General features: G+C 29.5%; 2 protein-coding genes and 1 long non-coding RNA gene across 4 annotated transcripts; 1 reads left to right on the top strand and 2 right to left on the bottom strand.

The window, feature by feature from the left end:
• Positions 1-13,706: 13,706 nt before the first annotated feature.
• Positions 13,707-18,928, bottom strand: LOC129966903 (ice-structuring glycoprotein-like). Its single transcript, XM_056081514.1, has 2 exons — positions 18,793-18,928; positions 13,707-16,367 (listed from the first exon to the last, which is right to left on the bottom strand). Exons 1-2 carry the CDS (start codon positions 18,802-18,804, stop codon positions 13,920-13,922), a joined length of 2,460 nt encoding a protein of 819 aa, XP_055937489.1. The 5' UTR covers positions 18,805-18,928; the 3' UTR covers positions 13,707-13,919.
• A 13,539-nt stretch (positions 18,929-32,467) lies between these two features.
• Positions 32,468-102,373, top strand: LOC129966905 (uncharacterized). Of its 2 annotated transcripts, none has more exons than XR_008784311.1 (4): positions 32,468-32,583; positions 99,366-99,447; positions 101,593-101,697; positions 102,250-102,373. It is a non-coding gene; the product is annotated as an uncharacterized LOC129966905 (long non-coding RNA). The 2 variants fall into 2 exon arrangements; XR_008784310.1 differs by lacking the exon at positions 32,468-32,583 and adding an exon at positions 87,116-87,291.
• On the bottom strand, positions 63,859-67,640 carry LOC129966904 (uncharacterized). The gene is made up of 2 exons (XM_056081515.1): positions 67,486-67,640; positions 63,859-64,371 (listed from the first exon to the last, which is right to left on the bottom strand). The coding sequence occupies exons 1-2, from the start codon at positions 67,495-67,497 to the stop codon at positions 64,042-64,044; spliced, it is 342 nt and encodes a 113-aa protein (XP_055937490.1). The 5' UTR covers positions 67,498-67,640; the 3' UTR covers positions 63,859-64,041.
• Positions 102,374-144,179: the final 41,806 nt, after the last annotated feature.

Below are 144,179 nucleotides of genomic sequence, written 5' to 3'. Positions count from 1 at the left end.
AATTATAAGATTTCAAAGCTTCTTGACAAATTGTGTATTGTTGCAGATATTTTTTTAAGAACTGCAGAAAGTAAAATAGTAATTTTTGAAGAATGATACATTTAGTTAAACAGTGTAAGTATTAATTGAAATATACATTTCTTGAAAAGAATAATAAGTCATCTATTTGAAATTGAATTTAAATTTTAATTGGCTATTAAAAGCAAACAATCAAGTCATTTTTTTCTCCCATTGTTAGAAATGTAAAAGATGTTCTATGTTTTGGCTTTTATATTCAATTTATTTAGCAGATCTTGAATACTGCTATGTCGCTCACTTGGTCAATGCATTTACAATGGAAACCTTATTTTTAATTTCTGAAATAGTAACTGTCATAAAAATCTTTACTAAAATCTTTATATTTCACTGTATCAAGAAAAAGTGAGGAAAACTCTGTATAGTTGAAGTTCTGTAGAGTGCAATGAAATTGGTTTATTTATATAGATATTTTAAAAATCATTTTAATATAGTAGGATTGCTAATTTGCTTAGTTATTGGATATATCAATTTCAGTTTTTATCAAAGATATCAATTTTTTTCACGGGCGCTTGAACTATTTCAGAATAAATTTCAAGTATGTTGAATAATGTTTTTATAAGACAAACATATTATTAATCTTTTGACTTTTTCTTCCTAACTTATTTAGATATTAAAACTATTTTAGAATGGCACAATCTAGTTTTTATTGAGTGCAATGTAATATATCACAATCTTGCATTTGAGTTGTTTGCAAATATGCCACTAAGAATTCTTTTAATTATTTACTTTTACGACACGTTTTGGCTTTGAAGAATACTTATAAGCGTTTTTTTAGCATATTTAATTATGACATATTAAAGCAATTGACAAATCATAAGAATCCAGTAGCTTATGAACTGTAAAAAAAAAATTAATGATCCTGGCCTAAAAAAATATAAAGTATATAAAATTGCCATTACTATAATAAATATATAGAGCTAAGAAAAATTATGATTGAACCATAACACAAGGAAAAAAATTTTTTTCTACAACTTAGAAAACTTTCTAATAGTTGACAGTTGAATTTTAGTTTTTGAAACTTATTCATTCTCTCAGCTGTTTTGTCATTACTTGGGGAAAAGTCATCAAAACAGTCTTTCAAAGATCAAGTTAATTATTTTAAATAAATTAATGCTTGAGTTTTGGTTTGTGCTGCTAATTTATGCTCTCACAATACAAGTTCAGTATAATATTTGAAATAATATTGATGCGAGAATGCTGTGGTCTCAGTGGACAAGTCTTATTGTATCTAGCAGACCCAAATAAAAGTAAAAAGAAAAAAATCAGGTTGTTGAATAAATGGTGGTGAGTGAGTGGAGTGCATCTCTTTCTGACTTTACATGGTTTTAATTTTTTTAAAAAAAATTATTGAAATAGATGACATTTAACAGGAACATTGATACCATACTAACATTTTAACAAACTTTTTTTTTTTGCAACTTAAACATTTTAATTGCCATTATTTTAGATTTTAGGCCATTTCAATAGCTGCTTAATGGAAGATCTGCTAATGAGTTTTCATTTCTTTAAGATAGCCATTGTTTGACTTTATGAAATTCCAAGCTTTGTCAACTTTAGTTGCTTGGAACTATTTCTGTTTAAAATGTTAGTATATCAAGTTTATTTTACTAAATGTGATTAATAGGACCACAGGGCTATATGAAAATTTAGGTGTGGTTGAATTTTGAACAGTACTTTTATTGATTCAAACAATATATAATTAATTTAAATCATTTCCCCAAACAGATGTATGTGCCAGTATAACAATTTAGAATTTAATGATATTAGAATGGATTTTATTTATATTAATTTTATCTTCAGGAGGGTTGGCAGATTCTAGATTTTTAAAAAATTATGTTGTTGTCTTATTTGTACAATTATGCCAAAATATATTCAAATATTGAAATGTCTGATTTGGTATTTTTAAAAATGTATAAAATTTTCAACCTATTAATATAAAAAAAACCACCATATTTCTTTTTAAAGTTTTTTTTGTAGAGAAATGAAATCGTTTACTTAACACTTTTTTTCCTTAAAAGTAAAAATTTGGCCATTATTTTACATCCAAATTAGATTGAAAAATTTCAATGCAGACACTTAAAAAATATATTAAATTTTTTAAAATAAAAATATATGTAAATTATGAATGACTTATAGGATGTTACTATTATTCAGTATAATTTTGAAATAAAATTTTTTTAAATATTTAAATTTTCCTTCATTTTATAATTTTTTAAAAAACTATATGCGTAGCACAGGCCACTTTACCTGAAATATTAATTAGTATTGAAAATATGGAGGATGGATATCTATTACATTCATATAATTTTGTTCCTCTGTTTGAGTAAGAGCTGTATGGACCATCTCTCTCTTTAAATTCTAAAACCTCAGAATCTAAAATATCTGGGAAAAAAAAAACCTTAGTAATAACTTTCCCATCCTTCAAGGCTTATATATATGCTCTTCTTAACTTTTAATATTTATCTAACAAAAATTAGAAATGAAAACACGGAAAGCATTAACACTGAAATCCATTCACAGCACGCGCTAAAAATAAACACATTTTCATTATTGACTAAAATAATAAAATTGATATTTGGGTTGCCATTTTTCCTAACTCCTTCCACTAAAAGAAAAAAAAATGATATGGTTAAAATAAAATAGAAATTTCCATGGTAACGTTGTCAGAAAATCGTAGAATCATTAATTAGTTGGAATAAACTGTTTGACAGACGGACACTTAAGAGCTTAAACTGTATAAAATATATCAATGTAAAATTAAAAGAATCGTTATGATGTTTCTGAAAAGCTAGTTTATACCAAAGAATAGAATTGAATGCTATGGAGTCAGTTTCCTTTTAAGAAAAGATAAATTGTTTGAAGATTTATATAATTTTACGCTAGGTAAAGAAAACATAACTTGTGTTTGGATGTGCTACAAATATTGATTCACCATTTGCAATTTTACCACCCAAAATGAATCTACGCCACAACCTTGGTGATTATTTCATTATGTAAAATTCACTTTTTTTTATACATATTAAATAAGCTTAAATATATGCCAAGACTTTTTTTGAATTTTGCTAAAAATATTCCATGTTACTCTTAAGGCATTTTCTTCTATTCAACTGTCGTGCCTGGAGGTTAAGAACCTTATGTTCAGGCACTTCGCCCACATAAGGTTCTGCCAAATCAGCAAATATTAATTTCCGAATCCAGTTCAGGTTTATTTCCCTCATCATGGATCATGAAAATGTATATGCAGCTTTTGTTGGAAGATTCAAATTACGAATTCGAAAAGATAAACTACGAGGGACAAAATTACGAATTTCAGGAAACAAAACCCAAAAAGATTAACTATTTTCTAATTAAATGCTTTCAGAATAAGGTGAAAGCTCGAAAGAATGATTGCGAATTTATTAAGAACGGATAATAATAATGAGTCACATTTGTGAATTTCATCCCATTTTGGTAACAAATTTATCTCAAGTAATTTAGCCTAACTATTTGAATTTAATTAGTTTAACTCAGTAATGAAACCTTGCTCAATTTTCTCTTTAAGAGTTTGTGCTCATGTCGGTGTTTGAGACGTGTTTGTTTTTCAGCCACTTTGTCTCGAATTGAGAAGAAAATGTCCATACAATAAATATAAAAGAGAAATAAGCATTCAGCCATGTTCTAACATATGTTCATTACATATAACATATACATACATATTACATATAACATCACATATGTTCTAACATAACATTCAGCCATGTTCTGTTGTACATATGGAAGGCATATGTACAACAATGCCAGACCATGTTTAGAACTTAATTAAAGGTTAAATTTAGAGGAAGCATGGACCGATTAAAACGAAAATGGTATTAATAAAAAAAATTGTACAATCTGAATTAAGCATGGGTTTGGATTCCTTCATAATTCCTTTATTTAGTATGATAGTGGTAGAAATCAGTAGTGCAATATTAAAAGCAGCACCTTTATTTTTTACTGCATGAACTACGATTGAACTGAGAAGGACACTGGTGTAAGTCAAGTATGTCACTGATGGTTTGTTTACTAATCGTCAGCAACATTATTTTCATCATTGTTTTAAAGCTTTATTTTTAATCGGTTTTTATTTACTAGAGTGTTTCCCCCCCCTAATTATTATATGTGCAAATAGTAATTTCACTCGTTTAATTTGTAAAGAAAAGTTGAGTTGCAACATTGTTATTAAAAACAAGAAATTTGTGTTTTTAAAAGTTTACGAACATTTAAATTTTTTAGATTATATTTTAGAATTTTTAAAGGATTCTAATTAGTATAAAAATGGAATTCACATCTAGGACTAGTGACTGGTTATGAGTTTGAAGACTATCCTGATAAAGATTCTTTTTATACTCTAGTTAAATCAAGTGAACCTCGGTTAAACCTTGAACCACGTAGCAGAAGTATTGTCTACTATTCTCTTCTACATCAGATTCCGAGGAATCTGATAATACCTCAGTTAATCATGTAGCTATTGAACTTCCTAGTAATATTAAATCCAGGAAAAAGACCATAAACCGTGAAAGTCATCAAGGCCGCGGTGGTCTGGCCGTAAAGTCTTGGTTTCGGAACCGGAGGGTTTTGTGCTCGAAACCCAATTCCACCGAAGAACTGTTGTGTAAGCGAGTTTCTTGTACATTAAATCCGTCGGGACCAAACGTCCTCCCGCTGGTGTGGTGTGGTTCAAAATTACGAGGTTCGTCCCAAAATAGTCCTAGTGTTGTTTTAAAAAAGGGACTTTAATATAACTGAACTGAGCTGAACAGTAAAAAATCATAATAAAAAAAAGCCTTGCGTAAAAAATGTTTTGGCCAATAATATGTTTACAAGACGGGAAAAATTCACGGGCAAAAATATTCTGATGTAACATGCAACTGCAAACTGAAGTGAAACGAAAATTTTTCAAAAGGAGAAAGAAAATTAATGTTTGAAAATTTCTGGAAAATAGACTTTCGATGGCAAAATGTATTTATTTGTAGTCTAATCCAATAGTATGAAATAAAAAAAAAAAGACCAAGGCAGCGAAGTGGATTATTAAAAAGAGGATAAAATAAAAATTTCTGAGCAGGTATGTAAAAAATATTTCCTAAATGTTTTCTGTGTGCTGAATGGAAGCGTTTTCAGGACTCGAAAAGCCTATTAAGGCGTCGGAGAAAACCAGAGAGATAGCAAGATCTGTCCACCAAGAAAGATACTTTCCGAAGATACCCAATTTATAATGGATCATATTAATTCATTGTCATGTTATGAAAATCATTAAACGCGGGAAAATAATTCAAACAGAAAATATTTTTGTGATTCTCTAAATATTACTAAAATGTATGAACTTTATGAAGTGTAATTATTCTGTTAAAATCCATGTTTAAGAATAGTATTATAGACATGTGTTTAAAACTAAATTCAATTTACATTTTTATGTACAGTAGACTCCCGATTATCCGCGAGCGGGTTATCCGTGCCTGCAGCACTAAGTTTTTTTTTGCTTCCAAACAAAGTAGAAAATGCTTCCAAAGCAAGAAGCAAACAGAAATGACTGATTTCTTCAAAAAGGTGTAGTTTTACAGTTATGCTTTTGTAATTACATAATACATTATAGTATTAAAACAGTACATATGTATTATTTTTTCTGTGTATCCTTGACGCCTCTCTTAAGTACAAAGCACTTTTCTGTTTTCATTAACAAAATGCATTTTAGGTTAGTTTTAAGTGATATACTAAAATATTAAGCATTAGTTAAACATTTCCTGCTGTTTATTTTACGTTTTATTGTACATAAAACGATTTTTCAAAGTTGGAATGACTGTTTTCTCTTTTGCTATACCCGTTTTTAGCTTTTTTCTGATTATCCGTGATTTTTGTTATCCGCGGCGGCCGTGCAACCCAATTCCGCGGATAATCGGGAGTGTACTGTATTTAAAAAAAGCACATGTAATAAATTCGATATTTTAAAACTCAAATATTGAAATCCTGAATTAAGTTATACTGAAGAGACTAATTTGAAAACTAATGATTTGCATTTAAGGAAAGTAGAATTAGTTTAAGACTGAAAAAAAAAAACAAAAAAAACAATACAGTTAATACAAAAAGTAATCCAGAAACTTAAATTGGTTCAATGGACGTACAGAAAAATTTCCCGTTTCCAATATCTACTGTAAATGCTACATATTGCAAAAGGAATTGTTATTGCTATAATTTCGGTGTGCATAATTTAAAAAAAACAACAACAACCTTCGAATACTTTTACATGTGGAATGAAACGGTGACATCTTAAGGACCTCAAGGTTTAGCTTCATGTTTAATCAAATATAAAATTAAATCCTTGTTGAAAGAAAAAAAAATGACTATATATAGTAACGCATATACTAGACAGAATCGTAATATAAACGCAATCCTTGCTTTGATGCGATTCCTTCTAAGTGAAATAACTGACTATGAAGTCACTAAATAGAAGTTTCTTGGACCGGATCATTCTTTTCTTCCCAATGGCTTAAACTTTGGTCTGTTGGAAGTAACTGCTAAAGGCAAAAATTTGTTTTACCTGAACATTGGATAATATTATGAAGATGTGCCGTCATACAAAAAAGTTTACTGTCTTCCCAATGAATTGCGAAGAATTTTACTCTACAAGTAATTTGGAGAGGAATATTAACCCATTCGTAGACGAATTGTACACGTTGTGTGAAAAGAATTTTCGAGCCTTAAAGACAGGTAACATACCATGCAATCAATGACATGGAGTTACAATAATCATTCAGAATGGAATTTCGACTTCTGGGAATTGTTTCTAAAAAGATGCCCCGTCTCGAATGTGTTAATAAGCAAAGATAGAACTTAGAAATTTGGAAGTGAATGACTTTAATTAAATATAGTGAATAAACCTTGAAAAAATCCTTAAACTCTTAAAGATTTTATCAATTTTGAAACAATATATCTTATTCCTATAGGTAGAAAAGGGAGACTGATGCTTTTTAAAAATTTATGAAATGAAATCTGAATCCACCCTTAAGACCAAATGGGGAAATAAAAAAAACAACCGTCTATCAGATATAATGGATTTCTTGCTACTCATATTGCCAATATATAATGATTTTTTAAAAGTAATTTGTAAACTGTCAATGTCTAATTTAGAAGGCCTTCTTTCTTATGATGATGCACACAATGAGGTATCTATCTGAAGAGCTCTAGTGAAAATATCAAGTTCCAAATTTAATGTGTTATTTATCTAAAATCTCATTATAATAGGAACTTCTGAAAAATAAAAATATGTTTGCAATATAATTCTATGTTTTCTATGTAGGATGGCAGAGGTGCAAGTCGGTAAAAATTGTTTAAGGACAACGTACATGTGATTTTTGATAAAAGTTAATGCATTATAAAAATGTCTTATATTCAAACAAAATTCCTCACATTATATTAAGTTTATGCAATCATAATTTTTTTTTTTACAAATAATTTTAGAAAATTTTTAATTACTCAGTACAAAGTCAGGATGACTTATATTATTTTCATTTTAACCAACTCATATGTTGATCTACGAATTCTCGATATTGCTGGTATCGTGTGCAAAATAGTACATTTTAAATTAAATGAAAATTTTGAAATTTTTTAATTTATTAGGAAATTTCTTGTGTTTCAATTTCTCCTTTCATGATAGAGGGAAAATTCTTAAAGATTCGATCCAAAATGACACGAGATCTTTCCTTGGGCTAGGTCATACGAAGAACATCTTGAAAAAGTTCGATGTGAATCTGATGATTTACAGACAAATTGGATGGAAACATTTTTCATGTGATGCAAAATTTTTAAAATTTTCAAATATTTGTGGAAGAACTTTTTTCTGACATACTACGGAAGATTATCAATTCTTATTAATTATTGATTGTGGAATACTTGTAACTTCCTCAACGTCTTTATGCCTACTGACATCTTTACCGGAGAATTATAGGTGAGGGTTAATTTTATAATTAATTTGCAAAGCAAATTCTAATGTCTGCTTTCGAATGCTTACCGAGAAATAATTAGACTAAGATAAATATTAATCGCCCTAATTTTGTTAAGGACCATTTTGATGAAATTGTAAAAGAATATTTAAAAATGTACAAATAACCATCAATAGTTATACACGAAGCTTCAATGGATGGCTTGGCTTAATAGTTGGAAGTATTTATCTGTAGAATACGCAATTATTTAATAAAAATGAAGCACTAACATTTATTTAGATTGATGTTTATTTTTCAGTCAACGGATATTTAATCATTGTAATTGTTATTGACTGTTTATAGTTAAAATGCTTTATTATAAGAAGGATATCAAAAGGGGAATATTAGGGTCCTAATATGGAATGGAGGAAAAAATAAAATCTTCATCTAATAATTTGACTCTACGTGAATTCATAATAATTTGAATAGAATAAGTTGATTCATTAGGCTGCAAATAATTTTGTGTGAGCTTAAATATTAACTAAAAAAGCAGAATTTTATTAAAGGTTTTGGGTTTGTTTAAAACATTCATTCAATTTAATTTATAATAATACCTAATCGAGCTTACAAAAATATAATATGCAGAAAATTTTGCTTAATTTCTTTTAACTTCCATTAGTTTTCAGAAGATTCAGAAATGCAAGATTAAAAATAAATGTTTTCAGTTGTTGGTTCGATAAGTTATTTCATAATCACGTAATACGCATAACTGCACAATGGTATTTTTTAAAAATATATTCATTGAGTATACTACACTAGTATAATGGATGTTATGCCATAAATTATTTCATGACAACATGCATGATAGAGAGTATATGATATAAAATAACTTGTTTCACCCCAATGTGACGTTCCTTGGGTTAATTCCAGCATCCGTTTTAATGTTTTTTAGTATTTTTCTTCTTTTATTCGAATTATTAAGATATCATTTTCAAAAAATATGAAAAAAAAAAATGTCACATTTTTTTTCTTTTATGATTTGTTTTAAATATATAATTATTTAAAAAAAAGTAGAAAAAAAGTCAAAGAGTAACGATTTCAAAACTTAAATCTGTTTCTGTCTGTCATTCGGACGAAAAAGGATTTTATTTTATTTGGTTTTTTCCGTTTAAAATTATCGCTTGGCACATTTACTCTCAGACAGCACATGAGCGCTCAACTTTTTCATCAAGAATTTAGAATTATTTATTTTCTTCTTTGTGATTTTCTTTGTTTCTTTAGTATTTAACAGGTTGGAGCGATAGCGATATATTCAAAATCAAATGAGGATTTATTGTTATATTTTGCACAAATTTTAGAAATTCTTTGATAAACAATTGAATGAAATGACTGATTTTAAAAGAAAAATAAATTCAGTGAAAAGAGATGCATTATTTATTAATTTCTTTGCAATTTTTACTTAATCTTGGTGGGTGGAATTTCTAATAAATGTGCAAGAATGTGTAAGAATCTTTTTTTTTTTTTTAACTTTTTCCAAATTAAAAAAGCAGAGCATTTAATTTTAATTTTAATATTAATATGATGCAACTATTTTAATATGATATGATTAATTTATTTTCAGAAGAACAAAATAGTTGTCAATAGGGATTGCAATACCGGGATACCGAATACTGGTATTTTGAGCCATTTGTACAATATCGTAATACCGGTATTCACAAGTTTAAATACCGGTTTTTCGGTATTTACTAGAAATTTTTAAAATTGTCTCCACTGTATGTTCAGGCATCGCGAACATAGCAAAATAGTATACATTTTTGTTTTTATGTCTCCCTAACGGGCGAAATTAATGAGCCAATTAATGGCTTAAATCTAAATTAGCAAAACATGGATTATCCCTGAATGAAAATATTGTATCCATAACGACTGATGGGGCAACAATTATGAAAAAAGTTGGAAAGTTGATTGGTGCAAATCAGCAGTTGTGCTATGCACATGGAATTCAATTAGGAGTAATAGATGTATTATACCAAAAAAAATAAAGGACAGAAGAATCCAAATACTGTGAATATAGAAATTTCGGATTCCAACTTTGAAGAGAGTAAGAGTGAGAATGATATTGACAATGAAGATAATGACAATGTAATTCTTGAAGAAGATATTGCTAATGAGGATGAAATATTAACCTATTAAGAATTGCTTCCTATAATTTATAAAGTTCGAAAAATTGTTAAGATATTTAAACGTTCCCCTATAAAAAGGATATATTACTAAAATATATACTAACTGAATAAAACAGAATATATGTTAATATTAAATTCTAAAACATGTTGGAACAGTTTACTCTTAATGATGGAACGATTTTTGAAACTGAGAAATCCAATCCAAAACGCAATAATCGACTTAAACCTGTAAATTAATTTTTCAGATAGCGAATTCGACTTAATATCCAGAACTATATCAGATCTACTTCCAATAAAACAGACTATTGAGGCATTATGTCGGAGAGATTCTAATTTATTAACAGCTAATGCAACAATAAATTTCATGTTGCAGTCACTGAAAGAACAGTACATATCACTATCTGAAGAATTATATATCACATTGAAAAATCGCACAGAAGAAAGGCATACCGAAATTTTAAAAAAATGTCTTATGGTATTTACATAAATATAATGATTTTGAAAATGAAAAAGAAGAAAAGAAAATAACCAATTCAAATCTGATTAAGTTTAGAGTAAATTTTCTTAAAATTTTTTACCCACAAACCTATCCATATTCAGAAAAATTCAGTTCAATTATCGAAGATTATGATGTCACTACTGTCGATAGTGAAAAGGAATTGTCTCTTGAACAAAAATTAGAATTAGCGATAAATAAAAAAAATTCAACGAACCAAAATACAATACAGAAATCAACTATATCCAAAACCATACGACGAGAAATCGATTTGCTTGAAGATGAGGGATTTAGAGGTAAATACTTGAAAAAAGTATATCGCGCATTGCTAACAACACCACCAACTAGCGTAGATGCCGAAAGAGCGTTTTCGACAACTTGTAATTTTTACACAAAATTACGTTTCAGGCTTAATGACAGAACAATTGATGTATTATGTTTTTTAAGATCACATTTCAAAAATTTGTAATAGTATCACAGACTAATAGTGATATTTACACTTTTTTGTGATTTAAATAAATAAGATATTTCTTTACTTTTTTGTGATTATATACTGTTATAATTTATAAGTTACAAATTATTTTTTGTGATATTTACACTCTCTAACAAAACTGGCAAATAAAAAAAAAAAAAAAAAACACCGGTGTTTTCTTTTTTTTTTTTCTAAAATTTCTAATACCGGTATTAAGATTTAAAAAATACCGAATACCGGTATTGAAATTTTGGTCCGGTATTGCAATCCCTAGTTGTCAATGATAAAGTTCTACTTGCGTTTTTTTTACGAATTTGGCTTACATTTTTATTTTTATGAAAGAGAGCAAATAATAATGTTGACTAGAAGATAATTTTGATCGGTTTGATATCGAAGCATCGTAATTTTTTATTGCATCTATTAAATAACAGTGCCAATTTCAAGTATAAAATATGATATAAAGCAATACAAATTCAATTATACTCTTTTTCATTAGCCACTAGTGTATAAAATTTGAATTCGTGTCAATATTAAAAAATTGCAATGTTGCAAATTACTGCAAAAATAGTGGAATAATTATTGCAAAAGGCCAATCAAAAATAAAATATTATTTTTCTAAAGTAATATTTATAAATGACAATGATCGTCAATGAAAAATAATTTTTTTGTACTATTTTTTCAATGAAGATTTAGCTATCATCAATGAATTTAAAAATGAAAACATTTAAAAAATAATATCACAAATGAAACATGCTTTATTGATTTCTCTACATACTTTGATACCCTTTGAGGTAATATTTTGAATGACATGCAAGATTAAAATTCTTAACATGCATTAAGTGTTCAGTTGCTTTATCATGAATTAATAATTATAGAAGTAATAACTTTCAGGGCTGGGAAGTACAAAATATATTTCTAAGATTAATACAAAAACTTTATGATATCAGACATAAAACTAATGTGTTGAGAAATCGCTATAAATGAAATTTATTGTAAAATGTACCATTTAGAAAATTAATATGTTTTATATTTATCTCTTAGTTTTGAATTTCTTATTTTACAATCAAAATTATAATTTGGATAAATTTATTATTGCTTAGAGGAAATAAAGATATTTCCTTTTGAAAAAAAAGCGTTTAATGGCTCTAATAATTGATTTAATAGCATACTTTATATTAATAAATAACATTTTTACTGCAATGTGCTTTGTCATTATACATTATTAACTTCATATTAAATTATTAACTTGGTATATTAAAAACTACTGAATATACTGGAAACATGCTTGTCGGGCTACATATTCAGAAATTAAGAGAAATAAAATATTGTATGAAAAAATATAAGTTTTTCCAATTTAGTTCTTAAACTTATCCTTTCAACAATAGTATTTGTTATTTCGAAAATTCTGTAATTTTCTTCTTCCTTTGTTTAAAATGAAAGAAAGAAAATTCAGCTTATTCTTGATATTTTTTGATGAAATCGTTGTGCATTATTTTTTAATCCTTTTTTTTTTGTGTGGAATCTATAAATTAAGCCCTCTAAAATATTATTAGGAAATATATCCAAGTAAGCTCAAAGTTCAAAGCTTCTAATCTTTCATTCTGTTTATCTGCATATTTTAATCTAACGAAGATGATATTGAATGTAAAAATTGTCTCACAAATTTACTGAAATCAAATGGATGAGAAATACATTTCTGTTATTAGATGTGAAGTGACGTGGATAATTATGTCATGATGCTATAAGGGAAATTCATGTGTAAAATGAATTATTGCAATAGCACGTCTTAAGTAATCATCTTTGTTGAGATGTAAAAATAATTTGTGAATATGAGATTATGCATAAACAATTCAATTCAATTGAAATGAAATGCAGCAACTATTGCCGGCGAATCAGCTTGTTAAGGTTGGCATTTTGTTAGGAATATGTACGAAGTTTGATTGTTAAATTAAAAAAAATTAGTTCTTCTTGTGCTATCATAATTTATCAATTGATTAAATCTATGGGATTATTTTTATTTTTAAATAAACACAGAATAGAAAAAGTAGTAGTTTTTAAAAAACTTTTTAAAAATTACTCAATATGAAGACTTATTTTATTTTTTAATAGATTTTGTATTTGTATATTAAAATCATATTCATTATCAACTTTCTGTTTCGAAAATACTACAATTATGCTGATGAATATTGATAAATACTTAAATAATACTTATAATATATTAAGAAATGCCTAGTTAATGTATATGTATATTTTTATTTAATTTGTTGCGTTTAAAGGAAAAGAGCAAATGTTTGCTACTTGCATTAGCAAACTTTTTATTTTATTGCATGTGGAAAAAATTTATATAGCCTATGAGTGATGTTTTTGTAAAATTAATCATTGTGTGTTAATAAAAAAAAATTAATTATTCCCTACGCTTTTTAAGTTTATCGTTATCTATAATTTAAAAAGTTCTTTAATTGAACAGGCCTGTTTGTGTTGAATCAGGTTATTTATATTTTAAAAAAATGTGTTGTAAATTAATTTTTTCAAAAAAAGAGCAAAACAGATTTGAATTTCTTTTTTTAATGCAGTCAGATTAAACTACGTAAGAATAAAAAAAATTATAATTGTGAAACAGCTAGGTAACATGCTTTGCATTTATGGTTATTTTTTTGAAATGAGAAGACACAACACCATATTAGTCATAGCTTGTATTTCTTTGGCTTTTTACATCAACTACTTTAAATCAGAAATTATTTATTGACAGTCCATTCACAGAATTAATGACTTACATAAGGAGAGCCTTTGTAGTTATTGATTACTGCATGAGGTCCATGGTGAACTTCAGATGAATATGAAACGGCGCGTGCTGGAGCGATTCCGATGGCTGCAGAAGAATATCCTTTAACAGAGGTAGCTAAAGGAGCAGCTGGAATTGCGACTGCTGGACCTGCATGGTGGGTTTCAGAGGAATAAGAAAATGATTTTCCAGCTGGAACTGCAACCGCAGCTACTCCTCCATGATGTACATTGGCAGAATAAGCATAACCTTTTACAGCTGCTGGGGCAGCAAGATGTGCATGTGCGGCGATACCAAAGGCTCTGACCGGTGCGGTGTGTGCAACTTCAGATGCGTATGAATAACCTCGGACGGTCGCGTCACCGCTTGCTTGACTGGATGCTCCACTTGAGGTATCTCTTCCAGCTCCTTGACCAGCTTCAGCAGCATACGAAACAGCGGAAGCACCTGCTGCACCTTGAGCTCCAGATGAGAATGATGAACCAGCTGATGACGAGGCTTCATCGATTCGTCTTTGTTCTTCAACTGCTGCAGCTTGTTTTCTTTCAGAAGAGAAGTCTGTTGATGCGGCATCACTGGATCCGCCTTGGGCAGAGTATGAATATCCACCTGCGGCTGGGCCTGAGTGTTGAATTTCAGAAGAATATGAAACTGCTTGGGCAGGGGCAGAATCAGTACGCTGTTGAACTTCAGAGGAGTAAGCATATCCTTGACCTGCTGGAGATCTTGCAGAACCTGAGTGTTGAACTTCTGATGAATAAGAATAACCTTTGGCTGCAGAATCTGCACGCTGTTGACCAGCTCCTTCAGAGGAGTAAGCATATCCTTGACCTGCAGGAGCTCTTGCAGAACCTGAGTGTTGAACTTCTGATGAATAAGAATAATCTTTGGCTGCAGAATCTGCACGCTGTTGATCTTCAGATGAGTAAGAATATCCTTGAGCAGCTGGAGCTCCTGCTGCAGCTGAGTGTTGAATTTCAGATGAATAGGAATAACCTCTGGCTGCAGAAGCATCAGCAGCAGCTTTTGCTGCAGCATCATGACGAACTTCAGAAGAATAAGATGTTACAGCTGGAGCGCCGATAGCTGCTATTGCAGGAGCAGCATGTTGAACTTCGGAAGAGTAAGCATACCCTTTGACAGCAGCAGGACCTGCAACTACAGCTGCTGGCCCATGATGAATTTCTGAGGAATAAGAGCTTACAGAAGGTGCCGCAACAGCTACGGCAGCTGCTGGAGCTGCATGATGAACTTCAGAGGAGTAAGCATATCCCTTAACAGCAGCAGGACCTGCGACTACAGCTGCTGGGCCATGATGGATTTCAGAGGAATAAGAGCTTACAGAAGGAGCTGCTACAGCTACGGCAGCTGCTGGAGCAGCGTGATGAACTTCGGAAGAATAGGCATATCCTTTAACAGCAGCAGGACCTGCAACTACAGCTGCTGGGCCATGACGAATTTGAGAGGAGTAAGAGCTTATAGAAGGAGCTGCTACAGCTACGGCAGCTGCTGGTGCTGCGTGATGTACTTCAGAAGAGTAAGCATATCCTTTCACAGCAGGGCCAGTAACAACAGCTGCGGGTCCGTGATGAATTTCAGAGGAATAAGAGCTTACAGAAGGCGCTGCTACAGCCACAGCAGCTGCTGGAGCACCATGATGAACTTTGGAAGAATAAGCATATCCCTTAACAGCAGCAGGAGCGGCAACTACAGCTGCTGGAGCTGCATGGTGAACTTCGGAAGAGTAAGCATACCCTTTGACAGCAGCAGGACCTGCAACTACAGCTGCTGGGCCATGATGGATTTCAGAAGAATAAGAGCTTACAGAAGGAGCTGCTACAGCTACGGCAGCTGCTGGAGCTGCATGATGAACTTCGGAAGAGTAAGCATACCCTTTGACAGCAGCAGGACCTGCAACTACAGCTGCTGGGCCGTGATGGATTTCAGAAGAATAAGAACTTACAGAAGGTACTGCTACGGCTGGAGCTGCAACAGCAACAGCTGCGTTAGCGCCATGAACTTCTGAAGAGTAAGCATACCCTTTGACAGCAGGACCCGTAACGATAGCTGCTGGAGCGGCAGCTGCATGATGAACCTCGGATGAGTAAGCATATCCTTTAGCAGCAGGAACTGCTGCAACAGCAACTGGGGCAGCATGGTGAACCTTAGATGAATAAGATACAGCTGCTGCTGGAGCTGCATGGTGCACCTCAGATGAATAGGCATGTCCTTTAACAGCAACAGCTGGTGCTAAGGCAGCTGAGTGGTGGACTTCGGAGGAATAAGCGTATCCTTTGCTGACTGCAGGGGCAGCTACAACTGCAGCAGGGGCAGCGTAAGCATGACCTTTTATGGGAGCAGAAAGGCGAAGACTCCTGAATACGCCTTCAGCGGAGGCAGAAGCCACAACAAACAAAATTAAAGTTCCCTAAAAGAAAAAAGTGTTGCTACTTAGTTATAATGATAACTTGATAAATTTCATTTATTTATTAAATTTATATGTTATTTTGATTGTAAAATCAATATTTGAAAATCAAAAGATTTAAAGCCTAGATATTTTTAAATTGGTAATTTGAAAAATATGGATAAGAGTGACTAAGACTTTGTTAGTCTCAGATTACCAAGCGTGTGCTATTTTTCACACGATAGGAAGATTTGGCTACCACATTAAAAAGAGCATCCCTATGGGAACAGAATAAAGAAATTCGATGGTTATATTTTTAATATAAGATTGTGGTTTCTATCATACATAGAATTTCATAAATATCTTGTTCATTTTATAATATTTTTAGTAATATAAAAAGTAAGTTTATAAACTCATGCCGAATTGAACCATCTAAACTCAGTCTTGCTGACACTGTAATGTAATAAGTGAATTGTGAATCAGTAATATCAATTTATAGCTGATAATTGCAAGAAAAAATGTTTTATATTAGATAACATTTTAATAATTTATATTTACTACCGATGATAACAAGCATAACTTGGCAGTTTTAAAATTAATACCTATTTCTTCAAATTAGCATTTAAATATGCCGAATTATTTAAAATGCACATTTTAAATTTAACGGACACTATTCTTTCAAAAACAGTTTTTAAATGTTTAATCTTTTTAAGTAAAATAATATTATAATATTTTTTGATGAAAAATGAATAGAAAGGAATTAGGGATCTTGTATGATGGCAACAATGATTTTTTTGCTATCACTAAATATCACCTTTTGAAATGTACGATTTTTTTTAAAATCAGTGTTTATATTTAAAAACTAATGACAGTCATCTTCTGATATATATTATTTTCTTTCAAAATTTAACGCTCATTGTTTAATGCAGATACATCAAAGTGTTCAAAATTATTTAAATGGGCTATAATTTTTTCTTAAATGATTGTGAAGGAGTAATTGGAATGGAGAGTTTAAATAACGAATAAAAATAACTTTTTCCAGGCATAACTCAAAGCGATTTAAGTGCCTCAGCTTCTCAGCCGAACTTTTTTTGGACTTCAAAAGGCAAACTCAAATGGGTTCGTTAAACTTTTCACAAGGTTTTCTCCTTTGAGATTGATTAAACGTTTTCAAGAAAAATATTTATTAAATATATTTAAGCATAAATGATTTTATTAAAATTTTCCAAATAAATGAATTTAATTTTATTGGGTCACTAGAGAATTTTTCTGGCAAGAATGGGGTCGAAAAATGTACATATATATTTTTAATCAGAGAAAATAGCGCTAATATTAAGATTTGTCAACTTGAATGAAAGAGTCGATTGGGACGAGATAATGTAAGTTGGAAATATTTTAGAGTGAAACATGAAAAGCAAGCAAATATTATAATAAAAAGAACAGAAATAGGTAATTTAACTAGAATGAATAAAATGAATTAGTTAATACCATTTAAAATTAATTCAAAAGTTTCATTTAAGTAATTAATACAAAATAATATCAAGTTTAAATATAAAGTAAAAACAGTTTTTAAAAACATATTTTTATTAATATATCAAAAGGTAGAAATTCTTTCTTATTTTCTATTTTTAATCTTTAATTTATTATTATTTGATATATATTATAGAATATTAAAATCAATTTTAATAATTCTTTATACTATTTTCTCTATTCATTTTTTCATAAATGATTACAATTAAATTAATATAATCATTTAACTGATAGTTAAATTCTGAAAATTTTAAAACAGGGTAATGTTATCAAGTATTTTTATTATTAAAGAGTAAAAAATTTAAAATTTTTTAGCATATCATAATATGAATGACAAATTCCATCTTTGCAAGCATAAAATAAAATTTAAATAAAAGTTGTAAATATTTAATGGAGATATTTTAAAATCGTGGAAATAAATGAGCAACGTAAATGAAATAAATGAATGTAAAACAAAGTCAAGAAGAAAGCTTTTGCTTATACTCAAAAATATAATTTATAGCTATTTCTAAAAAGTTTAGAAAACCAAAATTTTAAAATAAATGTTCTCTGTTATCGTTCTGAAATGGTATAAAAATTTAAAGAGATATAATTGCAAATAGGAGGAAAACAAAACAAAACACTTAAACAAAAACATATAAGAAAATAATTTTTGTTTATTAATTCCTTAAGTACGAAGAGGCGCTTTGTTTCATTCATAAACTGCTATAAAGTTTTTATGTTCTGGAAATGAATGAAAATCGAATTTATAAAGTATCTGCAAAATTTCAAAGAATACTAGCATACATGCTAAAATAAATAAATAAATAAATGCATATTTTCTGAAACGCTGTCCAATCATTAAGCGAAGACTACATTTCCTTCTAAACGTAACTTGAAGAAAACAGTTCTTTGATTGGAATTAGAAATTAATACTTACGAGACGGATCATGGTGTGTTAGGAATCGAATCCAATGAATGAATGGAATGCTAACAGTGTGTTCCCCACTCTTTAAATACGGTGATCGAAACCTGGTACGGACGACACCGGGGTTTGATTTGTTCCATTGGTATCTATAAATTAGGTCAAGTACAAACATATTTTTTTTATGCCGTGAAAATCCCCATCTTCGAGGCGTCCCAAGTCCATCTGATGAGTCTCCATGCCGGCTGCCTTGCCCTGCAGCCAAGCAACCGCGCCCAGTTTCTTCTTCTGGCCATCGCTACCTTGGATATGTTTTCTTTTCTTTTTTCTTTCCACTAACTATTGGCATTTTCTTTCCGCCAATATTTTTCTTATTGTTACACTGTCTTAATTCTGATCCGAACAGATCAGATAGTGTGGCGATTTCCAAACAAAGGACAGAGAAATTAGCCGGGAGGTATTTGGCAAGTGAAAAAGCATGTAGCCCGTCATGAAATCGTGTTTTTTTTATTGGAGCAAAGGGTTTTGAGAAAACTCTAGAAATAAAAGTAGAGATAGTTATTCTTTAAAGAATGCGGTATCTTTATTTCTATCTGCTAATAGCAAAAGCGAATGTGTGTGTCTACATATCAGTGAATGCTTTTGTGTTGGCATTTTATACTATCGAATTACAGAACTATTGCTTTTAGAATTATCAAATTCGACGACTTTAAAAAGCATAAATGCATATTTTGGTGCAAGTTATCTGAAATTTTATTTAATTAAGAATGCCAAAACGTTTGCATATTTTTGGCGATGACTTCAGAAAATAGGAGACAAAAATGATTTTTGTATCACCATAAAATTCAGAAAAGCATTTTGTTAAAGATACCGATTTAATTGTCTTCTAATTTCCCATAATTTTAATACGTTTTTGAAAATTATTTGACGCAAAATTGAGGAAATTTCATTTTTACTATAACAATGAAATTTTGGTCCTTTTTATTGTTTATACAAATATTTAATTGAATGTGTTTTTTTTTCTGTTTTCCAAACCTGTGGAATGAAGATTTTACTTTTTTAAAAAAACTTTTTTTTTGATTATCATTATAATATACTTTAATTTTTTTTCATTGATTTTTTTTTGTAAAATCTTTATACAGTCTTTTAACATATTGAGTGCATTAGGAAGAATATTCAATATACTCAAAGATTAAAGTTGTTATTCTTTAATTTTTTTTGTCAGTATGTTTTAATTCAACTATTATATTATTTGATGTAAAATGCACCACGATATTTTAAATTTGAAATCAAATAGGAAAAAGAAAGTGAAGTTGGCGTTGACAACTTGCAATTAAATATTAGATGGGTCAAGCAATTATTTGGATCCATCATGTATTCATATAGATAACGAATAGATCTACCGAAAAGTTGCTATTATCGCATACGCTAAATGTCTAGCACAATTTGAAGTATAAAATTACTTTGTTAAGGTAACTATTAAATTGTATATTAGAGTTTCAACTGAATATAAAGAAAATTAACATTTCTTGCAAACAAGTAGATCATCGTTATCATCTAAAATAAAATAATATAATGACTAAACGATGAATGGGAGTTTAAGTCCGTTTCCATGAAAACTGTATTGCATTTATTTCTCCTTTTAAGGTTCAAATATGAGAAAAGATTGTTTAATTTCCTTCGTATTCATTTAATTTTGTTATTCTAATGGCTTTATAGAAGTTTCACTACGTTTGAAAAACAAAAAAATAGACATCTAAAGAAAGAAAAAATATCGGAATGAATGTTGACAATTTTAGAATGTGGATTCAGAATCATTCCATAATTTTTTTGAGTGTGCAAATGACAAAGTTCCTACATTATGTGCACTAGATAGCATATTTTACTTTCAGATACCATTGAAGAGTGCCTTGTGCTTGCATGGTACACATTCATTCCGATTAAAAGCCCTCATGTTGGTGTAGTAAAAAATTACATACTTTAGTTTGGAGAGAGTTGTCTTAAAAACTGCATTCTCGCTAACAAATGACGAGTCCAACATATGGGTTTACGTTTCAAAATGACTCCTCTGTACTCTTGAGCTCTGAAATGGAATATTTATCCTAAAATGAAATCTTAGCGAAATATAGATTAGGGCTACCGGCAATCGTATTCCCCTTTTGGAAGCTTCCAAGAGCTGTAAGGTTGAAGAGGAAAGCAAGAATATCGATTAAAAATCTATTATTACTTTAATAATTATTATTAAAATTATTATACCTACTTTAAAAAATATTATTAAAGTATGGTGTATATTTTAAAACACTGAAAATTATTAAAGCAAGAAACGGCTTGGTAGCCTAGCAACGCAATTAAGATTGCATTTGAAAAATAATAGATTTTTATTGGCAGATATTTCGTGTTTGATTAAGTGAAAAGTTTTTATTGCAATGAATATAATATCTCTATTATAAGGAAATGGAGGATTTTAATGGGTTGCAAAGAAGAAATATCAAATCTAAACATTTTACAGATGGTAAGAGCAATGGTGTATTTACAAAAATTATTACAACAGGAGAAAAACAAAACAAAAACAAACAACAAAAAAAAAACTGGAAACATGGCACTATTTATAAAGTTTCAGCTGAATTTGAAATAAATCATTTAACTGTTTCTGGGATTTGGAAAGGGACTAAAAGACAACAGAGTGAAAGGAAAATATCTCCAGGTATTTCTTAAAAAAGATAGATAAAATAAAATAAATACGAGATCAAACGTAAAGATTGCTCTGAAAATTTTGGTAAAATTAAAGTTATCGACATTTCTAAATTTTCTTTTTGATATGTTCAAACAGTAAAAGCATTTTTAGCGCAGATTTTCAACCTTTAAACCCATCCTAACAAAAAAATAATTATTTAAATAAAAATAAAATTTAATATACCTCATTTTTAAAACGAATAAAAATGCATAAAATAATTTCTCCTCATATAGATTCTTAACTTCATAAAAATTTCCTCAAAAAAATTTCCTTTTAAATAAAAATAAAATATTAAAAACATGTTTAGTTAATTTTGTTTACATAAATAATCATTATATGCTTTTTAGTCTTGTACGTGTGGAACTTTGTAATGGACTTCTAATTTCTCGATGGTGCAATGATTTGGCAGGTCACAATCTGTCCGTAATGAAATTTTTTAATCGATTGCAAAATATATACCGAAGCAAACATACGAGCCACAATAAAGCGAGTTAAAATTACATTGTCATCCAACTCTGAACTATACTTAAAGTCTCAAATTTCTAGATCATCGGAAATTTAGTTTAAAATCGATTGCTCTGAATTTATAGGATAAAATTTAAGCACTCGTAAATTATATGTAAAGAAGCATTTTTTTGTATTGCAATATGGGGACGGAAAGGAGAAGTGTGTGCGGAAAAAACTAAAAATGCTGAGAAAATGAAAACAAAATTCTTTATTTGCACAATTTTAATGCGAGTGCTCAAATGTGGCACCACCAACGTTAATACAGGCCTGGTAGAGTATATATATATATATATATATATATATATATATATATAATATATGTGTGTGTGTGTGTGTGACCCTAACGGGTATTATGAATTCTTTCAGTTAATAATTCTGAATGGAATTTTAAATTTGAGTTAAATCTTAATTTAACAGAATTAAATTTTAAGTATCAGCAATCACTATTGTGTGTTATAGATTCTATATTTAATACGGCTCGTTTATCATGAAGTTCTTTCTATAGACTTGGAATGGAATGCATAAAAACATATTACTCATCGATTGTATACTCTTATAATCTGCTAACTGTGAATCTGAGTTTTCATTGATTACGACCTAAAAGTCTAACATCAAATGTCAATAACAAAATTTTGTATTTTCACAATACAGCCTATTTTTTTGTATTTAATTTATTCGTATATTGAATATGTAAGAATGAGTATGTAATTTAATCCTCTTTCCGTAGTTCTATTATATCTAAAATCGTTAAAGATATATTTTGTTATGAAAGCCATACATCAAGTTTGCTTTATTTGAGTTATCCTGTTTATATGCAGATGGAAGTATAAACTAAAGATAAAGAAACAGGTAGTCTACACTTTGATAATTTGACCAATAATTCGACACCTTATCTACTATTTTAGTGGCAAAACCATATACCAAATATCATCTGATCACTTTATTTAGCTTTTGAGTTATCGTGTTCACCAATACATGGACAGATTTCTTCTGGTCGAGTTTTTTTTTAAATCGACTATTTTTATGTAAAGACCGCTTAATAATTTCATTTGTCTGCCTTGCACCGTTTTTAAATTATCATGCATAAAGATAGACAGGCTTAATTCCAAAAACTTGTTTTTTAGAATTCACAGACAGTGATCATAAAAATATCGTGGTCAAATTTGATGACGATCACAATACTTTCTCTTTTTGAACGTCTAGCAGAAACAATAACAATCAAAAATAGTAACTTAAATGTTTCCAGACTGTATGTTTTTACAACGGTACGTAACATTTAAAGGAAGCTATCAAACGTATGTTTTTTTTTTTTTTGAGTCAGTGAGTCAGTTTTTCTCTCTCTTGTAAGGGCGTATTATTGCATAAAGATTACTAACACAATCCCACAATGTTGATGATCTTGAACTTAAGATGATTCATCAGCCATAAGTACGAAGGACATGTCAATGTATTAGACAGTTTGTTTATACTTACGTTCTGAACACATGAACAAAAAAAGGTCCATATCATTATTAAATAATATTTGAGGAGGTTCTGGTTCGTTCAGACCTGTGATATGTATAACCCTGGCAGTGAGAGGTGAGTTAGTGGGAGCTGTGAAAGTAATATGGGTAAGTGTGGAAATTAGAAAAAATAAAGAAGTAAAATGAAAAAAAAAGTTTCTCTAAATTGGCATGGCAAATGAAAGTGAAATCTTTAGTAGTCTAAAAGAATACTCTCAATTTGTTGGAAGAACTTTCTTGTTTTGTATATCAAACTCGCTGTCCTCTAGAAGCGATTAATGCAACTATAAAAATAAAATAAGATGTTAAATAAAAATAACAAATTCTTAAAATGATATTAATAAAATTCGAGTTGCTTTATCCTTAAGCTAATCCAGCGATTACATTATTTATAAAAATTTCTTTTCGAAGAGGAATGCTTAAGGGATATGACAGTAAAAGGTATTCAAAAATAAAAACACTAATCAAGATTTACTGCAGAAAAAAAAGGTTAAGAGCTCCTGTATTAACAGTCTGGCTTTTTTAGCGTAAAAACTGTATGTAGTGAAACATCTCTAAACATAAGTTGACATATCAATCAACGAAGGAAACATATCGAAAGTCAGTATATGATCCTGAAAATTCATACCGTTTATGCTGAAATGGCCACAGCAAATTACGAAATTTGTCAAGTATTTGCTGCTTACTATAAAATAATAATATAGAAGAATTGGAAAAATTTGCTAAATTCATTCTCCTTTTTCAAAGAAAGTGTTGTGCTTCAAAGGAAGTTAAAAATAAAATTGAACATTAGATTTGATTGATTGTTGGATGAAGTGCTATATTTTTCACTTTCCTAACTGTCTTTCAGTTTTAATGGAAATATTATTTAACACATGCATTTAAGGACGATTTAAATAATGACATTTAAAATGAATTTTTAAAAATGTTAGAGAAGAATAAAATGAAAATAATGAAATTTACTGAAGATTCATTGGATTCTATTTTTCACTACTCGTTGCTCTCGTCACAATTCTTTTCATATACTTAGTTTCATAGTTTTTCATATTTGTAAAGAAGAAATTTTTTGATTTCCATTCATTTTCTGATACTATGCAGTTTTGAAATTTTGCTAGCATGTTTATTCTTCCTGACATTATTATTCTTTAGTTAAAAAAATATTTAAAAGAATTTATTTTATTGAAAATCTGGAGATCAAAACAGAATCGTAAAGGTACGAGACATTAAATATTATGCTATAAATATTATTAAGTCACAATGACTACTACAATGAAGCACATTATTTACCATCCATCAAAAATGAGGCATCTATATTAATGGGATTCCCCTCAGGGGCTCACCTACTATAGGTGAGTACGGGTGTCCCAATCCCGAGGTACCCAGGGATCTATACTCCCTTTACGTTTCCACTCCCCTACGCCTTCTGCTTTCTGCTGTGTTTTTTCTTCCCTCGACGGCAAGCGAGGGGGCTCTCCATGAGAAGCTGTCGCCGTTCTGTTTGCTTCTTGCTTCTCATGGACAGCCAAAGTCCCACGTGTTGGCCGTGCGTGGCAACCCATTTGAAAGACGGGTGGTGTACTGTGGTCCCCTGTGCATCAATCGGCTGGTAGCTAGTCACCTGAGTGGCTAGTCTGCTAGGGATCAAGCAAAGGGGTTACTCCTTGGGCTTGGCGTTAAGGGTGGTCACTGTCCCCGGGGGTAACTCCGAGCGTATAGGTTCCGGCTAGCACCAAGGTAAGCGCCGAGGCTGGGAATGGCCAGAGCCGGTGGCTGCCTTCCCTTGTTGGGCTCCGTGGTGGGCGGTGCCGTCGGGCCTGAATCATTCGCAATATCGTATGGCTCCTCGCAAGAAGGGTCCCTTCAGTGGGCACCATATTCATCCAAAACAAACTGAAAAACCATTTGCAATTTATTTTATCGTAAAACGTGTTTCTTCTGATAACGCAACCTTTGAAAGTGTTTCCCCATTTCTCGTGGAGAAAGCCCTCACCTCTAGTGTCGGCGAAGTTGCTAATGTCCGTAAGCTAAGGACTGGAGAGTTGCTCGTTGAAGTGGCATCTCGTCAACAGTCACAAAAGATTTTGAAATTAAAAACCTTTGGTACTATACCTGTTTCTGTCTCTCCCCATAAATCATTAAACTCTTCTAAAGGAGTAATTACATGTGGAGAGCTGTTAAATGAACCTCTGGATGTCATTGAAAAGGAACTGAAAAGTCAAGGAGTCACACACGTGCGCCGTATCACGATTAGGCGTGATGGTAAACTCCTGGAAACCAAACACCATGTTCTGACGTTTAATTCTCCCAAGCTTCCAGACTCAATTAAATCTGGATATTTGAAATTGGTTGTGAGACCATATGTGCCAAATCCATTGCGATGCTTTAAATGCCAGCGTTTTGGTCATTCAAAGACAAACTGCCGCGGGACCCTTACATGAGCCCGTTGTGCAGCCGCTGGTCATGAAAGCAATGAATGTTTACAAAAGGAAAAATGTGTTAACTGTAAAGGTGATCACACCTCTTTTTCACGTGTCTGCCCAAAATGGAAGCTTGAGAAGGATATTATTTCTGTGAAATTTGCACAAAATATTTCCTTTCCTGAAGCTCGGCGTCTTGTGAAAGCACAGACTCCTAAAGAAGGCAAAAGCTATGCTACTGCAGCAAAACTCTCTCTTACTGCATCAGGGACACAAACGAAACCAGTCGTTATCTTGACTACCGATACTGAATCGGATCACATTTCTTCTAGTCCAATAAAAGAACAAACATCGTCAAAAAGTAAAAAGAAAAAACTTGCGTCTACATCACAGAAATCTCTTGCTTTGAAATTTGCAAGACGAGGATCTTCTGTTAAAGATCTTAAATCCATTAAATCGGTTGCCCTGGAATTGGGTAAAACCGGTCTCGCTGGTAAAGATTTGTCCACCTTATTTAATAATCCAACAACAGGAACCGAGCTTTTAAAAATCCATCCTTCTGAAGAGGATGATGACGATTTACAAATGAATTGCGAACCACCAACAACTCTGCCTACTGGTGCTGATAACAGCTCCCCTCTTATTCCTTAATGGTTAGTTTCGTCTCATGGAATTGTCGTGGTCTTCGGTCGAAATTAGAGGACGTCAAAGCTCTTATTAATGCTTCACATCCCGTTTGCGTTGCATTGCAAGAAACGCTCTTGAAACCAGATACTTCTCTGAAGTTACGGGGTTACAGTTGCGTGCGTAGGGATGTTGATACTGATATCTCAAACTCTGGAGGCGTATGTATTTTCACCTCAAACAATTATCCCAGCACTATTCTAAACTTACATACTTCTTTGCAAGCTGTGGTTATCCAGGTTCATATTAGAACTTTAGTCACGGTCTGCTGCATATATCTATCGCCAAATGACGTCATCTCCCAAGATGAACTAAATATTTTAGTCGACCAGCTTCCAACACCTTTCATATTACTGGGTGACTTCAATGGACACAGTACCCTATGGGGTTCCAACAGTATTAACCTCAGATTGAACAGATCAGGCGACAGATTGAACAATTCCTTTCTGATAACTGTCTCTGTCTGCTCAATAATGAGGAAAAAACATACTTTCACGAATCTACTGGTACGTTTCATTCTATTGATCTGGCTATGTGTTCTCCAGCACTATTTCCTTCATTGAATCTCGCAGTTGAAGATGATCTTCATAATAGCGATCATTTTCCCCTGATAATCTCTTTCGCTGATGGTGGCAAAGTGATTAAAAGTCCATCGACATACATATTCCAAAAGGCAGACTGGGAAGCATTCTCTAGACATGCCTCGATTACCAATACAATGGTTTCTTCTTTTAATATAACGGATGCTATGCAAAATGTCATCGATTGTATACTCAATGCGGCTAATGTGACAATTCCAAAACGTTCAACATATCCACGAAAATTTCGTAAACCATGGTGGAACGACGCTTGTCAGACTGCCTATAAGGAACAAAGAAAATTATGGGGCACTTTCCGCAGGTATCCGACCTCGGAAAATCTTATTGCATTCAAGCGGGCAAGAGCAAATGCTCGCCGAATCCGACGTCTTAGTCAAAAAGAGTCGTGGCGGAAATTTATCAGTTCAATCACATCAGCAACAAGTAGCGCACAATTATGGAGGAAAGTAAAAGCGGCAAATGGTATTTATAAAGAGTTTGCTTTCCCTGTATTGAAAATGGGAGATAATTCATATTCTTCACCTTTTGATATTGCGAATATTATTGGTGAAACTTTTGCTGAAATTTCAAGCCCCAATTCATACAATCCTACCTTCCTTGCGACTAAGAGACGAGCTGAGCATATGCGGTTGAATTTCAAAACCCGCAGACATCTCTCGTATAATTGTGAATTTCAGTTATTTGAATTAAAGAGATCTCTTTCTCAGGCTCGCGACACTAGTCCAGGTCCTGACGGGATCACATACAGCATGCTTCGCCACTTAAACGAAACTTCTCTTTTGCAAATCTTGCGATTGTTTAACAGAATTTGGTGCGAACAAAGTTTTCCCTCGCAATGGTATGAAGCAATTGTTGTTCCCATTCTTAAACCCGGAAAAGTTTCTAACGATCCTTTGAATTATAGACCGATAGCTCTGTCTAATTGCATATGCAAAACATTAGAGCGTATGATTAATGCACACCTTGTATACGAATTAGAGAGGAATGAGTACCTTTTACCCTCTCAAAGCGGTTTCCGTCGAGGAAGGTCTACGATTGATAACCTTGTCATTCTGGAATCGGAAATTCGCAACGCCTTTGTCCAGAGAAACCATCTTGTTTCTATATTCTTTGATGTCGAAAAGGCGTATGATCGCACGTGGCGTTTTGGTATTCTCCGCTCTTTGTTTGACTTGGGTTTTAAAGGCAATCTGCCAGTTTTTATTCAAAATTTTTTAAAAACTCGTATTTTTAAGGTTCGGATAGGACAAACGCTTTCTCAGACTTTTGTTCAAAGCGAGGGTGTCCCTCAAGGAAGTGTTTTAAGTGTCACTCTTTTTATACTTCATTTAAATCAAATGCTTCAAGTTTTACCAACATCTGTAACTGGCACTCTGTACGTTGATGATCTTCAGATCTCTTGCCAGGGATCTAACATGGCCTTGATTGAGCGACAGCTTCAGAAAGCTGTTGACAAGCTTATAAACTGGTGTGATGAAAATGGGCACACTCTCTCTCCTGAAAAGAGCCGTTGTGTCCATTTCTGTAGGAAACGAAGCCTCCATGCAGATCCTGTAATTTATATTCGTGGTATTAACATAACAGTTGTTGATGAGATTCGCTTTTTAGGAGTAGTGTTTGATCGGAAGCTTACTTTCCTTCCACATGTCCGTCAATTGCGGAAGAAGTGTGAGAGGTCCCTCAATATTTTGAAAGTCCTCTCAACTACATCCTGGGGAGCAGATCGTGCATCTCTACTTCGTGTTTATCAGGCTGTGATTCTTTCACTTATTGATTACGGATGCGAGGTGTACGGTTCCGCTCGAACTAGTGTTTTGCGTAGTTTGGACACTGTTCACCACTCTGCCTTAAGAATATGTTCGGGGGCTTTCCGCACATCGCCAGTGCAGAGTTTATATGTAATCTGTCAACAATTGCCCCTATATCTGCGTCGTAGAAAGTTAAGTACCCGATATTTTTTCCGTTTGCAGTCTTGTCATAATCATCCAGTTGGTCGCATGAAAATTCCTATTGGCCTCTCGAGACTGTATAATGCGCGTCCTTTTAATATCCTTCCTTTCTTCGAAAGGGTAAAACAATTTCTCGTAGATTCAGATCTTTTACACGTTGAAATACAGCACACTACCAATTTTGATGTTCCTCCATGGGATGTTCCCCAAATTTCATATTTAAATCCTTTTTCCACATATGATAAATCTACTAATGCATCAATTATCTTTCAAAAACTTTATCAGTATCACCGAACTGAATATGCCAGTTACACTCCCATCTTTACTGATGGGTCCAGAACAAGTAACTATGTCGGTTGTAGTGTCGTTACTGCAGAAGATACATTCAGCTATAAACTGAATAATTTGTGCTCTGTTTTGACAGCTGAACTGATGGCTATTTTGATTGCTGTAGAGAAAATCTCTAATCTCCCTGCGCGTAAATTCTGTATCTATACAGATAGTAAGAGTTCTCTTGAGGCTCTCAGCCATCCTCGGAATGGAACACACCCCATAGCCTTAAGAATTCTATCTCACTTGTGGACCCTACAAGCTAGGGAACTCGAAATTTTATTTTGTTGGCTACCTAGCCACGTTGGTATTTACGGCAACGAATTAGCCGATGCTGCCGCAAAGACAGCTACCATTTCATTACAATGTTCAATTCCCTACTCAGACGTAAAAAGACACCTTGGCAAATTAATCCACAGATTATGGCAAGAATCTTGGGATTTGCAGGTCTCTAACAAATTACGGGTTATTCATCCTTCTATCAAATTGTGGCCGAATCTCCCGGTGCGAGAGCATGATATCAAAAGAACGCGACTGCGCGTCGGTCACACCCGTTTCACACACAAACACCTTTTGTTTGGTGAAGGGTGTCCCAAATGTACAACGTGCCATGTCGATTTTACGGTTATTCACATACTATTAGAATGCCCTGTCTTCAATCATCAACGAATACGCTATTTTAATACATCATGTCCGAGTATCAGTGACTTAGTGGGAGAAAATCCCCATTGTAACATTTTTACATTTCTGAAAGCAATTGGATTTTATCATCATATTTAAATAGCAAATCTTTTTACACTTTTAACCTTGCTTACTATAGTGAACACTTCATATTTTAAAATTTGCATTTGATTTTTACTGAAATAATTCACCATACCATTAGACCAGTAACTTCTACCATACTATTGGCGCAGCATGGCCAAATATGGCCCTTGCGCCAAAAAATCACAAACTAACTAACTAACTAACTAACTAATATTAATGGGATTAAAATTCCAATTTATTCTAGAATTTTTCTATTAAAGCCTCACAATTGTTTCATCCATAAATTGATTAAAATTTTGTTTTGATTTCCACTTTTTCATTCTTAGTAAAAAAAATTTCTTTTCTTTTGTACACTATCAAAAGTCAATTTTGTTTTTTAAAAATTCGTCACTGTTTTTTTTCTAAAGTTTTATGTATTAATTCAAGAATCGGTCGGTATTTTTCTTAGATTTTTCTCTTGCTTCCTTACATTTCACAAGAATTTTCCTAAAATCTCAATTATGTATTTTGCTAAAATTTTGTCAAATGAGAGAAAAAAAAAAACATTTTCTACTTCTTTATGACTAAATAAAAGGCATTGCTGATTTGGCCATAAAGAAGTTTTATATATTTTATTGTATTGAAAACTATATATATAATAAAGAAATGTGACTAAATCGATATAAAATATCTCCTCCCTTTTCCCGACCCAATGATGTATCTGTCTGCTCGTGCATATACTAACACTCGCTTTATTGAGCAAGCTGTTTGATCTAGAGATGCTAAATTTGACACAAATACATTTTGGCTCTATTAAATTTTAGATATAAATTGGAATTTCTACTTAGAAATTAAGTAAGATTTTAATGTTTTCCTGCTCTAATTTTTGAAAATATTATACTACAAAAATAATTTTGATATCACTTTAAAATTCCTTCTTTTTAATAATATAAATTTAGTTGGTGTACTATTTTTCCAAATTTTTGCAGTTTCCCAATAATATTTTTTGTCTTTGCAATTAAAATAAACTGTTTTCATAGTTTTTACAAATATTTAATTTAGTAATATTTTTCCGTTGTTGACAGTTACAACAGAAAATTACTTTTTATTTACGCAGCTTGTATGAAGAAGGAGAAGGTGTGTGTGTGGGGGGGGCGAATTTTCTGTACTGAAAAAGATGCCGTGCAGTAAAAAAAAAAATAGGTGACCGAAATGGTTGTGAAATTAATAGCCACACGAAGTCACTGATCTTTATTCCATTAGAAAGTGTTCATGCATTCAATAATTGAGCGAATGTAAAGCTGTTAAAATAAGATCACCTTGATATCGGTCACATTTGGATGATTTAAAATAGTTTTATTAAGAAATACGAGTATTAAATAATGTATGAAAGATTTGACTTAATTAAACACGACCAATACACTCGGCGAACCAACTGATCTCCAAAGGTGGATATAGAGGTGACTACTTTATTTATATTTATAAAATAATTAAAAATAAGAATATGAGAAACATGATACAAAATTATATATTTTATCAAAAACATTCATTGTGTTTTTCATTTCTTCTTTTATATTTTAGTTTAATCTAATTTTGTATATCACTCCTCATTTATAGCTTAAGATCTTTTATGGTATCAGGCATGTTTTTGCTGGATACAGGAGATCGTTATGAATGGCCTTATAAAAGTTACTTTCTATTTTTTTTCTTCTTATTAATGACAGGAAATGATTGTATTTTATTAAAAGTTATTGCAACATACTATTCAAAGCATTTTTGATTGTATCAGAATCATTGATATGCACCTGATTCAGTGCATAAAGATTTGGTTACGTTAAGTTAAATCAATGGCGCAATAAAGATCGGTTATTAGTCATTTTAGCAGCAGAGACACACAATCAACGAAATTGTCTTTTGTTGCAACCACAGCTTTTGAATACTTAATGATTTTACACTTTTTCAAAGTAGAAAGAATCTTGAAAAACAACAGTTCGGAAAGAAGACAGCAAAAAGAAAAAGGAAAAGGGTGTTTCCGCAGCCTCTCCCTTCACAGCAACAGGTATCTTCGAAACAAAGAAGAAAACATGAGGCGGTGAAAAAACTGGAGCCTTTTTTGAACACGTGTTTCCAGCAAGTCGACCTTGCAAACTGCCTTGCGAGTGGGATGGATGATTTCGACGATTGCAAGGAAAGTGTTCTGGATTCTCTTTCTTCCTCGAGATGAGTTGATGATCCAGATTTGGGCTTGAAGGACTCGCCAGATTGCTTTTGGAGATTTGCCTCGTTTGGGCGAAATGAAAGGATGGTTTTTAATCGGGCATGGTTGGTTTTAGTTCGCAGGTATTATACAATTGCTATCGTCTTTAATAATTTTAATGTAAAATCCATTCGTTGTGATTAAAGCAAAGCCGGGGAAAGAAATGGATGAAATGATATTCTTTGATTATTCTTTAAATTGTGCAACTGAAATCTGTAATATAAATTGTACTATAGAGAGGTTGCGATTCTTGTTATTCATGTAAATAGTTAAATACAATCTTAATACAATAATTGTAATACAATCTTAAATTTTTTTGGATTCCAATGAATTGCATTTCAGTGCGTTTTTAAATTTTACTTGATTACAGTCAATTTGTTTTGCTAATTATTGTTGGTCAGTTACGGATGACCTGGAACAAAGCTTATTTTCCCTTCCACGGAGTTCCATATTATTTTTGTTACAATGATCACAGAAAATGAAAGAAAGCACTGATGTTTATCTTATTTCCATTTCCATGTAGTACTGAAGAGTAAAGATTCTACCCAACACTGCATTATTATACCGCTGTATGTCTAGAAAGCATTGACAATTTTAGATGTTCTAAAATTCTTTGCAAAACAAAAAGAATAAAACAACAAATTCACTTGGTTTAAATGAGAGAAAAAAGGATTTTATTTTATTGGAGGATCCAGTGAAAAGAAAGCTCTAGAATATCTAAATAAAATAAAATTAATTTTTGAGAAATATGGTTGCAATATTTCATAACCGGTCATTGAACTTGCTTTTTAAGTGGATTTTTATCCTTGCTTTACCTTGTTTACATTAGAGATTGATGAATTTGTAGAATGTGTGAATAATTTTATAAATGTTACTAAGCATAATAAGAATTAATTTATCTATGTTATTTAAAAAGAATATAGCGATTAGCTAATAAAATAGAAATTTGTAAATTAAAATTGAAAAATTTTGTGAGGAAAGAATACAAACAGCAGAATTAATTTATACGTGATATTTTCGACCATAGTTTTCAAGTGAGTTTTATTAGTTTGTTGATCGATTTATACTACTTCATTGATTTGATAAAATCTTTTTCATATTTGAATACTTTAATTTTTTTTTAAAATTGTGAGATGATCACTTTGTAGGGTCAACTTACATATGAAATGCTCTTGAATTTCAAGTTCCCGATTTGTGAATATTAAATTTTCCCGTTTTAGAACAACGAAAGTTTTTTTTTTTTTTTTTGAGAAAAAATCATTTTTTTGAATCAAAATTATTCAATGGACTACATCTCATTGCTTTTCAAATCATTAAAAAAACGAGGATATTAACTTTTAACAGATGAGAAATATGGAACAAATTTTAAAATATTATGCAAAAGATGATAGATTTTTTATTAGTATATAATTTTCTGTGTATAAAAATAAGCTGAACTCAAATTAATGTTAAACATCTGTGGTAGTTGAAAAAAAAAAAAAAAGATAAATGAAAAATGAAAAATGATGGAAAATAATGAATACTTTTATCTTAGCAATTATATTTTTCGAAACGGTCGAAACTTTTCAATGTTTTTTACATATCCATCATATATAGTATTAATTATTTTTTTAAAATATATTTATCTAGAAAAATTATAAGGAAACGATTCTTGAGAAAAACCAACGACTAAATAAGATAATTTTTTTACTAATTTGTAAATGCTCTTAATCTTGAAGATTAAAAGAAATTCTATGTAGCATATAATATGAGAAATAAAATTATATTAATAAATCTGTTCATTATTTTATCTGATATGTAGACTATACACCAAACAATATGCAAATGACATGTGTCTAATAATTTTCGATTTAAATAACTTAAGAAAAAAATTAGTAAAGCCTCATTATAAACATTATTTTGTTTTCACAATTTTTTTGTAATAATTTAAATTTTATTTACTCAAGGGCGCAAAATTAATTTTTAATGACAGGCACAGAAAGAACACCTTGAAATCAACTTGTAGTTGATAAAATATTCATTAAATATAAATCTTGTTAAAAAAGAAATTAAAAAACGTGTTTTTACTTTAACTGCAAGCTTTCAAGGCAATCAAACCCTTATATTTAGTTCATAGTTTGCATATATGTTTATGCATGTATCTGTCTCTGTTGGCATTCTACCGTTATCAATAAATCGTTGGAAGATATACTTTAGAGGGCGGAAATGTGCATCACTGAGAGGTTTTAAAAATCTTAAGTAAATAAAAACTAAGCAACATTTTTTAGTATTTCTATGATGATTTCAAGAATGTTGCAGCACAACAAGAGTTTTGCCACCAATTTCTCCTCAATTTCCAAATTTTTTTTAATGATACCGGTATAGTTATCGTAAAAGTTTTCTCTAATTTTAGAAAAACTAAAAAATATTTTATGGCACATTTTAAAATACTTTTAAATTTGTTATTAAATTAAATCTATTTCAATGTTGCTACAGATATAACAATCTTTTATTGAGAGCTCAGAATCATTTTTAAAATCAAGTTTTGCAGATTTGGATAATTCTTTAGTTAATTATTGAGCAGACGTCTTTACAAAGATAATTTTATTAAAAATTTTAAAATTATTTTTAAATTTTGTGATTCAGTTAAGTTTATTTTGTGATGCGACATAGGTAAATAATAGTAACATTTTTTTTCTGAAATAGTATGAATCAAATGTTTATCATTATTTGAAGTTTAAAAATTGTTTGCTGGAAAAACATGAAGAACAATTTAACTGCATAAAAGATTTAATTGAAATTTGAACTTTAATGTCAGTGAATCAGCAGTTCGATAAAGGCTTCTCGTAATAGTAAAAAAATAATTTAAAATTAGTCGTTATAAACATTCCTTACATTTATTCCAAATATCCAAAGAAAATATTTGGTCCAAAAAGGTTCGAACTATAAACAAATATTTGCAAACTGGAAATTGTATTTATTAGAATTCAACTGATCCAAAATTTTGACCTCCCCATTTCATATCTTTCCTATTAAAATAAACTTTTTTCATACATCCACACAAGTTGAAGTTTATTATGAACTAATCGAATATGTCTCGGTAATATATGCATTTGTACATTTTCCTTCCAAAGTTGATCACTTACCAAAAAACGTTTGTGCGGCAGAAAATTTTAAATACATCGAAAGCAATCATTTCAAATAATGCCATGAATTTTGGAATATAAACTTTTGAAATGCACATATGAACTTAAAACTGATTTATGTAAAGTTTTAAATATTTTAACTAATGTTTGCTCATAGAAAATTAAACATTCAAGAAATTGTATTGTGAAGGGATAAGATGAATGAAAAATTGACTCTGAGCAAAAAGATATTAAAAAGCATCGAATTTTTCTTTTGATTTCCTTCCTGAAAATATTTTTTTATGTAAGCGGCATAATTGCACAGGTGAAAAAAAAATAAGTCTGCGCTAATTTTTTAAGTACATCAGAATTACAAATAAATTTAAATATTTGTTTTAGGTTAACTCAGTTTGATAGTTTTATTTTTGTAAAAATTTTTGTAAAAAATATTTTTGGGGTTATATTATTATTACTTTAAAAAATTAAGCACTTTTAAAGAATTTAATTGAAAACTAAAACTTTTTTCAATTTCAATGGAAAATATATTAGATATTATTAGAATAAATAAGAATAGTTAATTTCTTTTCTTGTGTTTTTTAAGAATAAAATTAGAACTGAATATGTTAAGAGAAAAATATTTTTTTATTCATTATTAAAAGTTTTTGAATATTATATTTAACTTTTTATACCATTTTTAGTAGAAAGGATAGAAAGAGTGCATAGTTTATTTATTTCGCAATTTATTGATGGAAATAGTTGAAATTCTGAAAATTGAAACTTTTACTGATTGTCGTTGATTAATACATATTTTCGAATTTTAGAAATGATGTTAATCCGCAAGTGTTTGCATTATATTAGAAACATTTTTGTTTGAATTCTATATTTATTGCAATAAATATAAGTACTTAAAACAAAACTATGTTTCAACTAGAAAAATATGAGTTTTCAATAAAACTTGTTATATCAATAACAAAATGTTTAAAATGGTAATAAAATTGATTAATTATTGATGGTTAAAATCTTATCTCATCGTATGAGTCATATTTCGATGCGATGAATTTAAAATTTTGCATTTAAAAATATCGAGCTTAATTACAAATTGTAGATTTTATTTGATTTAGTCAATAATTGTTTTGAATTGGTATAAAAAATCGAATGGAATGAAACGAATGATAAGATTCAAATCTGAATGCAAGAAAGTAAGTTAAAACTTACACATTTTCATATACATGCTGAGGGCCTGTCGCTCACAAGTAATTTACACACCATTTTTGCACATAAAGCGACTTTAATTTCACTTCTGCCTGAATTGCGATTAGTTATATCCATTTCAACGAATTCTGGAAACGTAAGACTTTTCGATTCACCTTTTTCGATACTTCATACGATCGAGAAAGCTGATAGGTGAGGTCTGGGAATGGAAATTCAAGTGATGATCTTTTGCTTCAAATATCTGGCTCATCTCCAAGGATTGGATGAATCAAGGGCAAAGTTTGTCAATTTAATTTATTCTATTTGATGTCACGTATGTGCCACGTTTGTGAAATCAGCGTAATTAAAGTGGTTACATTTTTCTGAGCTTCTAAGTGCGACTCTGCATATTAAAAATGCAGGTATAAAGAGTGTGATTGGATTAAATGAAAGATAAGTAGAAAATAAAGCTATATATTCTGTTTTTTTATGAAATAAATTACTCTTCAGATTTATTAATCTACGTAGAGTTCTCCTTTGAAATGTAGATATGTTTTAAGAGATATTTTTTCGATTAAAGAAAACAGCATAATTCTCAGTTTTGCCTGAAAGAAAATATTGCTTACTTTTAGTATGCATATATTTAATTTACTAATATAATGGTTAAAAAAATTCAAAAATTTTTATCTGACCTGCTGTGATTTTTATGAAGGCATTCTGCTATTTTTAAGATTGCCATACGAAATTAAAGGAAAACTCACTTCTTTACATATTTAGAAACACTAAATATATTTTTTGCTCTGATTTTTTTACTTACTACAAATATACGGTTCAAATCAAATAAGACTTTGCATGACATCCGAGTTATGAATGGTAAAATATTGCTAAAGAATAATGAATTATATGCTTATCTTGTTACATTTTACTCTTTGTCTTCTAATGTTTGAAATTTTTATGCTTTTTAAAATAATCTTGAAGTTATTTTTCAATGATAAATCTTCAAATAGTGGGAGCCAAGTTAAAAATAAGAGGAAAAAAAAAGGTTATAAAATTGAAGTATTGTTTAGAAATACATTTCCTGTGATTTACTTCAAGGCTAACAGTCAAAAGGGTATCATTAACTTCCTATAGGACAAGCAAAAGTTTTAATATTTTATTTTATGACAAAAAGCATATAAATATTTTAAAAAAATTATATAATATTCGTTCCTTTCTCGTTTATTAATATCAATACTTTTTCTTAAGATTTTAAATTTGCAAATAAGGTGTTTTTGCTTTAGTTTTACTATTATAATTAGATATCAAAATGATAATGTTTTGCATCTGAAGTTGTTGATATTTTCAAACGTTTTACTGCGATAAATAAAAAACAAACAAACAATAAAATGAATCTCAATCTTGAAAAAATACATAGGAATCTGCTTTTTTTTGCTTTGGAAAAAATGGAAGATCCAATTTTTTTTAATAATGAATATATATTGCTGTTTTCATTAATCATAATTTTTATCGGCTTATTCTGAGAACTTAATTCTTAATAAAAATTTACTTAAAACATAATATAAATAATTTATTATAGAAGTTTGTTGTTTATCTCAAAATGCATAACTTTTTGGGCATAATTTTAGTTGTTTATTGAAATGAATTTGGATAAAAAATTATTCAATGTGAGAGGATTTAAAAATTTATTATACTTACACTCGAAATATTTCAATCTGTTTCACAGCAAAGAATATATATACTAAAATATCAAACTATGACAAGAACGTGGAGTTCATTATTAATTTCAATATTCTACCTCAGTAAAAAAAAGTTGAATATTTTGAATTCCACTTAATTAAAGAAAGTTTATTTTTAGTAGTTAAAAATATTAATGGAATATTAGAAAACTCCATTATTTGAAACTTATAAAAAAAATGGCCTTCCTCTGTTTTTGGAAGTATAAATTTGTACGCCGACGTCCTAACCTAGGGGTAGAGAGTTTTCCTCGTGATATGGGTGTCCCGGGTTCGAGTCCTGGTTCGAGCATGGTTGTTCTTTACCCTGTGTTTTATCTGTGAGGTGTGTGAAAGAGCCCCCTTGCAAAAATAAAATTGCGCAAGCGTGTGTGTGAATGTCATCTTCATATAAGCTAGAAGTCAGACTTCTGCCCTCGGGTGCTCAGGGACCTTTACTCTCTGAAGCTACAGCACAAACTCGGCTTAAAATCGCCAGCGGGCTTGTCTATGGCAAGTGTCATAAGTAACAACAACAACAGGAACATAAATTTGTATTTAGTCACGAATTGCATTTAATTTCCGGTTGATGTGGTTTGTGGTTGATTCAGTCATTGCGGTATCACAGAGTTTCATCATATACAGCTTGTAATTTTTTTTAAAATTGGGATTTTGAATCAGAAAACCACAGTAAGATACGTTAATAGGCTTTTCGTGAAAATGAATGCCAATCACGCTTTCACATACTGATTACTTTTCCAGAGTTTCCAAATAAGTGATCCTTTCTTGAAAGTTCTTTTTCCATATCGGAGCAGTAATTTACTCACTACATATTTTGTGATTTAGTTGTATTAGCTTGCGTAGGTCATAGGAGCCGGTCTTAGGCTATTTAGCATATTGCAATACAAGGCTGATGTCAGCGGAGATAGATCTCTGTCTGACTAATTGAATTTTCTCCTTTACTTAGAAATTGAGCAGATTTCACAAAGTGTTTTCTGTTTGCTTTGAATTTCTCCATTGTCATTCTTATTTATTTTTATGTTACAATTTTTACCCCTTGTCTTTCAGATATCTTACATTTGTTGACCTTTTTTCCCCGTTTTCACACAAAGCAAGCAAATTTCCCTATGTGTTGAATTCTTTGTTAATATTTTTCTGTGGACTTTTTAATTTTAGTATTATCATTCTCATTTTTTATTTATCTCGCTTTTTTAAAAGCCTTTTTAGCATCTTTTTCATCGCCTGTCTTTTGAGATTGTATTTTTATTTTATTCAGTAAAAAGGCGCTTCCAAAACATATACTATATGAATTTTATTTGCTATAAAATTTATTTTCAGTACATGACATTTTTACACAATTTATTTTTAATATTTTTTTATTATGGATTTTAATTTGCCTATGAGGGTATGAAGTAAGAGTGAGATGGAAAATCCTGCCAATAAAGCTTTTCTTAAAAAAACAAATACTTTTTATAATAGTTTTCTTAAAATCCTTTTATTTACTTTAACAACGAAAGAGCTGAGTTTAGTGCATTAAATTTTACATTTTCGTACATTTAGAAAGTGACGATTACATTAAAAAAATAATATACATTGGATTTCAAAAATTTTGAAGCGTCGAATTCATTATGGTATATCAAAAAATTTTCTTTTTACTTTCTTGCATACGAAATATAAAGAAAATGCCGTAATCGTCAAAACATTCGAACTCGAGATTATGAAGAATCTTCATGTTTTTGACTCGGGTACGAAAAGCACATTTTAGGAAAATATCCGCTTGTCTGTGCCAAAAATAACTAAGAAGCGCTTTCATCTAGATGACTTGAATTTGGTATATGATCTTTACAACAAATCTATAGATTTCTAGGGGCCCGGGATAGCCTGGTTGGTAGAGCGTTGGATTCGCGTCCCTTGGTTGTGAGTTCGAATCCCGCCGGCAGAAAATTCCCCGCTTGCTTGGTGGCTGAAGCGCGTATAAATCTATCGTGGTCACAAAGTCCTCCATATCGAGAGTAATAAGATTGGGGGTACTGGTTCAGGGGTGATCGTTCTCTGATTCAGGTCTAAATTACGATCTGTGGATGAGTGAATGAAATGCGTGAATGAAGTCCGCCCCGTAAAAAGGGTTGTGGCGTGTGTAGCTAAGTCGTTCCCTTGGCCCTAGATGGCGCTACTATAAAAACAAGAGGCGCTCCCCCACCGGCTTAAAATCTCTGTCTTCGTAACAGCGGGCTTGTCCATAGTAAGTGCCATAAGAAACAACATAGATTTTATCAAATTTTGATCAAAATCTATTCTGAGTATGAGTTAACATGATAATTACAAAACGAAGAGAGTTAGATGGATAACATTCGGTACATAGAGTTAACATCTATATTGAAAATATCTATCAAATTTTAAGCCAAATCCAACCAGAGGTTGATTATCTGTCGGTCTGTATTTTCAGAAGCGTGTAAACGCGATAACTCAAAAATGTAATGATTTAAATTTATGAAATTTGGTATGCGATTTATCTTTTCGGGTCAAATTATGTTGTCAATGGGTTGGGGAAAAGCGCGTTTAAAATACAAACTTACCTTTATTAGAGAGTATGCGAGAAAGTTTTGGAGAGACAACTTCCTCTGCCATTATTTCGAATATTACTAAAGTCTTAAATCTGAAATGCAGACTGATTTTAAATTTTATATATTATCTACACTATTGAAAAATTTATTAACGATGATTAGATCTATCTAAAGATCTTAGATCTAATTATACAATACAATACATGCATAAATAAATCTAAAACGAATACTTCTGATACTTTGCGAAAAAAGAACTATTTCTTTTTCTCTCAAACAATTATATTTCTTTTTTTTTCTCGTATATGAATTATATAAAAAGTATTGTAATCTGCAAAAGATTCAAATTCGAGATTTTCAATATTTTCCACGTTTTAGGCAATCTTCGAAAAATATATGTTTAGTATTATGTCTGTCTGTTTGTGACAAAGATAATTCAAAAACGCTCTCAACTAGATGGATGAAATGTAGTGCATAATCTTAACATCGAATTAGTAGATTTATATCAAATTTTGAGCGAAATCGATTCAGAAGAAACCTATTTGTTCGGCTGTCCGAATATAAGTTAACATGATTACTTCAAAACGAAGAAGGCTGGACTGATAAAATATGGTACAGGGATCTAACATGTAAAGTGTAAATACCTATCAAATTTGGAATCAAACATCACTGACTCAAGCATATGATATTGGGCATGTGAATTTGTGACTACGATTGTAGTTCTGTATCAGATTTTGGTCTCAGTTGGCTGGAAACAGGCTAAACTAAAACACAAATTTTGTACCAATTACTTAATATCTGGAATTAATAACCAAAAAATCGCCAAGGATCACACGATAGATTCAGTAAAAGTGCTAAATTCACAACATTTCATCACCATTCTTCGCCAATGCCATGCAAGGCATTTGTGACTGTACTCAAGGTTCACAATTCATTCAAGGGGGAGGGGGCGTAATACCTTAATGAGAGTATGTGAGAACGTTTAGAGAGACCACTGTTTGTGGTTGCAACATAATATGAGTCAAAATGAAATGTATATAGAAAAAGAATAAATTCAAACTTGCGTGATTCATATCAAGTGTGGCAATTTAGCTTGTTGTTGTTTCTTATGGCACTTGCCATGGACAAGCCCGCGGTTACGAAGACAGCGATTTAAGCCGGAGGGGGAGCGTCTCTTGTGTTTTTAGCAGCGGCAATTAGGGCCAAGAGTACGACTTTGCTACTCACGTATAAATCATTCGCTTGCACAACCCCTTTTTACAGGAGAGCACATTCACACATCTCACAGATAGAACAACGGAAGAACAATCATGCCCAAACCGGGACTCGAACCCAGGACGCCCAGATCACGGGGAAGACGCGCTACCCCTATGCCAGGACGCCGGCGCAATTTAGCTTCAAAAAAACTTATTGCGACTGTTGTAGAAAATAAGACATGGCATAACAGTACAGCTGTGACGTTAGGTCCAATAGCTGAATATTAGACGGGAGGCGAAGTTACATCGCATAAAAATTGACGAACTCCATGTATCGAATATGGAGGATAGAATGTAGGCCTGGGGGACTCCGACCACTTCACTTTTGAATCTAAGCTCACTAGTTCTTATCACCTCACCCGCAACTCTGGCGAATCTAAACTTCATTGGTTTCTTAGTGTACCCGGTAACGAGTCTTTGCTAAGGATGATGGGGAAGATTTGTGAGGTCTCGAGAGATATTTGTGAAGAAATTCGGAAGATTCTAGGATGATGGATCTGTATCTTGGATTGTTTTCAGTTTTTAATTGATTCTTTATTTATGTAATTATTATGCACAATTACTTGCTTTTTTATGTAGATTATAGCTATTAAAAGCTTTGTATGTTTCTCCTTATATTCTTGATTTATTTTATAGTGGTGTTTTCTTTATATGTGTTTGTCATTCTAGATCTTCTTTGTATTTTCACCTTGTATTTGTGTCATTCACCTATTTTTCACTTTACGTAATGGGATAGATATATGATGTTAGATATTGGTACATTGCTTGATATTTCTGTACCGTACACTATGTTTTGCTTACTTTGGACATTGTAATATTTTTTGTGCTTATGTGTGTTACTGCTTTCTATCTGTACTTTTCAACTTAGCCTCCTGAACCCAGAATTGGTTTGCTAACTATTTCATTTAAATATTCTACTTTAGTCAAATGAACTATAATGTATAGCCTTATTTACTGTCCATATTCTGGCGATGACTGTAAGACTTTCAATAAACAAATAATGATTTTCTCCCCCGCGACTTTCAAGATCTTACACCCTTTCGGGTAGGCAGGTCGTCGTGGGATAGACCAAGACCATTTATAGAATATGAACAAGAGACTACATATGGTTACAAATATAAACTTAAAATTCTTTTAGTAGGTAAATTTCTTATACTATTTGATTGCTTTTATTACATTTTTCTGAAAATATTTAAGAATTATTTTTAAAAAATGATTTGGCGATTTAAAACCTTCTTTGCATCTTTATCATTATTAATCCAACAGGTAAACTATAAATATGTTTCAAATATAAAAAGTAAATCCTTTTTGAATTATGTTGTGACACCGACCTTTTCCCATTTCCTCCAAAAAAAATCGCCAACTTTGAATTTTCATTGACTATTAATGAAAAAGTCTCTTCTGCTGTTTGAAAATTTCTGAAAGATTAAAAAAAATATTTTCGCTGCTATGTGTTGCTTAATTGTTTTCTACTTTCCTTGCACACATATATATATCCATCAATGTCACTTACATTTCTACAAAATAGTTTTCTTTGTTTACAACTGATGGATTGCAAGAAATTATTTTTATCTCGAACACAAAGCAAATGTATTATGCATCACAGCAATCCAGGTTTGGATAAACCCATTATTATTGATTAAGGAGAAAGGGAAGTTTCTCAATTTTTCAATGATTAAACATTTGCAAACAATCGAGAGCAAAGAACTGCAACAAAACAAATAGGTAATGTTTAAATCTTTATTTTAACGGCTGTAAATCATACGCTCCACCTAACAGTTGATTTGTGAAGATGGAAAGGGTACGAAGAATTCCATTTTGAAATATGAAGGTGATAATAACGTCTGCCAGTTTTTTTTTCCAAGGACGGACATTCTATTCGAAACAACAGAAGTTGCCAGTCGAGATGACTGAAATGGAGATTAATATCGGCGATAAACAACGTAACAAGTCCAGTTTTTTTCCGTTTTTTAACATTCTTTTATTATTGTTTTATATTACCTTTATTTTTGTTCTGTTAGGAAACATCTGTTTATTACTTTTAAAAGGAAAAGTGGTATTTGTCACTTAGATTGCGAGGTCGAATGTGAAAAAAAAGGGTGCAGATTTTAACGGTAATTGTAATGATTTAAAAAGAAATATATAAAGTTCTATTTCTTGAAAAATACTCCATTTGAGAGAATGTTATCTTCCGAAAAATGAAAATTGAGATCTAATGAACTTATATTTGCAATATGTTTTAAAAAATTTAACTTTTTCAATAAACTTGTTCCAGCTGGTAAAATGTACGGAAAGAAAAAAAATGAAGATATATAAAAGAATTTCCATCTTTTATATTTTCATTTAAGACATTTATGATGCAGTTATAATCTCTTTTGCAAAACGTTCTTGAATTTCAATTCCCATAAGAATGAGATCAAAAGTCTAAGAAATAAAATATTTTTAAGATCAAAATTATTTTTAGCTCCATTAGTCATATCTTGAATATGAAATATTCTATGAATATTTCATTTGAATTTCGTATGAAAATTTATTTGAATTTGAATATGAAAATTCTGACACTAAGACAATGCTCTTCAAATTCAATTTTAAAGATCAGCTGAGTAACCAGACTGTACTTTGGTGGATTTATTTTACAGAATATGGACATCATAAAATAAATTTTTTAAAAAAATCCTAAAAACTTTACAAAGTATTAGCTATTTACTTTCTTGATTCGATGGAAGATATTATTTTTTCATTTAAAATTTTGGTCTCTGTGGGGAAAAAAATACAGTAACCATATTTATTAATTAGTAAATTAAAATGTTTCTTTTTTAGATTTGTAATGCTTCTAGGGACAAAAAGGAATTAGTGTCACTAAGGCCACTAATTTTTGCATTAATTTATTTATGCAAATATCTATGAATATTAAGGTGTAAAGAATGTATGATAATATATTATATGTGAATGTATGCTCTATAAGGAAGGTTTGTACTGCAGGTAAAACACAGCGCATCTAATGTGGAAATGTACATTTACAGGCAAATATTATTAAATCTTAATTAGAATTTTAATTCGATTAAAATTAATCGAGATTGTTTCTCGAAAAAAATATGATTTTAAATTATTTTTTCTAAAAACAAAATTATGGAAAATTACATAAAAAAAAGGATTTTTAATCATCTAAAAAAAAGTAATTTTTTAATAATATCAATTTATTTGGCGTATATTTTCTTCTGAATTCTAACAATTTATAAAAGTTTTTTTTATGTAACATTTGCAGCATTATTTTTCAGTATTTCAGGGAAATTTAAGCTGTTTTCATTGTTTTGTCAAATTTTTAATGTTGTATTCTTCTTTCATTGTTAAATGTTAAGGGATGACTATTCTTATTTTTTTTTTAAATATTCTTTGGCCATTCATAATTTTTATTTTGTTATTTAATTTCTTCACATTTTTTGTAGAATCAATTAATAAAGGTTCCTATGATGTAAAATAATATTTTCGATGTACTGATATTAAATATTTTTTAACTTTCTATCGAATATGCTGTTTGACGTTCCCATATTATACAAATAAAATGTCCCGTATCATTTTCATGCTAGAATCAATTGTTCATTTTGCTTGAGAAATCAGATTGTGAAATTACCGCATTAGAGAGGATTTGGATTATTAGATGTTTCTCTCACTTAGGGACACCTCAGAAATCAGGATGCGATGTTTCCAGTATGGTGGTTAGTTTTCACCACCTTGGTGAGTATGGAAATCTGGGGTTTGGCTACTTCTTATCGATGACGGAACGTACTTCCCACGGGAAGGGCTGTACCATGATCGGTGATGGTCCTTAGGACTCAACAGTTCCCGGCAGAGTCCCTGTCGCGGCGGTTCGATCATTCAGAATTTTCCATGCGCGTTTGGGCGCGTCGAAGTAGCTGGTTATGGTTATTAGATGATATGCATTGTTAAGTTTGCATGTAAATGCGATGTCTTGTGACTTCATTCCGCTAATAGAACAGGTATACAGTACAGCTTATATTTTTTAAATCTCTGATTCTTAACTAATTACTTTGATATTTAAAACATGATTATCAGTTATGCACAAGAAATTCAATTAAAATTAAACACAATCAATATCGTCGGCGGGCCAGTGGTCACAAAAGGCGGCTAGTTCAAATAAAAAAGATCTAAAACTCTTAATTTCTTATTTTCTGCTGATGACATATCATGCTTTAGTTCTGTTACCTTATATTGTAAAATAAGTTTCTTTAAGTAGTGCAGAGAAAAAAAATATTGAATCTTTATAAGATAATGAAAATTTATTTATTGAGATGAACAAATATCACGAATTAGCAAGGATTATTCGTAGGTTCATTCTTGAAGGAAATTCCAGTTTTTGACTCTAAGTCTTGGCTTCATCGTCTTCATCGTCTCATCCATTAATAGCATGCCAAGGCTGAAGTTAGAAAATGTAGTCGCTTTAAATGTAACCACATTTGGTAGCAGTTTAAACTATCTGATTTTACAATGAGAAGTCAATTTGATACAATGTGGAAATATAGTGATATAGGGAAACAATATATGGTTTGGGCAGTTCTTTCATTTTAATCGCATCATTAAAAATGCTCCATGTACCATTTTAGCGGATAGCATCGTAAGAGGCCGAGCATGCTGAGAAACAATATAATCATAGGAATCAGTTCTTTTAATATATTTTTTGGTCCTTTTTTTAAAGATCGTAGATCACATGGAACTCTATGAAATGTCACTCTATGAAACTCTATGAAATGTCACTCTATGAAACTCTATGAAATGTCACTCTATGAAACTCTATGAAATGTCAGATATATGATACAAAAAGTGCCAAATGCTGAATTGAGTTACAATTGATGTTAAGCTATGAATACAAAATTCTTCCTTCGAAATACAGTAGAATTTCTTTTATTTAAATTAATTCGAATTGGATCTGATTTGGATAATCAAATGAATTGATAATTATCGAATAAAATTATTTCTTAGGGGAGAAAAAATTCACCGTAATTAGCTTAAAACATATTAATTTAATGATAGCTAAAACAATGTTTGTTGTTTCGCTTTCTTTTTCCCCTTTGTACTCAGAAAGATTTAGTTATTGCGATCAGAATAATTGACAATCCGAATTAATTGACGTTTGGATAACATTTCTACTGTAACTTCATAAGTGCACAAGTTGTTACTACTGTAATTTCCCTGGTTCTTGCCTTTGTGGTATAATACTTTTTCTAAGCTTAGTGTCGGCCGAACTACCTACTTGATATTTATGTTTCAATGCTTTTGCTTGGAGTTACGATTTCCATGTGAAGCCAGTATATACTTGAGATGCCAATAATCCTCAACATGTTTGTCGTATATATGCTTTCTAGAGATATTTTGAATATAATTTTTTTATTCTATGTTGGAATGTTTAGGCTGATATTAATATTGCACGGCTGCATAAGTCAGTTGAAGTATTGAGTAAAGAGGGATCATTTATACTCCGGGGAAGAGGGTATGATTGCCCATGGTTTTTATGCTAAGGAGGTAGACTATATAAATAAAATGTATACTTTTTTTAAAGATAGACATGAGAGATAGACTGGATTAGAAAATCATTCAGATCACATCAGAATTTAATCTTGATGATTTCTGTGTTGTATTGTTCATTAAATATAAATGCAATTGGTGATTTCAAAATCCATTACCATTTAATCGATACTTGGATGAATTCGAAGCATAGGTTTAAAATAAATTTTTTAAAAAGGTCTTACTAATTCTCTTTTATTAGTATACTCTAAAGCAAACTTTTGCTTAAATTAATTTATATCTATTTTAAGACATTAATTTATAATTTATTATTATAAATATTGCTGTGTCTAAAAATGAATGTTTCGCAAATTTACTACAAATATCTTTTTAAAAAAAATTAATAAAATTTATAGATTAACTGCTAACTAGGAAGTGAAATTATAAAAATACTGTACTATCATAAAAAATAAACAAATGTACAGAATTTCAACGCTCTAATATATCTTCTATGAATTTCGAAGCTCTAGGAAATGAGTATGAAACCGATTACAAAATTCCATCTTTTCAGTTATGAAGTAAAAGGAATAAAACAAAATTCTTTAAAACGTTCATTGAGCTCCTATGAATTCAAAGATATTTTCTAACTAAATTTGTCAGCTAAATACTTTTTCACTAAAAAATAAAACTCGTAAACATTCTACAACATTTAATATTTTAGGGATTTTTTTTTTATCTTATTCTTTCACACATCTTGCAAACACCATTTATTTAAGAAAAGACGAACTACATTCTACTAATGTTCTTAAAAGCACTTAATGCTCCATTAAAGAGAATGAAAAACAAAATACAAAGGAAAGGTTCAAAATAAGGGAGGGCAAAAACGATAGTGAAAGTAGAAATAAAACTTTAAAAGGAAGTAAAGGCACTAACACGCATTTTAAGGAATTTGCAAAAGCCCCTTACTTTGTTCTGAAAGATATTTCTAAAATTACGTGATGATCTACTTTTGATAGATCAGCTCCAACAATCACTTTCATAATAAAAATAAATTTTTTATATAGAACATTTACTTTATCATTGTGTTTCATAATGGAAGCATAAAGTCATTTTTTATACTTTATTTTTCTTTTAAAAAAAGTGTGTGGCCATAGCTTTTAAACATTTCTTCACCCAAAGCACTTTTAAGATGAAAAACGAAGTCTATTTGATCTTCTTACACCACTTTTATTTGAAAAAAGTGGCAACCACACCTTTGTATGGATGAGGCTGCTAAAGGAGCGTCCGACAGTTTCATCGATAAAGTAGGTCAAGAGCACCCAGAAATCGTCTGCTGAGTGGACACGCCCACCCCGAACTGATCTTTCAATTTTACATACAATGAAAAAAGAAACACGTGGAAAAGAAAGCGCAATTGATTTTTTAAAGTTGTCTTTTTGTGGTTTCTTTTTAAGCAATTTCTACTCATTGAAATTCTTTTTATTCCATTACGATTTCTAAGTAGTGAGTAGGTTTTTAATAAAGTATTGCGATTTTAAGAATGGTGGTTTTTGGTTAGTATAATTTTTTAAAACAAGGGATGAAGTTATTGGAATGTTTTTTTATATAATACAGGCGAATAATAAATAAATTCCTAAAATATGATTTATTTATATTTATTGATGATCTAATCCATAAATTTAATATATTTTAATTAATACATAAAAATTGGGATAATTTCAACATATTTTCTCACATAAGATTTTCATAATATCTGATCAAAATCGTTTTATGTAATTAAAAGTTTTTTGTTGGTATCAATGAAATACTTTGAAAGTATCCAAAATAGCATTTTTCATTCATGGTTAGCAATTATTTTTTCTTTAATCTTGTAATTTTGAAGTTTTTCAGGGAAAACTGCCAAAATTATTATTCTTCGAAAAAGATTATTTATGACATGATGCTAGTATGATTCCCGATTTTTCTTTAAATTCAACAATTTCTAAGAAATTTTTATAAATTATAGAATTTTAATTTTCAGACAAATGAATTCACTTTAACTTTTGGAACCAATATTTTTATATAATATGTTCTAAAATTCAACAAATTATCGATCCATAAATGTAAGATTCCTTTCAATGTTTTTCTTTGATTCCTACAATTCTGTAAAACTATATTTATAACTATAACTTCTATAATTTATACATAAATAAAGGTATGCATTATTTTCGTAGGAAAAAGTAGAATAACAACTCCTATGAAGTAAATGCAATAATTAAAAATAATATTATTATCTATGCAAATAGTAATAGGTTTATAAAATTGTCTTTACAAATGATTTTTATTTTATTTTATTTAATATCCAGTGAACCGCTTTCTTTGGATACAAAATTTCATACATATCTATAAAATTTGTGTATAAAGCGATTAAAGCTGAATTTTTCGACGTTTCCGATCCTTTCTTTTTGATTTTATACATCACAGAGCAAAAAAACGCAAAATATTGTACCTATATATTAACTATTGTAATACAAAACTCTGATTGTATTTCAGTATTTCGCATACGGGTAAAAAAAAGTCATGAATAAGATTAAACATGCAGAAAATCATTGACGATATAATTGGAATCTATCCTTATTAAATGTCATGATTACAAAATACGGTGAAATAATAAACTATGATTCAAGTAAGTAGTTAGGAATTACAAATAGTCTAAATAATTCAAAATGAAAGAATTCGATGAATAGCGTTCTTAAGTGATCTTAAGTGGAACAAAAAAAAAAAAAAAAAAAAAAAAAGATTTATATAAAATCAGATAATGCCATTTGTTATTTAGATTTTTTAAAAAAGTAAAAGTAATCATACTAATTTGATGGTCTTAATAAATATCCATTCGAATAATTTTTCAAATAACAAGATTGATGTTAATCAAATTCTATAATCAATTTAAATATGAAATTTTCTACGTAAAAACAATTTAATGGATCTGTGATAGCTAAAAATAAAGACACCTCTGTTTATCAATTATCTTAATACTTTTTTTTTATCTAGTTTTACTAAAAAGGTACTATTCTTTTAAAATATCAGACTAAAACTAACTTAAAAATTATGGTCTTAATCTTTTCTGTCTCTGAAACTAACAATTTAAAATCGAACTTAATACTTTTACGCCAAAAGTTCTGTAATTTAAAAGTATTTACTCAATCTGGATTTTATTTTAAGTTTTGCATTTACAACTGACAGTTCATTGGAAGGATTTCCATGAATTTGTTACTAGTTATTTAAATAGTCAGATTTAACTCCAATTCGGTATACTCGATGCATTATGGAACAAGACAAGGAAAACTGTGTCAAAGTATCTAAAGTCCGGTCAGATTAGAAATTGTAGCTATGCTTTGACTTTTCCGTGACAACAAATTCTGTTGATACTGATTTGTTCATTGGTAAAGGGATGGAAAGATATGCAAAAGTGTACATTGATCTTAAATTAGAATGGACTTATTTAATTAGAGTCAATATTATTCAGGGGAAATTACAATGCTGAAAGACATAAAATTGAACATTAAAAAATGGTGGCTATGTTCTATGGTTTAGTTGATTCAGAAACGATAATTCTTAATATGCTACAGCTAACACAAAAGTTTAAACATTGTTATTTTTCGTAACTTTTTTAAAGAAATGTTGGATCAATTACTACAAGTTTATGCACATATACAGAGTGATTATAATTAAAGTGCAAGTGTTTAAAAGACTGTAAAAGAAAAACTACTTGGAGTATGTTAAAGAAATTTTGTATATGTTATATACACAACATGGGGAAATAAATTACACAATTTAAAAAAGTTCCTTTTTTTGCAATAGATGGCGCTGTAGATTATTTAAACGTTGGTTTTGCTCTATACTATGTCAAAATATCACTTCAATTTAAAATCATCATGATGTTAAAAGTCATGTAACCTTAAGCTATTGCCATGACTTTGTCAAAGGTAGAACATGCTCTGTTAGTAAAATGTTATTACCAAAAGAATAGCAATTATAGTGCTGCTTTGAAAGAATATCGCCGTCTTAAAGATTTGAGAAAAGGACCGATGTCTGTGAATGGCCTAAAGAAAATGATTAATAAATTTGAAGCAACAGGAGAACTCGGAGTGCTCCTTGGAACTAGAGGAAGAAGATCTGTGAATCGGGAAATTGTGGCAGAGATTAGGGAAACAATTGATTCAGGGTAGTGGATCAGCGATCTGTAAGCACTACATGTGTAGCAAAGATTTTATCCAAACCATTGGCGACTACGCAAAGTCTTGCGCTACATTTTAAGATGCTATCCGTACAAAATTAAAATTTTCAGCACTTGCAACCAGGCGATACACAACAAAGAAATGATTTTACCAACTTCAATCTTGCCAAAATTGATGAAGACGAATCATGGATTCGAAAGATTTTGTAGACTGCTGAAGCGCATTTTATTTTATCCGATCAAATCAATATCCATAACTGTAGGATATGGGGCTCATTCAACCCGCATACTTTTTTTGGAAAACCCTTGCATTCAACGTTTGTTACAGCTTGGTGTGGTATAACTGCTAACTTTATTATTGGTCCATTTTTTTTCGAAAATCTTACATCAACAGGGTTAATTCCTTGCATCGTGAAAGGCACTAGTTACACTCAAATTTTAGAAAGTAATGGGATCCCAGCTTTGAAAGACAGAAACTGCCTCGATTCAACAATATTCATGCAAGATGGTGCACCACCATACATTGTGTTATACAAGTACTTCGCCAAACTTATAGTGAGGATCGTATAGTTAGCAGATGTTTCCAAAATACGTGGCCACCTCGTTCACCTGATTTGAATACTTATGATTTCTGGCTGTGGGGATATTTAAAAGATCGCATCTACAAGAACAAACCTAACTCTGTTGTTGCTTTAAAAAGCAGCATTATTAGACATGTCTTAATAATTCAGCAGGAAACACGAGGAGCTACAGTGAATTATGCTGTCTTGCGTCTACAGCATTTGATAGGACTTGAAGGATCCCATATTGAACAAATATTGTAATACATTACGCATTTCATATTTGAACAAAGAAAAACGTTATAATTACAATGTATAAAATATTGTCATTAAAAAGCGCCACCTATGACAAAAAGTTGAACTAATTTTTTTTTATTGTGTAATTCATTTCCCCATAACATATACCAAATTTCTTCAACATAATGCAAGTAGTTTTTCTTTTACAGCCCTTCAAACACTTGCACTTTAATTATAAACACCTTGTACTTTCTTGTACTTAATACCTAATGTATCAAAAAGAAAATTTTAATTACTTATTTTTTATTTTGCAGTAATAAGCAAAACTAAAGTTAGAAGTGTCAAAAGTTTATATAAATTAACAAAAACTAACTAAATCAGAACAAAATATGTAACTTTAATATCTTGTTAGTTTAGTTTCTTGTTTCCATTATTCTTAACTAATTTTTAAATACGATTGTTCATTGAAGAAACCAAGTTCTGCATAATCGAAGCTCCAGCTCTTCAGTAGAGAAGTATTACCTACTGCTTTCATAAACTTTACGACACATAATGTCTCAAACATTTTCGATCGGATTTAAGTCCGGGATTAGCAATAATCACTCGAAATCTGTAACATTTTTCAATTCTGACCAATTTTTTTTTGGTTTCAGTAGTATGTATACTCGCATTATCTTGTTGAAATTATCATTGCTGGTCTCTTAAAAGCTCCTCAAATAGTAGTAAATCTTCAATGTCTCTACGTAGCGTTTTGTTTTTCAGTTTAGTGACTTTCAAGAAAATCTAAACCTACTTGGCTATTAAAACAAAATGCAGCCCAAATCATCAATAAGTTCTCATCTTACTGCCGACTATAGAAAGTCGTTGGTTCTTGGCGCAAGACATGCCAACAGGACGTCCAATCATTTGGTCCATCAAAATTGCACTTTTTTTCATGTTGAATATTACTATATGATACTTTGACCCATACTAGAAATATTTTCGAACCCATTTATTCGTTGAATTTTATGTTATGCTTCCATCGTTGGTTTTCGTTTCATTTTACAATAAAAAATCGCATTCGTCCCTCAAATATGTCGGCGAATCGTTTCTTTTGATATTTTAATACGGAAGCACTTTGGCTTTGAAGTAAACTTTATTACCTTTGAGGATACTAATTTTTGAATTCGCGTGATCTTCTAGATCTTATTTTCGCTTTATATCCTTACATTGAAAATGAAATTAGATAAACAGACTTCTTAAATCTATTAAAAATACTCGCGATTTCTTCAATCGCGTACTTTTTGATTTCAGCATCCACACTTTACTAACCTCCGATTGAATTTGGTTCCAATATCTGTACTAACTATTGTTATCAAATTTTAAATTTTATTACCTCAAACGTGTGACGTTAAAAGTTTAAAATTCGCATGACTTTGCCTGGTGTTTTCAAAAATTCGCCATAGTATCTATACTTTGGAACCAGTACAATTTTTTTTTTATTTACTATAAATTATAAATTGTCTAATTCAAACTTACTGTTAGTTGCATTAAGAATAAGGTGTAACAAAATTAATGTATACGAGCTTGTTGAAATTAGTTCAGCATTTCTTTAAAGCAGCAATAAAAAAGCAGTGTATAAACTTTTGTGTCAGAGTTTAGTTCTTTAAAATTGTTAATAAGTACATGTAATTTTTAATGGGAATTATATATTTTGTGTGAGAAACGGGAGAATAGGATATTTTTTATTCGTATCTATCACAAAATATTAAAAATGTGTCAGAACTTGGCTAATTTTCTTTATTTCGATTCGCTTTCTATGTGTTTGTAATAGTTTGAATTACTTTTTGCATACATTTTAAAAAGATACTTTCGTTTTATTCTGTATTCATTTTTCTGTGCATAATTTTAAGAAAGAATCACTGTTTGTCTGTTTTTGTGATTGACACCATGCTGTAATTTCTTTAAAGAATTCTTGTGTGTGAATCATGGTTTTCTCTGTAATCATTGATTCCTTATTTAAAACTTTTAAAAAAAGTAAAACTTGAAATTTTTTAAGAATTAAGAAATTTTGATGTTTCTTTTTGATTGAATACATTATACTGCAAATATAATTTCTGATGAACGGAAAGTCTTTAAATATTCACTAACGATCATTCAGGACATTTTCTTCTTCATAAGCACAACAGCCCCTTGCAGACATTGGCTGCTACAACCACGCGCACTTTGCAGGGGATGGAAAGCCCATTCCCCGCAACCCCCTTCCAGTTCTTTATCCTCAGAACACTCAGATCTCTTTCCATATCCTCCAGCCATCTAGTTGGAGGTCTTCCTCTGACCCGAGATCCCGCTGGATTTTTAAAAGTGGCTGTTTTCAGGGCTTCTCCAGATATAGCCGAGCCATCTTAACCTATTGCTCTGGATAACCGGGATTAGCTGTGGTTGCCTATAGAGTTTGTATAATTCAAAATTGAATTTAGTTCGCCATCATCATCTCTCTAGTACTGAGCCAAAGATAGTTCTAAGGATCTTTCTCTCGAACATGTTCAGAGAACGCTGAGTGTCCAAGTTAAGTGTCCTTCATTTGCATAGAGCAGAACAGGCATATTAAGAGTCTTATAAATTCTTAGTTTAGTTCTTATAATTCTGATTAGGTTGGATCTTGGTTATTTTTTCAGTCCAAACAAACATTTATTAGCTATTTTTATTCTGTTGTCAATTTCTGCTCCGAGTTTATTATTGTCATTAATCATTGTGCCAAGGTATTTGGAGTGATCGATTTTTTCGAAAGTATGACCGTTAATACACAGAGGATTCAGGACATACGATACGGTAATATTTCACTAGTAAAAATAATTAAGAAATAAAGCATTTTCATATTATTTTGTTTTGATTTCTACTCTAACAAACTAAACTCGGCTTATAGAAGATAGCATAATTTTACTTAGAAATTCAAGAGCACAAAGAAAAGATTCATATTACCAATGAATTCAAATTAAAAATTTTCGAATTAATAAAGTCTTCAGAATTCGGAGTGTACCGAGGAAATCTCGGAAGCTTAAAAAAATACTAAGAATTCAATTATTTCAATTCTTAGTGTTTTCCATATCCAATTTTAAGATTATATAAGTAATCATAAATAATTTCTCATTTCATCTTAAATTTTCCTTTTTATAGATTCAAATTAATTATTTCATCGTAGTTTCACACTTCAGTTTCCAATTTTTGGGACAAATGCTGAAAATATGTAAGCTTTCTGTTCGATGTAAAGTTATTTAAAATATTTACCATAAGAATTCTTTTATTTGTAAGCCATGTCTTAATTCAAAATATTGAATTTTTTTAAATTAAAAGAATTTAAAAATAGGATAAATTTTTTTGGTAGATATCAAAGCAAATTTTCTAAATAAATAATAATAAAAAAAACACCTTCAAAATGAAAAAAAAAAGTCGAATTGTTTTTGACAATGTTGTTAATTGCATTGTTGCTATATAATATCATATTTGAATTTTAAATTAAGATTATCAAAATGTTAAGAATGTATATTTGGGAAATAATACAAAGGAAATAACATTGTTCATCACACTGGAAATAACTTAACAAAATGTTTGAAAAGAAAAATATTTCTTTTTGAAATGAAAGAGTTTTATAATACTTGAAGATCTTTTTTATGTTATATTTTTAAAAAAAAGTATTTACTTTTTTTTTTAATAGATTAACTTTGAATTAAGTACGGTTTTTTTTTCTATTAATGTCAGTTAATGAATTTTTCTTAAACTTTCTAAATAATTATTTCAGATGCCAATAGATAATTCTTTCATTACATAAATATAGATATATTTCAAATCAAAACGCTACTTTTTGTTGGTTTCGACTCACTTAACTCATTTATCTTCATTTCTTTTAATTGTTTCACTTCGTAATATCGATCTGTTTCAGCATCGATTTGATGAAAATGATGAATCGGTAATTACAAAGAAGTTATATTATTGATTGGCTGTCGTTGAATGTGGTTTAGACAGGTTAATAAATTTTTCTATATTGCTTTATTGTCCCAATCTCACTTGGTGAGTAGGTTGGTTTGAGTCGTGGCACGGAATGGAATCTAAGGTATTTGTGGCGGTTTGATAATGCTGCTTGCTTCATTCCCATTTCAGTTAATAAAAAATATTTAATTACACAATTTTTTCAGTCATAAATTTTCTTTAACCGACTTCATGAAATCTTTGGTATTTCGAAATAGTTACGTGCTGATTAGAACACGCCTTAAAAATCTTATGTTATTATTTATTTCATCCTTTTTTTATTATTCTTTTTTATTTATTTTACTATATTTCTTATTATTACGTTACAATGTTAATTTTTTTTCTTTTTGAAAATCGATTGTGCTTCTATTTAACATCTGTTATATCTATAATCCTAAATGTAATATATAGTATGATTTATAACATTGGCCTCCTGGCTGCGAAAGATTGTCATAAATTTTTTGATAAGGTAGCAAATTTTGCTAATCCGTGCCGATTATATATTGCAGACCCGAAAAATAATGAACTGAATTGGATTTTTCAATAGTAAAAAAAATTATCTTGCACCAGAATAATATTTTAAGATTTTTTCAGTCAAAAACTTAATTTTTAAAAGTAAAGATTTTTTTCTTTTGCCCGAGGGCAATATTGTGTTTAAATTAGTGTTCTTTTATGCTTTCTAGTTTCTTATTGAATTTAAAGTGACAATGGTAATAAGGTGTTTATTTCATTTTTTTCTGAAAATCTGAGATTTTCATAACGAAAATTGGCAATTCTTTCCCTCCCTCCATTATTTATAAAACAGTTTAAGAAACAGTTCCGTTATTGTGCTGACATCTATTGTTTTAAATTGGAACTAATTACAGGTGCAGAAAGAAATCGTGTCTTTGTAATTTCTCTTAATATTCTCTCTATTTTCTCTGCCTGTATATATTCAAAAATCTATTTCTTCTCATAATTAAGTTGATTTTTTTTAAAACGGATTTAAACTCTTTCATTTTCTAATGATTTAATTTCCTTTTATTTTGAAGAATTTATTTTGTCATCATTCATTAAAAATTATGTACAAATAAGAAGTTCATATCATTAATTACCTGCAACTGCAAACAAAAATGCATAATTTTGCAGAATTTAATGAATATTTTTTTTTGTTCTGTTTTAGTAAAATTGGGCCTGAGAATTGATGAACCGTGATGATGAATATGTTTAATTTTCTTTTTAATCGTCAACAAATGAGATCTTGAAATTTTGATGAATTTCCTTGCATTTGATGTTCCTGAAACAATGACGAACTTATAACTGAGCAGATTAGGCTGCTTAGTGGGGCCACTGTATTGAATAGAGGCTGAAATTTAGTCGATTAAAAATTCTTTATTAGCTCATTTTACAAATAATAATTATATAAAAAAGTCAAATCCTTGAAATTAAAAGAATATTAGGATAATATCAATATATCGGTCAGGTATATCGGTCAGGTTCCTAATTTCAGTTAGCTATTAATTATTATTGTATTTATGAACAACATATTTCGGCTTAAATAATGTTGTGCACAAATTTGGATTCTTCACAATCATGAGTAACAATAAATCAATAAATTTACATTTTCACAAAGTAGTAAATTAAAAAAATCATTCTAAAATAAATTATTAATATGATGATTAAGTTAATTAAGTAAAAAAAAAATTGTATTAATAGTATGAATAATTTGGTCAATATGTTAAGCGAAACGGCAATTCCGCGGAAAAGCAAATGTTTGGACTTATTTTTGTCTATCGCTTTTACCTTCTGAATATGAAAACGATACCTCAAAAATGCTGTTGATGGATGAGATATAATGCGTAAACTTTACAAAAAATTCATAGATTTCTATCAAAAATTTGAATGAAATTTATCTTTAGGCAGTCTATCTGTCTGCTTATGTGCATGTAAAAACAGAGGAAACGTTATTGATAAAATTTTTACGCAGTTTTTTTACCAGAATTGTAGAGCTGCTTCAATATGTTAAAGAATTGACTTTTTTTTTTGAGTACTCACATTTATGCGAATACAATAACTAAAAAAACTCAATGATTTAAATAAATGAAATTTGATATGTGTTTTATTTAGTAAATCTTATGTTCCCCAATTTCATTACTTGATAGATGTAGCACTTTCATGCTTCATCTTAAGCCTATAAGAAAAAAGAAGGTGAATACTCAACGGTAAAAAAGCTTATATTTAATTTCCATTAATCATTCTAAAGTTCATGCTTTGAGTCGCTTTAAAAATCATTGAATTTTTCTGCTTTTTAAAAAAAATCTGCTTAAGATGGACACTTGCAGCATACAACATATTGGGACACATAATTAGTTTAGAAACCCAAAGGTAATCATGAATTAAAGAGTTTAAAAAACTGAAACCGTTTTATATAATGGAATTTTAATTTTGTTTCAAAAAAGCTATCCAAACTGATGTTACGTATTCGAAATTCATTCTTAATAGATTCATATTTTGAAGGAACTACTTTCAAACAGATTAATCAGCTTTTATAATATTTCTTCTTATTGACAAAGCTTAAAATGCTTTAAAAATAATAAATTTGATACTTTATTTCTGAAATATTTAATGATTATCCAAAATATTTGAAATTTAAAACACATTTTGATAAAACTATTGTTACTATTAATCTACTAATGATATTTCTTAACATTCTTTTACATATTTTTAAATTAACAGGTAATAATTTTTTTAAATAATATTTGTACAATTCATAAATTGTAGCAGGAAAAATCATAAAGAATTCAATCCTAATTGAGCCTTTGATATGGAAACTTGTTAGGTAATGTCTACTTTTTAAAGAATATTAGTAGTTTAATTTGTAATTGCCTTCAACAACTAATTAATTAAATTAATTATTGTAAGTGAGTTTGGGGCACAAAGAATCCTGATGCGTTCTTATTCTTGAGAATTCTGGATCAAATTGATCAAGTTAGTTTTTTAATATCATAGCGCCATCTATTATACAAATGTTTAACTATAAAATTGATATCAAATTTCAAAATATATTAATTGGGCATTTTTATTGAACTGTAAAAAAATAAAACGCTCCTTAAAAAAGTCTTAATTTATTCAAGCGATAATGAAAGTCTTTAGAATAAATTATCTATTACGTAATAATTGAATAAAGAATGCTAGATTAAACAGGAGGATGTTAAGAATTTGGGAAACTATTTGTTTATTTAAGCGTATAGTTTGTTTTTTGGCAATCTTATTCATTGTGCTGAAAAATCAGTTTTACATTCAAGTACTCTCACGAATAAATTTTTCACCTTTTCTTCAACTTAAAAATAACAGGTGAAAATTAGATGTTCAACTTATTTTATAAATATATCACGTGGTTACAAAAGATGTTTCTGTGTTTTTACCTCTTAATTAGGTTCCTTCTTTTCCTGTAAAAAATGAGTAATAAATATTTAGGATAATTATGAAAAAAATACAGAGAGAAAATTTGAAAAATCAAAATCCATCACGTAATATTAATATAAACTTTCTATAAATTGAAGAAATGAATTTTAAATGAAAGAAATGTTTCTTTTTTTAATAAATTTCTGTAAAATTAATTAAGCTTTTTTAAAAATATTGAATCCCATTTTTGCACTAAGACTACGTAAAAAGTGATGAATAAAAAAAATGTTTGAAGTTTCATTCACGAAAAAGAAAATCTATAAAAGTTTTCCCAATAACTTATATACATTCCCATTTTTAATAAAAATTTTCACTATAATTTTATATACAAACGTAGGTGTTTTTTTCAACCAGTTCTTAAAAAAATTATGCTCTTTTTTTTCTCCCAAGTTTATACTTTAAAAAATCTTAATGCTTTTTTTTTCTCGTAAAATATGTTCTTAACACTCATTGTGATGATAAGAAATAAACAAATGCTAAGTTCCTTTTCGATTTCATTTTGAAATCAATCGAACAATTCCTTTCTGGAAAGAAAATTCTGTTTCTAATATCCTAAGAATAAAAATGAATATTTATTGATGGATAGAAATAGCCTGCAAATGAGTTTGAATGAATCATCCTGACCTTGCAGTGTGAATGTATTCATAAATACTTTCATGATTTAAATAATCTGAAGGTCAAATTTAGATGACGAATTCAGAATATACAAGATTTATTGTTGAAAAATGGAAATGTGAAAATATATTTATGGCTTATTGAGACAGAAGCATTAAATGTGCAATAAATGTGTATTTGTTTTTAAAATTAAAAGAATTTTAAAAATACTTAACTGCCGATGAAAATTTTAAATTTTAATAATTGCAGTGCCAAGGAAAAAATTGTCCATTAAAATATATTTCACAATATTTATAGGGTATTTTTTTTTATCTAATATCTAAAATTGCGAAATGAAATTTAATTATTTTTTGTGATGATATGTTAAAAACATGATGCCACGATTTAATTTCCATTTATCACAAAAAAATTAAAAAATTTAAGATCTCTTATTTAAAAACGCAATAAAATTTATTAAAATTATAAATAAACATATTTTCGACTTTTTACATTTTAAATGAAATTATTAATAATCTATATTCATTAATCAACTGATAATAAAGAACTGACATTTAAATTGTTTTCTAAACATTTCATTGTTTCATTTTGTATTTATATGAATCGCTAGCTTTATCTTTCCGGATTCATTTTAAATTTTACAATGAAAAGTTTTTTTTTAAATTTCTGAGTCTTATTAAGAAAGTATACGGACTGATTCAGATGTCTAATATGAAAGAAAAATGCTATGAAGAAGTTTTTTATGAAATTTTTGAAGTATGAAATTTTTTTTTATATATCTCATGCTTAATAAATACTAAATCTGAAGTAGTTCGAAATAAGTGCAAAAAATCTATTAAGAAAACTTTTTAGTCTATTCTTATGGATGTTGCAGGACTGTTAATTACAAATTGAGATTTATTTCTTCAAAATAGAATAGAACAAAATCAATTACTAAATATAATAATTACCTTTCATTAAGTGTTATAAGAGATATATAGCTGTAATCATTCATTTTATATGTTTTTATTTCCAAATCACATGATCAAGCTGCTGGTCAATTTCCAAATGTTAGACTATTTACAGGAAAGCATTTTTGAATTTAATAAGCAGTTTGGTATGCACTTGAGTTAATTGACATTATTCTGCGGTACAATCTATTCAAGAATGTTTGTGTTAAAGCTGAATTTTTTTAGAGAACATTTTGTAGTTTTATATTGTTGTTAATAAAGAATACGATAATTTATAAAATTATGTCAAGAAATACTTACGAATATTTTTCTATGTAATTGTCTATGTCTGTATGATAAAGATTTATTTTTTCCATGTCATTGGAGTGATCATTAAAATGCTTTTTAAAATTTTATCGTGTTTTTTTCAATAATTGAATAATTAGTAAATAATAATGATTCATAACCGTTCATTTTCTTTATATTTATTTACACAAAAAGATATATGTTTGTTCAGCTTAGAGTTTTAATTTGTTTGAGATATCATTCTACTAATCATTTATTCATTTTAAAGATTTTAAGTCGTTAGTTCTATAGTCAGTTCTCCTTTTAGTTTGTGCAATGTGTTCAAAACTAGCGCTTCCATCATTAATCAAATAAAACTGGTCCTTCACACTCAGTGACATTCTGAACTTACGTGAGCCTTAGATTAACTTCATTGATTTTGTTAAGGCTAAGAAAATGTGCATTGTTTCAATTACACATGATAAATATCTTTCTAATAGGCATGAACTGAAATGATTAAAAGTGGGGACATGCTTGTCATGAAAGATAGGAGAGAGTTTCATCTATCAAATTAGAAGATATGTATTAGATAATAACAATGTCTCCCGGTATTAATTTTTAATTGAACTTTTTGAAAACTGCTTCTATTAGAAGCGGGTATTTGATATGTCGAATATAGATTATAAAGTATAATTGATTTGTATTGATAACAATTAATTTTAAGAAAAATCTTAGTATTTAATCTTTAAAATAATTTATCTAATTATTTTACATTTAATTAATTTTAATAATAAATAAAATTATTATTATATTATTATTATTTTTTGCTGTTTTCAATTTTTCTTGAAAAAGAATAGTTTGAAAACAGAGGTATTTTATTCAAATAACTAAATGAAGTATGAATTATCTAAGATTTCAATATGAATCCTAATGTTATAGGAGAATCACATGATTTAGTTATTTGTAAGATTTACAGTAATTTTCATATGAATTTAGTCTCAACTCTTTTTAAACTTTGTGAAATAAAAACTCAATTCAATTAATTAAAATTTAAAGAGGTCTTTTATTTGGTACAATTATTAATAAAATGGCAATATTTTGTTTAAATGGGATAAGTATCAAAGAATAAAGTATATACATTTTTATTCATAAATTCTTTGGTATTGAAAATCAATTTTTCTAAAAGTAAAATAAAAAATAAAGTGAAATTTCATTCTAACATAGGCTGTTTATACTTAATTCAACTTTAAGGATAAGAAATCTTTTAAGAGCAAAGTTTTAATACACTTATTATCAAAGCTGCAAAGAAAGAAGTTATTTAATAAAATTAATTCCTTTATTTTTTAGCATGTTATTGCTAATGGATTTTTTATTTGTTTTATCACAGTAGAGTATTAAACAAGGTAATTAGATTGAACAATAAGTTTCATTTTGTTCATCGAAACGTTTTCAAATAAATGCATAGTTTTATTTAACCATTTGGTATCAAATATTTAGCAGCTTCAAAGCAATTTTATTTTATCGCCAAAAACAAAATATAATTTTTATATTAAAATATTCTTCGAATTATAGTTGAATAGTTTATTTTATTGTTGGAAATTAACACTAATTTTTTAGTAATCATTAATTGTCTTAATTTATTAACTTTATGGTTCATTCTTTTAAGTAATTTTTTAAAAATTTGTAACTTTTTGATAGATTATGTAAACACCCAAGAACAACGAAGTTTATGGAAAAAACGAAACATTTATTCAAAGAAAATCATAAAATAAAGTACACAAAAAGTTGTCTCCGAGCCAAATGGAGAAGAAGAATCCAAAAACATTTTCCGTGTATATCAAATGTCGCATTCCTTAAGAGACCGCCTCTTGTAGACTTCAGCTATTTGAAGTCCAAAGGATTCTCCTTTTTATGCTTTCTTGTTAGCTAGGATGGTAGTAGAGCTGTGGCTAACCACTGGGGCTGCGGCGAACAGAGGAGCGGTGTGGACTACGGGAGCAGTGTGGACAGTATGAACGAGTGGGGCGGCGTGGAGAAGAGGGGCGGAGTGGACGTAGGTCTTATGGCTGTAGGTGACGACGGGGGCTACGGGGGCCACTGCAGGGACCACGTAGTTGACGGGGTGGTGCTCCCATTCATACTTGGAGACCCTGGAGGAGGAATAGGGGGCGACGTAGTGCAGGGCTGTTGGAAGCACCACAGTAGCGGAGCAGACAGCCAAGACGGTAGCGAGGACGATCTGAAAAAAGATAAGATTTTGTGATTGAAATATAGTAAAAAATTTTTTTCCCACGCATTAGAAATCGAAGCATTTGTTGTTTGGAAAACACTTCTTTCAATAAAGGGCAACTATAGTACTTTATCTAATGAATAACAATTTTAAACTTAGTTCTTTTAGATAAGCAATGGCTAATAAATAAAATATGTGAACATACTAATCCAGAGACGCATTTCAAATGATTGTTGCGTACAGTTTCAATTTGGCATTGAACTTTTTTTCAATTGTAATTCATTGTGGAAAATTATGCATGAATGCTGATGTATGCTTCAGTTTGTTTTAGTATACAATGATTAAAAAAGACAGAAAACATTTTTGATGATAAACTCTCTGTTCTGGTAGACAACAACAAGCATTGTGAATTTAATTCTTCCAATGGATGTCATTATGAAATTCCAAATGAAGCATATTGATATAAAATTTTAGGTATTGTGGAATTTGATGAGAAATATGAAATGCCCATATTCTTAAGACTTCAATAGTATATAGATATTAGAGCTATTTAGCTTAGTAATCTAGATATCGAATAATAGCAATATTATTATAATGCTAGTATCCTTATAGCCGTATAGATTATTATTATGTTAGATAAGAGTATAAATATTATTTATAAGAAATTCCACAATATTTCTTTTATTATCATTATAAGTTTTATTTATTTGAAATATCATTTCGATTTTAAGAAATACATTCAGAAATTTTCAAATTTAAAAGCAAGGAATGTTCATAAAAAGGAAAAACAAGCAAGAAATTATAAAATTTATGCATTTGGGCTATCACTTCAATCGCTTTTCTAAATGTAATGATCTTTATTTTGTTTGCCAGTTAACAAAAGCACATTTTGAAAGTGCTGTTTGAATTTAAAATAAAGATGCTTCACTTAAATCTTTGATCATAATGTTGCAGATCTTGATAATATATTATTCTCTCTATTCATTACAAGTTCGTGAAGTAACATTTTTACGATTATTGATTTTTCTTTCAGCATAACTTCGAGAACCGCTATAAGTCAGGATGTTTCTGACACTCCAATCAATAAAAGTTTAAGGCACAATTTAGTACCTATCAGCAGCATTTATCGACCGGTGGACTTAAAAGTTCGCGTGATGAAAAGAAAAGATATTCTGGCGTAAAAGCAGAAGTGACAAAGAATGAAAAATAAAACTCGCTTAAGTTTCGAGAGTAATGCATTAGAGCACCTTCATCTTTCGTGGGCCACATTTATTCTATTTAGTAGCAATTTTTTTGGCAAAGAACGAAGTTTCGGTAGCGTGATAGTAGATGTTGCATCAGAGCCTCACACGTATTCTCCATACAGATAAGGGTTTGGAGAACGCTTTTTTCAATAGTTGGAGGAAAACTGAGAATAAGAAAATCTTATCGGAAGAAACAAAGAATAGAGAAAGAAATAAAATGCTACCAAACTCATTTTTCTTCTTTGTTTTTCTACAAGCAATTTACCGCTACTTCTATGCAGTTTTTAAATAACGGTGGTGGTGTAGGAAAAAATAAAATGGGATCATATTTTAAAACAAATCGAATTTAAGAAACAAAAACAGAAATACTACTGTTTTGTTTTGAATATAATAACTTAAGCACATAGAACACAGCGTACTGATAATGAATGTGTTGTTATAAAGTAGTGATTCTATTGAATACCTTTACTCTTGCGGAATGTTAGAGAATTAACAACAAGCTATTTAGATTTTAACGAAAATTAAAACTTTGAGAATAGAAAAGAATCATATCTAGAATATGTTATTATATTTTTAGATGTTAATAGACAGGGAATAACAAAATGATAGAAATTTTACGAGTAAGACATATTTGTAAACTGCAACCAATAAATTCGCAATAATTTCTATGCCCATAAACAACAAATGCGTTTATTTCGAATTTTTTAATCGCTAGTAAAGACTTTAAAAAATAAATTGGATGTATAGTTAACCAAATTGAAATTTACAGAAATATTCTTCATATAAATCCTAAATTTTAATTTAGATCCTGAAGTAATTTTAGAATAATTTTAAAGTAGAATAAATAAATTTATTGTGAACTTCGATTTTATTGTGCGTTTTGCAATGATTATAAGTATTTTATGATTTAACTTTAATATATAGGACCATTGAAATATCGCCAAAGTTTTAATACGTCTGACAGGAATGTTAGTTTTTCAAAATAAGAAGAAATATAAAGAAAATCAGAAAACTCATCTTTAACCCCAAATTGCAATTTATTCAACCAACGCTGCTCAGACAGACAATTTAATTTTCTTAGTTTGAAGAGCAGGACTTGATATAAATATTTACAGTTTTTTTTTTTTTTTGCAAAAAAAAAAGAAAAAAATTCATAAATAAGGCTTTTCATAAAAAGCATCAAACTCTTAATAATTTCAGACGATTTTAAGATGACATTGTCAGTTGGCTCAAGAAAGATGATGACGAGCTGTACTCGTTTTCAATTCAAGGTGTTAAATTTCAGAAAAATATTACAAAATGAGTGAATAACAAAGATTCATTTTCAAGAATCTCTATGAAATTTTTTAATTTAAGAATCTTTGGACGAAAAAGATAATACCCAAAAGCAATAGGATGCTGTAATTTTTTCTCAAAATATTGATAATAAAATAAGAAGTTTACTCTTTTATATAACATCAAACTAAAAAGTTAAATTAATTTTAACGATGGAGGTTTTCTTCCTTTCTTGTATATCTCTAACAGCACTTTCTTATGGAACATGCTCTTTATACTTCTACTTTTTCGAAAATTTTACAAAGATCGAATTAGAGTATCTTAGATTAAATTAAAATAAATTCTCCAACAAAACTTTCAATGTAAAATATTTTATACCTTTTATAGCCTTCAATAGGGTTTTTTTTGCAGCCATCTGTACATCTTCAATATGAAATGGAAAATTAAAATCAAACTTAAAGATTGGACAAGATATATTATTGCTGTTAAAGATTTCTCTAACTTTTACCTCTGCCAAACCAATGCTGACATTTACCAATGTTGCAGACATGTCTAGTATTATATAAAAACTTAGAAAAAGGGAAAGATAATGAAATCATCTTACCAATTTGTACATGATGAAGGATTTTCTCGGGTTCTCTTCTGGAGACTTGAGCAAAGCTGAGGAACTGGAGAGCTGTGTGCTGGGACTGGGCTGACCATCGACTTATATACTATCCAAGATAGGCCCTCGATAGCCCTAGGCAACATTGTATAACAAGAGATTCGTCCCATCCTCTATGAAGGTCGAATTACAGGGCGTGTAGATTGGAAGAAACTGAATTGACTGCAAGGCCGCTCCGAAGAATGAGGTCAAGTACGTGGAGCATTCGGAGGTGGGTAGAAGTGGACATCCCAACCCCTTTTTAGACCCTCTTGGGTAGTCCATTACTCTCACTTATCGCCAGAGGAACGGGTTTTTCCCCCAAACCGCTTTCTCTTTTCTCAGAGAGCAGCTTCTCTCCACATTCCCTCCCTGCATCCTCAGCTGCAGAGGATGGGTTTTCCAACGACGAGATCAGGATCTTCGTTGCACGCAATTTCGATTTTTTTTTTTTTTTTTGTACTGAAGAGATATTTTAAGGTTTTCGGATTCTTGAGGAATGGCTTATAGCTTACAGCTTATTGAGTTTTTAAGTCTTGGGCATGTAGGATTGAATACTTGAAGTCATTTTAATATTTGAGTGATGTGGTTATTATTAATGTTTGAAAATTGTTTAATATTGATTAAAAATTAATCAATATTAAAAGAGATTTAAATGATTCAAAAAGAGGTTCGTGAGGTTTCAATGGTTCAAGAGATTTAAAGGGCTCATTTAAAAGAGATTCGAATGGTTTAAAAGAATGATAACTTGATATATCTTCTGTAAGGCATTGTGATACATTTTTTAAAATTAAAATACATCCTTTATGGGTAGATGTTTCAAAAAATATATTTTAGAGGTTTTGAATAGAAACTGCTTTAAAGATACATTTTTATTTGACAAAACAGTAATTTTATTGAAAAAAATAGATGTTAAATTTAGAAATATTTTTCATCTGAACTTTGATAAGAGTTTTTTTCCTCAACCTTTTGAAGGGCTTTTGATATGAAAACTTTTAAATTAATGCTTATCTCCTCTTATCTTATTTTGTTAATTTGACAGATTAACCCTTCAAGCGGTTTGAACGTAAAAATTCGTCCCGATGAGTCACCTCCATAACGGCTCGATCGTAGAGAGCCATAGTTCGATTATTATCCGGAAACAAGTTGAAACGTAAGAAATTGTTTTCTGAAAATTGCTCTAAGATCGTCTCCTATGCTCCTATGTAAAAAATTATCAATGATTTACTCTTTTATAATAATTTTCCGTTTTACGAAGATTTAAATGTAGCATATTTGATGGTCATTGGCTTAAAAAAATTTAAGAAGAGCTGAACCACTATCCGTCTTATGGTTGTAAAGGTTGTGGCTTGTATGCTTTAGGCTTTATTCGTCTTCTTTCAAATTCTTAAATATAATAACGATAACATACAGGCAGAAAATGTATTTAATATCTTTACAACGCACATATCGATAAAATAAATATCTAAAAACATTGTCGTAAAATATGCTTAAATATGTGAAAAATTTATTGAAATTTGAAAAATATTATAAGGGAATAAAACTAGTATTCTTGAAAAGCTAATTTTTTGAAATGACGTAAAGATGTTTCTTTCGTGTAATAATATGCTAAGAAGTTATTGAGGAGAAATCTAAACATTCCGTTTAGCATTTAATTAAAAGTCCAAATGAAATTTTGAAAACCCTTTCTTAGTGTACACTGCCAACCAAAGAGTCATTACTGTCCAAATTTGGTAACTCCAACTCTAAAGTTTTCCCTGTACAATGTCTTGAACAATGTTGACATCGTACATGTCGGAATACACATGTTACATGGTATAATATACATATAGCATGCAATCTTGTAAAAATTATCGAAATAAAAATGTGAGAACTAATTGTGATTTAAATACTCTAGGAATTTTTTATGGAAGTTGAAAGGAAATTTAATCTTTAAAATTTAAAAATTTTTAATTAGAGTTTTTAATATTATACGGCATTTAATAGTAATAAAGTATAGAAATATATTCTGTACTTTTAATTAAAAAATTATAAACCGAATGAAATTCATGAAAAATAATATTTTATTATTTTAAAGATTGTTAGCTCGAGCAAATATGTTCGCCGCAGTGACAATGATGCCGAAGATTTGTTTGAATGATAATTAAGTTGTAGAATTCGTATATTATAATGGAATTTATGTATCAAAACTATTGAAAGAATCGAATATCTCAAGAATATGCTTCAGGAAATTAGCAATTCTTTAGTTTTTCTTTCTAAAAATGCAGCACACTCCCGTGCATATGCCCTAATGTGGCGGGAGGAAAGGCCGGAGTTCTAATGAACTCATTTCATCATTACCAGAAGATTAAGTCTTTATATCAAAGCTATCTGTTACAATACGTATTTTCTCACTTATTATTGTGTACTAATCCCTTCATTCTTCTCAAGCCACGTAGAATGTGAAAGCGGCCGAGGCCCGGTGAAACATAGAAGCAGTTGCTCCATTGCAATAATTTATTAGAGAGAAACTAAATTAAAGGATATAAATTGTTCACATTTTAACATGAATTCTGTACACTTCACTGTGGTATACTTAAAAAAAAAACACATTAAGCACACCTCAAGAACAATTTACGAATCCTATACGTGCTGTGCAGTTATAATCAGGAACAGCGGCAACAATGAGGTCCGTTACACACTGACGAAAAATGAACAACGAGCAGAACGCTACTCTTTTCCTGTCACAACTTGTATTTTGCACACGACACGAAGCAGGATCAAAGCAAACGCCCGCTTCCAATGCTTTGGTAATGTTGCCAATGCAATGCCTTGCCTCGCTCATTTAATTACGTAAAAGAAAACAAGACCGGATAGTGTGGGTGCCGGATAGTCGAGAACCGGATGTCGCGAACCGGAACCGGGAATGTACTGTATATTCAACTTCAGACTACTTTCAGTTTCAGTTGTGTGCCTAGACCATCTCAATATAAAACAATTTTTTAAAATTTTAACAGATTCATTCATATCATTGTGTTCCGTTTTATATCCATGCGTCTGTTTTATCACAGCTATTGAATGATTGAATGGCCCCCCTTATTAAAGATCGCAAAAAATGCTTTAAAGAATTCTTGTTACAGTACTTAGAAAATAGAAATGAAAGGCTGCGTTAATATCAGTGATTACGTAGGAACAAAACTTAAATCTATAGATTGAGAATTGAAAATAAATAAGAAGATAAATCCGGAAAAATATGAAACTTTTTATTATATTTACATTAAAAAATAGGAAAATATCAAATCAAATTAATTTAATTTCGTTTTAGCTTCCATATTGCATATATGCGTTGCAATTAACCCAAAATTAATGAAAACTGTAGGGCACAAAATGGTACATGTGTCACTATTAATTATTTTCAGTACACATTGTTTCCATTCAATCATGTCTCTTGCAAATAAAACTTCGTTTTGCTGCAACTGTCTCATTTTTCAAAATATGAGTGAGTGCTTTTTTCCCTTTCCGCCATAGTCACGCTATTTCTATCCAGAAAGAAAGATGGAATTACATTCATTCCGTTACTAATTTTTATGGAATTTCTATTCATTAATTAACCATGCATGCCATTTGAATAAAGGCCTTGTGACAGTTAGAGGTCACGCAGATGAAGAAAATGTACACTGGGGGGAAGCTTCTGACGTGAAAAAATGAATATTACATCCATCTATTTTTCAGGATTCGTGCGAGAAATTCGAATTTATTTGCCATTTCTGCAATCGTATTATGTCAGTATTATGTCAAAGCATATATGAAACACTTTGTAACTTTTGGAATTCATATTGTAATATTTTTGATAAACAGTTTGAAATATGTTTTAAAGAAATCAAAAATCAAGTAGGATCACGAATTTTAATTATTTTTAGTAACACCATAATTTCATGCTATTTTTTGACCCGAGTTTTCACCAAAGATCTATTAATTAGTTAACTGTTTTTGACGAGTATACTCGTCATGGAAAAAGTGCAACAGTGAGGTTATGACGAGTTCATTCGTCAGGAGTAATAAGTGGTGACAATTTGCAATTTGAATCACAATTTCAGTAAAAACTCAAACGTATTCGCAATTTTCGAATATGTTTGAGTATACCAATGAATATACCAAGTCGAAATCAAAGGAACAAATAAAATATTATTATGCGTTGTACCATGCTTTGTTTAATACCATTTTCTAACAACAAATTAAAATAATAAATTAATTTTTTATGTTTCTTTTCGTTTATATGCAAAAAAATGTATGTTAGTTTAAGTAAATAAATAAATAAATGTGATTATTGAAATAAAAAAATAAAAGTCATTTCATTACAACATAATTTTATATTACACATACTCTGTGTTTGACGAGTATAACTTTCTATGTCATCTGACGTGTTTGCCGAGTATAACATCTGCTTTCTGTAGTCATCGCTAACTTTCTGCGACACAATTTAGATACGCATTTTCGGAAGAGATCGAAACAGGTAACTAGTTAATAGTATTTATGTAACTGAAAAATGTGAAAATTTGTGATCTCCATTTAATTGGGAAAATATATTGGTGTCCATAATTTTTGGAATTAATTTTGCGAACTGAGAATTGTTCTATAATTTACATAAAAAATCAACTTCCTTCGATTTGTTAAATCACGGACATTTTTTTTTTTGTAAGGAACAGTTTTGCCAAAAATACGAAATTTTACGTATAATTATGGCGGTGAGACATTGATGTCACTTATTTATTCTTATTTCTAAACTTTCATTTTTTTGTAACTAAGTTCTTTGGATCTGTAGCGAATTGGCTACCACAGAATTGAAAAACTCTTTTTAATTCGTTAACTGTTTAACTGTATAATTTTTATTTTTCAATTTTTTATTGTTAATCATATTATTATTATTTCTATTAAGCCTCAGATTAACTGTAACTGTGACGCAGAATGTTTTCACTTTCAGCCGCTTCGTTCGCATTTTATTCCGATTCTCTATCGCATTCTTATATGCTCAATGTTCTTTGAAATTGATTAAAATAAATACTTATGTAATTAAAACGATGGAAACGCATTTTCCTCCAAGTTAATTCTTCATTGAGAACTACATTTTAAAAGCTTTAATATGGAGATATGCATTTAATATTTAATATAGAGATCATAAATATCAAACTCCATATATCCATGAGAAACATCATGAGCATAATCATATTTTTATTATATTTCAATGCAAGATTTTTTTCAAATCTAAAAAAAAAAAAAAAAAAAAAAAAAAAAAAATGCGCATAAAAATTGAAATAGAATTTTGAAAAAGATTTCTATTAAAAATTATATACTAAAAATTCTTTCAATTCTAAATTCTATTTTAAATATCTATTTAAAAAATTCTATTCGTTATTAACATGGAAAATAAGTTATGTGTCAAATTTCATACAGTATGCAGTGAAGGGATAAGAGTATCTTTTTAGAAATAAATTTTAGAAATTTAAAAAATAAGTTTCCTTTTCATTGAAACGTGTGAATAATTGATAATAGATAATGTATAAAATTATATTTTGTTCAAACGCATCATTGTTTTAAATACATTACAGTATCAACGTTATACAGGGTGTTTATAAAGTCCCGGCCCCATTTTGATGTTTAATAACTCATAAAATAATGAAGATATAAACAAACTTACGGCATTAATTGATGGAATAACTCCTATATTTTCCTTTTCAGGTTTGAATATTTTTACTTTTGTAAATATCCTCTGCGCGTGTGGTTAATTTCAGATAATTTCATTTTCCAGTCTAAATATCTGTACTTTTCAAATATCGTCTGCTTATTAATTGCATTTTTCTCTCTTTTGTTTTTGGCAACTATTGCAATGTTATGTTTACTTTTGATGTGTTTGTTCTATGTAGTACTTTTGTATGTAATGTTTTACTCGAGCGGATATTAAGTATAATGCATACACCACAAGAGAAAGCACAGATTTTATGGTGGTTCATAGAAACGAAATCGATAGTGCAAGCACAGAGAAATTTCAGAAGAATTTACCAAAAAGATCCCCCATCCAAAAACAGCATCTTGCGGTGGAAAATGAATTTTCTAGAAATTGGAAGTATCGAAGATAAGAAACGTTCCAGACGTCCTTGCACAAGTGATTTTGATGTTGAGCGTGTCAGAGAGACATTTTTACACAATCCTAGAATATCTGTGAGATCAGCGGCAACAGAATTGGATATGCCAATTTCGACGGTGTACAAGGTTATTAAGAAAAAATTAAGACTGCATGCATACAAAGTTCAAATTGTTCAAGTTTTGGAACCGAACGATAGGCCTAGGAGGATGGCCTTTGCAACAGATATGCTAAGGAGGATAGAAGATGATGCTAATTTTCTGAAGCGCATAATGTTCTCCGGTGAAGCATCCTTTCATGTTTCTGGCATTGTTAATCGCCATAATAAGCGCATATGGGGATCTGAAAACTCCAATGAATACCGTGAGGCACAAAGGGATTCCCCAAAGGTTAATATGTGGTGCGGACTAATGCACGACCGAGTCATTGGGCCTTTCTTTTTTACAGAATAGACGGTCTCATCAGTCGTATACTTAGACATGTTGGAAAACTTCGTATTTCCACAACTAGAAGAGCTTCAGCCACATGTCTTTTTGCAACAAGATGGTGCGCCACCTCATTGGGGTACCATCGTTCGTACTTCTTTGAATGACCATTTTCCAGGAAGATGGATTGGGCGAGGAGGTCCAATTCCTTGGCCACCCAGATCACCTGACATAACGCCGCTGGACTTTTTTCTTTGGGGGTTTGTAAAAGACAACGTTTTCAGGAGGAGAGTGTCGAACATTGATGACCTAAAAGCCAGAATTACAACCTCAATTGGCTCTGTGGATGCCGGCATACTTGCCGCTACCTGGCGTGAAATTGACTTGATATTCTCCGTGCGACGAAGGGGGCACACGTGGAAGTTCATTGACAAGGGTCATGAAACTTTTCGAGTCTATTTAACCATTTATGTTATTAATTTTAATCTATCTTTATTATTTTATGAGTTATTAAACATCAAAATGGGTCCGGGACTAAATAAACAGCCTATATTATTCAACCAGGTACACTTCAACCAAATTATTCATTCTATTATTCAACTAAAAACACTTAATAGCGTTCGGCGTAACGCCAGGAAATATTTTTTTGATATATTTTTTTTATTGTAGTAAGGTTGAAATCTTTCATTTGAAAGCCAAATCATGATGTTTTATTTTAATTTCTCGCGTATTTAGAATAGATGATTGAACAAGATTTAAAATATTAATATTTCAAATTTAAATTCAATAAATATTAAATTACAGAATCTAACTTCTAGCTGAGATATTTTCACATTGACAAAATAGAAATGATTACATTTCTAAAATCTTTTCCGAAATAATACATGGTTAATTTGATGATAGGAAATGAAAATTTTTTTTCAGTGCAAAATGAAATGTAAAATTCATGTGTTATGAAGCTTTAATCTATTTAAAATCTAATTTAAATTCTTGCGATGTCAAACAGATAAAAAACAGATTGCGATGTCAAACATATATGTATTAAATTCGCAAATTTCCGTTTTATTAAAAATAATATGTCTTTTAGAATTAATGAATTCAAAGTTCGCTTGCATCAATTACCTAAATTATTCAAGCTTTTTGTTTTAAATCAAAAGTACAACTAAATTGTCCTTTTTAGTTCAAGCAACATTTTTTTGGAGAGAAAATTTGCAGAATTTCTCTTCTATTTGTATTTTAGAGGAGATGACATTCTGACAGGTTTAAATTAAGAATGATGAGTGTAATCAAGTTAAAATAACACATTTATAATATGTTTTACAGCGTATTTCTCTATTTTTCATGAATCAAAAATTTATGCTGATAAATTTAATCCGTAGTTGCTGTTATCTGTTATGAATTTCAAATAAAAACAATTATTTAATCAATGTGAATATATTCAGAATATTAACGATTTACTTTAATATATTTATGATGTTGCATTTATCTATCCATTTATGAAGCCATTTTAAAATTAAAAATATTAAACAAAAATTATAAAAGATCATTGTTTGCAAGAATAAGAAGCAAAAAATTTTAAAAAGTGTTCAAAATTCTAGTTCAAACATCACAGCATGACAGTGCTTTTAGGGCTCATTCGTATAACTTTATTTTATTTTCAAAATTTACTTTTCTTATAATAATAGCAATAAAATCCTCACGAAAATAACTCTGACATGCGCGAATATCGACATCTATACTTATATAAAGCTCAATGTGTGTGTGTGTTGGCGCTCTACAGGCCAGACCGTTTGACCTACAGCTACCAAATTTGGCACATGCATACCTTGGAAGTCGGGAATGTGCACCTGGGGTCCCTTTTTTGAATTTTTAATTAGAATTTTAATTATTAATCAAAAACTAACTTTCCCGCCAAAAAAATCTTTTCATTTTCCCCACCGCTAAATGAGTAAGGCTTCAGTTTTTTTCCCCCACACTTATGGGGCTAGAGTTAACATTTTTCGGCCGATTATTTCAAACGATTCTGTTTATTTTCTTAATGTTTAATGCATTTAAAATTAAACATTATTAATTAATCGATTCATTCTGAATTTCAGATTCATTCTGAACTACTTTTGAATTAAAATAAAACAGAATAAAGGAAATGAAAAATTTCTTATCTGCATAGCGTTACCTGGCGTAGAAAAATTCACGCATTTGCGTTACCGTAACTGGCGTTGAAAATTCACGCATGCGCATTGTGTTCTGATTGTTGACAACGGATTCAACGGATTTTCAGCGCATTTGGACGATTTAAATTATTTTTAGGTTAGTTGTGTGCTTTTGTAATTAAATTTTATTTATGTTAGTTATATATTTTTTGTATATGCTTATAGTTTTAAGTATATCGTTTTTTAAGTAGTTTATTTTAACCTGTTTTCGGCTGATTATTTTAAATGATTCTGTTTATTTTCTTAGTGTTTGATGCATTTAAAATTAAACAATTTTAATTAATCGATCTGCTCATGATGAATCTAAGAAAATTTTGTTGACAAATTATTGAAATATTACATAAATTAAGGTATATATTCTTTAGTGCCCATAAAGTTTAAACGCTCAGTGATTGTTTTCAGTAATCATATTATAAAAAAAATGCTTTGTTTCAGTAAAAAAAATAGTATTATATTAATTGCAGATTCATCCTTTCCACTTTAATTTAAAGCATAAATTCTATGGGAGCTAAGAGAAACTTAGAGCGATACATATTACATTATGACTGAAGGCCTTAATAATATTATGAGTGAATTATATGACCATCAAAATTTGAAGTTTTAAAATATTTTGATGAAGAAGTTATTAAAGTAGGAATTGCATAAAATATTTAATTATTAAAATTTTAACGAGCATTAAGATTAGCGAACCGGCAGGTCGCCAAAGGCGGTTAGTAGTAAATAAAATTATGAAAAGTATTATTTTAAATATATATAAAAACATTTTTAAAAATTTATTTAAATAAATGCACGAAAATAAGAATGTTAAGACTCTTTTTTTTAAATTTTAAAGTGATGTAAAGATGGTGTTTGTGCAATGATATGCCTCAAAATTATTGAATGAAAAAAAATCCGATTAATTTTTAATTAAATATCTAATTCAAATTTTGAAAAACTCGTTCTTAATGAGCGTCTATTATTAGCCAAATTTGGTTGCTCTAGGTGATACGGCCTGCCTTGAAAGGCGTTTTGAATGATTTTTGAATCATGCGTATCGCATGATGTAATCTGCAGATTGTATGTCAACCTATAAATAATGCTTTTTTTCACATCAAAATAGGGGTATTAAAGAAAAGTCTTTGGTCGATTAGTATTTCATTGAAAAACATTTTCTGCTTCATGTTGTGGTCTAGAAATATAGTGCAATGTATTGAAATCATTTCACGTTGCATCAGAGTCACAGGAAAAAGAACAACAATATCTGAAATTCAATTTCACATTGTTTTATGAGCTTCGATGTATTCAGACGTCAACTTCTTTTCACCCTTGGAAGATTCGCTAAGGATTTTAAAATGCATCATGTGAGCATGAATTGACTCCATTTGAATTAAAAATGATAAAAACCTTTTAATTTTAAATGCAAACGTACGAAAAGAGTTTTAAAATTCCTGTAAACTTCGTAAATAGCAATAGGAAGGTGCTCCTTTCGATCTTCTCATATACTTGAACAATATGGTGTGTGTTTTATGTTACATTCAATCCTGTAGTGTAGAGAACCTACTATGCACTTTCGAATTCTCTTTATTTGACTTTATCTAAAATTTGATACATATTTAAAATTTTAATACGAAAATCATGTACAAAATTTCATTTCATTAACTTGTTGAGTTCTCATATTCACATTCATGAAAAATACAAAACAAAAAGATGTCATACATTTGCAGCTTTTAATACATACATATGAAGCATTTAATACAAAATTAGTCTTAGATTTGTAATTCAAATGCAAAAGCAATTACTGATTTTATGCCGTCTAAATTGTTGTGTGTTTTAAATACTGATTATTGACAACATCGGATGGTTGAAAATTTCATATTATAAAGTATTTCTGAATTTATGGAATATTTATACAAAATAGGATAGTTAACTTCGCAAAGAAAATAAATGAGCACCAAAATTCATATTGGTATATGGTAATCAAAAATTATTTTATCCATTCTTATTGTACGTTGTTATTTAACTTGTAATCGACTTCTTTTTTCTTCCTTACGGCCAGAGTTTTGAAATTTGACAAACTTATGCATTCTGAAAATAAAACATTATTGTATTATTTAAAAAATTTAATTATAAGTTAATCAATGAAATTTATTATGTTTTTATTTGATACCAAAGATGCCAATGGGTGTTGAGTTTTAGAATATAATTCATTTTATTATTCGATAATAGCTATAAGAATTTATTATAAATTGAAAAGAAATAGAAATAATGAAAAAATGTTTTACTTTTTAATACACTGTTAAAAGAGTATATTTATAAAATTCATTTTTATTATGTTTTGGGATATAGTCTGGCAAGAAATAAGTATGTTCACGCCACAAAAATCATCATGTGATGTTGCGTTAGAATGGACAACAACCATAGTAATTATGCAGTTTATTAATTGTCGATCAATTTTTTTTCAAGTCGATCTTCATTTTGACAATTTTTCATTTAATCGTCGCCACGGTGTTATTAAGTTTGGCGACAGTATTTATCCCTAAGGTCGATAGAAACTGGCGAATGAATGATTAATGAAATGAGTGTTATTCTGAATAATGAAAGCTCACTAACAATATAACATTTCTTTGAAATATTTGTCATGCAGTTTATTAATTGTCGATCAATTTTTTTTTCAAGTCGATCTTCATTTTGACAATTTTTCATTTAATCGTCGCCACGGTGTTATTAAGTTTGGCGACAGTATTTATCCCTAAGGTCGATAGAAACTGGCGAATGAATGATTAATGAAATGAGTGTTATTCTGAATAATGAAAGCTCACTAACAATATAACATTTCTTTGAAATATTTGTCATGCAGTTTATTAATTGTCGATCAATTTTTTTTTCAAGTCGATCTTCATTTTGACAATTTTTCATTTAATCGTCGCCAAGGTGTTATTAAGTTTGGCGACAGTATTTATCCCTAAGGTCGATAGAAACTGGCGAATGAATGATTAATGAAATGAGTGTTATTCTGAATAATGAAAGCTCACTAACAATATAACATTTCTTTGAAATATTTGTCATGCAGTTTATTAATTGTCGATCAATTTTTTTTTCAAGTCGATCTTCATTTTGACAATTTTTCATTTAATCGTCGCCACGGTGTTATTAAGTTTGGCGACAGTATTTATCCCTAAGGTCGATAGAAACTGGCGAATGAATGATTAATGAAATGAGTGTTATTCTGAATAATGAAAGCTCACTAACAATATAACATTTCTTTGAAATATTTGTCATGCAGTTTATTAATTGTCGATCAATTTTTTTTTCAAGTCGATCTTCATTTTGACAATTTTTCATTTAATCGTCGCCAAGGTGTTATTAAGTTTGGCGACAGTATTTATCCCTAAGGTCGATAGAAACTGGCGAATGAATGATTAATGAAATGAGTGTTATTCTGAATAATGAAAGCTCACTAACAATATAACATTTCTTTGAAATATTTGTCATGCAGTTTATTAATTGTCGATCAATTTTTTTTTCAAGTCGATCTTCATTTTGACAATTTTTCATTTAATCGTCGCCAAGGTGTTATTAAGTTTGGCGACAGTATTTATCCCTAAGGTCGATAGAAACTGGCGAATGAATGATTAATGAAATGAGTGTTATTCTGAATAATGAAAGCTCACTAACAATATAACATTTCTTTGAAATATTTGTCATGCAGTTTATTAATTGTCGATCAATTTTTTTTTCAAGTCGATCTTCATTTTGACAATTTTTCATTTAATCGTCGCCAAGGTGTTATTAAGTTTGGCGACAGTATTTATCCCTAAGGTCGATAGAAACTGGCGAATGAATGATTAATGAAATGAGTGTTATTCTGAATAATGAAAGCTCACTAACAATATAACATTTCTTTGAAATATTTGTCATGCAGTTTATTAATTGTCGATCAATTTTTTTTTCAAGTCGATCTTCATTTTGACAATTTTTCATTTAATCGTCGCCACGGTGTTATTAAGTTTGGCGACAGTATTTATCCCTAAGGTCGATAGAAACTGGCGAATGAATGATTAATGAAATGAGTGTTATTCTGAATAATGAAAGCTCACTAACAATATAACATTTCTTTGAAATATTTGTCATGCAGTTTATTAATTGTCGATCAATTTTTTTTTCAAGTCGATCTTCATTTTGACAATTTTTCATTTAATCGTCGCCAAGGTGTTATTAAGTTTGGCGACAGTATTTATCCCTAAGGTCGATAGAAACTGGCGAATGAATGATTAATGAAATGAGTGTTATTCTGAATAATGAAAGCTCACTAACAATATAACATTTCTTTGAAATATTTGTCATGCAGTTTATTAATTGTCGATCAATTTTTTTTTCAAGTCGATCTTCATTTTGACAATTTTTCATTTAATCGTCGCCACGGTGTTATTAAGTTTGGCGACAGTATTTATCCCTAAGGTCGATAGAAACTGGCGAATGAATGATTAATGAAATGAGTGTTATTCTGAATAATGAAAGCTCACTAACAATATAACATTTCTTTGAAATATTTGTCATGCAGTTTATTAATTGTCGATCAATTTTTTTTTCAAGTCGATCTTCATTTTGACAATTTTTCATTTAATCGTCGCCACGGTGTTATTAAGTTTGGCGACAGTATTTATCCCTAAGGTCGATAGAAACTGGCGAATGAATGATTAATGAAATGAGTGTTATTCTGAATAATGAAAGCTCACTAACAATATAACATTTCTTTGAAATATTTGTCATGCAGTTTATTAATTGTCGATCAATTTTTTTTTCAAGTCGATCTTCATTTTGACAATTTTTCATTTAATCGTCGCCAAGGTGTTATTAAGTTTGGCGACAGTATTTATCCCTAAGGTCGATAGAAACTGGCGAATGAATGATTAATGAAATGAGTGTTATTCTGAATAATGAAAGCTCACTAACAATATAACATTTCTTTGAAATATTTGTCATGCAGTTTATTAATTGTCGATCAATTTTTTTTTCAAGTCGATCTTCATTTTGACAATTTTTCATTTAATCGTCGCCAAGGTGTTATTAAGTTTGGCGACAGTATTTATCCCTAAGGTCGATAGAAACTGGCGAATGAATGATTAATGAAATGAGTGTTATTCTGAATAATGAAAGCTCACTAACAATATAACATTTCTTTGAAATATTTGTCATGCAGTTTATTAATTGTCGATCAATTTTTTTTTCAAGTCGATCTTCATTTTGACAATTTTTCATTTAATCGTCGCCAAGGTGTTATTAAGTTTGGCGACAGTATTTATCCCTAAGGTCGATAGAAACTGGCGAATGAATGATTAATGAAATGAGTGTTATTCTGAATAATGAAAGCTCACTAACAATATAACATTTCTTTGAAATATTTGTCATGCAGTTTATTAATTGTCGATCAATTTTTTTTTCAAGTCGATCTTCATTTTGACAATTTTTCATTTAATCGTCGCCAAGGTGTTATTAAGTTTGGCGACAGTATTTATCCCTAAGGTCGATAGAAACTGGCGAATGAATGATTAATGAAATGAGTGTTATTCTGAATAATGAAAGCTCACTAACAATATAACATTTCTTTGAAATATTTGTCATGCAGTTTATTAATTGTCGATCAATTTTTTTTTCAAGTCGATCTTCATTTTGACAATTTTTCATTTAATCGTCGCCAAGGTGTTATTAAGTTTGGCGACAGTATTTATCCCTAAGGTCGATAGAAACTGGCGAATGAATGATTAATGAAATGAGTGTTATTCTGAATAATGAAAGCTCACTAACAATATAACATTTCTTTGAAATATTTGTCTCAATTGATTATTATTTAGGGACAAAAAAAAAATGTAAGTTTTAATGAAAAGCACTGCAGTTTTTAATGATTTTTAGCTATTGAGATTAATTAAAATTCCTTAGTTGGAGTTTTATTAATCTTTTTCACAGACAAAAGACTAAAATATGTTCGCTTTTGTTCTTATCTGCGCATTTATCTTTAAATGGAGCAATTGCTCATTAGCAATAATTAAAAAGAGAATAAATTTGTTTTAAAGATCAAAGGGCTTTATTTATTTCTTTGTATTGAAGTAATGATTACCAGACGATCCATTTCATTAAAGCAGCTTAGTGATTTTTGAGAATTCTTTACATGATAATCTTAAAGAGAAAACTTATAAAAGCTTTATTTTTCTTGCTTTATCTCTTTATCAATAAACCATAATTAATATTTACTAACTCTTCCCTGCGGCAACTGATTAAAGCCAGTGGAGGTTGTCTCCTAAAAACTTTCTCGCATACACTCTAATTGCAGAAATTGCTTTTCTTGCCAGAAAACATCTTACATGACACTGGCGTACAATAGGTATAAAATATTTTTGGCGTGAATATAGCATTTTTAGTGAATATAGTGTGTTATCCTGGGCGAATTATTTGGCGATTAATCCCTGGCATGCGTTAATAGTGTCCAAAAAATCGAATTTGTGTTTTAGACACGTTTTTCTCTACCTATTGTAAAAAAAAAAATATTTGATACAAAACTGCAATTTATTGTCACAAAATCCCACACTAAATTTAATATAATTACGTCATTTCTTTTTTGAATATCGCGTTTATATGTTTCTGAAAGTACAGACCGACCGACCGTCAACTTATAGGTGGATAGGGATCAAAATTTGACAGTAGTCTAGTCTATAGATGTTAAATCTATGTACTGAATTTTATTTATCTAGCTGTCTTCGTTTTGTAAATATTGTATTAACTTATATTCGAATAGCTGGAGGTCTAAAACGTGGAGATTCGTTCGAATTTTCGGAAGATTACTATACTTTCTCTATATTACATATACGAAAAAGTAAAAAAAAAAAAATCAAGAATTGATGTTGATTTTTTTACGAACTATTTTATTTAATAAAATAGAATACATCCTTTTAAAAAAATCATAATATTATTAAATCTCTAGCATACATACTTTTCATATCCTTATTGATATAAAAAATGTTTTATGTATTAAACAAGCCTCCTATCTCAACTTTAAGATATCTGCCTAGAATTTTTCAAAATATAATAAGCTGGTATGATTTTATCTAAATCTGCGGTTGCGACTGCTATGATTCTAAAAGTCTAATTACTCACCAAAATGAATGAACTGCTATCTAAAAGTTCTATGCCAGCACTATAAATTTAAATTTCTTAAAAATATGAATGTAGAATTCACAGATGACTGACCTCGGCTCGAAATAAAAACTTCAGGGTAGGATAATAACTTCAAAATAATACAGCTCGAAATAAACACTCATATTTAATTCTAAAATAATATTCTATACAGTATCTTAAGATCGTCAACATACTTTTTCACACCTATTTAATGCTGTCTCAAATTAAAGTTTATCCATATCTTAACTGCATTAAAAATAAAGAATATGAATATATCTTCTGGAAAAATTTCCATTGCAAATAACCCGATTTTTCTTCTTTGTAAAGTAAGTGAAGCTTATAAAATTTCTGAAGTAAAGCTTTAGTTCAAAGTTCTTAATTATTCTTTCCTGAAATTTCCCTTGTTTCCTGTTATTAATTAAATCCATTCAGTTCTTGTGCTGTGTTTAAACTTGCGGGCAGTTTTTTTAAGATGACAGTTTCAGTTAATTAAATTATTCTCTTTCATTTTTAAAAACATGCCTCCTGCTTTAAATTCGAGCTTATTTTGTGCATTTCACACCGTTTTCAATTACACTTTCTTTTCTGAAAATAAGTTGAAATATTATTTGTTGAAAAATCAGATCGATGTTATTGAAATCTTCTATTAGAAGTCTTGTTTGTTAATAAGATTTCTTTAATATTTAGAAATTCCATTATAGTAGTCTTGGCAATATGCTATTTTTAATATTTTTTTATAATTTGAAGTATGCGATAATGAGTTTTACAGTAAAATTTGTCCAACTAACCTTTCTTAAAAGTGACTTGAGGTTCATTCCAATTATTCCATAAAATTTAAAGATAAGACAAAAGAAACCAATTTTTTATACTTATATGATTGCAATGCATCTATAAGTTACTTCAATATATGTTTTGATTACTCCAGATTTTTTTTCACTGGTTTGAATTTTATTAATAATATTAAAATAATTAAAAGACATATACGTCCATTTAAAATATCTTCATATCAAGATATTCAGTTCACCGAACGTTAAGTTTCAAATAATTAATTTTATTTCTTACTAAACAGTTTAGAAAAAAAGACACAAAAAGCAAATATTGAAAAAGTATGCTTCCAGCACTCGAGTCATTCATAAAAAAAGGTGTTTCAAAAAATGGAATAACTATTTATTGTTTTGTATGGGGGTTTATAATTAAAGTAGTAGTGTTTGAAGAATTCTCAAAGAAAAAGCATTTGGAGCATGTTGAAGAAACTTAGTATTTTTAATTTTTAAAGGGTGGGAAATTAGTTAAACAACAACAAAAATATTTTTCAATAGCTTTCTTTTTTCTCAGTAGTTGGTGATTTTTAATGTATTAATTGTTTGGTTTTTTTTCAATTTTTCTTCTCTTCACTATGAAATTTCAGTGCTGACTGATCAAAGCAAGCCACATCTAGCATCTGTTGTTTGTCCCTCTAAATTTAAAAATGAGAATTTCTCTGAAATTTTTTTAAAGAGAAACGTAGAATTTTGTGCATGCATAAATGAATGCAAAAGAAACAGTTTGTCGATTGACATTTTGGCACTATGGAGATGTAAAGAAATTCATTTTTTAAACTTTTTATTTCTAAGCATTTTCCACAAAAGGCAAAGTGTTTTCATGCATTTGCTTCCCTTATATAATGAAACTTTGTCACTGGAAGCTATGTGTCTAAATGCAATATTTATGGAAATAAAAGCTTGTTCCATTTTTTGAGGACACTTTGTATATAATAATGTCGAAAAAATGTTTAGCATGATCATGAAATAAAATGATGACAAGATCTAGACGACACTTTTCTCTTCTGTTCTTTCTTAATCTAGAAAATGCTAGGTGCATCAAGATTGCTTAAAATATATCAGAGTTTCATGCAACTTTGGAGAATTTATTCCAGTCTTCAAATTCTGACTATAGAGCAATGATTTATCAGGTTAGTTATAATAAAAATTATTTTGAAAAATGAAATTTTGATACATATGCTTATATTAGTTACGGGATATAACCATGCCAAATGAAGTAAACTGTTTTTTTTTATAAAGAATATGAAATTTCCCAAACGTATCAAATGATAGTTTTTGAATTTTAATAAAAAAAAACTATGAATAAAAAAAATAGAGCTGTTACGGAAATAGCTACTTTATAATGTTCGCAAGTAGTTGGAGATTTAATGTTCGGCATGACTAAAGAATATGAATCAGAGGAATAAAGGTCATTAAATCTAACCTCTGTCTACTTTCTTCATTACCATTGTACAAATCTGTCTGGCTGCTGAAACCATACCATCGAACTGCTCGGGATCCTAACAGTACTCACGGTGGGGCAGGTACTGTAAGATGTTCTGTTTTTTAATTCAAGTGATGCACAAATAAAAACAGTTTAAACTGAAAATTCCCCAGAAAAGCAATCTATTCTACTTATCGGAACTCAGACAGGATTTTTTTCCTTCAAGTACAAACCAGGTACTTTAAAAATGCTTTGAATAGCCGAAGATGCCATATTTTCTGTTATTACAAATCCTTCAGTCGTCAATTTGATTAAACATGCTACAAGATATAATTAATTACTATAGTAATTAAAACTTTTCTGACATAGCACACACGTTCGAAATGTTCAATATAAATTAAATCTAAACAAATCCTCATGAATTAAGCTTCAATAATTTGTAACTCTAATTTTCTTCACATTCCACCTCCCTTTATTTTAGAAAAAATTTCTTTTAGATTCTTCCTGTTAGTATTACTTTTTTCTACAGTTACTGATAAGGCCAATTTCATTATGTGTTGAAATAAGTAAAAAATACTTAATTTAAATATAGAGATTCCATTTTAAAAATCTTAATTTAACCTTTTCTAGGGCCATGGGATGCTTCCCAACAATTTCATCAATCTTTGTATGAAGTTATGAAGATTGGCATAAGTTCAGACAAATTTTTTAATAAGATAGAAACTTAAATACTTCAGTTTCTTATCTCACACAAAATGATGTGTCCTGATTTGTTGTTTAATTATTATTTAACCAAATTAATTAATTATATTACATTTATCTAATAAGGTAAATGAATCTTAAGCAAATCTCAATCCTAAAAATATTTTAATATACCTTGATTAAAAAAAATGGCATTTTAAAGAATTAAATTGAAATGCTCGTTTAAGTTTTATTTTTCTTATGTATTTATTAAAAGAAAATAAAAATGTAGTCTTGATATATGCGAAACATTTTGAGCTTAAAAATGACTGTATCCATTTCAAACGGGATCATTTCCTCGAATTGTCTCCTCGTAAAACATTCATTTCAAACAGAATCTCCAAAAACGAAAGCAATCCAAACGTCCTTTCCTCCGATAAATTTGTCGTCTCATTATCTGAATAACAGTCGCGTGTTTTTCAGATTTGTCGTTGCTCGGATTACCGGCGCTTTTTTAACATAATTTCCGTAAATGGAAAGTCATCACTCAGGACAGCAAGTAAATGTTAAACGAACCATATCAGCAACGCCTTCCCACCTCGCATTGCGCCGAAGAAGAATAAACGAGCGACCTTTAAAGTAAGTGTCGTAATCTATCAGGCGATACGATGTCAGTCCATCTATCGATTGATCGTAGCAACAAAACAATCGACAAAAGCTTGAAATATGTGGACACATTTTCCACTCGTTAGGAAACGGCCACCGCCTCGGACTTGAAGGAACGGGCATACCAGAGAGACGGACGATCGAGTTTTTTTGAAAGGTGCATATTAAAAAGATGGATAGTCTTCTTAATACTTGCGGAAATTATGCATTATTATCTCACTGCCATTGCTTATTTTACTAATCATTTCCTTTCAATGCCAACATTGTTTCAAAGGTATAAAGTGATGAAACTTTGTTTATTCATAAATCACTATAATTTTAATCACTGAAGAATGGACTAATTGAGTTAACGTGTTAAAGAGTTTTATAAAACGTGATAGATTTATTTTATGAAGAAAGCCCGACTATATCTTCAGAAAATCTCTACCTTCCCTGGATTATTCTTAATGAAAATATGTGAATTTTGGTACTGCAAAAATTCTTAATGTTTTTTTAACGAAATTTTTCCATTTATGATTTTTGGATATTTTAGCTGTTCTAAATCAAATGACCAACTTATGAATTGATTAATCTAATATCCTCTAGCTTATTTTTAGGCTTTTTGATTTCAAAGTAAGTATTTAATTGTAATTAATAATCACTAATATAATAAAAGGAATTATTAAAATAACATTTGAAGGTGCAAGAATAATTTGGAAGGCAGAATTACCGTAATAGTTCTATTATTTATTTTATCACATGCGACTCAGAATTAAATTTTTTTTTTGTTTCTAAATAATAAATATTTTTTTTATGCGAGGCATATTTTCTTTTTATTTTATTCCATTCTCATAGTATTATTTCTGATGTAACAGTTTTTCCGTCCTTTGATGGTTGTAAAATACTATCTGCTTTATTATTTGACATTCCTGTCTATAATTAAGATTTGTATGAATTTTTGTCTTTTTAATAATTTAAATTTTGTTCGTCTTTTTAAAACTTGGGCATATATTCGCTTTAAACAAGAAACATTTGAAAAGATCACGATAAATGGTGGCATTAACGGGCTTAAAATTGTTCTTCCCTTTTTTTAATGGTAGTTTAATTAAATACATTAGGAATATTCAGTACCTGAATCTTTTGGATTCGAAACCAGATTTTAACGATGATTCAATTTTGATGTGAACCCTCTTTAGCTTCCAGCTTTCCTGTGTCTTCAATGTGTGAGGATTTTCCGCCTCCAACATATAGTGGCACCAGAATTTCATCACAAATTTACCATATTCATTTCATATATTTACCTTCTGAAAAGAGTTCATATTTTCAAAACTGATTAATCAACTTATTGATCTAATTAATATCAGAATTTTTGTACTACTTTTTAATTTGTCATATTATGTTGAAAAGTATTTTAAGTACTAGATTTGAAATTTTTTATAATCATTGCATAATTTTTTTTAGTCTTGTTATTTCTTCTTTCATAATTAGACAGTAGAAAACTACCAAAATCAGATACAGTTTTTTTCAATCTTGTTATTTCTTCTTTCATAATTAGACAGTAGAAAACTACTAAAATCAGATATAGTTTTTTTAAAAAAATTCTTATTATATATGTTTGAACTTTCTGTAGATATTGTTATCGGTAAATATCTTTGTAGATTCGCCAAAATTCCAAATTCGAATCACTTGGCAATTTCAATAGTTTCTCTATACTTCAGATGCCAGTAAGTAATAAATAGTTCATGAAATTTATTTGTCACTACTCTTTTATATACATTTGCAAAGAAAAAAAAACATCATATTTTAATCGTTTCAATAATTCTCTGGTGATTAGTTTTCCCTTGCAATCAAGCAATTGGTTAGTTTTTCTGAGAAACCACTGTTTCGACAGTTATGGTATTTTTATTATATGCCATTGATAATACTAGTATATTTTGTAAATTATTTCTATGTCAAAAGTTCTAAATGGATTTTTATTTTGTTCGTAAAATTTTTGCTGTTGAAGAAGGCTTGTTCTGTATTTAAATAGTAAGAAAGATAGATTGTATGTGATTCAAAACAGTTTATTTTATCAGCACTTTATAATGGTCTTATGGCAGCCTTAAAATATGGAGCAGTGCAATGAACATTTTCCTTAAAAGAAATTAAAACATAATTTTAGTGCAAAAGAATTTTTTTTTTCAAAAGTTGAAATTTATGTTTTTATTTTATCTACATTAAACAATATCTTGTTTCAAAATAAGTTTTTTTTTCATGTAAGGAAGGAATTTAAATAAAAAAGTTAATTTATATTATGTGGTTATTAATAATAAATAGTTTTGAATCTTATTCTCCGTAAATCTTCCATTCAGAGGTATTTAAAATAAAATCTTCAGCAAGAGAGAAAAAAAAAAAAACGTATTATTCGAGGGAAAAAAAAGAGAAGTGAATGAATCTTCATTTCAATGGAATAGCTCTGCTTCCATTAAAATATTTTGAAAACAAAATTATTCGGCGCATAAAAATCGTTGCTTTTTTCTTAGTTTCTTTTCTTCTTAATTTACAATTCATAATTATTTGGTTTAAAAAACTTCCTCAAAATAGATTTTTTTTGAAAATGAATGCTTTTATATTTATGGAGAAGAAAAATGAGAAATAACTTTTTCTTTCAATCATTTTTCTTTTAATTCTTCTTTTATGCGATTTTCGTCTATAGAAAATGAGTTAATAATGGATGCCCTTTTCTTAATTATTTTTTTCAATTCTGTGTCTTTAGAAAATAATTCTGTGATACTTTAAATCAAACATCTCTCAAGAGTTAGCAATTTTTAAATATGTGCGAAAATTTAGTTTTTTTCGAATACTTCATAATATCTTCATTTTTAAAAATTGAGACTTGAACTTCCATAATGTTAGTAAAATCTGTAAGTCATTTGCAAGTTTATTTATGATTCTATAATTGCAATAATACTACTGAAATTCGAAATAGTAAAGGGCAATTTTATCATTTTATAAAATTTAGTGGGACATCTATTTAATCCTATAGTGTAAAAGATGGTGGTTAAAAAGGTGACTATACAATTCTAAAATTCTGAATTAAAATGAGAAAAAAATTATATAAAGATTACTATTATTTGTTTAACTAGACCAGAGGTTCCCAAACTTTTTTTTCTCGTGGTCCACTTTCAAAGTTTTACTATTTTCGGTAGAACCCCTGCTGCTACATTTCTACTGTATTCCCAAAACTCCTAAAAAATATAACCATAAATTGGGGGTGTTAAGAAGAAAAAAAAAGTAGCGCATTTTCTTGTGTCTTATTTATTAAAATAATACTTGTGGTTATACAAAATTATAAACATTTATTATTACAAACAATCAACAATTGACAAAAAATCAACAATGAACTCTGAAGTGTAAATCAAGAATAAAAAATAGTCATACTTTTAATGAGACGGATGTACTTGATGAATTGACAGCAAATTATCAATATTTGGCTTCAGTTCTGTAAGAAGTAATCTCAAATCTCCATGTTCTGTGATGTTCAATCTGCTCCTTTTTTTTGTTAACAGGCCGGTAACGGCATTAAAACTTTTTTCGACAAGATATAGCGAGGGAAACGCTATCAAAAATTTTCTCGCAATTTCATTGCAAGTCTCGACATGTGGTGTACACTTGTACTATTATCTATTGTTCTATTCAATTCTGTGTTTGAACTGAGTCTCGAATATTTTTGAGTACCTACCTAGTGAATGATTCTACCTGCCTACGTTGATAGGTAAATCCAAGCCAAAATTTGTGTTCGTTATTATGAAAACCAGAAAAGTTTTCGTGGACCCCCACTTACAACTTGTGAACCCTGTTTTCTTTTCACGTCTATGTGGACCCCCGTGTGGTCTCCTATGGACCCCTGGGGGTCCACCTGGACCACTTTGGGAACCGATGAACTAGACGAATCGCAAAAGCTTCTGAAGATGTTTTTAAATGTTCGATTTCATAGGATTAAATTCCTTTAATTGTATCAATTAATTTTCCTCGTGAATTTCTCTTTAACACACACGATTTCAAAGGAATATTTCTGCACGTTTTTACTCTAAAAATCTTTTTTCTAATGATATTCGTCATTTCTAAAATATTTTTTTCATAAATAATATAAAATAGTTCCTAATTGAAAGCAAGTAAGGAAATTCTTCGAAATTATTGTTACTTTTTTGAGAAAGAATTCTAAATAATTATATTCGTTGGGAATTACACATATATTAACGAAACTTTCGACATCTTTCTATAATGACTTTTTACATTCCTTAAAAATATTTCAAAATTTTAATAATTCTTTCACATAAAAGCTTCGCTGGTTTTTAAAAAATGTTTTTAAATTTCTGTCTTGATTTATAATGTAGTTTCATTTATCTTTCTTTTCCCAAAATTTCCTGCAAAAAAACTGAAGGGAAAAATTTCAAATTCCGATGTAGTACGTTGTTACGGAAACTTTCTCGAAAATATCAAAAAAGAATATTTTATCCAATGTTTATTATGTGAAGAATTGTCTAATATTGGATGTTCTAGCTATGTATACCCTAGCAGTTCTAATAAAAAGCCACATATGCATTTTTTTGTAAAAGTTAGACCTTTTTAGACAATATTCTGTAACTTTTGCTATTTTCTATAGATTGCTATTCAGGTCTAATATTTTTTTTATCATAAAAATCTTTTCAAATAAGCATGTTACATTATAATGTAATTTAGTTTTATAAATGAAAATTATTTTATAATTTTCTACTTTTTGTTCATTTTTCTTAACGATTTTGAAGTTTTTTTGTCACTCATTTAGATATTTCAGAATTTTGCATTACAAATTTGTTTTAAAATATTATTGATTTTTTCAAAGTTACAAAGAAAGCAGTTTGTCCGTAGTTAGTAAACAGTTTATTGAAAAATTTAGTATTGAATGTTTTTTTCTAATATCTATATTCTAGTCAAAATCTTTTTAACAAACTTAAATAGTATTTGTCACATTTCTTCTAAACTTTTATAATATTTTAAGAAATATTTCAGATCCATCCTTACCTTTTTTCGACTAAGAATTCTAGTAAATATGTTTCTCTAATGAAAAAAACAATCATATATATGTTTTAGGCATTTCTGTTAATAAATCATTCTACTTTGACAAGAAATATTTTTCTCGTACTCAAATATTCATATAAATTTACAGTTTATTTAAAATTGTATAACAATTTTGCAATATTATAGTAACAATGATAGGTTCTGTTTTAAATTTTAATGGTTTATTTATTATTTAAATGATGTTAATATATTTCGAGCACTTTTTTGCAGTCGTCTTATTTTTCTTTTATTTAGATATTATTCTGTCTTTTTATTTGGTTTGGGCAATTTTATAAACCTTGTAATAAAAAAATTTAAATTATTAATTTAAATATTTTTCTTTGTCTTTCTTAAAAAAAATAGAATGTTAACCTTGGAATGTTCCTTAATATGAATTATTATAATGAATACTACATCTACAAATAATTCTGCTTTTTTTTCAAAAAATTCAATTAAGATTATCAAATATCTTAACATTTGAAAAATTGACCCTTTTTGTTTCTAAATATACTGCACGATATTTTTAACAAAGTGAATAATGAATAATGAAATTAATAATATGAAAAATAATTTTTAATGTAATATCGGATTTAAAAATATTTAGGCTTTTATTTGAATAAAATTCTACAAAACAAAACAAACCAAAGTCATTCCATTTTCAATACGATGTTAAATTTTGCAGGTTTTCAAATATTAATGAAGATAAAATTTATCCATTAAATTGCTGTTTCTAAGCATTCATAGGATTTCTTTTGTTTAAAATTTTGAACGCTATACATAAAAATAAAAGTTTCTATAAAGCACGAAACTTTTCATTTTTGAACCAAATCAACAATAACTTTACATTTCGCTTGAATAGAATTAAACAAAGGTATAGAATTTAGTGACACAAAAGAGAGAAAGAAAGAGCGTCCAAGAGAATCTCATACCTATTGATTCAATCAATAAAAGAGTTAAGTGAAAGCTGAAGTTCAATAGATTGCAGAAATCCAATATTTTCAATGATAAAGCAACGCCATTAATTAAAACATACCTGTCAGTACTACGTGTCAAATGGTCAGAACAAACACCTAGCTAAATTAATTGATTTGAGGAGTTAATGAACGAAATAATGGTTTTCGCGAATTTAATTTAAACCTTTAACAGAAGAGATCTGTAATTACAGATAAAATAAATAAAAAGAGTTCCTCAGAATGATATCGGAGAAAAATACGGTGAAACGGAAGAGTCGTTTGTCATTATTGACCTTGGAAAGTAAAATATAGAACGCAATTCGTAATAGCGAATATAGGCGATTGTTTTACAGCGTAAAGAATTCGCTTGGCATTGATTCAAAAAGTGATTTGCATGTGCTGCGACTAACTTTTAAAAAGAATTTTAATTGAAATCAGTTCGCATGGAAGGCTGAATCACTGTCTGGATAAACTTGCCATGCGTATGTAAAAAAAAAGAAAACTGTTATTTAAGAAAGAGAACTATTTAGTTTAACAGAAACTTTTAATATTTAACAAGATGTTTTTGAAAACTTCCATTCTTTAAATCAAAAGAAATTTATAATTTTAAAAAAATTAATTCGAAAAATTGACAAAGTTTTAGATATAAATCAATTTGTAATGTAGATATTAATTTAAAATTAAACAAGTGGTGAACTTAAACATGCTTCATAATTAATGGTTCCACATATTGTTTATGAATTATTTAAAATGGATTATAATAATTAAATTAGACTATAATAATTAATAAAGATTTCCGAAATTTGAACATAGTTATTTTCAGGTAATAAAACTCGTACAAAAGAACGATTTTCAGTATTTTAACTTAATTTTTTATTAATTAAAGGTTAACAGAAATTTTAACGTTTTTCTACAATAGTGTAACAAGAAAAATCATTCTTATCTCATTTGAAAATTACTTTTTCTGTGATACTAATTTTATTCTCGTGAATGCTTTTTATTAAACTTTAAAAAATTAATTATTATTGATGTAATAAGATTCAACCAAATGTTATCATTTCATTCGATGGCATGCCTTTTCCAACATTAAAGTTATGATGAAAAATGGTATTTTTTTGGATATTAGGTCCAAAGTAGAATATTCATTTTCCCTTTTAGCTTTTATTAGCATAACAATGTTTTATGATTGGAATTCTATAAATTTTATGATATATTTTTATATGATAATTTTATGATATACTTTTACTATTATATTCAAAGAATATGATAGTAAATGTAACCAAGCCAGATAAAAAAAATATAGCTTAAAATGTTATCAAGCTTAAATTGTCTCCGAATTAGATTCGAAATTTTCTTAATTAATTTCCGAAAACTGTTATATCTTAAAATATATGCTTAGAATTCAGCTCCCAACTTCAAAAACTGTTCCAATTACAAGTAATCATTTACGTATCTAATTTTTATAAAATTTAACACTAGGTTTACCATGAGTTGGTATCTGCCTGTTTCTACCAAAGATGTAAATTGACCCCTTTCTGTAATTAATTAGAAAAAAATATAAATTTATCTATCTATTATGAAGTTAATGTAGGAAAAAACTTTTATATTTTCAATATATTTGTTGAGGTGTGTTGTGTTGAAAAGGCAGTTCCTCTGTGTTTATTTACTAAAAAAGGTGTTTATATTCTAATCTAGATCTTCAACACCATCTATTTTTCTACCATCATCTTTTACCAAAACATTGATTCACACATCTTCGTACTAACAGCCTATAATAGCTCCTATCTGATTGACTTTTGGTTTCGTCTTCTTGCTTCTTATATACACACATTTTACTTACACATACTTATTTCTATATTTATACCTATATCTATGTGTGACTCTATAAAGCCGTTACATATTTAAATATAAATGTATAATCAACAATATTTATTCGAATGGTCAAAATGACCCCTTCGATAAAAGTCAATATACTATATACATTACTCCGAAACTCAAAAAAGAAAAAGATAATATTTGTGATTATATGTCTTATAAATGTAAGTAAAAATTAGTTAAAATATTCTCATAAAATATGACAATAATTTTTTTGAAAAAAATGAACGAAAAGTTTCCTCAGAGGGGTCAAAATGACCTCTTGGTAAACCTAGCATTGAAGAAACAAACCTAGAAAAATAAATTAATCACATGTTTTTTCTAAAAACAAAAAGAAGTAAGTAAAAAGTAATTGTAAATTATCCATCCCGAATATTTTAAAAGGCTATTTATCCTATTTTTCATAATACTTATTAGCATTTCCTTATACATATTTGGATTATCTTATGGATTAAAATTTAAAAAATATCATAATCACAGCCTATAATTGCAGCTTAATTGTAAATACATTTATAGTTTCACAAAATCTCAGTTTTGAGCCGAAGGAGGGCTTATATCGATTTATCGATTTTTATTAAAATTTAAGCCATGCTTGGAAATTATTGAATGGACGTTCTTAGAGATATATGAATAGAGATAAACGGCACAGACAAAGCTAGAAAGTGAACACTTTAAGTAATTTTAGGTATTTGCTATATTTCAGTATCATTCTTTCTGTTCTTTTTCTCTTCTTTAAATGTTTTTCTTTTCTCCATTTTACTTTCTCGAAATATAAAAACAAAAAAGTATTCACCTTCGAGATTTTGATTAATTTCTAAAACACGGCAAGTTTCGGACCTCTCTAATTAAAATAAACAAATCTCTTTTGGTATTAATTCTCATGAAGACAATAAATTATAACCCAGCAGACTAGAGGCATGAAATTTGGCTCGAAACATTACACAGAAACTGCAGATTTCTATCAAATTATGGACAAAATGTGTTTGGAAAAGTATGTCTGTTCGTCTGTTCATGTCCAGAGAACACGATAATTTAAAATGGAAATAGTAAGAGGAAAGATATTTAGTTTAATCATTAGAACCGTAGATTTGTATCACATTTTGGACCAAATTCGGTAAAAGGTTGACAGTTTATTAGTAAGTATATGTGAAATTCATAATTAGATAACATAGCAAGTTCGACAAATGAAATTTGGTGCATGCAGACAAAATTGTACATCTGTATCAAATATTTGATTCAATCAATGAGACGGATGAAAGTCGAGAACATGTCACCCTCATCTACTTTATACACTTTTTTTTTTTAACTTTTATTTGTTTTGTACTTCTTATAGTAAAATTTTATAATCGAAATTCCATATGATTGAGATTTGAAATTTTGTATAGTTTTATATTTCCGATTATGCTATTGTTTTTCCATATTTCTGAACTTAATTATTAATAAATGGAATAATTTAAACTTGTAGCGCCGCTGTTTCCTTTTGAGCAGAGAGCGCCCCCTTGTGGTGTTATACAGAAGACAAGCAGTTGAACGGCAGACCTACATCCTGAGGTCGATTTTTTCCCTATGCGCAACCCTTGCACTCATGCCGAATGCTTTAGGCTGGAAATTGTGGAATCCCTCCACCATACTGTTTTCTTTAACCTAATTTTCTATGTGTATTTGTAAATTTTGTAGTGTAGCTGTGTTTGTGGAAATTAAAAATAGTGTATTTAATACCGGGCAGTTCATTAGAAAATCACCACCCACCCACTCACTATAAACTTCAATTTCGTAATAATTTGTATAACTTTATAATAATATTAGGAAAAACTAATTTCAAGATTCTATTATAATTATAATTAGGGTGCTATTCCCACTGTTTTATAACGTTCATCAAACCCACAAACTAACTCCTGAAGATAATCAAAACCTAGTAGTTACATCCGAGTTAATAATGATGGGATTAAATCTTCATAATACGTTCCTTTAATAAATAATATGAAATTAAATATTAATAAAATTAAATAAATCATTACATTAAAAATAATTTAAATATTTTTTTTTCATAAAATCCTCTTTTAATTTGTAGCATAAATTATGCTTCGATTTTTGAATAATGTTATTAAGTCCAATTTATTTAAAAGGCATGAAATACTTTCTTTGCTTTAACTTAAACGGAAACAAAATTTTTAAAATTCTCTCAATATTTAGCATAACATTCTGGTGAGAAATCGGTAATTCATATTTAGCAATGCAGGATAAGAAAAACTGTAAGCAATCAGTAAGAATGAGACTATAAAAATAATCTGTATGAAATGAATAAAAGAATAATTTATGTATAATACGTTTTTTATGATCATTGCAAAACTTTTGCCTAGATTTTTGTTGCGCAATGATAAAGATTATTTTTATTTATTTATTTATTTTTAGGATAGCACACTACATATTTTTTGGCACACTATACTGACTGACTCCATTTAAAGAGTGTATCAATCAGGAACAGACAAGGAACATTATCCACAAAGCAAAACAAAATACATATAAAAAAGGAAAGCAAAGAATAACGAATTACAAAGTTCTAAGCCCTATATAAATTTAAATTCAAACAACTAGCAAGGGTCAAAAAGTTAAAAACACACAAGCACAACAGCAATGCAGTAGCAATTAAAGAATAATAAAATCAATAAAATAGAAATAAGGCTAAGTTATAAATTTTATATTATATTATTATTTCAAGTATTATGTTAAAAATGATAGATTTTTATAAATAATGTAAATTATTTAAGAGAAATAGAATGTCAAAATGCTTTTCAAATTCTCTTTGTCTGAGCCTTATGTAAATGTTTTACATTTATTCTTAGAAAAGAATTGTTCGATATAGCTTTTTTTTCTCTCTTTAAAATGGATGCCAAGATAATGCATAACAAATTATGATTAAAGAGCAAACTTGAAATAGTCGCATCATTTGCGCCCGTTTTGAACAGCAGCCAGAACTCGATTTCCAGCCGAAAAATTTTCTTCCTTTCTGTTGCTTAGCTTTCACTTGTCCCGTTCCATTATTTTGCTGCCGGTTTTTCGACGTTAAAAAATCATGTAATGAATATTCGATTGTACTGCGCTTTGATTAAAAACAATTGAATAGTTTTGGATTTTCTTTCGGTTCCGTCTGGTTTTCGTTCTGTATTTCTTTTTAATCCTCGACAATATTTGCTTTCGATAAAGAGAAAAACATTTTTTTTTCAGATTGAAAGTAACGGAGTAATATAAAAGGCTGAATCAAGTTTGAAATCACGTATCAAAGAAAAATAATATATATGAGGCTGTATACATATATAAAGCGTCGCGTCTCATATATTTATTTATTTGGTTAGTATATATGTAATTTCTAGACAGCTTAAACAAAGTTGGTTTGTCAAAAATATAATGAAATCTAACAGTTTAAAGAGACAGGAAAACCATCTTCACGCTTTAGATGATGTTAAACGCCATGATGTACAAAGGCACGAACATTATCTTCACGCTCTAGATGATGTTAAACAGGCTCATGATGTGCAGAGACAGGAACATTATTTTCACGCTTTAGATGATGTTAAAACGCCATGATGAGCAAAGACAAGAACATTATCTTCACTCTCTAGATGACGTTAAACAGGCCCATGATGTACAGAGACAGGGACATTATTTTCACTCTGTAGATGATGTTATACGGCTCTTGAGGTATCTCCCACTCCCTTCCCATGAAATATTTCTCGAGGGAATTTTGCATTAAAAAAACCATTCAGAAATTTGATCTCTGTAAAATAAGGTAGGTCCTGCACGATGGTTCCTCTGTTTTTTTAACCGTGATATTTGTAATTACATTAACGTGAAATGTGGACAACAATGGAGAGGGCATGATCTTATAGATTGGCTTACTAAAATTATTTTAGTTCAATCAATGTTTTTAAAAAACTTGAAAACTTTAATATGTGGCATATATACGGACAGTGAGAATACAATATCCGGTGCTTCTCCATAATTGCTGTGTCTGCCCAAAATCTACAGGAAATCTTCAAGAATATTGATCTAGAGGAAATCTTCCAGAAAAATTGATACGATATAGCTAGGATATAAACATGCCAAAATTCATAACTTTCTTATTAAGAATAATTCATAATAAGAACATTTAAGTACGAGTAATGATAACATATTTTTTAATATAAATTGTAATTATATAATTATTTCATATTTATTATACTTATATTTTGTATTGATTACAAGAAAAGATGTGCCATTACAATTATATTTCATAGTAAAACCTATTGCCAGTTCGATTTCCTAAAAGAATACTGATATTAAAAACAATGACTTTACAATTTTTCTCAAGAGCTGTCATGTATAAGATGAATAATCTCAGTGACAACACAACAATTCTATTAATTTTCTTTTTTTATATTAATTTATCGTATCTCTTCAAATATGTATTTTTTTATTTTTTCAGTCATCCGAATTTGAGCTACCATCTAACTTCTGCTAATGGGGATTTTCTACAAATATTTTAAAGTGGAATTCAAAAACAAAAAGTAAGATATTAAAACTGGAGAATAAGTTTATTTTATTATCCATATTATTTATCAATCCTACATTCATATTTTATAATATTTCCAAGATTCTATGCAGATTTAATCAACCTTAAAGCATTTTCATCGTTCATTTTCATTTCATTTTTCTTGAAGCATTTCATCATTCTTATTTACCATTCATTTTCATTTCTTTTCTTCTTTTTCATTTGAAACTTTCTGTTACAAATTTTTTTTCTATAATATGACATCTTTTCTATGATGGTTTGCCTAATGTGACAGTAAAATAAAAATAGATTATTTTATAAATGTTTAAGATTAGTCATACGATGAGATTGATGAGATTTATTCAAATTCATATATTAAAAATAGATTATTTTGTAAATGTTTAAGATTAGTCATACGATGAGATTGATGAGATTTATTCAAATTCAGGTATTAAAGATGCTGAAATTTCAGATTTGTAATTCCAATAAAATAGTGCCACATTTAGGAATTTGTAGTTCTTGTCAGTGCACATCATAAGGCACTTTTTTTTTCAATAATTAATGTCAATTTAACTTCACATTTCAGTACATTTTAAACTAATTCAAAATGTTGGGTGTTTTAAGTTTATTCATATATGTCAGCTGTTTCATAGGAATGCTTATGATTTTATTTATTATGATGCATGACTGTGCTATATCAAAGTTTGTAGCTAAGCGAAAGATCAATATTTATAAATATGGTGCTAATTAAATCAATGGAATAAAACAAATGAGAAACTAACCATTCCTTCTTCGCAATAATTTCAAATTATCCGCATATTTTATAATTTTCAGAGTTTATATGTTTTTTGTGCAAATTTCTTCATTTTGACTAATGATATCTTTGTATTCAACCTGCCTGCAGTCCCCATTCAGCTCAGCATTCCTGGGCAGTTAGTTGCCAAGTTGGAAACTTGTTACTGCCATAAAATCTTGTTCAGATTTTGTTAAGTTTGTATCATCAATGTGACATTTAAGATGAACTTTTCTTCACGATGATAAAAAAAAAAAAAAAAAAAAATGCTACAATAACTGGAGAATTAATCATAGATGTCAGAAAATTGTTTAGGTCCTCTTTTTTTCGGCACTAACAAATCTCGGCAGAGGTGGGAAAACCCATTATTTTGTTTATCTCATCATTTACAGTGTTGTTTGGTACACACGCATTCAGGATGCTGAAAAGTTTACTGACCTAAAAGACATTTACAAAGCGCGGCTAACCTGTTCTTTTGCTTCTGACGCAAAAGGGCAACAATCAAGGTTATTGAGAACGCGAATGCACATAAGAGAACGTCGGATGAAATGGAAAGTTAAAAGCAATCATGACCACCCCAAGGACATCAGACTAGATAACGCCCGTGCTTTTCTATTACTTAACATGCGTCACAGGGTTCAACTCTTCTTTCCCCCACTTGTAAACAACATTCCCCATCTAGCGCCTGCCATCCAATTGACTGTAATTTTTCATATAATGACCGAGGGGTAAAAATTCTTTATGTTTCACCTCTTTAACCCATCTTGTTTTGGGATAAGGAGGGGTGGTCGAAGAATTTGATGACGCAAGTTCATTTTCGCCCAACTGTTACAGGTCTTGATTAGAGTGTTTGCTTCGAGAGGCCCCGTAAAGGGTAGAGGACCTCTTCTGGCTCTTTTTTTTTTTTCAAACCCTGAAGAGTGCTGGGGATGGGTAGGCTATAGAAAAATGAATTGGGATTCAATGAAGCAATGTTGATTTGATCTCTTTTTGTGAAAATCATTGGGATAAAAAAGGGCGGGGGTGTTCCTCAGAAAAGAAGAGAATGAGGAAGTGATTGTGAAATTTCCTAATCCTGATTGACAGATCGAAAACAATTGGAAGTGAAGAAGAAACAGTGTTGCCAGACAAGAATAAATTAGCCTATTTCTCAACAAGAATAGATGGGTAGAAAGTGAATGTTGCAGAAAAATAAGTAAACACCTTGAACACAAGGCTGAAGTGCCGTTAAGATAATAAAAAGAGTATCTGTTCCATCTGAAGATTTTTTTCTTAGAAAAGTATAATGAACTTTAATCTTACTCAATGGTAATCTAATTTTTAATGTATTAAAATTTTAAAAAAATGATTTTTTTTTTTATATTTTAGGCATTGATGATGAAAAAAATCCAGCCAAGTCAAAGAAAATTGTGGACAGAATAAAGAATTCTTGAAATGAAGAATGGAAAGTTTTTAAAAAAGTGCAGGTTTAAGGTATATCTCAAGAAAGGTTAAGGGAAAGTACCAATAATAATTGGTTTAATTTGAAATTTTTAAGTACTTTATATCAAAAAATGAAATAATTGTAAAAGTAGCAAAGTTATTAGAAAAAAAAGTAGCTAAGATTTAAAAAGGATTCAAATCTCTAGACCAAAGTATTGCAGCATGATAATGATTTAAATTTGTTTCGTTTGTTTCTATTTTATTTCCAAAAATTTAATTATATAGCAGTATACACACAATAAAAATGTTTATTATATCACCGCAACATATGTTAACCCTTATTGCGGCAAGATTGCTTTTTTGAAAAAAAGCAAAAAAAATGTATATAGGTAGCTATATATTCTGTATAGTATAACTCATTTTGTATAGTATACCATACATACAACTTTATAAAAATTATTTTATAGTGGTAGTATATTTTTATAAAGTTGTATGTATGGTATACTATACAAAATGAACATAAGGGTTAATATCATACTGTTGCGAATAAAATATAATTTAAGGAAGTGCAATTTAAGAAAATAATTCTTTTTATTTTTAAAGGTAAAAGAAAGAAGAAATAGAAACGCTCGCAGTGTACTTTCAAGATACAGATTAAATATACAAACCAAAAGAAATAATACACATGCATTTCTGGAATTTCCCGATTAATTTTTTACATGCTGTTGCCAATAAATGTTTCTGTTCCTTTATTTTTACTTATTTGATTATTACTTTTCACGCTATTAAATTTTAATCCGTATGCTTTAATCATTTTTGAAGTGGAAAATTATATTAATTATTTGGCAAAAGCTATATTATTATTTTATTTATTTCAATGTAGCAATATATTCAGTAGTTAAAAAGTAGAAGAGTATTGCTGTAAAATATATTTGAGAATATTTTATAAAGTTTATTAAAATTATACAAAAATTACATGGAAATAAAATTGAAGTCATTGAAAATCAAATATTTTGAATTTTAAATTATTGCAAAAATAATTTTTGTGTGATAAGTTCTAAATGAGTATTTATTACCCAAGATATAACAACAAACAAAGTTTGATATCTCACACATTCTGCTTCTAGAGCGTTCTGTACTTTTTATCATCATGCATGTCGCCTCTTAAATGTTGTATGACACCATTTCCTGAGAAACATGACAGACTATGAACATTATCATTTTAAAAAGGAAAACTAAAAGCTGTTCATTTTGCTTTCGTTATTATTCATATATTAGATATGTTACTTGTTATTACCTGAGATAGATTCATTCCATTAATTCGTTAAAATTTATTTTATTAACCATATTACCAAAGTTTTCTTTCAAGAATCGATTGCACACAGCTTTTTTTTAGTTTAAAGTTTAACATCATCAATAATCAACAATGTTTATTGATCATTTGTCCTAAGCATTTCCACACACAGCAGCTATTTATGCAAGTACTTTATTATCAAATTAAATTCCACACTTCAACAGCGATTGTTTTTGTATCAATGATCGTAAATTCACTCAGCATTTCTTTATATATGGTTTGACTAGCGTTAGATTCAAGACCATCTTTTTTAAAATTATATTGTATGAAGTATATAGAAATCACGCTTACAAAGTATACAATTGTAAAAAAATTCGACCTTAGAGTTTTGACAAATTACAACGTTTCGAATTTCCCTGAATTTAAAACACATATTTTTGGAATTATTGTCTGTCTTAGAATATAAAAATTAGGCGATATATTAGATAGACGGAAGCCAAATTTGCGCCAAATCTGTAGACTTACATCAAATTTTGAACGAAATCCATTTTGAGAAAGTAGGTCTATCCGGTTGTCCAAGTGAACAAGATAACTAAAAAAGGAAAAAATCTAAATAAATAAAATGTGGTAAATCGCTTTGGATCTAAAGTGTAGATCCATTTCAAATTTTGAACCAAATCCAACGGATTGATTGAATGTAGTTTCTACTTTCGCATGTGTTTAAAAGCAATCGCTCAAAAAATGCAGCGACTTAAATAAAAAAAATTTTGTACACAGTTATAACATTTGAAGTATTAGATTCTTATTAAAATTTGAATGAAAAGCCGATCTCACATTACTGGCAGCAACTGTAGGGAGGGTAAGAGCAAATTGGATCACTGATATGATAAATACGTGAATTTTCATGGCTGTTATGTCGAAAAATGACCATGATTGTGCATATATTTGGGTAATAAATTCATTTTGTTCTCTACACTTTTCTTTTTTTTTTATGGCCGATTTGAGCTTGAAAAAAATCATCATATTTAAGCATTCGTCATAATGCTTCCAATTAATTAAATATCCATGCAAATATCTGCATTTAAAAGTTGAAAATAGCATTGTTTATTAATAGTTTCCAGATAAGTACGAGGAAGATTTATATAGCAACAATGTTTACCGTGACAAACTTGTATCTTATATTACATAATTCTTAAATCAGAAGAATGGAAATGAAAGAAGGATTACTCTTGCTTTTTAATGGACGGAAGCTTGAAGAAGAAAAAATAAAAACCCCTTATCCGAAATCTTGTAACTTGGTGATATCTTTGTCTCCATTCGTCCGTCTTTATTTTATTTTTAAAATTTGTTCTTGAATTTATTGTCACTATAAACGAGCACATAAAAAAATGCATTTAATATCTACTAAAAATGCCAGAGAAATTATCTAGCCACTAAAATATTGAAAAACATTCTTATCAATAATGAATATATTTTTTATAAATTTATTCAAATTAATGAAAAATGTGTGAGTGAAAAAAAATGTCAAATGGAAAAACTTAATTTTTGGACTTTTAAAGTGATTAAAAGCGAATTTTGTGCAATAGAATTCACTGAACTAATTGAAAAAACCTTTACATTTTGATTAATTTTTAATTATAAATCAAATTAAATTTTGAAAAGCTCTTTCTTGTAGAACAACCACTATTCAAGATATTAACTATACGTCAAATTTGGTAGCTTTGTGTTTAATAATCTACTATGTATTAATATTATTCGTATGCCACTCGAATGATTTTTTTTCATCTTGTATATCGTGTTATTCATTTTTCTCAATTTTCATATAGTATGCTAATCTATACACAGTGGCGTAAAGAGAGTAATTGGCACCCGGGACACAATATGATTTTTTCAGCCCTTAGCTGTCATAATATCTATCCAAGTGTAAACGGTGACTGATACTTTTTTTTTTCGCTTTTCCACCCTATTTTTTTATAATTGACATTAAACTTGATGAATATCTAACTCTTTGTCTCCTTAGGGCCCCTATCCCCCCATCTATAGGCCACTATCTATAGAAGTGGACTATCATGTTAAAATTTCACTTCGGTGGTCACTACTCAATCATGGAGTTCGTAATGGATTCTTAAAGTGATGAGATGGGTGTGAACAATATATTAATCAACCTATTATGCTAGTAAAAGAACACTTAAAGTTATATTGACATGGTAAACCGGAATTGATTTATAAAAAAAATTATCTTTCATTTTCTTTTGAGTATGGTAGGAAGCATTAAAGAACTTTCAAAGAGTGTTGGCTCAGAATAGCCATATTTAGCTATTGGGTCATTAAACCTAAACTCACCAACTTTCTAAAAGCAAATCGTTTAAAGGAAATTTATTGATAAATTGAATATTTATTTTACATGAAAGTTCACAACTGATTATAATCTCGAAGTAAAAACCTGAACATATCGTTTTATTCTTATTATATCTTTATAAATATTGGGAGAAAATAAACGAAGTAATTTCAGTTGTTACTTTTAGAAGTGTGCTAGAATTCTGAATAGGTTTTACGGTTGCTAAGTATCCCAACAGAATAATTGTACTCTGTCGGTTATTGTTCTGTGACCATCGTTTTCCAATAGTTTTGGAAACTTGTTTCCGCGTTTGAATTGCAAATGATCACGTTGTTCTTCATGTGGAAATGTTCTAATTTATAGATAGTCTTTCATGAAAATGCTAGGGTTAAATTTTAAAAAAGAAAATGTATTTGCTTTTAATATTCTGTACGCTCTAAGTTTAGGCGAATGAATACTGCCGAATATTGAGTAAGTCAGTCTAATTCGATTGTTTTCTTTTAAACCTATGTCTCATGTAAAAATTTCTTGTTTGAAATTATTTCCATTTTTTTTTTCGTTTTTATTAGTTATTATTATTATGAACTAAATAACAAGCTGACATATTACAATAGTTCTGTAATTCTTCAGGTTAGTTTAGCCAGTTTAATGTCCCGTTTTAATTTTAGTAGTTGTTGCATCAGCAATTGGTATCAACAAAATACTGTAAATAAAACTTCTGTAATTACCAAAACGTTGGAACATCAGATTATTTTAATCCGTAAAATTGATATGGAACTTTTCAAATTTACATACGTGATAAAATAACGCTCACAATTGTAAGAAAAGAATTTTAATGAAACTAATATTTACAAAAATAAAATTCTGGAAGAATTTCCTTAAATTATCGTTTGCATTTTTTTTTCAAGAAATTTTTGAGTTGTTTAAATTAAATGGCTTAACCGCCACTAGTCAAATATTTTGTGGAAAAATTCGCGTTATTTAATAGTAGGAAGTAAAATAAAAAATGATTGCTGTCTTTCAATTCTGGTTGGAAATTGACATATAAAGGGAGAGGAGGAGGGGAATTGAGTGTAATTTAGCGAAACAATCACCTGGGGAGAGAGTCGTAGTGACTAAAAATGGTCAGATTGTGGCGGATCCGATAGCCAAACCTAATCACTTGGCAACCAAGCTGTTAAGAGTGATGTTATTCAATTTATTAGAGAAAATAATTTACAGGAAAATAAGATCTCGAAACCATGCAATTCAGATCACATAGTCAAACCTAATCACTAGGTAACAAGCTGTTCAGAGCGATGTGATCCAATTTATTAAAAAAAAGGCTGTTTATAAGCACTAAAATAAATTGACACGAAAAATTCTTCATAAGTTTAAATTACGGTTGAGAATTGATTAAGATATGAAGAGTTTTTTTTTTTCCCTTGAGAAATCTCTGAATTATTACACTTGGTGTTGTAAGTTAAATATGTCTTTGATTGAAAGTATACCATACTATCATCACACTAATCTATTGTATTTACTGAAACTAGTGAGCGATTAAATGCTGCGGTGAATTCGTGAGTACCAGAAAATCGAATACATAATTTGGACGCTTTTTTTCCCACCATTTGAAACCAAAACATGACATAGAACTGCAGTTGTTGTCGCAAGATCATTTCATTTAATTATTTCGTTGTATTTTTAATTTTTCGCATGTGCATGCATGAAAAAGTATAGACCAATGGGCAATAGACCATCAACCCCTTGATGGATTTGGTTCCAAATTTGTTACGGGCTTATATAAAAGAGGCTTAATTTGTATACCAAAGTTTACCAATCTAGTTCTTTGAATTTTATGGTTATCGCGCTCACCTGTATTCGGACAGCTAGACAAACAGGCTTCATTTGAATTGATTTCGCTCAAAACTTGATAGAAATCTAAAACTTCGCTGTAAGATTCGATTGTCGAATTTCATCTGTCCAGCTCAAAATATTTTTGCGTTTTCGTAATCGCTGCAAACAGACATAATTAAAAAAAAAAAATGCCTTAGAGATTTGTCGAAATTTTGCGTTCAATTTTTTTTGCTTTTATAATACTTTCTTTCTAGTTTTTCTTTGTTTACTTCATCTATGAGAAAATAAAAACAAATGACGGAGCATTTTTAACGATTGTTCCATTCTTATTTCATTTTTAAGCTGTCAATATTATTGTGCTTCTCCAGATTGGAGCGATCCACTGCATGAAAATTCCTATCTCTCAGAGCAAATATCGAAAATCAGTGAAGAGTTTTGAAATCAACTGTAATTGAAATCAACTTTTTTTCCTTCTGGTATATTCGAAGTGTAATATAATTTTTTGATTTGATAAAAAAAATTACTGCTTTTTTTCTTATCACCAGAAACGCAACAGGTTTCGGTGATATAGTTCTTCATTTTGTACTAGATTTCTGGCGTCGATTTTTCTTTTTCACTATTTCGTGAAAGTTAGAAAGAATAAATTTCCTGGACGTCTCAATCATGTGACAAGTTTAAATGCGCATATTACCTGCCTCTTCCTGCACATTGTCTTATTATTTGCTGTGAAATCGCATTTTCTTTCTGCTGCTAAAATGCGCATTATGTTTTAACAGTGAACTCTTTTGGAATATTTGACGTATATCACATGAATATAACTCCATTCAATCTGTTCTAATTTTTTAATTAAATAAATTTAAAAGAATCATCACTTTTCAGTGAAGTATTTTATAACCCCAAAATCAAATTTTTCCTAATTTTTCGATTGTTTCCATATGCGTCATAGAAATTTTTATTTAGGAATATCTTACAAAAAACATTTTCCAATTGAAATCAACGATAAGTGAAGATTAGAAATCGTAGAAACTATGAGTGTGGAAAATATTTTAACTTGGAAATAATGTGGAATTTTTTTTTATTTATGAGTATCTTATAAAAAACATTTTCAAATGGAAATTAACGTTAAATGAAGATTAGAAATTATAAAAACTATGAAACAAAACAATGATAAACAAAATAACAAAAAACAAGCCTTTTGAAAACATATAAAAAAAAACCTTTCCTCTTCTTCTAGATTCCGACCCACGCAATATAGGCCAGAATACTGTATAGTCGTACCAAGATATTATTGAAAAGACAACGCCCTCAATTTTCGTGAGTTTTTAAATTACTTTTACAGTTTTTATAGAAGGCTTTCAAGACTTTTTTTCTCATAAGAACAGAAAGAACTTATCATATTTTAAAGTATTTCTTCTACTTTAAATTATATTAACGTCTTAACTATTTCTTTTCTTTTTTTCTTTCAAAGACACCTTTCATTGTTTCATTTGCCCGTTAACACTATTTTTTTTTGCAATAAATAAGAAAAACAATTAAATTCCAGTTTAGAAATAAGTTCTTTACAAATAAAAAGAGCAAATGCGTTCCCGAGGCGTGGTTCGATTAATCATCAGGCTTTTAACTTAACCGTTACCATCTAAGGCCGATTGTTCTTCAGGTAATCCGCCCTTCAGACGTCCTTGTAATGATACGACATCCTTAAAAGATTAATCGCCATTGTGATATCACGATTAAGAAAAGACTAACTTTGTAACAAATTCACACATTTGCATTCAAAACACAACTACAGCAACAAATAAAAGTCTACCTCGTTCTCAAGCGGAACGGAAATGAGCAACTTGTAACATCTGGTCTTTTGTCTGGGCATTTCATCACAGTTTATCAGAATGAACTGAGTAGCCTTGTTCAAAAGCAATTTGGTTTTTCTATACAAAAGAATATCTTAATATTAAGTCTAAGACTTTTTTGTGGAACTAAGTAAATTTATCTCTTTGTAGAAATATGCAGTTTTTTATATTATTTTTTGTGTAGATAAAGATGGTTTACTTTCTCATATGCATCTATGCAGAGAAGCATTGCCGTCATGAAAAGTTCCATCCTAATGATTTTGATGAAATTGTCATTTTAGATTAGAATATTATTCATTTATCTTTTTAGATTCAAAACTTGGTTACTGATGCCATATGTGAAGGTCAACACTTTAAGAGAAGCACCACATCGATTACCATGAAGAAAATTCGTAAATCGTTCTGCATGTGGGAGAAATAACTCAAAAATGTTATATGAACTTGTTAGTTGAATTTCCTCATATTTCCCACAGATTTGAAATGTAGATCAGAATCTGTTTTTTTTTTTTATCAAACGACGGAACGCTGCTTTTTACTTAAGTACTAATTCAACTTCCTTCACTTGAAAATGCTCCAAAAAATAATTTCCAGGAAGAAAAATTTAACAACTCTTCACACTGAATAAAATAATTGTATGTTCGGGAAATTTTGCATGATTAAGACAGACAATTTTTTAAATAAAAATTTTAAAACTGACCGATAAATTTAATTATTAATATGTTCTATGTAGTCACTTATTGCATTTTCCCATCTCAGGAAATATTTCAACTTTATAGAAATCTTTTAAATTTCATTCAAAATATCCATTTAATGTAACATTAATTATGAAATATTTTGTCTTTCAAAATGTTCTTTATAAGTTGGAATTAAATATTAATAAACTGAGAGTTTTATATAATCTGCCTATAAGAATAGAGTAAGAATTTTCCATTCAAGAACATTGTGCCTCTGTTGAATCAATTTTCTGTACATGATTATAAAAAAAAATTACTAAAAAAATTGCATCTTGCATATTGATTAATACAGATAATTTAGTGATAAAAACCACTTTCAGAATTTTCAGATTCTTTGACATCAAAAGATATTTATGATAATGGTTTGACTCTAATAAATGATGAATTTTAAAATCCATTAGATACACTTTTTTTGGAATCTTAGATTTGCTTTGAAAATAAGCTTATCTTTCGCATTCCACAATTGCATTTTCTTTTATCATTTGTCATCAGTGGCGGTCCTTTCCTCCAGGGACACTTTTTCCCGCTAGGCAGTGAAAATTATGAGGCTTCTCTCTTTTAATAAATTAATCAATTACGTTTCATATTTCAACACGATTTTATTTGACATCAACCTATTAGTGATCTTTATTAAATTGATTTCTTTTTATTTTAGTAACTTCGTTAAAATGTTTGTTTTTATTTATTTATCTAACTTGAATTATGATTATGTGGCATCTATGCTTACCCCAGTATTAAATATACTTAAGCAGCACTCGGTGTTTATATAAACTGTGATAACTAACGAATATAATGAAACAGAGAGACACTTGACGATTTTGTCTGACAATTATTAATATTTTCCTAATATTTCATAATATATAAGATGTGTACATCAGAATTTTTTTTTGTTTTGCAACTAGCCAAAACCCAGCAGTCTTATGAACTGCCTAATTTGGATAGCGGCGGTTATTGTTTCTTAAACTAAGTTTTAAATGGCATGAATTAAATGCAAGTGATTCTAGATATTGACAGATTTCAGTAGAGTTTTTAAGGGTCTTAATATGGGGAAGACAGTAATTCAACGTTCCTTTCAAAAGTTTCATTGCTGTTGTTTGCAAAAATAACGTTTTAACTACTTTTGTAAAGCGATGATATATGTGTTTAAATTAACTATTGCTATTGACTCATCTTCATCAACCTATTTTCGCAGTCAGAATTGACGATCTCTCACAAAAATGGAGAAATTTTTAAACTAGCGTGAGTTTTGAAATACGCTTATAGCGTTTGAATTTACTGAATTAATTTTCAGACGTCGTATTTATAAGATCTTATTCCTTTGTTTTATTTATTAGGCCGTTGTGCCATATTTTTGAACCATACATTATTATTCTTTTCCAAACAATCTTTTAATTTTTTTTATAGTAATCGGATTAAGTTCTCGAGTGGTTTTAGTAACCCTTCTTAGTTTTTCAGTTAATTTTATCAATTTTTTTTCTGGATTATGATTCCCATGAGGAACTAAAGATAAACTGGGTCAGGATAATTTCAAGATAATTAAGCTTTTTTGAATAAATAATTTTGTTGTTATATAACTTAATATCTGAAAAAATAGATTATATCTTTTCTTTTCTTTTTTTTTCATAAAAGGTATTGGTATTTTTGTACTGCTGAATTTAAAGTTGCCAAGATTCAACCAACCTTCTAATTTTTTTATTATTTGTTCCTTCTAATTTCTTTGACATTTCTGCGTGAAATAATAGGATACAATTGCCATCATTAAAATGACAACATTATCTGCAAATATTTGAACTCTATAGTTCCGTCCTCATATAATGTATTTAATTTAATAATTAATTGGCAATGAGTAGCCAACATGTCTGATCAGCGCTTGACCCTTGTGGAACATTTAGATTTATTACTATCTTTTTTTCTCTTGTTAATATAACTTTTCTATCCTATTTCTTTGTCACTTTCTCTTTCTTTAGAACGCGTTTAATACTTTTCCACTTTATCGAATTAAAAAGATTTTCAGTATCCGTGGATATCATATATATATAATGTTATTGCTTTTTTTCCATTTTTGTTCAATTTGTGAAATTCATTACTTTTTCAAGGGCACTAATTGTATTACGATATTTTTCGAAATTCATATTGATTTTGGATCAAAATTTTCTCACCTCTAGATAGGTTTTTCTTTAGAGCCTCTAAGTAGTAAATTTATCGAGATCTTTACCTCCAGAATAACATATTGGTGGATCCGATTGATATAACAATAAGTATATTGGTAGTAAGTCAATATGATTTACATTTCGTATTGTCCTTCCTTTCTCTTAAAATTAATATTAATTCTGCAATTTTAAAAATGGATGAGAAATATTCCCGTCCCAGACGTCGGTTCATAGTGAAAGTAAATCAACATTTCCCTGCAAAAAATATTTACTAGATGAACGGTGGTAGTCCACCCTTTGTAGTCTGGTGCTCCATTTTTTTCATGTCTTGATGCATTTCTCTTGATGCACATTCTTCCTTCGTAAATTTATGTCTTTTTGTTTCTTCTAGTTCTTATACAATTATTACTTTTTTAATATGCCAACTCCATAATTCTCTAAAAATCTACAATTGTATTTGATAATTTTGTTGATACTAATATTCGTATTTCTGTCTTTAAAAACAATTTTTTTACACTGAAATTTGATTCATTTTTTTAATGATTTTTTTAAAAGAAAACTTTGGAAACAGGTTTATTTTCCTTGGGAAATCATTTTCTATAATTATCTTACTTTTTCTTAGTTATGAGTTTCTATTGTGTTATTTTCAATCTCTTTTTTTAGCATTTTGAAATCGTCTTCTAAAGGCAAATACTTAAATTCTCATTATTTCAAGCCTGGAATTTCACCAATACGCCTTTTTCGTATTTTTACGATGTCGATACAGCTAGTTAGTTTTAAAAGTTTGTATGCTTTGAAATACAATGTATGCATGAATTTCTTGTAGTGTCAACAAAAAAATATGGGACTTTTTGTAGTGATAATTCAGCAGATAAAATTATCAGAGTTTCTATCCCGGCATACGTTTCCATTTTTTCACAATCATTTTAAAATTGCTGGTGCAAAAATGAATATCAAATAAGATGTATATAAATGGTCTGTTTCATCGTGTTTCATATACAATAATTCATAACAATTCTCTCTTTATAAATATTTTTTTTATCTGAATAACAGTTTAGAAAATTTCATATATATTTTTTCGAAAAGTGATTTCTTGCCACAGAAAGTAAGATTTCAATAAACCGATTGTCTTCTAGTCAAAATAATGAGAATTGAAATCAAAATGTATAAATATCCTATAAGAAAGATAGACAAAAACGAGGAAATGAAGGCGAAAATTTTATGATTGTGAAAAAAAGCAATGAATGTTTCAAAACGGGTATGCTGTGGTTGCAGTTCCAGCGCCTCTAGATTCAAAGGAATTGAAGGGTTGCTTTTGGTCCTTAGATTATTCATTAATTTTGTGTTGTATTTTAAGGCCTTCATTGTTTACTTGCTTCCAGTTCTGCACTCCATTTCGCTTACCTGTTGGTTCATTTCCTGTCTTCTTTTTTTATTGCTTTTTTCATTATTGATGATAATCAGAGTGAAAATGTCAGAAATTCGAAGAAAAAAAAAGGAAATTATAATTTTAAAAAATAATATCAAATAATGCTGCAATTGTAGTGGACGAACAACCATTATATATCACGTGATGAAATATTGACGTCATTTTTAATCCTTGGAGGTATAGTCCCATTCCTTCTTTAATTTTCAAACATTGAAATTTCTAACTATTTATCTTAAAAACACCATACTTCTCGTTTTCTTTTTTCACCTCACTGTCTTTTCACTTCTTTTTTAATGCAAAATTCTTTTTTAAAAAATCAAGCGAAATTAAATGACTTTTAATGAGAAAACAGTCTTATCTGCATTATCAAAATTTCCTTTACCAAAGGGAAAAAACTAACTCCTGGAAGTTATTTCAAAGCAAAAGTAATTGTATTTTTGTTTCCATTTCTGAAGAAAAATGACAAATTCTTTGCTGGAGATCTCGGTGGCAAAAATGCAAATTAAAATGTGTTTCCTAATTAGTTTTCACTTAACGCTACGAAGTGAGAGAAGCGAAAAGATAATAAGCTTAAAGCATTATCAATCACCGTAACCATGACGACAAATGATATGTCCCAAAAAGACAGAGTCTGCTTTTGTTACCAAAATTATTTTGTACTTTTCTTGCGCAAACTTCATGCAATTTTCTAATAGTGTTCCGGTCTTTTATAACGGCTTTACTAAAGTGCAGTCATTTCGAAGTGTCAGATTCAATTACTTCGAAACGCTTTATTAATAGACTTAAGATTTTGGAGACAAATCCTTTAAACGCGTGGTTGTTTTAGAACGGAAAAAGTGCGTTTCAGTTCAGGATTTGATTTATTTTTGTTTCATGGAATTATTCATTGAAAATATCAACCAGAAAAAATAAAAGAAGATTTAAAATATAAATAGTGTAAGACAACGCTAAGAAATCTCGTCGATTTTAATTCGTTTTCTTTCTTTTGTTTTTGCTTAAATTGACTAAATTCGATAGAAAATTAAAAAAAAGTCTTTTCATTCATTTTTTTTAACTTTCTGGTATACATAGAATAGAGAAAGTCTAGTAATCGTCGAAAAATTCGAACTAAATATTTTGACGAATCTCCACATGTTAGACCTTTCCGAGTTCGAAAAATGTCTTTTTGGAAAATGTCTGTCTGTCTGTGACAAAGATAAGTCAGAAACTCTTTGAGGTAGACTTATAAAATTTGGTATACGGGCTTTACAATCAATCTGTAGATTTCTATCCAATTTTCAGTAAAAATTTATTCAGATGAGGTCCAGCTATCCGAATATAAGTTAACACGATAATTACAAAACGAAGAGAGAGAAATGTTATTGTTGAGATTTATGGCACTTTACAAGCCCGCTGACAGTTATCTGATCGAAATTAAAGATAAATCATTATACAGAAGAAAGGTGCAGCTCATTTATCTATAAAAATAATAATAATAAAAAATAAATTAAGTTGTATACTAGACAAAAAAAAAATAAGAAGACGCCTATTAATCAGATCTTATACAAAAGAAAGGTTCAACTCATTTATTCATGAACAAAAAAAAAAAAAAAACTTAAATAATATACTAGACAAAAAAAAAAAAAGAAAAAAAGAATCGCCTATTAAGCGGATCTTATTTTAGCAATAGAGTGTAGAGTCAGCTAACAGACTTTTATAATTCCATTTTGTAAAAATTGAAGTAGGGAAAACATGAAGTGTCCTGTGATATTCAATTAGAGGCAGTTCAGCATAATTTCATCAACAAATATAAGACATATATTTTTAATATCCAAATCTTTCCAATAAAAATCATTTTGGATATTGAGGTTCTTTGAATTAATAGATCATTTGTGTGATTGTGTGTGTTAAATTAGAATCCATTTTCATAAACGAAGGAATATTTGTATAATATACGAAGAATGTTGGGAACCTGTTCCATAAGTTTTAGTCTTCAAATAGCGTGGAAAAACAAAGTTAAATTATTTTCCAGTCAGCCCAACTTATCCAAAGAATGTAGAGCTTGACAGGAGGTAGTGAAATTTTTTTGATCAACTATATCGAATTGAGCGGAAATGGCAGCAAAATATTTCATCTAAATCTTAGATAAGATAAATTTCGTAAAGTTAAAAATAATTAAATAACCAGCTGGAGTAGTCTTACCGAAAGTTTCTCGTTTGGTTTGATTTAGTTATATTAACGTCCCGTTGAAAGCAACACTTGGGCTATTTTGGGACGGACTTCGTAATTTTGAACCGCGATCAGATGACAAGGACGACACCTGAGCTGGCACCCCCACGCCACACCAGCGGGAGGACGTTTGGTCAGGACGGATTTAACGTGCAACAGACCCCCTTACACGACGGTTTTTCGGTGGAATCAGGTCTGGAATTTGAAACCCTCCGGTTCCGAAACCGAGACCTTACCACCAGGCCACCGCGGCCTCCCGAAAGTTTCTCGTATATTCTTCAATAAAGTTCTTACCTTTCCCTTCCTTTTCAGAAAATTTTTGACTTTCATTATAACCACGAATTTTTTACATTGCAGCAGATAATTACGTATTATGGATATTTGGCATGGATCTAGCATTTTTCTGACTCTATCAAAATATTATGTATTTTATATGCCTCTTTGTTGGCCATTGACACAAAAAATTGACACAAAATAGCAATTGTGGTGATAAGATAACATTCCAAATTTCATTCATTTAAGGTTTTACGTTTATGAATTATTACGTTTTCATGCATGCGAAAGTACAGACCAATAGATGGTCAAACTTGTGACGAATTTGGTTCAAAAACCAAATTTCATCTACTTAGCTTTTTGCGTTTTGTAGTTATCAAATTCACTTGTACTCGAACAACCAGACAGGCAGGCTTCTTTTAAATGGATTTCGTTCAAAATTTTATGGAAATTTACAAATTTGGTCCTAATTTATGGATCAAATTTCAGTCATTGAAATTTGTAACAAAAAGTGTCTAATTTAAATTATTATGTTTACAGATAGTCAGATATAACGGCAAAAATGTATTTTTTCGGATTCAGTGGGTCTGAAACATGAAAATTTGCAAAAACTCGAATGAACTCAACAAGTCGTTGGAAGTCCCCTGCAAAAATATTGAGCCATGCTGCCTTTATAGATAGATGTCCATAATTGCGAAAGTGTTACTGTGCAGGATTTTGTTCTCGAACTGACCTCTCAATTAAGTCCCATAAATATTCGATGGAAATCATGTCGGGTGATCTTGATCATTTGGCCAAAATGTCCTTCAAACCAATCGTAAACAGTTGTGGCCGGTGACATGGCGCATCGTCATTCATAAAAATTCCATCGTTATTGAAGTCCATGAATTACCGATCTTCAAATAGCTGATCATAACCATTCTCAGTCAATAATCGATTCAGTTGGAACAGAGAACCAGTATATTCCATGTACCATTAAGGAGCCGCCACTATCCTGCACAGTGTCTTGTTGACAACTTGGGTCCATCGCTTCATGAGGTCACGTCAGTCTTGAACCTTATCATCAGCTCTTAAACTGAAATCCAAACTCACCTGAGCAAACCACGGTTTTCCAGTTATCTGAGGTCCTACCGTTATGGTCATGAGACGAAGAGAGGCGCTGTAGCCGATGGCCTGTTATTAGTAAAGGCACTCGAATCGATCTTCTTCTTCCATAACCCATTAAAGCCAAATTTAACCGTACTGTCTTAACGGACACTCCTTCGTATGTCCCATATTGATTCCTGTGGTTATTTCACACAATATTGCTTGTATATTAATACTGAAAATTCTATGCACACATCGCTGGTCTCGGTCATTAAGTGTAGGAGGTCGGCCACTGAGCGTTGTCCATGGTGGGTGGTTATGCCAGAAATTAGATGTTCTCGATGCACTCTTGACACTGTGGATTTCTGAATGTTGAATTCCTAATGATTTCCAAATTGAATATCCCATGCGTCTAGCTTTAACAATCATTCCGTGCTCAAAATCTGTTCATTCTCTTCGTGCGACTACAATCACGTCAGAAACTTCGAATACAAATGAAATCCTGCCAATGCATTTCCCATTTATACTTTTGTACGGGATACTACAGCTATCTATATATTTTTATACTGCTATCGCATGACTTTTGTCACTTTAGTCTGTAATAAACAGTCAAATATTATTTTAATTAATATAATGTTAAACTGAGGGACTTTTAAGAGTGTTTCGCAAAAAGGAAGATTATTTTTCATCTTCAATTTTTTGGGAGGGAGGTTTTTGTTTATTTATTTTCCATGTTCTGAAATGTATACCACTAAATTCTTCTTCTTCTTCTTATGACTTACAATTTTTTCTACTGCTCCTGAACTAGAAAGATTAAATTTACCAATTTTATAATAACACCAAGCTTTATTTCACATTTCTGAAATTTCTGATTAAGTTCTATTTATTAAACGAAGCAGTTTCAAGGTCCAATTCATACTTCCTGAATCTCGAATAGAATCATGGTTTCGATCTATGTGTTTAACAGGAGAATGGATGAAAGCAATTTTCCTCACAATACATCATTTGTAAATGGAAAATATACTATAAACCGTATTACCGCCTAGTCACTATATTTTGTCAGCCTGTCATCTCTAAAGCTAATGCATCTATTCTATCATTTATAAAGGATTTGAATGAATAGATTTGGAATATGCTCAAGACAAATCATTCTATGAATGGCTTCCCATTTTAGATATGATTAAATATACGAAACTAGTTCTATATATGCATTTGAATATAAGTAGTCCAAATGCGATAAAAGTTTCTACGAAACTTAATATCCTGCATTTTCATAAAATGGCAATGTTCACAGATTGCTTCTTTAAAATGACACAATAAAAAATTGAGTGCTTTAAAAGTTTTCAGGTTACATTGACTTGTGTTATTATGCCAATAGCTCCCACAGAATTTTTTGGCAGAATCAGTTTATGGTTATAATGACAAAACAATTCTGTAAAGAGTTTTTTGATTCATAAGAATCAGTTTTTGAAGTAATCAATAATAAAGAATGTGTTTAGTCTGTGGAATGAGTTATATCTACACAATTCCATTGTATAGATTTAAACCCTTAACTCTTTAGTTTTCTCTATCCTCTAATTAGAAAAAACTTCCCGTTTTGGAAATGTATTGTCATATGGCTTCAATTAAGAATGTGGATTACCCACAAAATATCCATATACATCAATGTATTCTAAAGAATAATCGAAGTACTTGTAGATTATATGTAATTTTTATCTCGAATTACAATACCATTTAATATTAGCTTTACATATTTGAGAAACAATAATTTGATGCTTTTATGATGTATTGGCACAATTGTTTAGCAGTTAATAACATCTATAAAATTAAACAATATAAAAATAATATGGTTTGAAGAAAATGTTCTGGAAAAGCTGGGAATTTTTCTGAAGAAAGAATTTTATTCCATTAAATAAAATAGCATCTTATATAAGATGAAACTAAAAGATGACTATTTTTATAACAATTTTATTGTATTAGTAATATAGAGTACATTTTTAAGATCCTGATTTATTCTCGTACAAAAAAAATTGATTTTAAATTATCATAAAAAATTTTAGCAGTCTTTCCAAATTATTTCAAGTCTATAGTGTTTCATTAGTAATATATGTATAGACGCAGAAAAAAGAAAAAGGAGTTTTATTCTGCCATCCTTCGTCGTACAATCATAAGGTTTAGTTTAGTTATATTAACGTCCCTTTGTAAAGCAACACTGGGGCTGTTTTGGGACGGACCTCGTAATTTTGAACCGCGTCAGATGAAGAGAACGACACCTAAGCTGGCACCCCCCTCTCCACACCACACCAGCAGGAGGACGTTTGGCATGACGGATTCAACGTGCAACAGACCCCCTTACACGACGGTTCTTCGGTGGAATCGGGTCTCGTACCTGAAACCCTACGGCTCACAAGTCGAGACCTTACCACCAGGCCACCGCGGCCCGTACAATCATAAAAAATATATCATTAGAAGGGATTTAATGCATTCTTAAAGGTTTTTGAATAAAAAATTTCATAAACGTCCATTAACATATTGAAATAAAAACATACTTACCAACACCCATTTTCTCATTCAATTTCAAAATTGCATCAAAAATTCTTCTCGGAAACACAAATTTCAATATTTTAGGTCTATTCGTTACAAAATTATGAGATAACAAAATCTCAATCTTCTAACGTTAAATAAAATGCTGAAATTTTGGTCATATCTCAAAAATAATATAGTTATTGGCTTCAACTCTTTTTGCTATGAAATATATTTTGCTCAAGTATTTATCATTAATCAGCAATTTTTAATATGCAAAAAATTTCAAACTTAGACTTTAAAATTTTTTAAAAGTCAGCATGTTTACATTTTAGCATAAATCAAAGGATAAAGTCATTTTATGAAAGCATGCAAAAATTTCAGCTCATTCCTACAAGTTGTTTTCCGATTACATTAAGTTTTCTGTTTTGGTTCTAAATCGATGCATTTAAGGGCGCATTCACAAATTTTAAAATGTTGATTTCATTTCACATTCGAACACAAATGAATATGCATTTCGTGTATCAAATACCATTTTAAACGTTGTTGTAACGTAAGAATATATATAAAAATTTGTATCAGTGGCAAAAAATATGAAATTAAAGTAAAAATAAATGCTTTCCATTCGCATAATATTTTAAACTAAACTTATTGGAGATTGTGAATATTCGCCGTTAATTATACTTAACCATCGGTTTATTATATTTACCATAATATATATAATCACAAATATAATGAAAAAATTCAAGCATCAAAACACTATTAATTAACGGAATTTAGTATTAAATTTTTGGCATAAAATATATGTTACATTTTTTCTTTACGCATACGGAAATAAAGAATTTCAAATATTTTTTTTTTATAATTCACAATATATTGATTGATATTTTAGTTTACTCTCATTTTTGATATAAAATTACGTAGTTTATATTTAATATTAAAATGAAAGACAAAAACAAATCAAATGAAATTTTAAACAATAAATTACATCTAGATATATTATTACAATTTGTAACTCTTTTTATTAAGTTTATTACTCCTTTATAATATTACTCCTTTATAATATGGTTGATAAATGCCAATTATATACAGGGTGCGGCAAAAATGCGGACAAAGTAAATGCATCATAGAATAGAAGTTAACTTCTTTTTAATTTCTTTTCATTTCTTTTTGTCTATTATACCAATTATAAAATATTTTACAATCTCTTAGTTTACATATTGTTTTTTGGTTCTTTTACAATGTCAAGCAAAAGAACTGCAACTAAGCACGGAATTAAAATCATTCGTTTGCTTAATCTGTCCTGACAAAAAATGTCTATCTTTTCAAAAAATTGGTAATTATGGTTTACGTCCAGGAAGTGAACAAAAACGTACGGTGAGCACTTTCAATAACCATAAGGCCATCAAAAAGCGAGTTCTATGAAATCAGAGGGTTTCCATGAGAAAGATCATTCGTAAAATGATAATAAGTGACGTATCAGGGATACGAATGGCAAAAACAGACAGAAGCTTTACAAGTTCCAAAAAGTACAGCTTCTCACTGAAGAAAACGAAGTCGTGCGGCTCCAAAGACGCCGAAAACTTTTGAAACTGGTCGCAAGTCGGCGCTGGGAGAGATTCCTTTTCACTAATGAGAAACTCTTTACCATACAACAAGCTTATAATTCCCAGAACGATAGGATCTGGTCTGTAGATGCTCCAAGCCCGTCAGCAATTGTTGAGTATCGCCAGCATCCGAATAGGTCGTGGTCTGGGGAGGAATTTGTACAAACGGCGAAACACCTCTGGTTTTTGTGGATGAGGGCGTTAAAATATATCAAAAAGTGTAAAAGTGTAAAAAAAAACACAAGAGTGATGCAAGACGCATTTTCCGGACATGATATCATCTGGACAGTGGGCGCAATAATCGCCGAATCTCAATCCCGTGGATTACAATGTATCGTCCATTTTGGAGGCTAGGGCTTGCACTAAATTACACAAAAGTGTGGACTCTCTAAAGCAATCGGTTCGGTGGGAATGGGACAGATTAAAGGTAGAAGACTTGCGGCCCATTGCTGAAAATTTCAATAAGCGTTTTCGCCTTTGCATAGCTACAAAAGCCGGCCACTTTGAAACCAATTAAATTTATTTTGTAGCAAAAGTCTACTCCTATTATTATTTGTTATGTTTTGTTAATTAATTTATTTTTAATAGAGTTATATTAAAAATTGTTTGTCCGGAGTTTTCTGCCGCCCCCAGTATATCTATATCTATATATAATTATCCATTATGAATTTTGATTTGATTGGATGATATTGTCTTTTTATCTTTCTTCAAACAATAAAAAGCTCTATCTAACATTTCTTTCACTCTACAGTAAAACTTTCCATTTTGGTGCTTCGTACTTAATGAAAACTTACTTACTTCAGATGCAACTTAGTCTAAACTTTCAAAGCTTTTGAACATTTTTTGCGGAGAAGAATGAAGCTTCCACCAGAAATTTTCATATCAATATTTTGTTATGAAACAAGTAGCAATCGATGATAACATGTACAAATATTATATACTACAGATGCTTTTAAAGTGTTACACACACACACACACACACACACACACACACACACACACACACACACACACACACACACACACACACACACACACACACACACACACACACACACACACACACACACACATCCACACACCACAATACGATAACCGACATCAAGAGGTCATATAAACTTTACACATTTAAATTTGTAAACAACCCCTTAATAGAAAATGTCGAATGTATTCCGATGTAATTATGGTATATTAACCACATGTGCACTCTGGGCAATTTTTTTCATCCGGAATCATATTCATGACATCAAAGAACGAAATTTCCAAAAGAAATTTCAAAGTTCGTACAATTTTAACTATGTAGAAAATCTCTTACAAACAATTTATATGCATCATCTTTTAGTGTACATTATTAGCTTTAAAATAGTGTTTTTAGTTTTCATATAAGAAGATCGACAGCAGAATAAAGTCAGATGGCTCCTTTTTTCTCCCTGCTGTTGTACATATGTTGCCTGGAAATGTAAACTGCGTTAATTTTTCTAAGTTAATGGCATTCATAAGGTAATGCTTCATAAATATGCATTTTTCATTATCATAGCTATTATTAGAAAAAAAAATTGGTTCTACTTTGTTTTTACTGTAATGAAAACGAAGATGAAAATCCATGATCAATAAAAGGGAAAAAAAGGTTTGTAAGAAAAGATTCTGAATATCGTTTTAAAAAACGCTAAATTATATCAGTTTTGTATGCATAATTATGATTTACAATAATAAAAGTACGTGACTGTATTTCCGCTCTTACAAAGATGAAAGCATATCAGATGACTAAGATTTTTTTTTTATGTTACTCTTTATTTAAGAAGGCTTTTAACTCCTGAGTTATTTTATTGCTTTTCATAATGCCATGTCGTTTATTTTATTTTATTTAGATACATATCCTTTTGTCATCTTAAATTCTTTGTCTTCTTTTATAACATTTATAAAACTATTGCATTATTTCTCAGGGCTAAACAAAAGATTTCGAAGCTTATGAAATCTCTAGAAATTCAGATGTAATTGCAGCAAAATAGAATAATATATGAATTCTTTGATAAACTATTTCTGCAATTTTATCGTTTCTCTTGGCAACAAAAAAGGACAGTAAACGATCCAGAATAGTATTCTAGGAAAATCGTCTGCTGTTTTTTTCTTCATGATTTTCATCATCGAGTTCAAGGAAACCATTTCAAGGGTTTCAATATTTTTTAGGGAATCTGATAAATTAATAATAGCAAATTTTACGGAAAGAATTCGATTGAAAACTTGGGAGCAGTTTGAATGGTACTATTTTGCGCCATTTCATGTTCATTTTTATGTATAACTTTTTTAACACAATTATTAAAACAATCGATAGATTTATTTCCATTTGCAAGGCCAAAAAATTATTAAAAGGCGAATTTTACATTTTATTAATATTTAAAAATAAAGTTAAGTTTGAGATTTTTTAAGTGTAAAGTAATTAAAACAACGACATTTTAAAGTGAGACGAAATATTATGTTACTGTATTAACCGTGATAAATTGTTTTATTCCTTCGCATACCATAACGAGTCTGACTCGCTCATCAAATTATTTAATTTTTAATTTTTTATCTGTAATTAAGTGAAAGTATATAGTAATTTAAAAGGCAAAAGTAATTTAGAAATGCTTCAATGTCTCAAATGATACTTATATTGTAAAAGGAATTAAAATAATAATAGGACTCCTAAATAGGTTGGATTATCTAATTAGGAAATTAAGTAAATTCTTATGTCAAGTGGTTAAAGTGTAAATAATCATTTGGTTTGACATCGATTTTATTCTCCATTTCTTATTTATTTAATTGCTAGCAGATGTGTAAATACAGCGTTCCCTAATATTAATAATTATTAAATTTTTGATGAATGAAAAGTATTAAACTTATTGTAATTTGATCAAGATTCAATGCCTATTTCAATAATGACATATTATCGAGATCTCAAATATACAAATGGCATAATGTGTTTAAAATGGCTAAAAGATGTTGAAAATGTGACTTATAATCGTCCTCTGAGGACATATGTACCTGTACCTGGAGTGAAAATTCGAAAAACTCGTAAGCTTATATTTGAGAGTTGACGAATGACAGATGAGGAAACTAGTGACGAAATGGACATAAGTTAAGCAGCGTTCACACGAGATCAACTATTCCGCGCAATAGAAGGCCATGCTTATCTCTAGAAAATCACGTGACCCCCAATGGAACAATGACAAATGGGTGTCTCATCGGGACAGCTGTTTGGCATTTTCCCATTGCGATCACGTGACATTCCTGAAGTGGGTGTGACCTCCGATTTAACGCAGTAGTTGGCTTCATGTGAACCTTGCTTTATGAAAGTATTCTATGCATCAGAAGGAATAAATTACAATTTCAGCAAGATTGGTGCTTTCAATTTTGAAATCAAATCAAAAGTTTGAAATAACAGAAATTTATCAGACATTTGAAATAATCTTAAGCAAAAGTAAATGCATTTTTTGTCAAAAAAAGTTTTAACTTGTGATAAAAATTGGTTGCATCTTTTTACACTTGAGGCAAAGCACTCTGGTATGGAACGTACATAAAGTAAAAATGATTCGCTAAAGGCAAAAATTTGAATTATTTTTGTTGGAAATGTTCTCATTATTATTTTTTGGGATTTACAGTATTTTATGTACATCGAGTTTCTTCATTGTCGATGGACCATTATTGTAGAACGGTGCTTCTGGCGAAGATTAAAGTAATATATTGGTCCAAAAAGACTCTCTGTTTCCGATTCGCATCGTTCAGGGCGATACGAAAGCTCACAAAATTGGTGCAATACAAGAAAAGTAGAAAAATTTCAGTAGATAACATTGGAATATTTTCATACTAATCCAAACTTAGCACCTTGGTAATACTATCACTTGGTACAGGATTTGTTGGATCCTTCGAACAATCGTTGTACAGACAGATGAATTCGAATGAATCCAATTCTCAATGCATTGGGAAAAGTTTTTAGATGTTAAAGAAGGATGTTTAGAAAAATATCATTTTGGTAAGTAATATTTCAGAAAGGATCTCATAAAAAAATCTATCTTCTATCTGATCTATATTATCTCGTGCTTTCATACTGAAAAATCAATTACATTTTTTACTCTGAAGGAGAAAGGTTTTTATTTGAACTTATTCATCTAATATACATTTTTTACTTTTAATTCAAAAATAATTACTTTAAAATTTATAATATTTATGCTCAACAAACTCTTCTCAGTTTCTACACAACAAAAAGAAAATACGCAGCCATTTTTTCGTATATCTAATATTCATTTAAATGTCATTTTTTAAATTTAATTTATTCCTCCGCTCCAAATTAAAAGGGAAATGTATTATTTCTTTTGAGAGATAATATAATTATTCTACGTTTCTGTGAAATATTTTGGAGAAACAAATTCACGTTGCTTTTAATTCTAAATATAAGTAACGCCTGAACACTTCATTATTTTATATTTAATCTGATACTAAAGAATAAAAACAGCAAGAAACATGATGAGTGTTGTTTACTTCTATCTTTTTTGTTACTTCCTGCAAACACATAATTCCCATTTCTCCTTATTAAATCCTCATATTCCTTACTTTTTCACAAAATCTAGCTGAATTGTTTCCCTTTTTTCTAGTTTCTTTTTGAAATAAAATCTTTGGTTGAAGTGTAGTTTAAAGTGCTCCCGAGTTTGTCGCCAATATGGTAACTCAACGAAATGATCTTATAGCATCCTTAATACTGTTTTGTTTACTACTTTTCACTGTGGTTGAGTTGTACATGAACTAGAACTATTTTATGAAAAATGTTAAATTAAAAATAATGAAAAAGATATCAATTAAAGATTTTAATTTTGATTATAATTTAAAAAAAATTTTATTGCTAAACTCACTGTAATGTTATTTTTAATGTGAATACGAACAGAAAGTATTTATTCTTTTGCAACTGTCGATATGCGTTTTAGAAGTTGTCTGAATTATTAATTTCAAAAATCGTCTGCAGTGGAATTTCTTGCACTTTTCGTAATCCTTTTTCTGATATGAACGGATGTGTGGTGAATGGAATGGCAGGATATATTTTGAACCTGCAGAATAGATGAAGGGTGAGTGGACTATATATATATATATTACGAGTTGATGAAGTTGGGAAAAGGATGCTTGTTTGAAATTTTGTATGGAGAATGGATTGATTGCTTCTTTCTTTTCTTTTGATTATGTGCTGTTCCTGTCATCCACACAGTCCTTATGTTCAATGAACTAGTGAAGCTACGAGGATCCTTCTCCCACTGCTAGCAAAACCGTAGGATATTTTTTTTAAGTTAAAAATTCTACCCGATTCCTTCTTTAGATGCCGAAGACATAGGCATGCTCTAAATTTTACTCTCTATACAACAGACCAGCACAGGAAGGAAATTTCAGTTTGAAAAACTTTTTTTATTAAAAATTGTTAAGGCAAGCAGCGATAGTAATACCAAAGATTAAAAAAAATTTCAGATAAAACAATACTTATCAGTAAAGATCATAATTTTAATGCAGGAAGCGATAACCATAACTGTTTTACAGAAGTGTTTGTTTATTTTGTCCTTCATCTTTATTGGAGAACTTGACATCCTTGGTGCAGCAAGGGGCACACACTAAACTACAATTTTAACAAATCTTTACTTATTTGAATATAAATAATATTTGTTAAAATTATGATTTACTGTTGCATTTTGTTTCAATATTTTTAACTACCCGCCTTTATTTTGGTTGCCGATAATATTTGTTTTTATTTATTTAAAGTAATTGGATTATGAATAACTTGATCTTTATGGTTCTTTCAGTAAAACATTCTGAAATGTCGAATTAATGTTAGATATTTAAACCAGCCAATTTAGGAAGTCTTGGCGTTGATTTGTTCATTGTATCCATACACTATCTTTATTAAAGATCTGCGTTTTCGTATAAATGTTGAGGTTTGATGCAAAAGTTATGCCTTTATGATATGAAACTAATTAGCAACCGGCAGTGGCGACTTGCTGATTCGCTATATTATTGAATTTCATTTTTTCTTTCTTGTATACGATATATAAAAGAAATATTGCGTCAAAATGACGAGTCTTCACATTTCAAACCTTCTTGTGTGCGATAAAAATGACATTTTTTGAAACATACTTGTTTATCGGTCCTGTGAACATTATAACACATCATAAAAAAACATAGATTTTCAAATCGCTGAAACTATATCACGTTATATCCAAACATATGTTCTTTATATAAGGAATGTTATTGTAAACATATTGTATAAAGATTCAAAAAAAATAAAAGTTATAAGAAATTATTTTTTTATTTAATATATGGTTTTCTAGACCGAATTAAACCAACTTCAAGAATGTTTGTCACGTCAATAATCTGTTAACTTACAATTCGGGTAATGAAAGCCATATTGGAATGAATAATATTTGTTAAACCGTAACAAATTATGTTTTCTTGCTTACTATTTTTATTTTCTCGAATAAGGAGTATACAAAGGAAAAATATTGTAATCCTAAAAATATTCGACATTTATACTTTAAAAAATCTAACACATTTAAACCTTCTAGAGTCCAAACAAATAAATTTTGAAATTATATCTGTTTGTTTGCGAACACGATGATTATAAAACACCACAAAGTAGGAGTATGAAATTTTATATATACTGTTTAGATACAAAATTCTGTCCAAATTTGTGCAAAATCTGTATATGGGAAGTCTGGTTGTCCCATCGTACATGTGCATGCGAACATGATAACTATTTTGGTTTTTGATAACTATATGAAATTGTGGTTTCCATGAAATTTTTGAAGCAAATCTGTCAAATGTTGAAGGCCTTTCGATATATCTATTCGCATGCATGTGAAAGAAATAACTCCAAACACGAAATATGTGGGAAAGTTATCTGCATGATATTTACATAAAAAATGTAATTTAATATTCAATTTTAGATTGATTCTGCCTAATAATATAATAAGTGTAATAATATAATAAGTGTTGGTAAAGTTGGTACACTATAGACTCAGCACAGCAAGCAAGATAAATTCAATTTAGTATACGATCTTGACAGAAACCAGAGGGAGTGATCTTCCTGAAATTTTCTAGCATAATCTTTATTAAGCATGTTAACCTCCTCCCCCAGCATTAAATTATGGACATTGGACTTGAGAACATCACGAGTGTTCAGAGTTTTTTCCGGAAACCCACACATGACGACTGTGCATTCTTAGTATAGAAGAAAAAAAAAGTACTTGTGCATTATTAATCATATAGCATTGGCGAACATAGTTAAGATGCATTTATCTTTAGTGTGAATCTGATTAATCAAGCTTGCTATGAATTCAGTTTTCATTTTTTTGACTATTAACCCCTGATATGCAGCTTGCATACAAGTACCAAAATATCAGATATGCATTTTGGACACTTCCTTTTCAGAATGACTAAAACGAAAATTTGACAGGGAATCAAATTTCATTTATTTAAGTCATTGCGATATCGTATTTATTTGCATGCAAAAGTATAGATCGACTAAAGGTCAAGTCCTGGATAGATTTTTGTTCCAACTTTTGTACGATCTATATTATAGATGCTAAATGTATGTACTAAATTTTACTTATCTAGCTCTATGTATTTTATGATTATTGTATTCGTTTGTACTCGGACAGCTGGACAGATAGGTATCTTCTAGATGGATTTGGTTCGAAATTTGATGGAAATGTATAAATTTGAAGCAAAGATTACATACCAAATTTCATCCATTTAACACGAAATGTTTTTGAATCACCGTGTTCACAGACATACGAACTTAAATCTAAAAATGTGTCTTATGAACTCAAAGAGACGTGAAGCGAACAAATGGGCCAAAATCTCGACTACAATTTTTTTTTTACAATTACAATATTTTTTTTTCTGTATAAATCATATAGGAAAAAGTAAGAATTGTTGATATGTATCAAATTTTTAACTCACTCGTTCCATGGAAAGATGTCTCTTTATATTCAATGCCTTTTCAATTTTACAAAGGTAAAATCAAAAGATATATTATCAAATATAATGGAAAGTCGATGGGAGATACTGCTTTTGATGTATTTTTAAAATAAATAGTCTGTAAAGTTCATGGAATTAATAGTTCTAGTATTAATAGCAGCACAACATTTTTATAAAAGAAACACTCTCCTTCATAAAAATAGTACACTTGAATCAATAAAATAAATACGAACACAAAATGTTTTAGATCCTTGACAGCCAAAACCAGACTTGTCCAGTGGCTCCAGACTTCCTGCACCAAAAGGAGAGTTCTAAAAAAGTGCAATAAACAAAAGTACGCGACATCTCATTTTATCTCGCTTCTTTATCCTTGAACAATGGGACAACAGGAAGATGGTTACCGTTAAATTCCGAGTCGCAGTGAAAGAAAAAGTAATTCGAGTAGAAATGCAAGAAAATGAAGTCAGCCAATTTATCGCGGTTGTCAAAAAATGTGTCTCCTTTGGAATTTTCTTTTGACAATGAAATGTGGGATCATTTCCGACTTTAGGGCACGCAGAGGTTAAATGAAATAGCCTGCTATTTTTTAAAATGCATTTCATATGGAAATTTCTTTCATTACTTAAAATGAATTTGTTAAGCTGAGTGTGCATCATTTTCAAAAGTAAGATAAACTAATTTCTTTTTTTTTCCTCCAAAGGAAATGGCACTGTATCTTAGATGTAGTTCCAGTTTAGGTACAGTAGATAACATTTGCAAAAGGAATCGATTTCGTAACCTGTTTATTTAATTTCATGACAGATATACCGACAAAGTAGCACCGTAAGCTATTTCATTGAAAGAAATGTTCCCTACTTATCTGGAAAGTTTATGCTAATTTAATTCTATTCTTAAAGGGATGGAAAAGAAGATTTTTTGTGCTACTTACTAGAAAAGAAAATTTACCATATGTTGTAACGAGAACAACTAAAAGTCATTAAATTATTTTTTTTTGTGTGATTTTGATCTAATTTTATTCAAATGCTACTAAAGAATTAAGAGATCATTATATTTTCATATTATTTTCATCCAACATGAAAATTCGGGAATATATAGTGTTCGGAATATATATCAATATACAATGTTCCAAATATACTGAAAGAAGAATTTTTTTTTATGCTATAAACAGCAATGATGTCAGAATGAGTAATTTTTTCAGATTCAAGAAAACTGTCGATAAATCGATTATGCTGTTAAACAGATTAATCGATTAAACAGATTATGTTGTTTGTTTTAAGAAACTTTAGATTTGTTGCAATACTTTTCTGAAAAATAATTAAATTCTCAGTGGTATTGTTCATCAGAATCAACAATTTGTATAATACCAAGATATGAATTTTAAAAAGGGATGGTTTACATAAAGACCCTTTGACCTCTTTGATATGCTTTAAAGACTAATTTGTTGATTTTGAAATCTATTTCGAACAACTGGGGGTGTTGGTAGATGGTCAGATCATAATCGTAGACAAAACATAAATTAAAAAATTATTATTTGTCCATAACATGTTGTTGAAACATAATCGTAAAAGTTACTTATCTGAAATGGGGCCTTTTACATGCCACATCTTGCCATCTTGACAGAAATTGTGCGCAGTTGCCTTAATCAATGATGGTTTACATTCACATACATCTTCCCCTGCGTTTTAGAAACTCGAGGGGTGAATTTAGCAGTTAAAGTAGTAGAGAGTGATATCAATTTATCTTCATTTGCAGGATTCTTCTAAGAGTCAGTTAATCACCATATTTTTAAGTGAAGAGAATATAGAATGAGAAGCAATCCAATTTTGTATACATTTTAGTATTTGGAGAGGAATAAAACCAGGAAAGTGTACAAAACCATATATCATCCAGAATTGCTATTCGATGAGCAGATGATTCAGAGAAGATATTCTTAGATCTTTTGTTTAACTTTTGCTGGAGCCACCTATAATGTGTTCATTTTAATGGTGCCTTATTTTGTCTATCTTGCTCAAGTTTTTAGACCGGCCTATCAAGCATTTGGAGAGATCAACTTTTCCCATCAGAGAGTATGAATCAAATTAAAATGGCGAAATTGAACATTTTATAGAGACAGGGTCAGTGCATCCTTTGACTATTCAAAAGATAGAAGCTGCTTTTGTGAAGTAATGAGAAAAAAAAATGATTCTGAATTTACAGAACCATTTTGACTAAATAGTTAGTTGTTTATGAACATTAAATTCCAAAATTCCAAACAAATATATATAATTTAGTTTTAAGTGAATCGGTTATTTCAAAAACCTTATAAGTCACTGAAAGTTAACTGCTGTGAAAATTTAAAAAAAAAATGATTTTCCTATTAACTTTTTTACATTGAAAAATAAACTTTCAAATTAAATCAGTTTTTGATGCCTAATTAACATCTGTAAATGCTCATTATTCATTGATTAATTGTTAATGTGTCTTATGGAGTTTTTGCATCTTTCAAACTGAAATGTTTCTATAAACGTGAAATTATAGTAAAATAACTTAAAAAAGCTTCTTTATTTTTTTTAATAAAACGACGATTTTAGGCATTGGTTTAAGTGATCTAGAATATTGTATATGAATAGCTAATGATACTGTTATAAAAAAATTTAAATTTTTGCTGAGATGTAATTGAAAAGTGATCTATTTTGTCTTTTTTATACCATAAAATGTTTTTATTAGCTGATTCATAAAATATATTCTTTGTTCGCTGATACATTGGAAATTCTATAGATACCCCCCCCCCCTTATTAAGTTGGAACGCGCTCGTTGAAAAACCATTATTGAAATTATAAATACTCAATTTTTAGATCTTCAGAAGAATTGAAACGACATTTTATTAATTCAGTGTCTTTTTAAAGGCATAAATTCAATCCTTTTTTTAAAAAAATATTTTCAGGAATAATCAAATAAGTCTCTGATTTGAAGAGTTTCTAATGAATGGCTGATTTTCAGCTTTCGACTGAGACAATATACAAGAACCTGGCTTAAGGGGTTTCTATACTCTACGATTCTTGTAAAATTTCTATTTCTAAAAAAATAGGAATTAACGGGGCTTTTGAAACAATTGATTGATTTAATGAAACTATTGAAATCTCTGCAATTAGCTTTTTATGTGCTAAACGGAATAAGGAAATCTTAAAAGCCTGCTTTTTTTAGTGCCATATAATTGTAGGACTGCCTTAAAAAATTCATTAAAAGTTTTTTAAAAAGCGATTAGTGGGACTTATTAATATCTTCAGAAAAGTGAGCGATCTTTTATTTTTTGTAAACATTATATGTAGCATTTTAGTAGGGTCTATTTTTTTTAATTATACTGTTTTCATCTGTTTTATTCTTTAACTGTACTGATTCAGTATTTAATATATTACTAATTAATTGTAGTAAATTTATTACAAGAATTTTCATTCGAATTTTACTAAAAGAAATGCCGTAAAGAAATTTAGTAATTAAATGTGTTTTGATAATTGATCGATATATTTTACAATTACAATCATACTGTTACATTGGGATCAATTTCTATCAGTAATTTCTCTAGTTTATTGAAAACTAAAATACATTAATGAAATGTATCATTTCATTGCTTTCGAAAATGATATCACCTTATGCATAGCGTTTTTCTCGTTGTGACAATAACATCAAAATAATCACATCACTACTTTGCTGAAATTTAATACAAAATTTTCTTTTACGCTTCTCAATAAGTTTATAATAGTGTAAAACGCCGTGTGACAATAGTATTTACAATATTTTATTTTATCGAAAATTAATTTTTCACAATGTTTAAATATATATAAAAAATTATCAGTTTTAGACATTCCAAATAATCTTTTCTAATAGTTTACAATGATGGTTATGACGAAAATTCTAACAAAGTTCAAAAATTTTTACTGGATTATCACAAGAGAAAGATGCACGAATTTATGTTTTTTTAGTTTAACTTAACTTTTTAAGGTTTACTTATTACACTTTTTTTGAGGTCATTATTAGAAAATAATTTCGTAATAATTTTTTAATTATAGAATAAGAGAAAATTTCATACCGTTTTAAATTAACGTTTTTTAAAATCAGCTCTCCATAGCTCACAATTTGCCAAGCGACTTCAAATGTATCAAACTGAAATATACTGTTTGATATCAGATACTAGTTATGCCTATTAATATTTTAATCCAACTTTTGATGCCATTTTGCCATCGATAAATTTACTAAGTGTATTTTTCATTAAGCTAATTATTTACTTTGCTTAAATTAAATTTTCTTATATATATTGTGTCTCCTTATATTCCGATTTACTATTAAGTTTCAGTATAAAGGTTTTTTTTAATATTTTCAGTATGCATAAATTTAGTATAATTAATAAATTTAAATGATTCAAATTTTTTTATTAATATTATAATCCTCTCAAATTTCTCAGCTATATTTTTTAACTTCTTATTCAGCTCTTAAAGATAATTAATTTTTCAACTTAACTGGATCTTTATTTTGAAAAAATATTTTTGTCTAAAAAGTGCAGCCAAAATATATATATATATATTTGGATTCGTAAAATTTTCAATTTGGAAATTCTGCAGCATACAGTTCAATGCAGATTCTTTCCAAGCACATACATTCTGTACTTTCTATGTTTTCACTTTCTTTGCGGAAAAAATTCCATTTTTGTCTTCCCAAACTTTCTATTTCAATCAGTTACAAACCTCCACAAAATCCATTCTCATACGTTTTACTATCGCAGTTCGGAATGGAATCGCATGAAATATGGAATTGAAAAAATTTCCTGCAAGTCACGAATTGCTGACAAATTCTTCCCTCGACTATCAATAAAGGAGTTTCGTCTTTATGCATTGAAATTTTGCACTCACACGTACGAAAGATATGACCCGATCTAGAAACAAATATAAACAAAAAAAAGGGTAAGTGCCAATACGTTTCACTTAGCATTTTATCGATAACTTGAACCATTAAGATATATAGAAAAGTAAGTTAAATTTTTTTTTAAATATCTAAATATCTATAAATAAAAATTGAGTAAAAATTTATATACATTCTTCAATAAAAGGCAAAAAGCTTTCTTCAATCCATTTGTTTCATCATTGCCTAATTAAGGACAATAATCTATATCTATACTTATAATAAAGCTGTGTGTGTGTTTTGGCTCTCTACAGGCCAGACCGTTCGACCTACAGCTACCAAATTTGGCACATGCATACCTGAGAGGTTGGAAATATGCACCTGGGGTCCCTTTTTTGAATTTTAATTAGAATGTTAATTATTAATTAAAAACTAACTTTCCCGCCAAAAAAATCTTTTTATTTTTCCATCGCCAAATGAGTAAGGCTTCAGTTTTTTCCCACGCTAAAGAGGTTAGGCTTAGTAAATTTTCGGACGATTATTTCAAACGATTCTGTTTATTTTCTTAATGTTTTATGCATTTAAAATTAAACATTGTTAATTAATCGATCTTTCAGTTCATTCTTTAGTAATTTTGAATTAAAATAAAACAGAATAAAGGAAATTAAAAATTTATAATCTGCATAGCGTTACCCCAACTGGCGTAGAAAATTCACGCATTTGCGTTACCATAACTGGCGTTGAAAATTAACGCATGCGCATTGTGTTCTGATTGTTGACAACTATTTTCAACGGATACGGACTTTGTTTTGAAGGCTTAACATGTTTTCGACAAATTATTTCAAACGATTCTGTTTAGTTTCTTAGTGTTTGATGCATTTAAAACTAAACATTGTTAATTAATAGATCTGTTCATGATGAATTTGAGAACATTTTGTTGAAAACTTCTTGAGATATTATATAAATTAAGAAAGATATTCTTTAGTGCCCATAAGGTTTAAATACTCAGCGACTCTGTTTTCAGTACTCATATTTAAAAAAAATGTTTCGTTTCAGTAAAAAAAATATTCTTATATCAATTGGACTTTAATCATTTCCACTTTAACTTAAATTATAAATTCTACGGGAACTAACAGAAAATTAGAGATACATATAACGTTACGGCTGAGGGCCTTTATAATATTATGAGTAAATTATATGACTATCAAAATTTGAAGCTTTAAAATATTTTGATGAAGAAGCTATTGAAATAGGTGTTACATAAAATATTTAATAATTACAATTTTAACGAGCATCAAGAATGGCGAACCGGCTGGTCGCCAAAGGCGGGTAGCATTATAATAAAAGTTAGCGAACAAATTTTCACATACAAAGTGTTACAGGCTAGCTCTTATGAGTTGGTGGACCTTCGACATCAGATTGTCGAGAATATTTGCTGAGATCAAGAAAATTATGAAATGGACGGCGAATCGGATAGAAATAATAAAGATTTAAAAAATGCGATTGTGTTGAAATCAGTGCGTTATTTTCTACTCATCATTAGTACTTTCTCATATACGTAGTATAGAGAAAGTAAAGTAATCGGGAAAAAATTCGAACTCGAGATTTGGAAAAGTCTGTCTGTCTGTCTGTGACAAAGATAACTAAAAAAGGCTTTGAGACAGACGATTGAAATTTGGTATACGGTCTTCACATTAAGTTTGCAGATTTATATAAAATTTTGAGAAAATCCGCACAGAAATGACATCTCTAGTTTAGGCACGTATTAAATTTTGAGCCAAATACAATAAGGAGTTGATTGTTTGTCGGTCCGTACTTCCTGAAGTATATAAACGTGATAATTAAAAAATGCAATGAGTTAAATAGATTAAATTTGGTATGGGAATTTGTGACTATAAACTTGGTTTTTTATTAAATTTTTGTTTCAATCGATTGGGAAAAACGCATCTAAAAATAAATCGAAATCTAAATTCGATTTTCGGATATTATTAACCGTATGCTAGGGCTTAATCGCCAAATAACTCGCCAAGGATGACACGATAGATACAGTAAAATTTCTAACTTCACGCCAAAGGTTAATATTCTGTAACTCTTCTACGCCAATGCCTCGCAAGGCGTTCTCTGTTATAATACCTTTATTAGAGAGTATGCGAGAATGTTTTAGGGTAACCATTCTCTCTGGTTTATATATTTAGAATCGCGCACTATGAAGAAACGAAATTCCTGATTTGAAAAACTTTGAAGTCTATTTCCTGACTTATCTAAATAAATTTGTTTGATATCATGCAGTTCTTAAGTCAGACACACCAACTCGTGATAGCTATGCAAAAGATGCTTTAAATTGAATTTTTAAAGAAATTATACTGTTTTCGCTAGCTGCATTCTTAACTGATTTGATTCAAAATTCGATGATTTACCATTTAAAGATAATTAAAGCCTATTAATCCAATTTTGAAAGAAAAAAGTATTCTTTAAAATTGAAATCAAATATTAGCGCTTGAAGTAGTGTTATACTGTAAATGCCCTGTATCGTTTTTGCTTCGTTTCTGAAGAAAACAAGTGAATTTTACTTTCATGTCCTATTTACAAAGCATTATAACCACTGAAAAAAAAATCAATTTTTCAATGAAACCATTTAATCCCTTTTAATTATTGATATTATTATTACTTCATTCAATGGAGGTTTGAAAATTTGATTCTCATGGCAATAAATTTAAAAATAATAAACCGGAGAAAAAAGTTATGACAATATAAGTGACAATGTAATAAGGTAATAGCTTAAAAATTATATGACTGTTTCAATTTTTTTTTGAGATATATTAATTGAAATTATGGCTAAAAATATGACAATTGCAAAATAATAAAGTATTTGGTTGTATGACACTCCTCCCCCCCAAAAAAAAATTTAAAAAAATATTTAAGTGACATCATAATAGGGAAATTTATCAAAAGAATGTTGAAACTTTTTTGTAAATAACATTAAGAAGCATTCTTATAAGATTACTTTTCTAATAAAACAACTACATTTTTTGATACTGTATAACTCATAAATAATAATGATTTTTGTTACTAGTTTGCTCCTGTCATATGAAAGTTAAGTTAACCTTCAGTATCTTTTTATGAATGATATGTTTTTATATACCTTTCCGTGTCCCATGTCTTAAAATGATAAATATTGAAAGATTTAAAACTGATTTGAAAGTTCTCCATCAAATAGAGACGCTTCCTCTTGAGATATGAAAGGAGAAAGAAATCGTTTGGTGAATTTTTTATTCGAAGTTAGGAAATTGCACGAGAAATCTAACGGAATAAATTCCAAAGTTTGCAAAACCTATGAATATTTTGAAATAGACGAAAGCTCCAGATCGTTCCTTTCTAAATCTTTCTCCCGGAGCTCTTATAAAATAAAGTATCTTGTTCTTAAATCGAAAAATAGATATCATCAATTTCTTTGTTTGTTCAATGATCTCTTGAAAGTGATCCCTTGATTTTACGTGACCAAAGCTGACTATTTGAAGATTTTTCATCAGATTTAGTTTCTTTGAATACATTTTTGTCTTTTTGATTGATGTCAAAATAAATAGATCGCATTTTTATATTTCTTTCTTTTCTATTGTTTTTTTCTCTTTGAAAGGAAAACTTATTTGAGTAGTTACTTTGGAATATTGAGCATATGGTTTTTTCTTTTCACTGTTACATGTATATTATTTTACTGAACCTAAAATGCGAATGATATCTAAACGAAAATTTAATTCTTGGATGATATAAAGCAATTCAACGTCATTTATGATCGGTTATAATATACGCTTTAAAATTGTTTTAATTTATGAAAGAAAAGTGTCACTAAATTAAAATGAAAAGCTTTTATTTTCTGAATTAAGAGATTCTCTATTTCAGCTTCTTCAGGTAATATATCTTAATGGTAAATATGTCTTATTGTATATATGTCAGAATGGTAAATATATCTTAAAGAATGAAATTTTATAAATTTTATTATATTCAGTGGGACTGGTTTTCGCAAAATTTTCTCCAATAAACTTATCAGGCCAGATATCGCCCTGCACGACATTGTCGTAGAATAGTTACGAAATATTGGCATAAATTTAGCATTTTTACTGAATCTATCGTGTCATTCTTGGCGAGTTATTTGGCGATTAACTCCTCGCATGCGTAAATAGTATCCAAAAATCGAATTTTTGTTTTAGACATGTTTTTTCAACCAATTGAAACAAAAATTTGTCATAAAGCTGCACTTGTAGTTACAAAATCCCATACCAAATTTGATATATGAAAATCAATGCGTTTTTGAAATATCATGTTCACATTTTTTAGACAGTACACACCTATACATGTCTATAGGTGTGTACTGTCTATAATAAATCTGACACGTCTCTTCATTAAGAGAATTATAAAATGTAATTTGTTGAAATGAAATAAAAAAGTCATATATTCGCCAAATTTTGATTGTTGTGTTTTCTATGCTGAAGTTTTGATCAGGTCTTTCGTTGCTTATCCAAGATGCACAGTAAATTCCAGAATTAAATTAGCGAAACTCACTATATCAGTTGGGGAAACACAGTCAAAATTGATACAGATTTGTCGCGTAGAAGTCAAACTAATTTATATCAGTTTTATTAAATTAACTATCTAGGTTTAACATCATATGTAAATAAGGATAAAACAGTATATGTAATACAGATAAGCCAAAGTATTAAGGCAGATCATTTTTATTATTTTTAAACTTGTTATTTATACGATAAACTTGCTGGCTTAGACAGAAAACTATCTTTTTTTAAAATTCAGATATCTCGAAACTAACAGAAAATGAAAATGTAATCAATTTTTGGTTTGATATATTTCTGATAGTTAATAAACAAAGAGGTCTGTTTTAAAACATTGCTACCTATTTACTCCTTTTGAAATTGGTTAAGCTCTTCTCTCGTCTCCCACGCACATTTAATCCTGTGAATATGTTATCTTCATATAAAACAAAAAATTAAACGAAACTCACAGATTTCTTCTGCGTTTAAAATAAGTTACTTGCATAAAAAAAAGACAAATTAGCTGCTTCTTAGAAGCGAATTAGAGTCTTGATTGTATCTTCCCTTTCAGCAAGGTGTATTATGGAGATAACATGAAATAACTCTTTTGATATTTATCATATTAACTTATGCTAATCCAATCTCTTTAACACGTGTTACAAAGAAGCACCGACAACTTTCGATAACATTCAATTTACCCCTTCAGCATCTCCCACTGGGGAGCACCTCAGAAATAGGGATAAGAAGTTTCCGGTATGGTGGTTGGTTCTCGCAGCTCTGGTGGATACGGAAATGGTGGGGAATGACTGCCCACTACCGAGAATGGGATGTACTTCCCACGGGAAGACTTGCATCGTAGTCGGTGATTGCCCTTGACTTAACCTTAGTTCTCGCCAATGTTGTCGTGGCGGTCCGGTCATTCAAATTTAATCCGAATGCCTTTAATTAGGCGGGACGGAGTAGTCTTATGAGGTTACCTCCTTAGCAGGAAAAACTTCTGACATAGTGGTAAGTTCTTGTCATCCTGCAGGGTACAAAAAGGATGTGAGGTGGCTACCCACTAAAGAGGATAAGACGTGTCTCCTACGGGAGGGTTGTATCGTGGCCAGTGATAGTTCTTGGGACTTAACCATTGTTCCCGCCAAAGCTATTGCAATGATTCGGTTATTTAGATTTATTCGAATGTTTGGGGGGGGGAGCGAAATACCCTTTTGTGGTTGCCATTCCGGGAGGAGAAACGGCTTTTTGTGTTTTTCATGCTCAGTTCAAAGCCAGATTACTCGTGTTTATATGTATATATACTTCTGTCTTTAGTGAGCAGCATCTTCACCTACGATGTTCGCTTTTTTGGCTGTTAAAATATTAATATAGAATAGCTTATTTAGAATTTTACTTTGACATTTGACCAGACTGAAAAATATGAACTTAATGGAATAAAAATTACAATGTGAGCAAATAAAAAAAAAATATATGTACTACAAAATAAAAATAAAAAATGAAAAAAAATGAAAACCCTACTACGAAGTTAATGGGCAAGGAAAGCAATTTTTTCATCTTAATGCTACCGTTGGCAAAAACATTTGAATGAATTATTTGATGGAACAACGCAATTGTTTTGAGTTTTATCATAACAATAAAAATAATATAATCAGATTGTGTTTCAAATTAAATTTAAACAAATTTTAAACTCGGAGGAAAACTTTTATCTTGAAATGAAATGGGTAGAATTAAAAGAACAGTTTTTTAAATGGACTGATACCCTTTTCTGTGAGATAAGATTTTCGGAAGATATAGCTTAAAAACATCAAAAACTTCTTAAATTAGGGATTAAACTATGTTTTAATGAATTTTAATCTTTGAAAGTTGATGGTTACTTCTTGTTATGAAAAAAATGAAATTTTGAAAAAAATGTGTTTAGATTTCCTTCAACATCAGACAAACATGGTAAATTTGTGAAAAGAATGCTACAGCCGAGTTTTTTTTTGTTATATATTAAATAAATTATATATAATATAATTTCCTAAAAACTTCATAAAAATATTTTAAATGCATATACATTTTTTGATGAAATGCATAAAATTGCATAAAAATGGTTTATACAAAGTAAAAGCTAATGTTTTAGATTTTAATCCAATGTGATCATATTCAATGGATGCTTAGAGAGTTAAAAATGTTTGAAAAAACCTTCTGAAATGCTTTTACATCAAGTCCATTTTCCTTTAACAACATGTAATTTCAAAATTTATTTTTGTATTTCACAACCCCTCATGACGTAACAATGAATTCTCTCTATTTTATCTATGTTTTGCAGAAATTTATATTCATTTTAGATACTCGATTTTTTTTAATGTATGAACACATCACGATATATTCTCTCTGCATGGTGGGTCGGAAAAGCAATTCTACATCTAAATAACCGAAAAATTATTTTTAGTCGAGGCATGTTGAATTGAATATTACTCTTTTTAATAATTCTATTTAGTATAAACATCTTAAATTCTGTAGACTGTTTCCAAACTGCAATTTTCCGTATATTATCAGTCTGAAATCAAATGAGCAATTTTTTTTAAAAAAAGAAAGAACTAATTTATTTTAAGACATAAAAAAAATCTGATTTGATAAATCAGGAGTTTTTCAACACAGATAAATTTAAATTAACTTTAAGCATTCAGAAGTGTAATAAATATTCATTTATTCTGGAAATAATTTTTTTTTCATGGAATGTGCTTTTCAGAACAAAAATATTTTTTCCAAGAAAGAGGGGAACTTTCGTTTCTGAGAAAAAGTAGGAATTTACATCTCTTTACCATTCATGCGGAAGTTTGGAATATAATTCCATTTTCCACATAAAATATTTCGAATTTAATATATATTCTTAAAATTGATTTCATATTTATTTGATGGAATTCATTTTGAGATTTGAATTATTTATATTAAAAAGATTCAGTAGTTTTGAAATGCATAATGTTTGTCATTCAAATGAAAGAATAGTTTTCAATTTCGAGTTTTTCGTTTATTCACTTAATATTGTATGAATGTATCAAAATAATATAGTTAGGAAATTTGAATCCAGTAAATGGAAACTAAAGTTTAGGCAAATTCAATAAATTTTCAATTTCCCAAAATTGAGGAAAACAAATCGACCTTCTTTTTTTTGAGTTGTCAAGTACATATAATCTGGCAATATTGAAAACAAATAATTATTGAATTTTCATGCATCATATACATGAATCCTTCCATAAGCAAGTATATTGGGGTTTATAAAACGTTCTTCAAAGCTAACTAAGCTATCGAATTGAAAATTTTTGAGTTATAATATCATTTTCAAAACGTATAATTACATTAATTATTCTAAATGCATTTATAATTTTAATTATTCTAAATGTAATAACTTTGAGCAACTTCTTTCAAATTGATATCAATTGAGCATCAAATGTAAATACTGATTTTGAGGGAAAAAAAATCCTTTCCAGGCATGATGAATTATATTGTAAATAAATGTGTAAAAATGGATTTCTAATGTTCCTCATTTCCTCATTATATTCTTTATGGACTGTTTGGAAGTTTTATTACTTTTTTATTTATGCATTTTTTTATTGAGACTCCCGGAAAAAAAACTTCTTATGTAACAGCAAGTATAATATGAGAGTAGTTTTCCTAAAACTTTCCTTCATTCCTTTCAATAAATGTATGCTATTAACCGCATGCTATTGACGAAAATAGTTATGAAGGCAGTTAAAAGCGTGCGATCGTTTAATTTTATTTTTGCTATTAATCTTTGGAATATGCGGTTAATCGTAAAGTACCAGGAAACTGAATATATATTTTGGAAGCTTTTTTTCTGACCGACTGAAACCAAAATTCGACCCAGTACTACAATATATATAGTTAATAACAATATAACATCAAATTTCATATATTTATTTAAGCTATTACGTTATTGCATTTACGAACTTGTAAAAAGTAAAGATTGACAGAACAGTCACCCTTTTCACATATGTAGTTCTCACTTTAGACGCTAAAACTCTAAGCCAATATTTATTAATTTAGTCATTACGTTTTTGAATTATCGCGTTTATGTGCATGCAAAAGAACAGACCGACAGATAGTTGACACCTTTGGATCTAAATCTGATAGGAATTGGCACTTTAAGATGCTAAATTTGAATACGAAATTTTATCCTGCTAGCTCTCTTCGTTTCGCATTAATAGACATTCGGACAATCCTATCCAACCGTACTTCTTCGGAATAGATTTTTTTCAAAATTTGTTAGAAATCTACAAATTTGTTTTAAAGACTACATATCAAATTTCATCCGTAAAGCTCAAAGCGAGTTTGAGTAATCGTGCTTACAGATAAGCAGACGTAATTCCAATGTGTCTCTGTATTTCAAAAGGTTTGAAAGGTAAATATTCGTCAAAATCTCGAATTCGAATTTTTTTTTTATCAATGCAATATTTTCTCTTTGTATTTGAGAAAGTAACGTAACTGATACAAGAAAGACCCTATTGATTGATTTGTGAAAGCAATTTTCAAGGTAAGACTTTTAAGTCACATAAACAGATCAAATTTAATAGAAAATCAATGAATTACACGACAATCATGCAATAATTATGACATTTTTGCATGCGGACATAGAAAGTGTAGAGTATTCATTAGGAAGGAGAAGATATTCTTTTAAATAATAAAGCGTCCCTACAACAGAACATATATTACAGAATATACTTTAAAAGAAACAAATAAAAAACGGTAAACCCAAATATAAACAAATATTAATGCTTAATAAGGACGTAAAGAAAGGTTTTTAAAAGTATAACAGTCAGTGTCCATGGAATTTTCAATTTACAGTACAAAAGGTAAATAAATGTACAAAACCTTACAAATGCTTATTTTTAATGATAGAAGAATCAAAATAGGAAGAGACTATGTCATATGAATCTTCTACTAATTATTAAAGATGCTATTATTTCGGAAGCAAATTCCGTAGATGACAGTATCAAATGCTTTATATTATGTATCTTTCCACAAGAGCAGAAATACAGATGGCAACTAAATAACAAATTGAAACATTTCAGTAGATTTTAAAATTTTTATATTATATTAGAAACAAAATGATTAGCTTTTGAATCTTATCTAGGCGACTTATTATATCTACAAGGGAAAATCAAAAAGTAAAGCGACTTTTGCAATTTCTCTTTCCAGGGTTTATTAACACTGTTAGTATCCAGGGTTGATTTAGTTTAGACGGTAACACTTCTATGGAGCGTGTTACTCTTATTTTCGCGTTTGAATGTAGCATACTGTTAAATAGACTGACTCCAGTGTTGATCTGCAGCAAGAATAAAATGATTCCAGTGATTCGCTGTTTGTTTGGGAAAAATTTTAAACCTTCGGAAATTATTCGTCGAAAATGCAAGCGCAGTATGGTGATAGCTGTTTATTGTGAAACAAGATAATATGGATAGATAGATCGCTTCAAACAGGGAAGAACTTCTTTACCCTAACATTATTCTGGGACATGAAAAATGTAGTAGCCGTTCATTTCACCCCAAAAGGTGAAATTGTGAACAGTGAGAACTATTGTGATATGTTGCGAACTTCATTGAAATCTGCAAACATCAGGAAAACTGCAAAAAACTGTCATCAACAAGATAACGCTCAGCCACCTTCTGCCCAATGGACGGGTTGGGAAAGTTGGGATTCGAGGTACTGGAACACATGTCATACAGTCCGAACCTGGTTCCAAGCGATTTTCTTATGTTTGGACCATTGAAGAAAGCGCTAAAGCGAAGAAGATTTGCAACCT

Source organism: Argiope bruennichi, chromosome 4 (genome assembly GCF_947563725.1).
Source record: "Argiope bruennichi chromosome 4, qqArgBrue1.1, whole genome shotgun sequence".
In the NCBI taxonomy this organism is placed as follows: Eukaryota; Metazoa; Arthropoda; class Arachnida; order Araneae; family Araneidae; genus Argiope; species Argiope bruennichi.
This window is presented reverse-complemented; position numbering and strand designations above follow the sequence as displayed.